At 45.3% G+C, this 139,833-nt stretch overlaps 6 protein-coding genes and 1 long non-coding RNA gene across 12 annotated transcripts; 3 read left to right on the top strand and 4 right to left on the bottom strand.

The window, feature by feature from the left end:
- The first annotated feature begins 22,578 nt into the window (after positions 1-22,578).
- PLCH2 (phospholipase C eta 2) lies at positions 22,579-56,167 on the top strand. Its single transcript, XM_062507447.1, has 22 exons — positions 22,579-22,771; positions 27,930-28,076; positions 28,442-28,685; positions 29,196-29,325; positions 30,333-30,503; positions 32,322-32,415; positions 35,855-36,058; positions 37,092-37,212; positions 38,450-38,621; positions 38,882-38,989; positions 40,169-40,327; positions 41,055-41,147; positions 41,613-41,713; positions 42,044-42,141; positions 42,459-42,641; positions 43,006-43,113; positions 43,291-43,415; positions 43,802-43,886; positions 44,387-44,533; positions 45,452-45,531; positions 49,802-50,852; positions 54,435-56,167. The coding sequence occupies exons 1-22, from the start codon at positions 22,579-22,581 to the stop codon at positions 56,165-56,167; spliced, it is 5,547 nt and encodes a 1,848-aa protein (XP_062363431.1).
- Positions 56,168-59,346: 3,179 nt separating this feature from the next.
- LOC134052795 (probable glutamate receptor) lies at positions 59,347-68,687 on the top strand. Its single transcript, XM_062507448.1, has 11 exons — positions 59,347-59,447; positions 60,574-60,685; positions 62,206-62,237; positions 63,240-63,299; positions 64,021-64,200; positions 64,992-65,218; positions 65,468-65,565; positions 66,020-66,237; positions 66,720-66,945; positions 67,429-67,676; positions 68,586-68,687. The coding sequence occupies exons 2-11, from the start codon at positions 60,613-60,615 to the stop codon at positions 68,685-68,687; spliced, it is 1,464 nt and encodes a 487-aa protein (XP_062363432.1). The 5' UTR covers positions 59,347-59,447; positions 60,574-60,612.
- A 1,455-nt stretch (positions 68,688-70,142) lies between these two features.
- Positions 70,143-88,084, bottom strand: PANK4 (pantothenate kinase 4 (inactive)). 4 transcript variants are annotated; one of them, XM_062507385.1, is made up of 19 exons: positions 87,930-88,084; positions 85,236-85,318; positions 84,567-84,775; positions 82,946-83,129; positions 82,326-82,418; positions 80,992-81,145; positions 80,092-80,273; positions 78,613-78,694; positions 77,403-77,503; positions 76,598-76,753; positions 75,666-75,778; positions 75,063-75,150; positions 74,651-74,802; positions 74,144-74,199; positions 73,597-73,646; positions 72,319-72,426; positions 72,060-72,160; positions 71,545-71,613; positions 70,143-70,696 (listed from the first exon to the last, which is right to left on the bottom strand). In XM_062507385.1, the coding sequence occupies exons 1-19, from the start codon at positions 88,045-88,047 to the stop codon at positions 70,483-70,485; spliced, it is 2,313 nt and encodes a 770-aa protein (XP_062363369.1). In that variant the 5' UTR covers positions 88,048-88,084; the 3' UTR covers positions 70,143-70,482. The 4 variants fall into 4 exon arrangements, 3 of the variants coding, with proteins under 3 accessions (XP_062363369.1, XP_062363371.1, XP_062363372.1); XM_062507387.1 differs by having other exon boundaries at positions 72,319-72,423; XR_009933898.1 differs by lacking the exons at positions 70,143-70,696; positions 71,545-71,613 and adding an exon at positions 72,770-72,861 and having other exon boundaries at positions 72,082-72,160.
- A 9,411-nt stretch (positions 88,085-97,495) lies between these two features.
- LOC134052910 (transcription factor HES-5-like) lies at positions 97,496-98,599 on the bottom strand. The gene is made up of 3 exons (XM_062507646.1): positions 98,469-98,599; positions 97,998-98,181; positions 97,496-97,823 (listed from the first exon to the last, which is right to left on the bottom strand). The coding sequence occupies exons 1-3, from the start codon at positions 98,532-98,534 to the stop codon at positions 97,558-97,560; spliced, it is 516 nt and encodes a 171-aa protein (XP_062363630.1). The 5' UTR covers positions 98,535-98,599; the 3' UTR covers positions 97,496-97,557.
- Positions 98,600-107,867: 9,268 nt separating this feature from the next.
- LOC134052912 (uncharacterized) lies at positions 107,868-108,420 on the bottom strand. The gene is made up of 2 exons (XR_009933909.1): positions 108,280-108,420; positions 107,868-108,169 (listed from the first exon to the last, which is right to left on the bottom strand). It is a non-coding gene; the product is annotated as an uncharacterized LOC134052912 (long non-coding RNA).
- An 84-nt stretch (positions 108,421-108,504) lies between these two features.
- Positions 108,505-114,623, top strand: LOC134052911 (transcription factor HES-5-like). Of its 2 annotated transcripts, XM_062507647.1 has the most exons (4): positions 108,505-108,582; positions 108,719-108,899; positions 109,028-109,265; positions 114,380-114,623. In XM_062507647.1, exons 1-4 carry the CDS (start codon positions 108,520-108,522, stop codon positions 114,384-114,386), a joined length of 489 nt encoding a protein of 162 aa, XP_062363631.1. In that variant the 5' UTR covers positions 108,505-108,519; the 3' UTR covers positions 114,387-114,623. The 2 variants fall into 2 exon arrangements, with proteins under 2 accessions (XP_062363631.1, XP_062363632.1); XM_062507648.1 differs by lacking the exon at positions 114,380-114,623 and having other exon boundaries at positions 109,028-110,104.
- A 1,402-nt stretch (positions 114,624-116,025) lies between these two features.
- On the bottom strand, positions 116,026-137,515 carry MMEL1 (membrane metalloendopeptidase like 1). 2 transcript variants are annotated; one of them, XM_062507494.1, is made up of 22 exons: positions 137,147-137,515; positions 130,616-130,651; positions 129,854-130,015; positions 129,369-129,449; positions 128,793-128,888; positions 128,428-128,546; positions 127,700-127,765; positions 125,367-125,501; positions 124,663-124,752; positions 124,278-124,414; positions 123,722-123,815; positions 123,349-123,477; positions 122,978-123,076; positions 122,533-122,616; positions 122,171-122,274; positions 121,562-121,620; positions 119,508-119,627; positions 118,380-118,513; positions 117,898-117,963; positions 116,832-116,927; positions 116,486-116,562; positions 116,026-116,125 (listed from the first exon to the last, which is right to left on the bottom strand). In XM_062507494.1, exons 1-22 carry the CDS (start codon positions 137,298-137,300, stop codon positions 116,026-116,028), a joined length of 2,238 nt encoding a protein of 745 aa, XP_062363478.1. In that variant the 5' UTR covers positions 137,301-137,515. The 2 variants fall into 2 exon arrangements, with proteins under 2 accessions (XP_062363478.1, XP_062363477.1); XM_062507493.1 differs by having other exon boundaries at positions 130,616-130,675; positions 137,147-137,310.
- Positions 137,516-139,833: the final 2,318 nt, after the last annotated feature.

Genomic DNA, 139,833 nt, shown 5'->3' with positions numbered 1-139,833 from the left:
AGGAAAGGAGCTTGTGCATCACAAAACGGGCAGTGATTCCTCAGTGCCTGAGCTAATAAACGGGATGAAATTCAAACTGCCTTCTCACACGGACACAGAGAGAGACTTACAGAAGAGGGAGCAAGACAGAGGGAAAATGCAGAGTATTTTTACTTCCTAACATAGGCATTGAGAAAAACACTCTTATCTCTACAAGATGATGGATTTAGGAAGCCCATCGCAGATACACAGTAGGTGGATTTATTCTTTTTACTGCATCCACTGGAATTTTTGCTAGAAGATAAATTGTTCTTGTGTTTATGGTCTCAGTTGTTGTTCAGAAGTACTTTCATAGCATCACATTACTCTTCCTTTTCCTCACTTGCTCAGAGATATTCAGCCATTTGACCCTGTTTGTTAGAGGATAATATTTTTTAGATCTTATCAGCTCACTATAATTTCAAAAGATCTTTTATCTTTAAGAAGGCATGTTTTATCAATTACAGCCATATAGATAGATAAATACATATCTAGATAAATACAAAGGCTGCTAAGTAATTGAAAATCCATTCCACTTACAGCAAATGAAACGTGTGTTGCTCCAGAGAAATGGCAATACTAAGGACAGAGCAATTCCCAATTCTCTGAATGAATTGTTTACTCCAGAGCAGTTTCAGTAGCTGTAGACATTGCATTTCAGTGTGCCTTGCAAAGTTTACTGATGGAGGAATGGAAGGTTGGCTTTTGAACAACAGAAACCCCACCACCATACACTGTTCTAAACTCTGCCCATCATTTCTTAATGTCTTTACTCACTGCTGTATGTACAGAATGATTTCTGCTGCTGCACAGTGCTGATGTTCCTGTGTTCTTTCAGTGATTATACAGGAGTTGTGCTGGTTAGGATTGGTGGTGCAGTCATCTCCTATTTACCTGTGGTACATAGTTCATTAAAGCCATTCCCGTGTGCAGTTCTCAGATGGTTCTGCAGTGTTGTGTGTTGCTGGGGCTCTGTACACGCATTTGTCAGCTGCATGTCTCATGGCAAAGTGTGCTTGTGCAGAGGGGGCTGTTCCTCGGGTCTGCGTCTGCTGGAGGATCTCTAACGATGGTTGTAACACTTCAGGTGCCCTGGGTGATGAGCCATTTGGAGGAGATAATTAATCATGTAAATGACTGAAAAGTAAATTACAGCCAGCACTCAGAATGCATCTCACTGTTAGAAGCACCTGCAGGCATTCAGGTGCTGCACAAGCCAGGTCCACGGTTCTATTCTGCATTTTCCATCACTCTGTGGGCTTTATATAACATTCCCCACTCATCTCACATGCATTTGCACAGTCCTACTGAGATGATTAATCCTCAGCTGGAAGAGCTTTTTTAATAGTACAAGTACCAGATATTAGATTCAAGCTTCTTACAGACTGTGTAGGGATAAAGACTGGATTCTCTGCACAGCGTATCGTGGTTGTGACGTCCTGTAAATGTGGCTGCGATATCAGAGAGACTTTGCCAATAACTATCACCAGAAAGTCTCTGAGTTCTTCACTGTCTGGTTTCAGAGCCTGATTTGCTTTCCTGCCTGAGTCCAGGTGACTGGACAGGTTGTACTCTGAGCAGTTTGCCGTTTGCTTCTCAGTCAAAGTTGTGAACTGACTGCAAGTACCACGCAAGACTTTCCGATTTCCTACCTTGGTCAGAATAAAGTTTAAAGCAATAATAAAAGTTAAGAATGCGAAGGAGTTGTGAAGATTCCCTGCTTCGTTTTTGTTGTGAAAGGTGCAGCATAAGCAGGTAACTTAGGGACAAGAGACAATGCAGTGACAGATGGTGCCATTCATTTTTATAGCAGAGAAATTGCTGTTCTATCCGTCTCGAGCACCTGAACGGGTGATGCTTATCTCAGTGGATGAGATGCACTTACTTGTGAGAAGTGAGGAGGCTCGGTCGAGTCCCTGGAAGACACTACCTGGATCGGCACAGCTTTTTGGGTCTAAGACTTGCAGCTCACACAGTGCGCTGCGCGCTGAATTCTTGCGCCCTTCTACCCGGTGGGACATTCGCGGGTCTGTTCGCATTCCTGCGAGGACCGAACAGCCGCCGGTTGTGCCGTTCTCAGTTTCCCCGCCCGCCCCGGGAAGCGGCTGCGCTGCTCGGGGCTGGTCCCAGCCCCGGACGGGACGGGAGAGCTTTCGGTGCGCTCGGAGCGCCCGCAGCGCATCCCGCCGGCAGCGAGGGATCACCGCGGCCGGGGGGAGGCCACTGTCCCCCCCTGAGCGCCGCTTCCCGCTCGGGCTCCTCCGCGCAGCAGTGGAGACGTTTCCAGCTGGAGATCCAGCGGCGCTTGGTCCCAAGTTACAGTTCTGGAGCATGTGATGCGCGAGCTTATTATAAACTTAGAAACTTCTTCGGCAGCTCTTCACTTCTTTTTTCTTATTTGCAGGCTTTGTGTTTTCAAATAGCATCAGTTCCCCTGACTGAGAACTCTGTTAGTGAGAATTGAAAATGTACTTCTGGTAAGAATTATCAATTCGCTTGTGACCTTTGCTCCCAGTTCAGACTGACACAAGATAGCGAAGACCTCTGATACCCATGTGCTTCTGGCAAGTTTTTCATTTGGTATTTTGTTCTTTCCCTGTGTTTCTGGGCCAGCTTTCATGCCATGCCCCTGCTGTTCAGCCATTCATGTTCATAAGAGGCTAGTTCTAACCCTCTTAAAAAATAAAACCCAGCTGAGGTCAAGCCTGGCAGTACAGCTTTGATGCTTGCTGCTGTAGCAGAGAATTCAAAGTTTAGTCCCCCACAGTTCTCTCCCCTCAGAGCAGTCTCTCCATTTATTCATACATTATTAACTGGTGATTTGAGTAACAGATGCATATGGTGGGGCATCCATAATTTATTACAAGGATGAACAAACTGTGGCCTGTGGACAGTGAGGACAGGCTGAATTCCCTCTGCTGGTGGGGGCAGGGGTTTTCCTTGAAGAAAGACAGGAGGGTTTCATGCACTGGGGCCTTTGGGCACCTGGGAGTAAGATCAGCTTTGAGTGAAAATTCTGATCCTGGAAATTTCTAAGGGCTGTGCCTGAGAGGGCTGTGCCTGAGAGGGCAGAGCAAACGTAAAGTGGGCACGGAGTATCACTAAGAACAGGGAAGCTGCTGCTTGCAGGTTTTTTGCAGCTCAGACTGGCTAATCAGATAAACTGAGTTCTGTGCTTTCATTTAATCAGTGGCAAATAGCTAAAAGGGGTGACTGTAATTATAATTTAGCAGTGACGGGCAGAGATATGTGCAGAGAATTGACTTGCAGCAAGCTCCTGTGCTAAGGCAGGAGCTGCAGCACCTCTGTGCTGTTTGTAGGACAGCCCTGGGACGTGACAAGGCCTAGACTTGTGTCTCTTGAACCCTCTTATTTGGTCTGCTGGATTTTGGGTCAGGTTTATGTGACTTTTCTGTCTTCAGTCAGGAAGTACTTGAAAAGCTCATCTTTTAACTGCAAGACTTAGGTCCAGAAAAATTTTATACTAAACATCTTAACTAGAGGTGGCTTGAGCAACTTGAATGAAAACACTTACTTTGGCTCTGTGGAGCTTCACCAAATGGGAAATGCTTTGTAGAATAGATTTTTTTTACATTTATTTCTCATGCCAGATTAAAAAGAAAAAAGTATTTCACTGAAGGTTCAAATAAACCCTTTTTTCCAGTTTTAGAACAAAATGTGCAGATTTTTGCATCATCTCATCTCATCTCATTCATCTCATCTCATCTCATCTCATCTCATCTCATCTCATCATCTCATTTAAATTTATATATATCTAATCTATACTACATACTACAGGTCCATGTAATTTATAATACACATATAAGTAATACACATGTATTTATAATACACATATACTATATACTATCTCATACTGTGCTTTTTAAGCCAGTAACTATTTTGATGAACCAAAACATATTGATTCAGAGTAAATTACTTTTTTTGGGAACTTTCCTTTGTAGAAATCCTGAAAGAAAACTTTTCAATTTCTTTTCACAATTCTGTGCTTCAACACTGCCCACTGATGCTTCCAATACCCAAAAGAAATCTAAGCAAATATAGATGTCATAAGACATGAACTTGTAGTAGGATTAGAATAAATACAATTGCTAAAAGAAGAAAAGGGACTTTTGGAACAAACCCTTCCAGTCCCATATGTTTTAATTCCTCCTGTGCCAGTCTTCATTTGTGTCATGCCTGAGTCTTTGGTTCCTTCACGAGGGGAACCAAAGGAAGACTTTGGCACCCTTAGTGGTTCTTGGAAAGAAACTTAAGTTTTATTCTTGAGTTTCTTCCATTTCTAACTTAAAGCCCATCTGTGAGAGCCCAATATTCTGGGCTAGGATTTTTCAGCACAGGTCTGTTATAATAATCTGATATTTTTGTGCAGAACAAATGGCATTGGTGGCATTAAAGGAACTGATCCACAGTCAGCTCTTTCATTGTTGGGATTTATTAATAAACACCAAAGATCAAAATGTCGCTTTTAATGACGTTCTCATGGCAGCGTGTGTGTTAAAAACAACACGCCTGTACAATTCAGCTCTGGAACTGGAGCAATCCTGGCTCTATCCACACACAATATGTGGCACAGAAGCTCCCTGCAGCAGGCTCTGCGAGAAATGTTTACACCCCAGACTGGAGAAGGACACAACACATTCCCTGAGTAGGGCATTACCTGGTACCTGAGCACCAAAAAAATCCCCACAGGTGAGGGGAGAAAATCGGGGAGCAGGGAATTGCAGCCCCCCAGAGGCTTTGTGAGAGCTCACCAGGAGTGACCTGGAGCAGGGAGCGAGGCTGTGACTCCACGGAGTGGCTCGGGCAGAAGATGTCGTGGAGCTGCCTGGGGCTGACAGGGCACGTGAATGTACTTGTCGCAATAAAATGGACTAGGTATTTCATAATAGTCTCTGACTGACAGCTGGGACAAGGGGGATGAAAGGCGAGGTGCATGAACTAGCTTGCAGGTATGAAACAGAGCTCAGGATTTTAGCTGCGTAACACGGTTTAAATTCCACATCTCTCTGCATCTTGCAGAGAAACCTAATTTTTTTAAATCTCCACAGGCTTCTCAGAGACAGAAGATGCTAATTTTAGAAATGTGGCAGCTAGTCTTCTTCCCCACCCCCTTCCATTTGCTGCCAGAATGCTTAACAATCCAGTAAACAAGCTGTAGGAAAAAGGGGAATAACCTCAAGAGCTGAGGTTGGTGTTGGTCTCTTGTCCGTGGCATTTTTGGGGAAGGATTTGCCCCCTGCCTGTGGGTCTTGAGTTTGAGACCGATTTAAAAATAGAAGATTAATAGTTGAACTGACGGTGAAAAGAAGTATTTAAAGGTGCAGTAATCGTGGCTGGCAGCCCCTTTGCTGACCTGATTAATTCTGCACCAGTACTCAGGTTAGTCTAAATTAAAGCATTGCATAAGGAGAGCACTGAGAAGCAAAGGAACAAGCCTGAAAATTTCATGTAGAACTTGGATATCTCATTTTTGGTTTCTCTACACACCGAAAACCTGACACAGAAATCTCACGTATCTGCTATGGGAGTTTGTTCTAATTACCAAACACAAAGCAGACTACAGGAAGGTCTGATTTGAGATCCTTTTTACTGTGCAAGAAGGTAAGTCAGTTCCTCTTAATGAGTACCCAGAGTGCTGATTAGTGCAGATAGTGAACAATAATTTCCACACTCTATACTGATCTTCTTGTATTGCTGCATCTTCATCCTCTGCTTCTGTCTTGTGTGGGCAAACAAAGTTTGGACAATGTTTATCCAAACCCAAATGTATTACAGTTGCAATCATCTAATTATCAGACCTTGGAGTACAAATTGTTTTCTCCTCGTTTTGGCAACAGGTGGAGTGATCTAAGTGTGTTAGGTAGAATTTTCAGGATGAAACTTTTTTATTTAAGACCTTCTGATGCAAAGTACCCAAAATTCCTTTGGCTTAAAAAGACCCAGCACTGCTCCGCTATTATTATGCAAGTCTTTTATTGTACCTGCTCTTGTGAGCACTTGAGGCTGTGTGTGCATAAATATATAAGAAAATGTTTAAAATTAGACATTAATTGCTGCTTCAGAGCATCTGTATGACTAAAAGTTTTGTGTTAGACCTACGTAAGACACACGTGTGTGTCCAGTCTAGAAAATCTGCTATTTTTAAAGTAGGAAATGTGAGGCAGTGAAGTGTTCATTACATTTGGAACACGTGGATAATAAATCTGCTTAAATTTAACATGCATCATAATTTCAAACACCCTCGAGTGTCTGGAAAGTTTAACAAAGCATGAATGCCTCATCTACTTTGTGCCTGCACAGAGCAATGCATTTATCTTTTCCAATTTATCTGGGACAATGGAGCAGAGTGCAGCACAGCTGTTTTCTATGGATGCAAGCATATATGTGTTCTATTACTAATTAGTAATCGATTCCACCCCACTGTGCATTTTTCATGGCTCAACTGTCTGAGAACTGTGTCTGTGCTCAGAAATCCATGTCACAGTTGTGACTGAATGAATTGCAAGTTTTGATTTTGGGAGAGAATTAGCTCAGGAGATTTTGTCATATGTGTCAGAGTGCTGTCTGCTAAAATATGACATGATTAATTTATTTCTTTGCTCCATTCCTGTCTTGGTTATCTCATATCTTGTCCCCAGCACACACAAAAGATGTGATTTACCCTGAAGCGGGTTATTATCTGTTAATATAATATCTGTTATATTATCTGGGACAATCCATGTCGTTTAAGCAGCCATGATTCTCTTCTGGTTTGTGGTTGTTTTGTGCCTTTTCCACAGCTCTCCCACAGTGCTGACACTGTATTCTCAGAGGCAGCAGAGCTTTGCAGACAATGGGCTGCAGGGTGGAAATATGTCAAAAGCAGTAACAGGACCAGGAGCAGGGAGCTGTGAGCAGGCTCCCTCCACTACTAACAGCAGAAACATGGAATAAAGCAACTGTGCTGGGCTGCACTCAAGCAAGAATATTAATGCATTTCTATTTTTAAGGGGAGAAAAAAAGATTGCGTGGAGAAACAAAGGGATCTGAAGTAATTTAACATTGATCTTTGTGAGCTGTGTCTCTGTTGCTTGGATGCATCTGGGGTAACCAGACTCTCTGGAGTAACTGAGGTTTAGCACCGCATTGGAGGAGTTGACAAAACTAACTAGAAAAGACAGGGAAAGTATTGTGAGGGTGGAACTACAGTCCCAGGGAAGGGAAATGATCTCTAGTATCATGCTTCAAACACAACTCCTTCCTAGGACACCTGGAAGATCTGCCTGCCCTAAGGTGTCCAGTTCCCAAGGGCAGGGGGTGCTTGCCTGACAGCTCTGGCTGTACAGAATTCCTACATTTGGGAAATAGCTCTGGCTGCAGGTGAGGCACTGCCAGAGCCACGCACCCACTCTGCAAGGCAGCTTTCACTGGTGCCTGTGGGCTGCTTGTAGTTTAGCAGGTATGTGATGATACCACAATGAGAGCAATTGTGCAGCGAGATACAGCACAGAGTTTGACTTTTCAGTTATAAAGCTTGGAGGGACAAAGAGGAGCAGCAAGCCAAGGGATTTTTACATTTTCTGATCTGAAAGAGAAGTGATCTGAAGAGAAGTAGCAGGAATTCCAGCAGCAAACACATCTGTCTGTCTGCAGCTGTCACTGCAGCACCTCCAGATTTTATCACCTGCACACAGTGCAAACTACTTACTGAAGTGCTTTTGTTTAAACAAAGTGGTTCAGCCAATTATCTTTCCCTCATTTTCAGGTTGTTAGTCAGAAGTTTGAAAACATGTTGAAAACTTATTTATAAAACACCATAGGAAACAGAAGTGCTGCAGAGAGGCTCATGGTGTGTGGGGGCTGGGGTTGTGGTGATGTGGTCTGTTCTTGCCATTGAAGTGGTTGAGAACTCAGGACTAGTTCAGTCTGGTTGGTAGCTGAGCTTTACTGTGAAAGGCTTTCTAAGACCCTAAGATCTATTTGAAACTGTTTTTGCTTTCTTTCATTACTGCCTTTCCCCCTTCTCTGCTAGACACGAGCTAGACATCTTCCCATCTTATGTAACACAGCATTTCTTGGAAGCATGTGTGTTCCCTGAAAACCTCAAACAGCCAAGATGATTTATGGGTCTGTAAGAAAATAGGCCACCAAAACAGTTCGGTTCTTCAAATCTCCACATCAGGAAAAGATCTAAGACTGAAATAATAAAGACTGTAAATATTGTTTATTCCGAAACCGTGTGGTGAAAAAGTCAGGTTAAACCAGCTTGGTTCAAACAACTTTCTCAGTGCTCTCCTTCCTTCTGGTGTTCGATAGAAGTTTTGGAGAAGGGGGATGAAAGGAAGAGCCGACGGAATGGTCATTATCTCTGTGCTATTAACAGGCTGGTGAGCCCCAGGGAGGTGAGCTGCTCAGGGGCAGAGGGTTTCAGGAGCAGGTACAATTTAGCTGTTAAGTTTTGATTCCTGTCCTGCTGTCAGACACATGTGACAGGATGTGAGCCTGTAGCACTGGACTTGTGAAGAACATTACCTTAGTTCCTCTGCCTGAGGAGAAGCAGAAGGCAATGCACAGCACACAGCACCACAGTGTCTGATTTTATTATAGAAAGAGTCACAAAACTTATTTATGCAAAGCATCTCCTTGGTATTTACAGCACATTCAATGCCAGTCATTTTGCCCTCTATTTGAGTTGACAATGGAGAAGTTATTACTTGCAAGCTGTGAGAGTTTTGATAGCAACCTTCAAGTCAATTGTTGTTTAAGTTGAACAGACTGTTGGTGGTTGTTTTTACTGTTTCTATCCCACGAAGATAATTTTCTTTGGAGAAATCTTATCTTGTCCACAGTATGCTGGGCCTCTTCAGCTTTTTTCTGCAGAAAGTACATGGGAAGATATCCAGGGGACCCAGGGAGAATTTCAAATTACAAAGACAAAACTATTGCTGCACTAGATTGTGCAATCCCATGGCATCACCTGGGCTGGAAATTGATCATCCTACTGGATGTTAAATTTATTGTTGACTCAGGATTAAATATATGGAAGGATCTTACAGTTTTCTAATCTGATAGCATTCATCTTGGTTACTGTCTGTAAACATTTTGCAATAATACCTTAATTTGAAACTTCCCAACTCTTCTTATGTTTAAAGAATGGTGATTTTGTTCTATGTCTTGCCACCTGCTGTTCTCTTCTGTGGTAAAGTACATTGGTAACTATGGGAACAAAAACTTAAGAACAGACACCCACATGTGTTGAAGTTGATTTATAGAAGGTCTTGAAGTGATGCCACGGATTTTGAGAGATGGAACTCTGTGGATGGAGTTTGGTACCTTTCAATGAGGGCTCAGTGTTTGACTTTGAGAAGTTACTTAGAACGTCCCTGGTGTTGTGGATGTTCCATTCTCCATTTAACCATGGTGTAATGTGGTGGTGCTGCATTTCCCAGCTGGCTCATTCTGTCCCCAGCAGTGATAACATTCCTCCCCTGTGCTGGGCAACAAGATCTCTGTTATTTCTGTTAGGAAATAGATCTTAGAATGTGTTAAAATATGGCAGCTGGAGCCTTGGGATGAAGGCTGTATGTGTAGGTGAGTGTGTAGTCAAATTATAATGTAGCATTATAGTGTGTGCCACTGTGACCTGACAAAGCTGTGCTATCAGTTGAAGCTTGGGTGGTTTGTGCTGTTTCTCTGGAAGTGCCCTGTTCCTTTCCCAGGCAGGCAGGATGGTGCTGTGGCTGTGGCAGAGGTCTGGGATAGCTCAGGATCCTGTATGGACAGTGCAGCCACAGAGCAAGGGCAGATCTTTGTCAGGTCATGGCTCAGCTCTTCTAACCAGGCTCAGCTGCTCGGCAACATCACTTGGGGCTTCCTCTGCATATCTTGGAAAGTAGGGATTGAGAGAATTCCTGGCCCCTTTTAGTCCCTTCTTAGGACTTAAATCTTTGTGATGTGACAGCACCACACTACAAGTCACTCTTCTGCTCTGGTTGGTAGAGCTGGAGAGCTGGGAATGGAGGCTGAAGGAATTAGGGCATGCTATGCTTTGTGTAATATGGAACTGACGTTTGCTCCATGCCAGCACTGTGCTCTCCAAACTGGAGTGCTGGTGACCTTTCCCAGTCACATATGAACTTCTGGTGTCAATCAGAGTCCACAAAAGCCAGATAAAAGTTTGTCATTGATTTCAAGAGTCAGCAGATTGTCTTTGCACAGAAAAATTTCCTGGTTTAGACTAGATGTTACTTGGAATAAGAAAATCTTTTAATGTAAAATGCTTTGGTCTCGATGATAGCACAGTCTGTGTTCTCTTTTTTTCAAAAAATTTGCATGTGTTGTGAAGGCATTCAAATGTTTCTCTGACGTTTGTTCTGTGACCCTGTTCTAACTGCACAGCAAGAAACTCCCGGAGAAACAAAACATTTCATTTTATGAAATGGATATAATACAGTAATTAGGTACTGATTCTGAATCTCTAATGGTCTCAGATGGGAGTATATTTTTCTTCTAAAGAAAGCATAACCTGGTGAAGCAGCAAGCTTTGCTCAATTTGATGGTGTAATTAGTGAATTAGTTGATTATCCTTAGCTGTTATCTTTACATTTTCTCTGCCTGTTGATCAGGTTGTGAGGAATAGGTGGTGTTGAATGGGAGGTTTGTCTTTAGGCACTGAATTGAGCCTACCCTGCAGCGTGAAGATTTCCTGCCCTGGGGTTCCCTAGAGAAGTTGTCTGACAGGCATTTTCTGGGCCTCAGCACTTGCCCATCTTCTCCCTTCTGAGATGAGACAGAGATTAGTTGATAACCTGCATTTGCCAACAGGAAATAAGAACTGAAATGAGAGTTCCTTTTAGGATAAACCTGGCACATTCTCCGCAGTGTTGGCCCTGATAAGCCTGTGTTAAAGCACAGTGGCTGCAAGAGGAATTGCCCAAATGTGATGTGGTGTAAATACACGAGGCCCCAGAGACTCCAGCAGTAAGTGCTGCTCAAGTGCTCCTGGATGGGTTGCTCAGGAGATGAGACCTCAGGGGACACAGCTAGTGCTGAAAACCACTAAGCAAATAGGATAATGTTTGATTGAAAATAAACTTGAGCAAATCCCAGAGTCATTCCTTAGATGGCAAGGACCATGGGATCCATGGCCTGAATGAAAACTGTAGAGAGTTGTGTCAGATCTTGCAAAGATCTTGATCTTTCTGCAGTAGTGACTGATACCTAAAATGCAAAGAGGATGTAGGATGGAAACAGCAGGACAGTCGAGCTGCAGCAGCTGGAGCTGTGAACGGGAGTCAGCATTCCCAGTGTGGAGAGCCTGAGTGGGGTGGGAGAAAGGTGACTCTGAGCATTACACAGCACCTCATGTGCTGAAGTGGGTCAGGATGGGGAGGTACAAGGCAAGAGGGCAACGTCAAACAGCACAAACAGATTGGCTTCAGCTCCTGCAGTCAGGTGGGGCAAGGATCCAAAGCAGCAGTGCCTGATGAACCTGTGTGAGGTCACTGCCTGCAGGGCTCATGGCAGATACGCCCTGTGATCCTGCTTACCCTGCACCCCAGCATCGATTTCCTTTCCTAGAGGGGAGACTTAACTTTTTCCCAATCCGTTATCATTCCTGTTTAATTAGATTTCAAGTCCTCAAAGGAACAAATTGTTTTATCCTGTGTATTTCAGTGACATGTAGGAGGGGCAGGAACTATTCCTGGTTGGAATTTTTAGGCAGCATCCTCATACAAAGATGCTGAATTTTTTTTCCAGGATCTAGACAGAACTCAAAGGTCTGTGTCTGTCTTTTCCTGCATTGTGCTTTGGGACACAGACTACAATAATGTGCATTGTTTCCTAGCCATATTCCATTAATTCTGCATTTAGATTTCCTTGCAAGTTAAAAAGGTGGAAAATAAATCATCTTTGCCAAGAAAAGGAATTAGAAAGAAATATAAAGAGAACAGCTTGCCTATTTTTATCAGTAGCTGTAGACTTGCTTTCTAAACTTAAGCAAGTCTGGGAGGATCCCATAACAATGTGTAGGATGCTGAATGGACACAGGGGAGGCATTAACATAAAAAGAGGTTGTTTTTTTCTCCCTTCTTAAATGAAGTAGCACCTCACTGACATTTGCTGCCTACTGCAATACATGCCAGAGGAATTAAAAGTGAATTATCCTCTGTGCTTCTTTGCTGACATCCACAAGTTTTCCTTCAGTTCTTTTCCAAAGGAGTAGAGCAGAAGACATCCCCGCGTCCTGCCTGAGAGCAGGGAGGCAAAGAGTTAACAAACAGTTATCCCAGGTGGCTGAACACTTGAGTTGCAGGGAAAGGCTGGGAGCATTCATTGAGCTCTTGCGCTGGTTTGTACCTGCCAGCAGCTCCTGATGCACTCCTGCACAGGGAATAGAGCATGAGCCTGCTCAGAGCACAGGCAGCAGGCATCCCTGGGAGCCCTCGGATGCTGCAGTGAAACCAACGGGCAGTCTTCCTTCCCTCATTCTTTAAAAGAGTCTTTCGAAAGATCAGGGATGTGCATATGGTCTTTGTTGCTTCCTCTGGTGTTGTTACTTGAATCTCTCACTGGAATATGGATGATGCAAGCACAATTAAATGCCTCAGCCCAGAAAAAGGTAAGGGGGAAATGTTTATTTTAACCACCTTTCTGAGGGAAATGAGTTTTACTGTAAAAAGTGTAGTTTACAAAGCTTCCTTGGACACTTCTTTTTTGTTATTCAAACTTAAATGCTTTAAACAAATACAGCAGGTTCTTAAGGGAGCTTGTGTGGTACCTTTTCCTCCTACTATCACTAAAGCTTAAATAATGAATGTAGCTCTAATGGCTGTTTCCTCCTGTATAAAGTATGCAATGAAGGAGTGCACCAGGTACGTTCATGTTCCTTTTCTGCTTGCTTAACTAGCTGCTGTCACCATAAGAAAGGCTTTCTATTTTTAACCAGAGACCTTCTGCTACCCACATTAGAAGAGAGAAAAGAGACTCCAGTACTGTTGTGAGTCAGATGTATTGTTTTAATTTTTTAAAACAGGTGATTTACTACTCATTAGATGTAGTTTCTTTACACCCATCCAACAAGAAGAGTGCACAGAATCAGCTGGGGTTGAAGTTGTCCCTGGTGGGATTAAACCAGGGGTAAAGTCAGGGAAGTGCCTTGAGCTGGGAAAACTGTGCTGCAGTGTCCTGCATGCTGAACTTGGAGCTCATCCCTTCTGTGCTGATGGCTGCTGAAGGGATCTATGAAGTCAAGACCATTTCTCAAAAGCCCAGTTTTTATTTTTAAAAGCTTTACTGCCTTGTGGATTTACTCAGGAATAGCCCAGAGAAAGAAACCCTTCCCTGTGATGTGTTTTAATTGACTCCAGTGCCCGGTTGCTTGTCTGTATGCATTCTGTATTTTATGCCTGTTAGGCATGTGGTTTTACAGGAGTTATGCAACAAGTAAAGAAGGATGTCTTGGCTTCTGTGTGCTCAGAAAAGCTGCTCTGGACACCGGTTTCACACCTTGGTGTCTTTGGGAAGGCAGAGCAGTATCCCTCACTCCCCGTGTTTTCAACTAATCAGTACTTAGTGCCACATGCCTCGATCCCTTTTGAAGGACGCACTCCTTAAAGTTCTCTCTTCTTTTCTAAAAATAATTTCTAGATGAAAACTTTACTGAAGTGGATGAAATGCTTGGTTCTAACTTGGTGTTTAGGTATCAGAACCAAACCTCGTACCCATGAGCTCTGGTTTGTCTTTGCAGTGTTTTTGTTATTAAAATACCAAAAATAAGCTTTGGTACTGCCATTCACTGAGAAAAGGACAACAGATAACTCGGGTGTGCAGTCACTCATCACTACAGAAAATACTGCTCCAGTAACTGAAAAAGGATGTGGATGTGAAAATTATAGCAAATTGACTTTCAAAGGGTCCCACTCTAGAGCAGAACTATAATTAAGAAAAGAAGAGGGTGACTATAGAACATCACATAGGAAAAGCTTCTATTGTACCTAGAAATGGCCATTGTTTTTTTCCATCTTTTTATGACCATTTTGGAAATTGCTTTATTTATTGATGAAATTAATATCAAATCCAAGAATACTTCTAGGCTGCAACGGATTTAATGAATCTGAGAAGTATGCAAACAATTCAGGTAAATAATGAGAGAGTCTCCATGTGCACCACAACAACAGACAAATGTTAACCAGTATTTCCTTGGAGATTTGTTAGGAATGAAGCAGAGATCATGAGATGCATTTGGGCATTGTCAATATTTATTTAAAAAGCAAAAAAGCAGATTTTAAAACTTGGCATAAGAATTTATTTACCTGTACCATATTGCTGGCATAGAGGCTGGAGATTTGGGAGCATGGAAGCTTTAACTGAACAATGTGCTAAACAGGGAGAAATTATTTCCTGTATGAAAGAATTATTTTTTTTTGTGGTTTTCTTAAATCTTCAGAACCTGTAAATCCTCAAGCTTTAGATTGAGTTGGCTGAAGTGGTACATTTATCAGAGAATCATGGGATGGTTTGGGTTGGAAGAGACCTAAGATATTGTCTTGTTTCATCTCCCTGCCATGGGCAGGGACACCTTCCACTGTCCCAGGTGGCTCCAAGCCCCATCCAACCTGACCTTGGACACTTCCAGGGATCCAGGGGCAGCCACAGCTTCTCTGGGCACCCTGTGCCAGGGCCTGCCCACCCTCACAGGGAACAATTCCTTCCTAATGTCCCATCTCACCCTGCTCTCTGGCATTGGAGAGCCTTAACATACTTTTAATGATTTCATTTTCTAACAGAAGTGTTTCAGAACTGAAAACCATAATAGTTTGGTTTTGCAAATGTCACAATGGGACAGTCTGATTATTCCTGATCCAGTTATTGTTCTCTGAAACCTGATGTACCAGTGTGCATTTGTACTTTAAATAGACGAGGTCCTCAGGAAAGGTGTGATGGAACAGGAATTGTGTCACCCAAAGTCCTTTTGGCTTCTTCCTACTGGGTTCAACTTCGAACTTCTGAAAACAGGGATGAGAGAGGAGGGCTCTCATCTGATGATCTCCCTGCAGATCATCCAGGTAGCAGTTACTAGGTTTATTCCTTGCTTGCAGTAGGAAACTGCTGAGGCTGGGACTGAATCTGTGTTTGTGGTGAAACCAGCTCAGTGTTTCTGCCAGGTGGTGTCGTTCTAAGCCAGTGAGTGGAAACAGCTGGAGAAAAAAATGGGGTACCTGAAAAGAGCAGAGGTTCCATGGGCAGGGGGTCCATGGGCAAGGGGTTGCATGAAGGTTCTTTTTAAAGAGTTCCAACTTCTTGCTGTCATCTGTAACATTAAAAGGAAATGGGATTCTCCTCCCACTTTGGTATAAAACCATGATGCAACTGAAGCCAGTAATTCCCAAGTGATGGAAGCCTCCAGAAGCCTCCATATGATGGTCTATTCAAACATTCATAGAGGCACCAACATCCAGGCTCTCAAGGCTTTGGTGTTCCAGTGACTTGCCACTCTCCTTTTTTAAGGGGTTCTGGCTTACTAGAGGCTGAGGAGTCATTTATGATGATCCAAAATATTCCTTGCTCCCAGTAATTCTGAAATGTTCAGCTATCACTGAAGAAATAACTGGTGCTGTCAAGTGCTGTTAGGAGAAGAATGGGCCATGTCCTGAGAGAAGCATCTTGTCTGGGAAAATCTTTCTAAATATGGCAGTCGGCAAACAACTTCCAGTGGAACAGCTCGTGAGATGTGGCTGCAGAATTTCAGCCTCCAAACTTCTACAGACTCCCAGGAACAGCATTTACACAATGTCTTTCACTGGTGAAGGTAAATACTCAGGTGTTCTCTGGTTCTCCAGCATCATTGCTCCTGATTTTGCCTTGTACTGAAGATGTTGTTTCTGCTGGTCTAACCCTCATTTAGAGATGGTTTCCAGATGCTTCATCTTCAACTTGATTTAAAAAAAAAACAAAAAAAAAAAAACCAAAAAAATAAAAAAAGGAGAGAAACATTGCAGAGAAAATGCCACATTAATGCTAACTGGACAACTTCAAATTAACTGGTACCATACGTGCAGATTGCTGTGATTCATATCCCTTCTGTCCCTGACAATCATTTGTGTGGTGAGTGTGAATCAAGTCCAGCTAAATGGGAAAGCTTTCCCATTTCAGGGAGTTACAGAGGGATAATCAATATTGGCCTCTGCAGGATAATCAATAGTGGCCTCTGCAGGTCTGAAGACATTATGTGGCAGAGAGCAGCTAAATTTTCTGGCATGATGTGATCTGACATGGAGTGAATGTGGACCTGCCAGTATGAACAAAGTCCAGAACTGCTGTTAAATGTGGATCTCTCTAAAATAATTTCCCGAAAGCCCATTTTTCCAGTTCAGTCAGAGAGCTGATGCTTTCATCAACCTTCAAATGCCTGCTTATCCTCTGGCTCTAAGCCCTGGGGAGAAATGAATCTGTCAGGATGCTTTGTTTCAAACTGAGCTGGATACTGGAGGCTATAGCAAAAGATAGAAGAAATACATTTCCTGTAAGAGCCCGGGAGCAATTACTTTACTTCCTGTACATTTACCTGAGCCCTACTGAATCCAGGACCAAATGAAATTGGGCAATCATCTCTGAGACTGCAGCCCCTGACCTCTCTGTGGGCTCCAGCTCAGCACCCTGCACTCTCTGTGCTGTTTTCTGCTGGTATTCTTCTCCTCAGGGATTACAGCAGGTGGCTCCTGCTTGAAGGAAACCACAATTATGGTCATCTTTCAAGCTTCCAGAAAGACCTGTCATTGATTTCTGAGATTTACGGATGCTGGGTTCTGTTGAGTGATAAGTTTTTGATAAGTTAAGGAAAATTTAAAGAACAGTCTCAGACAGCTGTCTCTTGGATGTCACAGAAGCTGAGAAGAGCACTGAATGAAGACAGACTGAGTTATTCCTAGAGCCACTGCAGCTCCTTTCCCCCCATCTTTCATGAAACTGGTCTATATTTGAAGAAATAGGGAGTCTGTCACTTATTTCAAAATGTACATGGCTCAAAAGGAAGGTCTAGAAGAGTTCTGAATTTATACAGATAGAATACATTAAAATTCATCCCAAATACAGAAGTAAAATTTGTGAGTTAAAATCACTTTGTGATGGTGTATTTTAGTATCAGGTGTCTTTTCTGAATGTCTTGCAACCTGTCTTGCATTCCTGTGCCCATTTTGTCTTGGATTCTTGAATTCTTAGAGGGGTTTTCCTAGAAGGAGTAATCATATTGATGGATTGCTTTCCTCCCAACCTGTCTTAATCTCCCTCTCTGTGTTTATGGCCCGTGGCCCTGAACAGATGGTCAAGCACTGAAAGACCTTTAAATATAAAGGGTTTATGATCTTACTTCAATTAAGTGTGTAGGGACATTTTCTTATACGAGTTGGTGGTTGGAGACAAGGTGACCTTAGAGCACCATTTATAGTCTTGAGCTCTTCATTTTTTCTACAACTGACAAAATTTGTTTCTAACAGCTTTGCAAGGAAAAGACTTCAACAGCTCAAATCACAAGGCCTGTTCTCAATTAAAATAATTGCATCATTTTTTTTCCAGATGAGGCCAAGAGAACTAAACATCATGGCATGAGCCGGAGTAATTGTCGTTAAATTTGTGTTGTTGTTGCTAATGGGCCCCCATTCCACAAACACTCCTTCAAGTGAATGAAGTAATTTAAGGGATTTCACAACTGGTTCATTTTAATACTGGGACTTTCTAAACAGTTTTGGGGAGCCCTGGGAACATTAATGGTTGTGGTTGCCTAAAGCAGCTGTCCCAGGGCTCACCCACTGTGAATTCCAGCATGGAAAGGAGCACCAGGAAAATGTGGTGTTACAGCCTTGCCCGGTGGAATCAGTGCCTTGTCAATGGATGGATACTGAAGACAGGTGTATTTCAGACAAGCTAAATAACTTGCTGAATATGCTCTGAGCCAGTGTACATATGCTATTCTTGGAGGCCTGGTGGGTGAGGCACAGGGGCCACACAATAACCTGAATTCCACTCGATCCGGGCAAGATGTGCTGCGTTAATCTCGAGGGGGGATTACTGTGCTTAGAGGTGCTGTCCAGATGGTCGGGCAGGCTCTGCCTGTGCCCATGGCAGAGGTCGGCAGGGTGGAGCTGGGCTAGAATTAGGGAAAAGGCAGCTTATGCACAGTTGGGATAAGGTTGTGGCCCAGCAGGTGTTCTGGCCTTTCTGAGCCAAAACCATCTGAAAGTGATTTGTTTGGTCAATTCTTAATAGAACTAATACAGAAGTTTTTAGTTGAAAGACAAAAAAATAAAATGTAACAGTGAATGTCTTCTCCATCAGCATCTGCTGCCCAAATCCCTCTTCTTGGGAAGAGCCCACACTAAAAACGTGGGCAGCTGTTGCATACAGACACAGCTGTAAAAAAGCAGAGAGTGCATTGGAGACACAAAGGCAAATGACTCCAGCAGAGAGAAGAGAAACTGGAGCTGAGCTGGCTGGTCTGGCTGCCCAGTTCATGCTGCTTTAGACTTCTTGGAAGCAGCATTTCTGGGGGAGAGGGAAGAAACATAAATCACATGTTTGGAAGTAGTGAATGAAGATCATTCACCTTTGGTTCATCAAGTCCAGTCATCTCCTGCTGCTTGTGTTTGTATCCATGTACGTGGGGTTTTGAACCTTTACCGTAACTGGGAGTATTCCTGACTTGTGTTTAGTGATGTGCACTTCAATGAGATGTATTTGCTTCTGGTATTTCAGAAACACCTTTGCATTTAGTGCTTCAGAAGGTGGTAACAGACTGACTAACTCCTATGAAGATCATGGGCTGGGGTAGCTAAGTTGTAGCTGTAAATGGAGTTTCTGCAGTTTTTACAGGGTTTTTTGACTGGGGTTTAGAGCTGAAAGTGCAATGGGGAGGGTAAAAGTAAGTGAAAGAGAAGTGTGCCAGAAGGCACTGGTCTTTTTTGTTTCCTCCTTTTGTTTTATGACTCTGTTGTTGGTTGGCAATCATTTTCTTGTGATTCTACAGCCATTAGGATCAAGATTTCCCTGGTTGGGAAGTAGGAAATGGGAATACTTGTATCAAAGTTCTTCTATGTATCACTAAGAGCTGCCCAGGAGTGGCTCAGTGGTTTAGAATCAGCCTCTTGCGATGAGGTCAGTTTGTTAATCTGGTAAACTGGGTCTGTAGAGTGCCCATGCAAAGGTAAAGGGAGTGCATGGCTGGGAAGTCACAGGTCTAATCCTGGATTTGGAGGTCAAACACACTGCCAGCTCTGTAACATGTAATGTCTTTGGCAGTCAGGATATTGAAATTTCTCGTTTTGGTTTTTCTACTTTGGGGGCTGCAGCTGTTTCCCTATGTATTACATAACTGTTCGCACTTTTTCCGTCCCTCAGCAGTCAAGTGCATCCCTCCATCCTGAAGGATTGCATTAATGATAAACCCATTTGTCTCAGGAGGATCTCCATCCTGTTCCCTTTTCTCCATCTTCCAAACCATATGTGTGTTGTGCTTCTGTGTCTTCCTCAAGATGTTCTTTCTGTGGGATGGAGTCTGGCTCCTCTGGCACTCTCGAAGCGAATTTCTTCCTCTGCAAGACTTTGACATTCCAGCATTGTTCAAGTGTTCCGAGTTCCATTTTTAGCTAAGCCACAGGCCAGCCTGGAGACTCAGACATTGTTGGTTTTAAAACCTATTTCATGGCATGAAAAGCCTTTGTTACACTCAGACAATAATAAGTTCCTGAAGTGCTGTGGAAAGAAGTCTTTAATCTCCGTGTTGTGTCAGGTGAGCAAGATTTCTGTGAGGATGTCAAGTGAGGCAGGAATAGAAACCCATTTCAGTAGGCTTAGATCCTAAGTCCTCAGCTCAGTGTGCTTAAGAGCTGGGAGAGGGATTGTATTCAGTTTAACCCTTTGTTATTCCCTGTTGCTTTTCCATGCTGTTATCCAGTATCTGGCATAATAAATGGAGGAGCCTTCTGAAAGATTTTATTTTTGTCTGTTTCCAAGATTATTTTCTTAGGAGACCTGAAGGGGTGTATGGATAGTGTCAACTGAAATAATTTAAATTAACCTCTGTGTGCTCTTAGGATTAAAAAAATCTAACTTTAACTTGAATATTGCAATGGTTCTTTTCCAGTGCTATAAATCACTGACATTTCTCTCTACTCAAATAAAACCAAATCCACATTTGAACCCCTGCTCGTGCAGAATTCTAATTCTGAACCATGAAACCAATATCTTGAGCAATGGGAGTTACATTTCACTCTTCTCCTCTCTTCCCCCATCCCCAGGTTGATAACACATAAATGAATGCAGACTCTAGAATGTCCTGGCAGAATTGATATTTGAATTTTGAAGGGAGTACCTTCAGTATTCTGTGCCAGCCACTGATTTTGTTGCATGTACAGCCTGGAAAACTGCAAGGAAACCTGATTAGTACTGCAAGAGGGGAAAAAGGAGCTAAACAGCTGCGATGCTTTGGGTTTATGTAGAAGTTTGCCTTAACTCTCTCTCCTTGTAATTGAGAGCCTCAGAGTTTAGTTCTCTCTCCTTCCCTGTGAGGTACAGCACTGACATTCTCACTATTTAAGGTGTTACTTCTAAAGCATGGACATTACACAAAGATGTTATGAGTTTATTTGAGGAATCCAGAGAAGCAGGTGATAGAGAAGGCAACAAAACTCACAGGTCCCAGCTCTCATCCTGGCCCAGGCATCATGTGAAGAAAAGATTAGGATCTTTAGAACAAAGTTTCCTTTGTTCCCTTCAGGACAGTTTTCTGTGGGATGCATATATCCTTCTGAGCATTTTAGAGGAGAAGTTGCTGTTTCCCTGATGACAGTTTGCAGTCATCTCACTAAATTGCTCTTGAAAGATGCCTGAGGAGGGTGGAAAGCTGTGGTTGAAATGTTTGAATAAACAGTGGCAAGAGTGTACATAGCATCACTGCCTCCCGTGGTGCAGACCCAGTTTAGAATTAATCTGTGGTTAAACTCTGAGTCAAGCCCAGTATAAGAACTCTGGGCATAGGTGGTGAAATAAACAACTTATAATTGAGAGTGAATCATCTCCAGAATTAACTACTCCAAAGCTTTTTTCAAACTGTGAAAGGAAGAGTAGGAAGCACTTAATAAATGTGTTTTTAAACCAGCAATTTGTGTTTAGCTCATCAGGGTGGAAGCATATGAGGCTCCTTGTACAGATCACAGATGGCAAAAGAGGTTGTCTATAGTACTTAAAACTTAATGTAGCTTAAGTGGTTGTGATAACCTAAGTGACAGATTTCTGTATTTGGAGTTCAATGGGTGCATTCCAAATGTAATATGGTAGTGACTTAGTGCTTTTTAAAAATTAATCCTCACCTGCTTTTATCTGTCAGTCTTGGAGCCCCCTCAGTGCTCCTGATTCTGTTAGAGCAGTTCTGGGCACAGGAGCTGCCTGGTTGTGCCCTAAGCAAGATCCTCTGTGGCTGTGTCATCTTGCAAAGACATCCCTAATTAGATTGTGAGATGGAAAGATGCTGGGGGAAGAAGGAGAAGTAGGAAGAGGAGGAGGAGGAGGAGAAGAAGATGAAGAAGAGAAGCAGAAGGAGAAGAAGAATAATGCACTTTTTTGAAACTTTTTTTTTTTTTCAGCTGTAACGTGTCACCTAAATCCCTTGACTGGATAGGGCAGGAGCACAGCTTTAGGATTAGTGCGTATGATGGATTTAGGATTTGAAGCAAACATGTGTTGCTGTGTTTCCATCGTACCTAGTTTTTGCTGCCTAGAGAGAAATGTTCTTTCTTTTATCAGAAATGTCCATTTAAATAGTGATGAGAACCTTCAGAGAAGAGGACTGGCACAATGATATTTTGAAGAGCTGTATGAGAAGAAAATGTGATTATTCTTTTTTTTTATCCAGCCCTGGGAAGAGACTAAAGAGCTTATGCACCTGGGCAGATCCACAGTGAAAGGCAAGGGTGGCTCAGGAGGGCAGAGAGGGGAATGGATTGTGCTGTTAACTGTGCATTATTTACTGCAGGGCATGGTGGTGGTTGGTTTTGAAGAGCAGGTGGAGGCCTGGAAAGAGCCTGTTTGTATCCAAATCTGTTTGTAACCAAAGAAAGGAAAGGGTTTCCTCTTTGTGGGAATCGCTGACAGGAGGAGGAAGCGGTGGAGGAGCCAACAACTATAAATTGCTGTAATGTCTTGATGATGCCGAGCAGTTGGGAAAGTACCAAAGGAAAAAGAGAATCAGCAGGAGGAAAAGAATATCATCAGGAGGCCTTGCTGTCCAGAAATGGCTTCATCTATGTGCCACATTGCCTCATGGTCCATCATGTGTCTTCTTTAAAATCTTGAACTGAAGCCCACCCAATCCTCCAACGTCGTCACAGGTGCACCACAATTAAAAGGATTTTATTGGGATTTTAATGTTCTATATCTGGACTGTGAAAGAGGCCTAAATTAGCTGAGAAGCTGTTCTGAAGCAACCTGAAAAATACTTGAAAAATACCGCTGGATTTTGGAAATTAATGGCTATTTTCTATTTTTCTGTTAATATTTTTATTCTATTACATGGAAAATGTGTACTACAGAATTTTGATACCTCCTAAGGCCATCAGTGGTTGTTTTCAGTCCAGCTCAGATATGGATATCTCAAAATCTCCCTTGCTTCAAAATAAGTTCTCAGTGGCCCGTCTGGCCGAAGACTTTTTCTGGGTTGGTGGCAGCATCGTCGCTTCCCCGAGATGGAAAATCGGCCACTTTGGTAAGATTCTGAATCCCTACATTGGATGAAATGGTGGCATCTTTAAATCTTTCGTGTTGAAATCTTAATTAGTGGCACCTTTGTGTAGCAGCAGTGTGGGAAGCAGAAAAGAAGGAAAGACTTGAGGCAGCCCAGGTTCTGGTGTTATGTTGCTTGGTTGGTAGTGCAGTTCTTTTTGTCTTCATCAAGCTCCCACTCATAATTTCAAGATTGATTTATGTTCTTCAGGACAAGCTAGAGCAAAACTGTACATTTTGACACGTGCTAACCTTTTAAAATATTCTGTTTCATAGACTCTGTCTCCTCCTTACCCACAGCAAGACAGGTTTGCCATCTGCCAGTATTGTACACCTCTAAACTCTTGCATTTTATTTGTAGTTTAGAGTTTTAAAAATGAGCATTTGGAAGTATCTCTGCTGTCTTCATCCACACCAGGTCACTGGACTGTTTAGGGGTTGTTTTCTGAATACTGGTACACAAAACTCTCAAGCTTCACTGTCTCTGTGAGAAGGATCCCCTTTGGGTGCTCACAGCAGCCTTTCATTTAAATAGCTAATAAACCTAGCAAACCTAATTAGAGATGGCCAGAGAAAACAGGTTTTCTAATAAAAGCACTTTAGTAGCAATCATCTTGAGCCACTTCTGTGGAAATCTGCAGCCTTAACCAGAACCACCCATTCCTTGGAGCATCTTTTTGTCCTATTTGTCTGTCAGCTTCATCCATCAAAGACTCTTTTTTAGCAAGAAAGTTGGGCACACAGATAGCTTAGTAAGTACTGGGAATTTTTGCAGAGGTTGAGAAACACCATCCAACTCTGCTTCTGCATTTCCCTGGATGCAGGTGCCTGATAGAGGGATGGAGAGCTGACAGCCTGACCTGGAATCAAGCCCCTAATTTCCACAGGGAAATCTCTTCTCCCATTAACGCCTCATTTATTAGGGATTGTGTGCTTTAAGGATGAATTCCATCATCTCTTGTATGCATTGTCCCAACCATTGCTGGCAGAATTATAGAGAAATATTCTTTTCCAAAGGCAGTTCCAGGTTCTTTTGGTCAATGAACAGAACAGTAGAGTCTTGGACTTCAGTGAAGCTTGAGCCACTAAGAGCCAACAAGGGGGAGAAAGCTGTGCTGGGAATAAGATGGTTGGTTTACAAGGTGAGAGGGACCTGTTCATTAGGCTGGAGGGATGCAAAATGAAACAAATGAAGATTAATGAGTTTGGATGTGATCTGTTTTTTTCCTGGATCCAATGTAGTGATGTGAGTGAGCCTGGTGTACCTGGGCCAGCAGCACCACAGACAGTTTGTAGGCAGGATTGGCAAAATATCTTCTGAACTGTTCAGCTGGACAGAACTCCCAACACTCTCTGCTGTATTTGGATATATTACGTGTTTTATATCATTATATTACTATATTGATTTTCAAAAGGATTTTATGCCTCCTGTCTAGATAGAAAGTGGTATTCCTGGCAGGAATGGCTGGAGCCAGTCAGCTCTTTGGTTTACATATTGATGAGCCACTTATAGCTGCGAAACCATTTCCAGTGAGACTTTAAAAAATGGGGCAGTCATTATGTCTTCAATGGATTGGCAGTGCTGAATGTGTGACAAGTGTGGGAGTCCTCTGTTTGTGTGTGGGAAAGCTGTTTTGGTTTGGTGATATTTTAAGGGAACAACTTGCCCTTCTGGTGCATGTGTACTGGGGGGTTTCTCTGGGCTCACAAACATCTTCTGGAGGCCCTCGAGAGAAACAAGCTCTCTTATTTCTTAAGGAGGAATAATTCCTCTCCTGATGTTGTTTAGGAGGGTGGTTGCTGTGAGGCACACAATTAGGATTCATCCCTCCAGGATCCGTTCATAGGGCAGAACTCAGCAGAGGGGTTTGATGCTCCCTGCTCAGTGTCCCTAAGCGTGGCTGGGGCAAAGGTGTGTGACACAACCTTGGGTTGCCTTGAACCCAGGGACATGAATCTTTTGACAAAGCTGGTCCATGTACAAAAATACTCAATGACTCAATCTCCTGACTTCTTTTCATCCCCACATGCTAAAATACTCCCACTCCTTCACACATTTATATCAAACTCAGAGACTCCTAAAAGACAATAATGCTACTGAACCATAAATAATTAATTTGCAGACACTAGAACATCTTTCTAACAATAGGCATGAAATTGGTCTCCTTTTTCCCCCTTGTTTCAGGACAAATTGTAGGGTTTATGGTTTGTGTAGCTTTGCTATTTATTGTTACTTTAACACTGTTTATAGTAAATATAAATGTTATTAAGAAGCATGAAAAATCACTGTGAGTCTTTTTGCTGCATCAGTCCAGTGCAGAACTGGGTGTTCCACGTTTTTATTCCCTGCTCTGCTCTGGCAGTGCTCTGTGCTGCAGTACAGAGATCCATCTTCTCTCCACAATTTTTTTTGTCCAGATGCAAATTGAAGCAACTCATTAGATCAGATGAGAGCTGAACATAAGCTGAATTCTGAAAAAAAAAAGGAACTAATGAAGTGCAAAACAGAAAAGCTGTAATTCAGCCTTAATTGAAGATAGTTAAGAGTCATTTCTTCAAAAACCTGATTCATTGCAAGACTGGGGGATTTTTATGTGAAGTATAGAAATGAATTCTTAAAGAAGGAATGTGAACAATGACAAGGAGAAGCAGTTCTACTGCTCAGCAGTGTGCCCTTTTCACTTGCATGCTGTGAGAGACTTCAGAAAAAACCTGTATCATTTTCTGTTTGATATAAGTACCACTAGGATTTTTTTCCCCCTTTCCAGTCTCTGCAGCACTCTAAACTTTCAGTCCCACAGGAGAGGGGTGTGTGTGAGTGCCACACACAGGGACAGGTGTGGAGGTGTCCCCGCTCCAAATCTTGGCCCTTGCCTGGTGCCCCCAGCAAACACCTCTGCATTCCTTTGGGGTTTTCCTTCCCACTGCTTTGCCAGGATCCAGGAAAGCTGCTGCTTTGACACAGGAAGGAAGAGATTTCATGTGGCCTCCTTTCCCTGTGTCACCAGCCCCAAAAAGATGGCAACACTGAAATACTGGGGCTGGTCATGGATCACCCAAGGTCACTCCAGATGAGTTGGAACTGCAGCAAGAGGCTGTGGGGTGCTCAGGGTGGCTTTGGGTGAGAAATCCTGCAGCAAAATAAACAGCAGCATTGAAAAAGAAGTCCAAGCATGCTTACTAAAGTTTTAACAGCAGGGAACTACTTCATGCAAAAGTGTTTTGCAGAAAGTGTGTGCTTTTATTTTGGTGCTTCTTACATTCTGTGTTGTAACAGGTGTGATCTTTGACACTTTTCCCATTTATACTCTTTTCTTCCAATAAATTTACTGTTATAATTCCCAAAGAGGAAGCTGGAAATTTAATGTGATTTGAAGTGTGTGTAATTAGTGTTTAGAGAAATTCTTTTATTAGCTATTTTGTCTGATTCTTTTTTCAAAAACCCTATGAACCTTGTGAAATTAAAATAAGTTCAAGCTTCCCATAATTCTTGTCTCAGTAAATCTGAGAAATATTTATCTTCTTCTGAGTTGGAATGAAAGCAGATATTGAGAAGATTGAGTGTCTGGGACAGGGTTGGGCTGAGTTTGGATCTGATGTTGCAGTGGATTCCAGTGATGTTTCTGGCACAGCACTTGCCTTTATGGCTGATACCTGCTGAATATTGATTTTCTCTGGAGGCATGTGTGACTGAAGCCAAAGGCCCAGCTTTAAGAAGTAAAATGTTACACAAGGGATTATCTTGTTCTCAATTCCACACCTTCTCTCCATGAATATTTTATTAACATGGACAATGAACTCTACAGAACTGTGCCTTTAAATTAAAATTTCCTTTTACTATACAGGTCTGCTTTCAAATGAATCTATTTTGCTGAACCTTTTCCAGAATAAATTAATTGACTTTTTCTGAACATGAGCTTTAAGGTACAGGAACATCAAAGCTTTTTCCCATTTCTTTTTACTTACCTTGCTTTTGCTTTTGCCTGAGTGGTGAACTTGAATCACCCCAAAGAGCTGTGTTGGTGTTGATGAATTTTAGAATGCATGGAATGAGTGTTCTCATTTGGACACTGTTTCATCTTTTATCTTGATTGACAAAAGCCACCTGACCTCAGAATCTCCTTGCATTTATTTATGAACTAGAATGTGTATTGCATGTATTAATTTTCATTCTTCAGTCAAGAACCTCAATAGTAATTTTCGCTTCTCATTGCTAGGTCTAAAAAAAATGTTGAACATGGTAATAGTTTTAATTTTACTTAAACAGATCAAGCAGAAAGTCAGAGGAAAATCAGGTCACAGGCTCTGCTCTGTCATCAGGGGAAATAAATGGGAGACTTGGCAAAAAATGTGAGTCTGCATTTATTCCTGGGACAGAGCCAGCCACTCACAGTTGGATTGAAGTTGTTGAGCTTAGTCCTTGCAGCAGCTGGATTTCAGAACAAGGCCCTAACCCAGCTCCCAGGGGCTTCCAGAGCCAGAGCCTGGTTTGGCAGCAGCTCCTCAGGAAAGGCAGAGGCAGAGCAGACCCTTGGAGGGAGCTTCTCCCAACACTCATGGGTTTTAAGGCTACTGGCTGCACTGTCTGGGATGCTGCCAAACCCACAGGAATGGAACAGGTCCTGAGCCCCAGAGGCAAAGTACAACACAGGTGAGAGGCCTCCTGCTAGGAAAATGTGGATGTGGGGGATTTGGAAGATGAAAAATCTGTGAGGTTCTTTCTAAGAAAATCTATAGGATCAGTGGCTTAATCCATGGAAGCAGTGGGACCGTGCTGGCCAAGGATTCCAGTTTCCAGGTGAAATTTCATCCTGTGTCCAGCTTTACATGTTGTAGGAGCTCAGATTTGAGATGGTGTTGAGAAAGGTACATGCCTTGTACTGGTTCCAACGTATGAACATCCAATATAAATTAATAAGGGAATGAAAACTTTCAGATTTAGAGGTAAATCCACAGTCACCACGAATCTTTCTCCCTTTTTGATCTCAATACCTGACCTCTTATACCAGACACTACAGGAAACCTTGTCCTTTGACTTGAACTGTTCATTTGGCAGCTGCTTGATGTGTTTTCTTCCTGTAAAGGCAATTCCAAAGGGAGCAAGGTTTGACTCTCTGCTCTCACTTCATTCCTCTCCTCAGTGGAAAGATGTATGAGCTCCATGCAGGCAGGCACCCAGATGATCAAACTCCGTGGTGGCTCCAAGGGGCTGGTCCGCTTCTACTACTTGGATGACCACAGGTCGTGCATTCGCTGGAGACCCTCTCGGAAGAATGAGAAAGCCAAAAGTGAGTGTCAGCCTCAGAACCTCCCCTCTGACCCCTCCTGGGGCCTTGTCCTCTTGTAAACAAACGAGAAAAATGAAGGGTCTGGCTCAATGAGAGGTGTTGTACTTGATTTTAATGGGCAGTAAATGATTTTATGATGGGTAATTTATGAAGCTGAAGTCTCTGCAGTTGGCTGTGCAGGTTGCAGGGGTGTGGTGTGCTGTAAATGAGTTGGAGGCACCCCCTGTGTGAGCTGGGGCCTTGCAGTGTGAGATTTGGGCTCTCCCTGTCTGGGATTTCTCTGCAGGATGAATGCACCTGCCCAGCCCAGGGCATGCTCACAGCTATTAATGAGCTGATAATGAGCTGCACTTCTGTCCCTGCAGTTTCCATCGACTCCATCCAGGAGGTGTGTGAGGGGAAGCAGTCGGAGATCTTCCAGCGCTACGCCGACGGCAGCTTCGATCCCAACTGCTGCTTCAGCATCTACTATGGGGACCACATGGAATCCCTGGACCTGGTGTCCTCCAGTGCTGAGGAAGCACGGACCTGGATCACAGGGCTGAAGTACCTGATGGCAGGGATCAGCGACGAGGACAGCCTCTCCAAACGCCAAAGGACCAGAGACCAATATCCTTCCTGTGCTGCCTGGGAGCTGTCCCAGCAGTGGAGAGCTATGGATAAGCTCAGGATTCCTTACAGTGTTTGCTTTGATGCAAGTAAGCATTAGCTTCAAAGCAGTTCCCATTGTATTCCCTGTATCCAGAGACAGCCCCTGAAGAGGATTCTTCTGGGCAAGATTTGGAGATGAGTGACTGCAGTGGACTGAAAAACACACAGGCATATTCTTCAATCTCACTGCCGGTGTAAAACCATCCATTTAATTTGGTGATGTAACACTGAGATTCACTCAGAAGTTTTTCTTCTGTGCTGTCAAATAGGCACAGAGCACATGTGGCATGTTGAGCACAGCAAGTTTAGAAGCTGTTATTACTGAACTGACGTGAGGAGAGTTAGATGTTAGCTTGACCTTTCACTCCCAGTCTCATTTGCAGCATTTCCTAATGTGAAAAAAAATATATCCATGATGTTCAGCAATATCCTTCAATATTCCCTGCTGTTCCTTAACTCCTGTTCAATGTGGTTGAAGCAGACATTTGATGAGGCAGATAAAAATGGGGATGGCAGTCTGAGTATTAGTGAAGTGCTGCAGCTCATGCACAAACTGAATGTGAACCTACCCCGACAGAAAGTCAAGCAAATGTTTAAGGTAAGAAAAAATTCTTTTCCTGAAAAAGCAAGGATTTAACTCGAAACCCAGTAGGAGAGATTGCAAATACTTCAGCAGCTGGTTTGTTTCCACTCTGCTGAGAGATACTACACAGCCCATTTGGTAAAAATGGAAAGAGTTCCAGAAACACATCACAGATAAATTGTTATGCACAGAAAAAAGCAACACACCAGGTACCTTTTGGTGTTACATAACTTGAAAAAACACACTACCAAGACTGGCCTTTTGCTGTACCTTTTTGATCAGAAACTCAGTCATGTTTCCTCCTCTGATTATGTTCCCTCTAACAAATATTATCTAATAAAGTATCCAATACCCTATGATAACTGGTACTAATAAAACACCCAGCTTGAAAACTTCTGATTTTTGCACTGCTAAGAGCTGTTTGTTTGACATAACATTCTGCTGACCTTGGCCCAATTTAGTGAGCAACAATGGAGATGTGTAGCTTTTGTTACCACGGAGTCCCTGCAGGGACCAGCTAACTTTTATGTGAAATCCCTGATGATTCTTTCTTTACTTGCAAAATTAGTATTCTTCCAGATCTTATTAGTTTATGGCCATGGATTTAACAGATATTCTCTCAAATCCTGAATATAAAATTAATTTCAAGATGACTTGGGCTCCAATGGTCTTCTGAAGATGCGAGTGGGTAATTCTGCCAGACACACACATATTGTTAGAGGGTACCTTGTCTTTACTTCATTGCCATAGACAGAAGAAATCCTTCAGCAGGGCTCCCTGTGGAACAATTAAAACCTTCCGAATTGTTTTTTGGCTCCTGCACTGATGTATCCATGGGAGAGGTTCAAAGCTGTGCAGAGGATTCCTGTGACAAGGCTGATAGATCAGTCAGTTCTAACAGCCACACCAGGCAGCTTCAACCTGCGTTTGATTCCAGTGCTTCACTCTCATGCAGGGGTTTGTTTATTTAAAATTGGTGCAGGCAGTTGGGTTCCTGACTGTCTCATTGCTGTGTGCTGCAGGAGGCTGACACAGATGACAACCAGGGCACACTGGACTTTGAGGAGTTCTGTGCCTTCTACAAGATGATGTCGACGCGGCGCGATCTGTACCTGCTGATGCTCACCTACAGCAACCACAAGGACTACCTGGACACGGATGACCTGAAACGCTTCTTGGAGACTGAACAGAAGGTAGGCCCAAGCCAGGAGCAGAATTCCAGCTGCATGCTTTCCTGCTTGCCATTGGGAATGAATTCCCTTTTAAAAGGAGTGGAGACTTCGATGCTGTGCATATGAAAAATAGACAGAAGTCTCTTGATTTTCATCTGTAGGCTGGCAGGAACTATTTATTGAATCTTCTTGCCCTCACTACCTTTTTTTTTTCCTGTAGGCTCTTTTGGTGTGCCTCTAAATATAATCTCTAGAATTGTTTTTTTTCTTTCATGTGTTCCCCTTGAACAATCCCATCAGCATCTGTCTGCTCCCAGTATTCAGTACCTTGGGGAAAAGCTGGTGTTCCTGGCTCTGCTTGTGACCTAGTGCACAGCCCATGATGAAACTCTGAATTACTTTATCACATTCTCTCAGTGTGTAAACTGGAAGATTATCTTTCAAAGAGCAGTTGAGAGGATGATTTATGTATAGGAAAGTGTTTGAAACATATTGTAGTACCTAAGAAATGTTCTCTGAGTGATTTAACTCCAGTGCTGTGGGAACAAATGCTTTGACTTATCTTTGCCCTTTTCCTCTCATGGTCTTCTCTGAAGCTTCATGCTTCTAAGTCATAAATGTCCAGAGTTTCAGTCATTGTCCATGAAAGGAACAAATAAAAAAGCCACCTCTCTGGCAGTTATCTCCTTAGATAAGTGGGGTGTGTTTCCATTTCATTGGTCAATTGATCCTCCAGATGATGAGGGGAAAATGAACACTCACCACAGGACTCAAATCAACTCAGCTAATTACTGACATGAGCAAATCCTGCCTGGGGGCTTCTCTCCCTTGCCATACTTTCTCATACAACATGGACAGGGAAAACATCTTTACTCCCTTCCAGGAAAACCTGGTGTTCCAGACCTTTGTCTTTTGAACCCAGTATCACTGATGTTCGGATCCAGAGTTCTACTTTTACTTTTATTTATTATCTTTTCAGTTACTCCCAGAAAAGGCATTGATCTTGTAGCAGATGTGCTGGTGGTTTCATTTTCCTGTAGGCAAAGATTCTGTGTTGCCAAATTGATGGTCACTTTTTTGCACTCTGATGACAAGGACTGTGTTTTCATGCCATGTACAGTACCTAATAGAAAGGATTTGCTGGACCACTCAGGATAGGCATGTTAAATAATATCAGGATAATAGAGAATACATCAACAGTTAAAAGCAGGAGTATTAGTTGTGTTAAAAGTAAGTTACTAAAACATTGCATTATGTAAAAAAAGTTACAGCTCAACATTAATGGTCCTGGTTTCATAAATTACAACATTTACAGACATATATATTTCCCATTGTACTCTTTTCTTTTTCATTTGAGAATGCAAAGCAACCTTAAAGTTAGCAGATTTCCTGAGAACATTATGTCCAGATTCTCTTTTTCCTGCTACTAACAGATTTTTCTGTCTGCTGGATAAAGATGAGCCATTTTCTTGTTTTATTTTAAAGGAAAAAAACCTTTGATAATGCAAACTAATCCTCTAATCCTACAAGAGAAGAAATCCCATTGGTTTGTGACAAAGCTCGTTCTGTTTGGATGCTCTGTGGTGCCTAACAACAGATCTGACCTACAAAGCAGAACTCTGTAATCAGGCAGCTGCCAATAGCACAGAAACTTTTCACAGAGCGCTTCCCTTCTCATCTGACTTGACACTGATTGACAGGAGTGAGAATCCCACTGGAGAACTGGAAATCCTGAGTCCCACTATGGATAATCTGGCCAGTTGTTGGACTGGAGACAGAGGAGAGAGCCCAGAGAAGCTGTGATTAATAGTTAACACTGCATTTTTGCTGCTTTTACAGATGTCAAATGTGACTAAAGAACATTGCCTGGAAATCATCAGTAAGTTTGAGCCATGCCCAGAAAACAAGAAGGAGGGAGCCCTGGGAATTGATGGTAAGCTGGCTGGTGCAGCTTTTGTGGGGAAAAGGGAACTGTCTCAATGCTCAGGAGAGTATTGCTGCTACTTGCAGAATATATAGCTGTAGAATTTTGTCATGTTGTATAGAGCATGTTTCCAGTCTTTTTGATTTTTTTTAAATATGTACCATTTACTGAGGAGCCTAAAGGGAAATCAGATCTATTTGGAGGAGTTTTGAAAGGTTCATATCACAATGAAGCAGCAGTCATTGAAAGTCAACTGGAACTGGAAGTGTCTCTATTTGTGCTTTTGGAAAATATAGTTTTATTTGGTTGCATCATTCCTGCAGGTATTTTTGGAAATCATTTAAGTCTTAATATAAGAGGAGTGATGTGATCCAGAGTAAATGTCTGAGTGGGATGATAGATGAAATTGGTCCTGTCTTCCTGCCCTTTGCTGCTGAAGCTTTCTCTCTAAATATATCAATGCTGTACCACCAGGCTGGTAGCTGTTATTTTGGGGGCTGACTGTAAGTCCTTTCCCCTAAATAGTAAATCTTCAGCCTGATCTTATCTTATTGACTCCAAGAAGGGAGTACATTCCTCAGGAATTAGAATCTGTGCAAAAGTTCTTGGACCTTTAGAAAATCAGTCTTGTCCATTTCTGTGGGTGTGTTGTCATCCTAAAAGGTGGCAGAACAGAAGTTGTTTGGTTTCCTGCAGGAAGAAGTGTGTAGTTTCTGGTACAGTGTGTAAGGTTGTTGCTTAGGATGGGTCAAGGTCTATTCTACTTCCAGACTAATTTTCAATTTATTTTAAAGCTTATGCTAATGCCAGCGAGAGAGCAGATGACATTATTTTCATTTTCTGGTTTATACAGGCAGTTGCAGTCACATAAATAATGAATAAGCAAGTTCATTATCTTGCCTTCCTCATACCTGCAAAAGTAAGAGTAGGCTTTTCAAACTATTGTAGGTTTCCATAGAGAAAAACAATAAGGAAAAAAAAAATCTATACAATGGCCTTACCTCAGAATGGATGATAAAATATTAGAGGCTTTATGGGTTTGGATAAGAGAGAGTCCAGCATGCTGACATTCTGCTGGTGTCTGCTACAGAGCTCCTGCTCAGGGGGAAGCAGAAGGTGAGGTCCTTTGGAGACAATTGGAAAAACCTTTGTGACCCTTAACCCCTGCAGCAACTATCTGGAAGTGAAGCAGAACAGAACAGACCCAATCTAGAGCTTAATTAATGCAGATTTCTGGTAACATCCAAAGAGAGGTGACTGAGGAGCTGGCAGGGGCACACTGGTGGGTTGGTGCTGACAAAGAAGGAAGAGCGGCTTAAAAATCATAAATCTGTGTCTGCATGTCTTTGTGTAGAGTTGAGACTTTAGATGTCTCCTGTCTCACAGAAAACAAGTCCAGTGTTGCCCTGGGGACTGAAATGCAGCAGCCATGGAAGCTGAAGCTGCCTGTTTATTCCTCAGATTGGTACAGCCCAGACAGGAGCATCCTGCCCACACTTGGCTGCACTTCAGTAGTAGTGAAATATCAGTACAGTGTTCTTTGTCCTTTCCTATTCATTCATGTGCCTGTACTGCCTTGTGTCCTCAGCTGTGCTGGCTTTTGTCATGGAGCACCTTGGACTGGCCTTTGACAATGGGCTCATTCACAGCCTTGCAAAGAAACCCTTTACCTTTGTCTGCTGATCAAAGTGACACCGAGCCAGTGCACCTTCCCTGAGTGTGACCACTGCAGTCCTGTGGGACACTCCGCTGACAGCACCTTCATTCTTTCTCTTAGGACTGATAAATCCAATTAGTGTGAACTCATTACAACCATCATCACATCATATTTTAACAAGAGCTTAAAGCAAACAATGGTGGTGTTGCAGCAGCTGCCCTCCCAGTGCTGGGTGGAATTAATCTTGCAGCAGCTGATTGGTTTGCTGGAAGAACTGATTACCTGCCATGAGTGCTTGGCTGTGTGTTTGCTGACACACTCTGTGCTCTATCCATTTTCCACGGTGGCTGCTCTGCCTTGGTTCATCTTTTGTTTTCACCCTGGCTCTATCACTGATTTGCTCATTGATCATGGTATGTGCTCCAAGAGACTTCAATATTCAGCTGGGCTGAGTTGAATTCCCTGGCACTGTATCCCAGTGTATTGTTCAAAAAAGTTTTGGCTGCTATTTGTGTTTATCAGGTCTTTTCCTTTAGTAAAACTTTCAACACAAAATGTATAGCTTAGAAGGACCATCATCAAGGTGGAATTTTATCTTCTCACAGTCAAAGTGTGTAAAGACCTTTGGAAGTTTTGCAGGATTTTTACGCGGGCACATTCATTTATGGAATGAGTGAAATGCCAGGAGAATTAGAAATCTTGAAGCAGAAACCTATTGACCAAAGGCATCATCACTGTCAGCAAAGCCAGGGTGTGAATGGGAATCTGAACCTTTCCTTGGTGGTGAAAGAAAATCCTTTGGGAGAGATTTGAATGGAAGTTACAGTAAGTGTCTGTGATATGTGCACAAATGTCTGCTGGAGGTCTGAGAGCAGCAATTTCACACAAAGATAAAACCATAACTTGCTAAAACTTTGCTTTTGAACAAGAGTAGTGATTGCAATACACACAGGGCCCAAGTGATGATGTCTGCAAGATTTACAAGCATCCCACTGCTCCAGAAAACAAATTCTTCTGGTATCATCACTGAAAGCCCCACAGAAAACTGATATTTCAGTATCAAGTCTGGAGTGAAATTTAGTCTCTGAAGTGACATTAGTGCAGTACTGCAGAGCTCCCCACTCCACAGGCAGATTTCTGTGTCATATCCAAATTAGAGAGCGTAACTTGTACAAGCCAATGTGTTCTGGTATTTTTTAGGAAAGAGGGGAGAGGAGAGGAGAGGAGAGGAGAGGAGAGGAGAGGAGAGGAGAGGAGAGGAGAGGAGAGGAGAGGAGAGGAGAGGAGAGGAGAGGAGAGGAGAGGAGAGGAGAGGAGAGGAGAGGAGAGGAGAGGAGAGGAGAGGAGAGGAGAGGAGAGGAGAGGAGAGGAGAGGAGAGGAGAGGAGAGGAGAGGAGAGGAGAGGAGATTATGTCTCTATGCAGCCCAATACTGTAGATCTTACAAGATTTCACTGAGGAGCAACTCCAGGATATGAGTGCAAATCTCTGGAGGCTTTTATATACCTTGTGACCCAATGTCCTAACAGAATACTTTGACACAAGTTATAAGCCTAAGAAGTTTGGATTAAGTAGACATATTTTTCTTAGGAAAGGCAGAGCAGGAAAATGTACAAAGCAATGAGAAAAGCAATAATTTCTCTTGGTCATGGTGACAGTTTGGGTGTAGTGGTGCTATTTCTTTATCTTAAATATGCTGGTGAGTATAGGGATGCATTTTAGGCTGGTTTTAGGAAGATTACAGCAACAAAAAGGATGAAACTATATTATTTACAGTGTTGTTTGCTGACAGGTTTCACCAATTACATGCGGAGTCCATCGGGGGACATATTCAACCCAGAGCATTACCAAGTGAACCAGGACATGAGCTACCCTCTGAGTCACTATTTCATTACCTCTTCACACAACACCTACCTCATGGGAGATCAGCTGATGTCCCAGTCCAGGGTGGACATGTATGCATGGGTGCTGCAGTCTGGCTGTCGCTGCGTGGAAGGTAAAGAGCAAAAAGGAGCTGTCAGTGGGCTCTGTAGTCTTGTTTCTCCTCTCTGAAGAAAGATTTGTGACTTCTGCAGGACATGGGAATTGGGGAGAGAAAAAAACCTGGGAAAATGGTGTCTTTTCATAAAGAACAACAAAATAATGTTGTGGTAGAATGGAGGAATTTTCTTGAGCATGGAAATAAGACAGACATTAGAGGAATGGTGTTGCTGGTAGTGAGGAAAAAAAAAAGTAAAACTCCTGTTGTAGAGAGAATGCTGATATTGGACAGAATGCACTGTGCTTGTCCTACCTAGCCAAGTGTGTGACAACCAGACTGGTAAATATGGCAGATTTCCTGCCACGCTGAAGAGGAAAGTGGTTATTTCTGCTCAGGGAAGTATTCTGTGAAATGATGGCAATCTCTGCAGTGACCAGGAAGCCTTTTTGTGCAACCCCTTCTGATCCCTGCTGCCTTTCTGAGACATTGCCCGTTTCATAATCATCTTTAATGTTCTGACCATCAAAGTGTTTTCAGAAGGCAAATATGGTTTACTCGGGTTGGACTGTGGATGCTGGCTTCAGAGAAGTAAAACATTTCATGGAAATGTGGTAATAGACATGTATAGAGTAAGGCAAAATCCAGGGTGGGCTGGGGATGACCAGCTCTTGGCTTGGCCTGTGGTGTGAGCAGATTGGCTGAGAGTCTCTGCTTTCCTTTTCAGGTTCAGCAGGAGCACAATGAAAGCAATGCTCTGCTCTGTCATCAGTCTCCCTGTCATAAACTCCTCAGCACTTGTTGAAAGAGTTTCTTTGCTTGGGGCTTTCTCAAACAGTGGGAACAGTCACCCAGTCCCAGCACAAGTCAAGGCCAGAAGGTTCCTTCTCAGGAAGGATGTTCAGCACAGTGAGGGTGGGAATGAACCTGTGCCCTGCTTTGGAGACATGGCTGGCTGGGCTGCTGAAGGGAATTTCAGGGTCTTATGGTCTCCTACAGATGGTGGCCCAGGTTTTCTGCTCTGATGGGTGTCATTGTTTCTGTCCTACAGTTGACTGCTGGGATGGGCCAGACGGGGAGCCAATTGTCCACCATGGATACACCTTGACTTCTAAAATCCTCTTCAAAGATGTGATTGAAACTATCAACAAATATGCCTTTATCAAGAATGAGTATGTATCCAGCCTGCCAATCTTTGAGTCTCAGGGCTATGAATGGGAGCATTCCCTGTCATCCTTGTACAGGGAGTGAATAGCCGACCTGTTCCAGAATTCCAGACAGAATTTGGAGTTGTTTTCTGGGGGGAAATCCTTCAGAAAGAAACACCAAGGTGAAACTGAGTAGGGGCATCCTGCACAGAGATGTGAAGCTGGCTTTATTGAACTTGTACAACATCTGAAGAACAACAGGTTTTACCAGGGAATGCTTTTAATGAAGGGCTGACAGTTGAACCACTTTGTCTCTCTGGATGTGCACTCTGGTGCTGCCAAGGCTACACCTGGGTTCTCCAGGGATAGGAAACAAGGCAGGGAATAAAGAATCCAAAGAGACAGTAACCTGATTGTGGACAAAGCAGAGCATTCATCAGAAAGTGGTTATTTTCCCTACAGGTACATTGCTCAGAAAATCAATATTATTCATGGGAAGTTTCATATACCTTGGCAGTTACTGTTCTCTTCCTCCACAAACAGTCAAAATGTCTGTGCCAACCTTTTTTTTTTCTTTTAAATAGAAATTACTTTATCACTGTAAATTTTTTCCAGTAGCTCCCCCAAAGCAGCCCATCTGCCTTTACAAATAGAGCTAAACTTGCACCAAATTTTCAGACCAGGCAAACTTCTTGTGAGCCTGAGATTTTTTTGCAGTTTGACTGAAGTAATGGTAAACAAATCAATGGCAGTGCTTCTGAAATGGTTCAGTTCTTTTAAGCCTTCACAAAAATGGTAACTGGGACCACATCATCAACTGTTGGTCCTTGTGTGGCTGAAAGCCTTATTTTTCCTGATAAGGAGCTAATGAAGGCCAGATGTCAGGATAGAAATAATTGATTTTTAATTAATGAATCCGTGATAGTTCAGTCCTGCAAAACTCCTTTATAGACTGGCTGTTGTGCTGATCTTAAAAAAGCATCATCTCTAAAGAGAAATCCATCTTCAGTGTGGTTTCACATGGCACTGACTACACTGGAGTAGATGTTCCACAAGTCTTTTCTTAACCAATCAGTCGTTGTTCCTTTGCCAATAATAATAAACAATAAATGAGAACAGTAAAACTAAAACTAGAAACAACACTCTCTGTCTTTGTAGAAGAGGCTTTGTCTTCAGGTTTATCTGTATGACACTGCTCTGTTAGTGAGAAAAGTCTTCAGGCTGTAAGAGCCAAATTTGCAGGTGATGCTTGTCCTTGCAGGTACCCTGTGATCCTGTCAATTGAGAACCACTGCAGCATCCTGCAGCAGAAGAAAATGGCTCAGTATCTTATAGAAATCCTAGGAGACAAACTGGATCTGTCTTCTGTGCACAACGATGACTCCACAAAGCTCCCTTCACCAGCAAGTCTTAAAGGGAAGATCCTGGTTAAGGTAAACACCTGCTTCATGTGTCCTTTCCCTCCTCTTGTTTGTGATGATGATGATCTCTGCCTGGTTATCACTGCACCCAGACTTAAATCATTTCACAAAAAGCAGATCTTAGGAAACTGCTACTTGAGGCTCAGAACAAATGTCTTCTTAGTCAGTAAGAACCTGGAAAGAACATGCTGTGAATAATTTGGGGTTTTTTAAGAATATGTCATAGCAAGAGCTGCATGCTCCCCTGTCTCTGTAATAAATTTATCTTCTAGGGCAAGAAACTTCCAGCCAACATCAGCGATGATGCAGAGGAAGGAGAAGTTTCTGATGAGGACAGTGCTGATGAGATTGATGATGACTGTAAACTAATGAATGGAGATGTAAGTGAAGTGCCCATTCGAATGTAAATGTCTGTCAAGGCTTCCCATCCCAGTGAGAGGAAACCTTGTAGGAGTTCTCTGGATCGTGGCTGTGGTCTGATCTTTGGGATTCATCACAAGTGGTTCAGGTTCTCAACCTTCATGGGGGCAGATTGACAAAAGTGCATAGGAAGCAGAACCTGTTCTAGGGGTAATGTTTCAAGTTTAGAATTTTAATGAGTAATAGCTCGTGATTCTTCAGTGCATCACTGTGTACTTCCCCTAAAATGCAAAAAGAAAGAAGAGAAAATATTCTACTTACATCAAGTTGTGGTCATTTTTACAGAGCATCCCATTGCTTTGCTGAATGTTGGGCTTGGTTGATTTTTACCAAAAGGAAAATCTCTGCTGTCTTCAGTCTGAAAATCCCTTATTTCTTCATCCTTTTTAAAAGTTCCCTTTTTTGTCACTTTAATCTTCTGGCAAGTTCCGCTGCACCTTGCAGAAACAATACAAAACACAGCAAAAGCATTTAATGGCATAAACCAGATTACCTTGGAGAGAGTTTGCATTCTCAGTCCTCTCTCCCTCAGGCTATTTCCTCATTTTGTATTATAGATCTGATCCTTTTCATCTAAAAGTGAAACTTCTTTGTGAATAAGACTAGCAAAGGAGAAAAATAATTTCTTTGCTTTTTGGAAGTTATTGCATGTTAGCATATCACTTTTCAGTATTTTACAGCACCATCTCTGTTATTAACAGTTCGCTTTGCTGACATTTACTGATGCTTTAAATTTGAGATTTGCTACACCTGGTTTGCTTTCCAAAATGAATTTTTGAAGAGTTCAGAAAATCAGAACTTGTTTCATGACAAATGTAACTGAGAATTCTTGAGGCCTACTGTGAGAGCACTATCTGTCACCCCTTAAAAGACCTGAGTGAAAAAGAAAACTCTTGATTTTTATTTTTAGTTTTAGTTCCTCATTTCCCCACATGGGCCATGGTGTACACAGAGCAGGGAACAGGAGTTCTCTTGCATTTTGCCTTTGATCTGTTGAAAAGAGGATTCTAAAGCATCTCCCATCCATTCCTCCCAACAGATCCTGCACCTGCAGGGTGCTGCAGGGTCAGCCTGGACATGGCATGGGATTCACGTGATGCTTTTTTCATCACTTTAATGATTTAATGTTTTGTTTGCAGGCATCTGCTAACAGGAAAAGAGTGGAGAATATAGCGAAGAAAAAACTTGACTCACTAATAAAAGAATCCAAAATCCGTGACTGTGAAGATCCAAACAATTTTACAGTTTCCACTCTACCATCCTCAGGAAAGGCTGGGCTGAAGTCTGATAGTAAGAAGGTGAATTTATGTTTAATTGTACTTGTGTTTCATTAGTTTACTAAATATATCTTATATTATTGACTTCAGCTTCATAGCTGAATTCATGCAGTTCATGATGGTGCCAGGTGAATATCACTGTCAGATACACAAACTATTTATCTTGCTCACACAGCAATTGGAGCATGAAATGTACTCTGAAATGACTTTTCAACAGGAAAAATTTGATTTTCCATTATAAAAACTGCTTATGAAAGTTGGGCTCTTTTTGTTACTCATTTCTCTATATTCTATGCATTTTCAATATATTTTAATTTTATATTACCTCTAATTTATAAAAATGTACCCAGCCCACAGACTACACTTCATGAGGCTGAGGCGTTTTCATTTTAGAGTTTAGAGCCACAAAAATTTGGGAAGATTGTTCCACACAAGTGAAAAACAGTGGATATCTGCCAATAATAAGCAGGTGTAATAACCAGGGATTAAAACTAAACTAGGGATGAGGACTGAAAATCAGCTTCCCAAAACATTCTGTGGGGCGAGTTTGGTTTTAAACCCAACACTTTACTCAACGTATCAGAGCTCTTGTGAGAGCCACTACAAGGCCAAGGCTTGACAAACCCTTTAGCAGAGGTGTTACCCAGAATAGTCAGTGCTAAAACCCCCTCCTGTTTGTGCTGACATCCAGAGACTGTCTGAGCACTCTGTTCAAGCTCCTGTGTTCTTCTCTCTTTGGTTGCTTCAGAGTAAACTTGAGGATGATGTGGAATCCGGGGAAGATTTCAGTGCCAGCAAAAGGCACAGCCGGTCACTCATGGGCAGCTTTTCCAAACGCAAGGTGAGCCCCTGGCAGGGTGAGGTCTGCACCAGATCTTGGATTCTTGGAGGGTTTTTTATTTTTGCGTGCAGTGGAGAGGAATTTCATAACTGCAACATCTGCAGCACCTCGCTCTGAGGCTGTTCACTGAACAGACAGGCTGGGGAGCTGCTTATCACTGTGCATAACAACACAGATTCAATTTACATGAAGGTCTGAGAGAGTCCAAGATCTAACTGAGAACCACAAAAAATATTTTACACCTTTTATCTGAGGATCTGTGCTTCCTTTTTAACAAGGCTCAGACCTTGGGCTGAGTTTTCTCTATGTGCAAATTCTGCTACAGAGCCGAGTGTTACGAAAGCTGTCATTTTCCATTTTCTCTAAGTAACACACTCATTGGCATAACAAAGCAGAATTGTAGCCAGATGCTCAAACTTTGATTACACAGTTATGATATTATGATTTTATTTCCCTCTGGCACAGAAAAAAGGAAGCAAATTGAAAAAGGCATCAAGTCTGGAAGAGGGTGAAGATGATTCGGATTCTCAAGGGAATTTAGCTGGGAGCTCTGTACATTGCAGCAGGTTTGTTAACCAGTGATTGGACAACTTTGTTGCTAAAATATGCCTGCATAAATGCATAACCCACTAAATAGGTTTGCTTCTGGTCTAAATGTCAGTTTGTTGGTGGCTGCAGGCATGTGACAGGAATGTGGGGAGATGCAATATCTGCCACAAAATCACCAGAATGATCTCTTGGTGCTGTTCAGACTAATCAGCAAAGCATAATGGACCTTTTATGAATCTTGAGCTCTTACTGTCCAGTATATTTCTTTACCCTGATTTATTTTTAAAATATGAAAGGTAACATTTACCCCTTAATTGGTGGGAAGTTAATTTGTTTTATCTTTCTAGGGTAAACCGACAGAAGAAGACAATGAAGCTGTCCAGGGCCCTGTCTGACCTGGTGAAATACACGAAGTCTGTAGGCATCCATGATGTTGAAACTGAAAGTAAGTTGAACTAAAAGTTTGGTGAAAATAATGGCTACACAAAGAAATGGAAAGCTTTATGTTCTTAATGTATATTTTCATTAAAAGATGACTTCTTAATGAAGACTCAGGTCATCATCATATTCAGCTTCACTTTCCTAACCATAACTGCACAACAAGCAGTGTCTGCTGTAATTTAAGGAAAACAGAGTTCCCTCTGAGTGGCATGTACTGAAATGATGCTCGATAGTTAAAAGGAACTAATGCTATGCACTTTTGAAAGCTTTATCTAGATAATAAATAATGAATAAGGAGATTACCTCTAATCTCCTCTGCAGTCTCTTCCAGCTGGCAGGTTTCATCTTTCAGTGAAACCAAAGCCCACCAGATCCTGCAGCAGAAGCCAGCACAGTACCTACGCTTCAACCAGCACCAGCTGTCCCGCATCTACCCCTCCTCCTACCGAGTGGACTCCAGCAACTACAACCCCCAGCCTTTCTGGAATGCTGGCTGCCAACTTGGTGAGCAGAAAGGAAACTTATTTATTTTTTGTTTTATTTTGGGAGGGTTGTTTTAATAGGAGCGCTGGAATCACCCCTTAGGACAATCTGAGTTCTCTGCTTATCCAGCTTTGCTGACTGTTGAATCCTCCTTGTTACTGTCCCTGGATTGATTGCCTTGAACATGTCTCTTACATGCAAGGAGTTGCCTGGTAAATGGAATTAAATGGACTTCTCAAATGAAAGAGGGCTTCAGAGTTCAGCTGCTTCGGAGAGATTCTCTCCCTGAAGCTGTAATATATGTTATACAAGAGAATTATTTTCCATAAGATTGTTTGCATCTAAGAAGTCAAACTTGAATCTGATATATATTTTTTTTTAATAGTTGCACTAAACTACCAGTCAGAGGGGAGAATGCTGCAACTGAACCGGGCCAAATTTAGTGCCAATGGGAACTGTGGCTATGTCCTCAAACCAAACTGCATGTGTCAAGGTAAGGAAAACCAGCAGAACCAGTGGATCACTGATTACTTGACAGGATTGAGCGTGGGCCTTGTTACAGTTTATTTAGAGATGCATTTCTGATGCCAGAAGCAAACCAGCCAGAAGGTATCTGTAATTCAAGTCATGCTGCACTTCTCTCACATTATAAGACTCTTCATTCTTACAGGTGTCTTTAATCCAAATTCTGAAGACCCACTGCCTGGTCAATTGAAGAAACAGTTGGTTCTAAGAATTATCAGTGGTCAACAACTTCCCAAACCACGTGATTCCATGCTGGGAGACAGAGGAGAGGTATGGGACAGCTGTGATTGTTGTTTTGTGATGTAGAAGGATTATTTCCATACTGGCTGGGCTGAGGATGAGGATTTCACATCCTGCAGTTACTTGTCAGGAGACAGACATGAGTAAATTAGGTCATGAACATCCTACATCTTCAGGTGGTTTTCTTCACTTTTAAGCATCACAGCAGTGGTTTGATGGTTTTCCTCCAATTGCCAACACAGCACTTCCAGGAGAAGCCAAAACAAAAGGGAGAGAGATCTTATCAATTTAATAATCCACTCAGGACCAATAATTACCCAGACATTAATGTACAGTGCCCATTTTGTAAAAGTCATTTGCTTGGGTTTCATCTTTGTCACTCTTTTTTTCAATATTTATTACTTTTTGTTTTTCAGATCATAGATCCATTTGTTGAAGTAGAAGTCATAGGCTTACCTGTTGATTGCTTCAAAGAACAAACCAGAGTAGTTGATGATAATGGTAAGATTATCTGGGATTTAAGGTTTTTATGGTTGAAACATCCTCTTTCAGGCAAGTTTTTTTCATAAGAATAGGAGTAGATAAGATTTGATGCCTATTATGACAAAGCACTGAAAATTGGATTTCAGCATTTTTAATGTTAATTAGACTTGGATTTCGACTTGTTTGAGTTGGTATAAATATGCTGAAGGTCTTGATGTGAAACAAGATATTTATTTTCTCATTATGTGTGAGAGAAGGGTATTTTGAGCTTGCTGTGCAAACAAAAGGCAGGTTGGCCAAAACCCCTGCTGAAAACAAGGCCAAATTTAGGTAAGAACCAACTCTGTTCCTTGCAAATCCTTGTGCTGCTCCTTTTGGGAGTCCTGGATTTTCCAAGAACAACGATCAATCCGTCAGGAAAACTAGAATGACGCTGCAGCTTAGGCATTCCCTGTGCAGGCAGACTTGTTGTTTCTTGTGAATGAGATCCCATAAATGCTGATTCCCCCCCTTGCCAGGTTTTAACCCCATGTGGGAGGAGACGTTGGTGTTCACAGTGCACATGCCAGAGATTGCCTTGATCCGGTTCCTCGTGTGGGATCACGACCCCATCGGGAGGGATTTCATCGGGCAGAGGACAATAGCCTTCAGCAGTATGATGCCAGGTAAGAGAAAGGTGACATCCCAAAATTAGTGGGCTGCGGTTTGGTTTTTTTTCCTGTGAAAAATGGAAATTAATGTTTCTGCTGCAGAAATTTCTAGTTAGAACAAGAGATTGGAGTTTGGGCCCTGAGTTCTCTGCCTTAGTCAGCTACTGACTGATACGGTGATGAAGACTAAATCAGTTAACTCTAGATTTTTGGGATTAGATTTTGCAAAGATGGGGTAAGATTGTTAAGGAGGGTGGGTAAATACTGCGGGCTTGGCAGGCTGCTGTACAGAATCTTTACTCCTTTAGTGCTTTTTCCTCTCTTTCTTCACACCAGTTTTTGAAAAAACCTCTAGAGTTTTGCTTAGTTTTATGACTATGAGTAGTAATTTAACACAGAATAGAAAGTTACCTCTTCTAATGATGGGATCCAGGGTATTAAATGCCATTTTCTGACAGTTTCCTCTTTCTGTTTTCAGTTCAGTCTTTCACATTAAAACTTCTTGTGTATGTATTTTTCCTTCCTTTCAAAGCAAAGAAAAACGTTTGTGTTTAGCTTAGAAACCCAAAACAACCAGTCTCAGTAAACTGAACTTGGATGAAAGGTTAGCAGTCTTAATAATGGACTGAAATTCCAGAGGAGGGAACGTGGTCAAGTTTAAATCCTGGATTGACAGCAGCAATAATGAACCCTGGATGAAACAGGACACAGCTGTTTTATGAAATCGTGACAAAAAATGGGGGTAAAGTTTGCAAGTGGTGTGGCTCAGGTACCTGAGTGTGACAAGGTGATGCTCCAGCCCAGATCCTCACTGCGAGGAGGAGCTGGGAGAAACCTGCTCGATCTGTTCTGCTGCTCACAAAAGGGAATTCTCCAGCTGTTCCTCCTGTGACCTGTGCCAGCCCCGTGCCAGCTCTGCTCCCTCTGTTTCAGGTTACAGACACGTGTACCTGGAAGGCATAGAAGAGGCTTCCATCTTTGTGCATGTGGCTATAAATGACATCTGTGGTAAGGTGAGTGTCTCTGTGGTGTGTAACACCCCCACAGGAGCTGCCAGGATCTTGTATCACACCAGGGAAGCTCAGTGGGTGATGGTCCAGGCTGACGGTTTTGTTCACTTAGAGTAAAATTTATCTCTGTTCTTGTCATGGTAGCCTGAGAGTTTTTTGAATATCCACAAAGATAAAGGCAAATCATAGGGAAAGTTATAAAAGAGATTCTTGCAGTGCCTTTTTGAGGAAGTCACAGGGGAAGGTTATTTCACTGCAGCACACACATTTATATAAATAATGTGATTGTGTCCAGTCCTGTGAGTGCACCTTGCTGAGCTGAAGGTTACACACATTAACCCTGAGCACTTGTTCCCTGCAAAGCTGATGCTATAAAGGCTCTGCCTGATGTTTTGGCATTTTACATTTAATTAAATTCTTCAAGCTTATTAGCTTTGGATTTTTTTTTTCCGTAATAACTCTTAAAATGCAGAGGAAAGGTAATGCTAGTAATAGTTGGACATTTTTACACTCCTTGCCTGTTTTTAAGGGTGTGTTTACTTCACATGCAGGAAATAAACAACTCTCAGGGTGCCACACCTCAATTTCCACGAAAGCAAAGCCCTAATTTTAGACTTTTCCTAGGCCAGATAAAAACGAGAGACCCCCTGTCCTCTCAGTGCAGTGTTGTGTGCTGTTAATATCAATGAAATTCAGGTACAAAGCACCTGGCAGGGCTTGAGGATCTCAGTTTGTCCCGCAGGAGTGAGGTGCAATATCAGCATCACGACAGCAGGAGGAGGCATCCAGCGGGCTGGGAATGCCCAGGTCCTCCTGCCAAGGGCAATTCCAGCAATTCCTGAACAGGAAAACAGCAGTTTTTAACTGCTAGACTTTAATCACCGCTTAGTTACTTAACTCCATCAGCTTCCAAGTCGCTGCCCTTGCCAGCAGTGTTTAATGGAAGGGACAATGTTCATCCTCTGTGAATATTTGAAGTATTTAATATTCAAACCTCCTTTGGTAAATTCTCTAGGTTTAGCCTGAATTTCCTAGCCTTTCATAATTATTTGCTCTTACTGACTTCTTCACAAGTGACTGGCTGGTGGTAGTTTGCAGAAAGGCAACCTGTCTATTTAAACTGTGGCAGGTTTTTTGGGACGTAGATTTTCTTGGTGTTGCCTAATTGTTTCTCTTTGTCACTACAGTCTCTTTGGGTTTGCATGTGTTAAGAAGTGATGTGCACTGATAAAATAGAAGGATTTGGAAGGAAAGCCTGTATGTGTTGTGGGATTTTTTTTTTTTTAGGTTTTGTTTTGTTTTGGTTCTGTTTTGTTGTTGTTGGTTTTGTTATTTTTTTTTCAATTTTTAATAAAAACTACTGAAAATGTGGAACAAATATTGCATGACCCTTTCTGGTTTGCTCTGTCTGAATCACTTTTTGCTTTTATTTTCGGTTAACAGAGTGCTGTCCAAATTAGAATTTTTCCTTTCTTCTCTCTTAATTACGGACAGAAAAATCACCCCAGTTATCAGCCTGGTTTTACCTATTCTTTACTAATCCAGACTTTCTAATGCAAACATTTACATTTTGGGACTTTTATGTAAATGGAGATATTCCACCAGCTCAGTAGCTTGGTATTACTAAAACAGTCTTAGAATTTTTTTTCACCTTAACTTGTCTGTGGAATCTCTTTCAGACTGCTCTGTTTCCTGGAAAGGCTTTTCTTTGTTTCTGTCTCTTCTGTGGTCTGCTCATGTACTGCAGAATTTCTTGTGGTTTTTCTAGATGTGCCTATCTCTGAGATCCTCCCTCACTGTTACTCTGCCTTTACTCTGTCTGTTTGTGATTTCAGTGGGCTTCTCTATGTCAAAAAAGTCTCCTTTTAGAAGCAGAGCGTTTTTAGACGCCTTGAAGGTACCCCTCCTGTCCCAGGGAGGTGCAGACACCACCACACACCTGCATGCCTTGAGCTGGTAGCTTCATTAGCATCAATGTCTCCTTGTTAGCGTTTCCCAGCTCTCCAACTCATGGAACATGAACTGTGACATTTAACTGGGTCATTGACAGCCAGAGAGCCCTCCCCTGTGAAGCAGATCCAGGATCAAAGTCCTGCCATTCTCCCCTTCCCTGAGCTTTTCCCTCTCCTGCCTTTTCTCTTGAGGGCTATAATTTAAACCCCTCCTTTCACACGAAAAAGAACCTTGACAGTGAATCATTTGCTAAATTGTGGGAAAGCCTCTTGTGCTGTTTTTCAAGTCTGCTTTAGAGAGTGAAACAGCGCTGTAAAAGCTGGGCTGGAAGCTGAAAGCACAATGTCCTGGATCTCCCTCAAAACTGCTCTCTTTTATTTTTTTCCTTCTTTTAAAATTTTTTTTTTCCCCTTCCAAAATAACCAAATCTGCCTTTGGGTTCTTGAATCACTCCATTGATTCAAGCAACAGTGTCCAGCTTAACAAAGCTGCACCAAACAAGCCAGAACGACATCTGGGGCCCTGCACTGCGTGTCACCCATTCCATCAGTGCTTCCCTTTTCTTTTTGGTGGATATTATTTGTCTGTGTTGTTTGTATTACAATTTTTTCTGGGTTTTGCAAATATTGTCTGATTTTTATAGCAATAAATTCGTGTACTTGCCAACTTGTCTCCCAGTAATCCAAGCAGACTGTTCAATAGTCGGGCTGTCACAGAAGATTTTTCCAATATTTAATATTTGCCTTGCATGGGAAAAATCAAAACCCACCATCTTTATCTTATCCTAAAGGTAATTTCTGATAATGCCTTACTCACACTGGAAATTGGCACACGATAACTAAATTTCAGTCAATTATAATTGCCTAAATATTTTATAAAAAAATAATATTATGAACAGTTCTATCGGTCGTTGTGTCAGCCGAATAAACCTTGGTCCCACATGGCAGCTTAGGCAGGACATGGGGGTAAAAACTTATAAAGCTCTTATCCCAGGCTCAGTGCACAGGGCAGCCAATTTCTGTCCATTAAGTCCTGCACAGCAGAATTGGAAATCCACAAGCATGCACTCAAATATTTATCTGGGGGTGAGAGACCATTGTAAGTTAAATGAGACACTTCTGTGTCGTTGTTTGGCACTGCAGAAATGTGGCCTCATGTGATACCAGAGGGCAAAACTGGAACTGACAGCGAGTGCCAGCAAGTGTGGCTGCTGGTCAGGTTCTGTCATGGGCTTCTTAAAATGCACTTCAATCATGACATGCCCTGGGTTTATTCATTCTTGATGCTACAGCTGCTCAAAAGTCTGATCTAACTGGGAAATAAAGAGAACAAAGGGGGAGAAGTAGATTAAAAGAGAAATGGCTTTCTGTGCTTCAAGTGATCTCTGTGCACAGAGCAAATCAACTGTCTCAGGCATCAGCCTGCTGCTTCAAAAGTTGGCAAGTACAGCTGGAATGTTTGCAGGAATGCTGGAACTCTGTTTCATTGAAATGTAAATCAGTTGTATGGTGGTGGGAGATTTATGCTGGTGAATTTATGTGTTTAATGCTTAAATAACTACTGAAGACTATGGAGAACTGTATTATGACACTGACTAACTTCCCTTGTTTATAGTGTGTTTCCTCAGTGCTGAAAACATACACGAGTGTCTTGGGATAAGTGTTGTATGGTAGGAAAAATGACCAAAGTGTAATCACAAGGTAGAAATTAAAATATTCAATCATATTTTGTGTGTGTGTAGTTAACTGCTGTTCATGACAGTGCTCAATTCAATTGAAGTGTAGATCTCCTTTATACTGAAAAATTATTCTATTTTATGGTCAGTGTTTATTTCCCAGCAGTTCCTAGAAAATGCATTTACAGCAAGAACTTTAAATACATCTGCTTTGGGTGAAACTGAGAAACTCTTCAGCTTTCAGAATGAAATCCTTGTAGACAGAAGTATTTAGGTTTTGTTTTGGTTTTGTTTTTGCTTTTGTCTTTTCTGTAGCTCTAATGTTTATATAGATGTTGTAAGTAGTTACATGCTAGAACGAAAATTATGGCAAATACAGGGATAAGTGTAGCTGGAAAATGTTATCTAAAAACATAGCTGAGAAAAAAAAAAGAGAAATGTGTTACTTCACAAGGCTGCTGTTAGTGATTTTTTTTCCATTTTTAATGCCTGTCCTATTTCTGGGTTAGTTCTCGTACTGATGGTAGGAATACAGCAGGAGACTCTGTATGTGAATGATCTATTGTTCCTGTGCCCAGAGGAAGAGCTTTACATTTTTCATAAGGGACTTTTTATATTTTTATTGTTTTCTTATTTCTTTTGCAGGCCAAACAAGCTCTAGGTCTAAAAGGGCTGTTTCTCAGAAATCCAAAGCAGGCCTCTCTGGACAGTCATGCTGCTGGGCAGCTCCATCGCAAACATTCCTTTAGCAGCCACATCCTGAGACGGACAGCCAGTGCACCCACCAAGAGCCAGAAGAAGAACAAGAAGGGCTTTCCTGAAATTGCTTTTGACACAAAGGACAGCAGCTCTGCAGGGGCTGGAGAAGGGCGGGAAGTGGAAGCTGCCTCCCAGCCTCGCTTTGTGCAAGAGCCAGAGAGTGCTTCCCCATCCCCAGCTCCCCGAGACGGTGCCGCTGGGGAGGCACCTGGCAAGGGCTTGAAAGGTAAGGCCCAAGGCTCTCCCAGAGGGCCAGGGCAGAGCTGTGCCCACCCCGGGGCTCCTCTCAGCGAGCCCTTGCCCAGGGCACACAGGGTGAGGCTGCAGGAGCCCCAGGGAGAGAAGCAAAGCGTCTTCGCCCGCTGTGCCATCAACAGCTCGGGCAGGATCGGAGTGGCCACCAACTGCATGAAATGCATGATTGGCTCCAAAGAGAGCCCTGACCCAGAGGGGCCGTGGAGTGACCACCCTGGCAGGCCCATTGCTAGAGACCCCCTGCACCCTGGGCAGGGCAGCAGTGCAGAGGAGAGGGTAGAGCTCAGGACCTGGGTTGTCAGAGGGCAGCCCAGGCCACACTCAGAGTCACAGCCCTGCAGCAGCCCTGGAACTGCAGGTGATCTGACAAGGAGCACTCAGTCTTTTGTGACCCCAGGGAAGACAAGTGGTGACTCTAAGTGTCACGGAATGAAGGCTCATTCCCGGCGGTGGCAGTGCCAACCAGGTGGCAAGTATGGAAGCACTGTCAACTTGGTTGCAGCCAGCAATGGCTCTATATCCTCCAACTCCAGCAGTCTAGAAAGCCTTGGAAGCCCAGAATTCCCCAAGCACTGGTCTGAACCTTCTCGAAGGCAAGTGGGCACCCTACAGAGGGAAATGAATGCCTTGTTCGTTCAAAAATTGGAGGAAATTCGAAGTAAATCCCCTATATTCTTTACTGGTAAGACCAGATTTTCTTCACCCTTCTCCACTGTAGATCACATCATTGTCTCAGCTTCTGCATAGCGTCCTTACTTAGAAGCTCCTCTATGTTGTTTGGCTGTCAAGAGGTCTTTTTTATTTTTTTAATTATGGCAATGACAGAAAAAAAATCTGCATAAATATTTTATTTTCTTTTTGTAGATGTGTCTGGTTTAGATTAGTCCCTGCCATGCCTAGTTGACCATCTGCAGTAGTGACACTGTCAGTAGTCCATAAATGTTGGGGTTGTTCGTTCAGGGCTTTTTGTTTCCTTGGTTTTCTTACTGAATGTGGTATGATACTAAGTAAATTTTAAGATCCAAACCAGAGCATTAAGTGAGACTGAATATGGGAAACCCACATCAACAAACAATGTTTCCATTATCAGCCTTTGTGTTCCACTGAGGGATAACCACATCAGGAATGATGTCTAACGTGTTCTCTGATAACACTGTACCTGTTGCCTCCTCAAAGATCTTGCAAAATAATTGCTGTCAGTCCAGGAATTACTGGATGGAATTCTCTGCTCTGGGGTGTTCAGGAGATAATATTTTGTAAACACAGCAGCCCGATCTGGTCCTAAATGTGTATGCAAACATTTTTACTGTGCTGTGATGTTCCACACATGCCCTGGCTGTGGCCTGAGGGCTGCACAGCACAGAGCAGCACAGTGTGTGATCTGCTGCTCCCTGACATCAGCCAGGCTGGGGCACTCCTGGAATTCCCCAGTGCAAGCCAAAATGTGCTCACTTAGAGGGAAGTTCCTAAAGCTGCAGCATTCTGTGGTTATTTCATGCTAGAAACAGGAGTGTGGTCAGTGGGACTGTGTGACTGCAGCTGTACCATGAACTGGGGTTCATAAAGATGGGAAATCAAAGCAGAGGCAAAGGAAATCTTTTAGATCATTTTTCCTCCTGATTTGGCAGGCACAGGAGAGAAGGAACGAGATTTTAAGAATTTTCTGCTTCACAGAATTGTAAGGAGAAAGTAGGAAATACAGCTCTTGGCTGTGACTGCAAGAGCTCCTCTTCAAATCCCTCGCCCTACTCATTAATTGTCCAAGAAATCTGGACACTGATGATTACATTTTCAGGAACAGTGAAGTAATTTTGGTGCTTTTTCTAAGATGTAATCCCTTTTTTAGTAACAGATTCTGACTGCCCACCTATAGTGGGCTTCTTTGAAAGCCTCATATAGAAATTTGAAATATTTTATTTATTTGACCAGTTTCATCTGGTTGGGTGTCTGCAATTTACCTTCTATTTTTTATACTTTTTTTTAAATGTATTTTTCCAATATCTTATTCTGGCTTTTAGGAAAATACCAGGACAATGGGAGGGGAGAAGTTTGCTGGTTCCCGTGACTTGCAGTTAATCCAAAGCAGCAGAACTCTTTCTATGCCTAAATTACTGGCATTGGGCTTTTCACAAACTCTGAGTACTGTGACATATGAAACCATTTCCCATTATCAGTGCCAGCTCCCCCGCCAGCCCCCCCCAAGTCACTAAACAAATATTGTGATATGCTTGAAATTTGATTAAATCCATCTGACTTCCCAAGCATGGAATCAGCAAACCCTTAAAATGGTGAAATGGTGCCTTGGACTGGCTGCTGCTGGTCCAGTGACAGCCCCTCTGTTTGCACAAACAGCTCCCTTTCCCATCCTCCTGCAAGGCCGTGCCTTGGGCCAGGAAACCAGGGAAACCAGCTCCATGGTTGCACTTGGGAATTGGCATTCTGCTGGGGGAAGTGCCCCCAGGATAAGGCAGGAAACTATAGCTGGCCCTTTATGGCACCAGTGTTACATTTTCCAGTGATTTCCCTTCCAAGCATGCCCCAGTCTGTGCTGGTGGATGGGGAGAAGGAGAGCTCGTGAGTCTGATCAGCTCTGGGCTCTTCCTGACACTCCTCCAGACGCTGAGAGTCTGGAATGTTGGATTTGGATTATGGGCACACGTGCCTGATTCCCTTCCAACACTCCCAGCTAATGCAGGACAGGCCAGGAAAGAGCTGCTCCCATCCTTGAGTTCCTGCACTGGGCTGGAAATCCTGGTGCCAAAGGAAAGGCCTGGTATTCCCTGGGCAGGTTCTGGGAGTGCAGGTGATGTTTTCCATTAGGAAAAGACTTTGCAGGAGTTCAGCTTCCTCTGAGCAACCTGGAAGGTATCCTTGCAACTTTTCAGGGTACTTGAAACTTGATGATTTTTAGGGTCCTTTCCATCCAAACCACCCTGTGATTCCGTGATTCCATGATTCTGTGATTCCATTTTCCCGCCCAGTGGAGTGTTTCTTCAATGCTAACAAATATTCTCATTCTTCTATGATAAAAAAATGATCTTAATATCTGTCCATGTGTGGATTCCATTGAGTGCTCTGGTTGGTCAGAAATTCTTAGGATCCTACAACCATGTGTGAATATTCCTGTATGTCTCCTTTCCCTCCCTCAGCACTAATTTATCCTGTTATCTGCACCTGCCTTCCCTACATTAACTGGATTTTTCCTCTGTTCTGTCCTATTATTCTACATGCACACTCTCTCTCTCTAGTTAAGAACTGAAAGGACAAGAAAGTCAAAGGTAATGTCTGCTGAGTGTCCCTGATTTGAGCACCTTGTTGCCTGTAGTCCTGGATTTTGCTTGTTTGGTGCCCCATAATTACCTGCTCCTGTATCCCTAAGGTCGTGGTCTGGCTCAGTGGTGCTTTGTTAGTTCTGGGATGCATGTCTGCACTGTGCTTTGGAGATATGGGACATAATCTTTTTGGCATGATTGCTTTGGCTCCCAGGGTGCAGGTGATAAACATTGCAGAGAATGGAGCATTTTCTCTAGGTAATTGGTGACTGTAGTGATTCTCCAGGGTTGCACTCTCAGCCTGCTGTTCATGACCCATCGGTCTGTAGAGCTTTTGTGAAATAGAAATTACCAAGTTTTTTTAAGAAGAACAAAGTCTGTTTAAAGCTTTTGTTTTGTTTTTAAAAGTCCCATTGCCAACATTCCACTGTCTGCAGATCATTTGTAATCTGCTCCACAAGTCCTATGCTGCTTCTCTTCTGAGTGGCTGGTCATTGGGATCACATCTGCTGGGCAAACTGGTGTTTTGATTATTGTACATGCTCTGGTTGTGCTCTGATACCCTGATCTGTTTGAGTGCTGGAAGGAAGGAAGGAAAACTGCAAATCAAATGGTGCTGGATGGTGGAGGAAGCAAAGTTGGTTTACAAAAGGGCAAGGGACACAAAGGGCAAAAATTGTTGGGTACTGTTGTTGTTTGATAAGAAAACCAGAACAGTCACATGGTGCTGCTGTGCATGGACTGAGATTTCTTGAAGCAACAGGGCTTTGTGCAGCTAAAACTGAATGTGCAAAATGTTTTGCTGCCTTTGGGCAGGCATTTGAAGTCACATTTTTAAAATAACGATTAACATAGGCAACTAGTACCTTGAGAACAAAATGGTAACGGATAAGGAATGATTCTTAGTCTAAGCTGTAATTTGTAAGAGATAACTAACCCTGTATCTCTGTTTTTCTTGTTTCTTTCTTTTTCTTTTCATGCCTCCCAAGCAGATGTCTGCCACTTCTCAATCCAGAGGTCAGTCACTTCTTTATGCAGCCTAGAAACAATCACAGAAGAGCCTGTCCTTGCCAATGACAACCATCACTGCAGCCTTCTCTTCCCTCTGCCCGTTACCCCTTACAGTGATTCTGAGGAAGGATCTGGGTCTGACCATTCCACTGAAGCTCCATCAGAGGGAAGCAGCACACCCAACCAGCCTCAGGAGCCCCCGCCCTCCAGAGAACAAGGAACAAATCTGGCTGCAGAAGACCAAGGGCAGGATGTCCCAAGAGCAACTGACACAAGTTTAGTAGCCCCAGAGGATGAGAGGACAAGCGTGGCAGGATGTCCCACAGAAGGAAATGGCTGGACACGGTGCAGTGAGGCTGAAGATGAGGGTGAATCAGCAGCACAACCCCAAAAAGCCAGGCCGGTAGAGGCAGCAGATCACAGTGCTGGCCAACCTGTAGGAAACTGCCAGAAGCAAAGCGGCCAACCACTTCAGGTATTAACAGACATGGAAAGCACCTCTGAATCCGAAGTACAAAACCTGGGTGCAGCAGCTGTTCCACCCCAGCAAAGCAATGTCATTAACAGCACACAGGCAGATTCTCCCCAGAAAGCCCAGGCTGCACAGGCTCTCCCTGTCTCTGCTTCTCAGACGAGCTCTTACATGGTGGCAAGAAGAGCAAAGAACGAAGGACTGAAGATGTCAGACTCCTCAGCCTCAATAAAGATTCCGAGCAGCCTGTCTCCAGCAGCAGAAGTGTACTTTGATGCCACTGTCAATGACCGGATCTGGAGCAAGCTGGACTGCAGCAGCCACCGTGACAGCATGTCCTCCTCGTCCAGCATGTCCTCCAACGACACCGTCATCGACCTCTCTCTCCCCAGCCTGGCTCGCAAAAGCCTCCCAGACCTGGGCATCCGCCAGGACGGCCTGGAGCCCCTGGCCATCAGGAAGGGGATGCGCCCACGCTCCGCCACCACCTGCAGCAACGAGATGCCAATGGTCAGCAAGAGCAAGTCCAACCCCAACCTGAGGTCTGGCCAGCTGCCGGCTGATGAGCTGTGCCCCCGGCCCCTGGCCAGGAGCCCTCAGGACGCCTTCTCATCCATTCCCAGAAGGCACACCTGGAGCAGGCTCTATATGGAGAGCCTCAGGCAGTCCTCTAACAAATCCAAAGCGCACGACGCGGTTGGGAATAACCAGACAAAGTCCAAAAGCCTCGGGGACCTCACCTCTGACGACATCGTGTGCACTTTTGAAAGCAAGTACCGCAGCATCAGCAGGAGCTTCGTCACCCGCTCCATGCGGGAGCAGCGCCGCTCCTCGGGCCTGCGGCCCTCGGCCAGATCCCGGGACGAGCTGACCGAGCAGCTGAAGAGGCTGACGGCCTTTCAGCAGGAAAACGACATCACCTCCCCCATCAGCCTTGAGCCCAGCGAGTCTGAGGAGGAGGGCGAGAGCGTGGGGCTGCTGCGCCGGTCGTCGTCGCGCAGCCAGAGCCGCGTGCGCTACATCGCCAACAGGGCCCGGCAGGCCCAGGAGAGGCAGCGCCTGCAGGGCCGGGCGCAGCTCGGGGGGAGCCCCATCGAGGAGAGGGGCAACCCCGAGGGTGCCTGCAGCGTGGGCAGGGCTGGCTGCACCGACCTTGCTGCCCACGCCGCCCTGCCATCCTCGCCCAAAGCCCAGCCCGACTGCGGGGCGGACACCGAGGTGTTCTTCATGCTCAAACTGTGACCCTGGCAGCGCTGGGCATTGTTTACACTCCTGTCACAGCAAATCACAGCGACCTGAGAGGCCCAAAAACATCCTGCCGTGGCTCAGTGCTTCCTGGCCTTCCCTTGAGCCCAAGGGTGCTTAGTATCACAACTCCAAAAGGATTGATGAGATTCATTTTTAATTGCGCTTTGCCCAGCCTCCGATTTGGCCTCCTTTGTGTGTGACCACTTCTTGCCTTCGCAGTTTGCTCTTGGTCTTTACTAATTTCAGTAATTCTTCTGACAATAGGTAACCTTGATGTTTAATAGCTAAATGTGATGCTAATGACAGCTAAGGTAAATTTTGCTCTTACAAATCATGGTTCTGTGTAAGGAGGCTGGACCTAGAATCACGTTTTGTTTTCTGGAAGAGTCTGAGGCCTCTGAGGGTGTGAATTAATAATGTAGTAGGTGCAGTCCATCTTCCATCGTGGACCTGCTTATTTCCGTGAAAATTCATATTTTCTCTTTGAAGAAGAGCTCTCTTGTTCCAAAGCAATGCTTTTATAAACCCAGCCTGTTTATATATCTATATCTATATATATCTATATATATACACCTGTGTGTATGCAAAGATATGTCTGCACATGTATGTACACGTGCACACCCTTGACCTGAACTGTGACTGTTCCTTGTCTCAAGGCATTGTCTGAGGAAATTGAGACAGGAGAGAGAAGGGAATGGCTAAAAACAGGAAATATCTTCTGACTTTACTTCAGAAATGGCTATGAAGCATGTTAGTCTTTTCTTGAAACAGCACTGTCCCTTCTTATGGTATTTTAACAATGCTGCTGTACATAGCACTTTTGGGATGAATTTTACTATTTCTGTATTGCACTGCCATGCAACATTTTCAATGATATGTTTAAAAAAGAGAGATATTTAATTTTTTTAGATGGACATATTTAGAATTAAATAACAACTTAAACAGAGTAATAATTTTTCCTCCCCCCCCCTTTTTTTTACTTTTTATTTTTAGGGATGTTGTCATGTGTCCCCCCAGTCCCCAGTTATGATGTCATTTATTACAGATGTACGTTTTATTAGTGATGGAGAAGAATGTTTACTAAGATGCATTTTAAAGAGAAACAGAGGTTTAATTCTATTTGAGGCTGCATAGAGTCCCTATTATTGAGAGGATATTTTGCCTTTGTAATGATTCTTTTGTGTATATTGCAAAATTTAAGGATTTGTTTGTAAAACCACCTTACACTACTAAAATAAACATATTTAACCTTCCAGCTGGTGACTCTAGCTGTAACACAACACTGAGGTTTGTGATACACAAACATGGTTCATTCTATCTGCTTTGTTTTCAACCTCCTTTATGGATAACATTTAATTTTACTCTTTTTCAGAGGGGTAGCCAGCAGAGACCCAGCTCAGATTTTCTCAGGTGGTCCAGAACATGTGCAAGGATTGGCAGAGACTGACATTCTGTGGTGTGAGACACAGCCCAGGGGCTGGGGCAGAGCCCTGGCTACAAGGATGAAAATTCTGCTGGAATTAGTAGCCAAATAGACAGAAAGAGCTGATCCATCCTGGAGCAGCTGTACAAGTAACACAGATGGCCCTGTTTCATCACTGAGGGGGTTTAAAGTCTGGCTGAAAATGCTGCAGCACAGTTTTGCTCTTCACCTGTCACTTGACTGAAAAATCACTTCTATTCCTGTCCCAGCAAAGTGCACAGTGAAAGTGCATTTTACTTCCTTCACACTCCTCCTGGAAGGGTTGTCACTTGTGGAGCTGGAAAGGGGCTCTTGAGTCTAATTTTAGTATCACTTGGCCACAGGAATTTAAACTCTGAGATACCAAAACAGTAACAAAATTTAAACTCTGAAATATCAAAATATGGGGGGGGGGGGGGTGTTGAATTTTGTGATTAAATCTTTTCAGATGCTCTTCAGCATGTTTTATCTGAAAGTATTCCCTCAGTTTTTCAGCCTGGCTCAGATCTGCACAGCTCGTCTGCAGGACTCAGGTCCTGGAGGTCCCAGGAGAGCTTTGTGCAGCAAAGGTTTGGGGTGTGCACCAAGGTGACCCCACAGAGTCACTGCAGGCTCTGAAGGAAAGGAGGTGAAGCTGCAGCAGAATGTGTGATCTGCCAAGAGGAGCCTCCCATTGTGTCCCAGCATAAAGCAAATTTCATTAACATTCTCTGGACGAAAAAATCATTCTTGTAATACTTTAATTTCGGGCTGAAAAGCTGCAGGGAGTCGCTGCTTTTGTAACTTTAATGCTTTTGCAGCTTTAATGTCAAGTACATGCAACTTGACAGCTTTGGAAAGCTAATGTTTAAAAGGCCTATTTGTATCTTCTCAAAGAAGTCTCACAATCAGGTTATTTTCATCTTTAATTGATTAAGCAGTACTTTAATGCACGTCACGGGAGGCAGCATCATGTAGCTCTTCAAAACACTTACCTTTGTTCAGAATTTTAACCAAGAGGGTCTGGATTTAACTCATTAGGGTACACGTGAAATTTGCCCTCTTGCTTCCAAATTAGTAGCAACCACTTTTACAGCTTGTTACGCTGCATAAGGCCGACCATTCATCATGTATTTATTTATTTATTCCTATAAGTGGAATTTATTCCAGTATTTAAGAATTATTTGGAATTTAGGTCAGCAGAAGGTCACAGTTTTGCTCTTAATTCTTCTGGTCTTCCCGTGCATCTTGAGACTCCTGGATTTCAGTTCATTAAACTGTAAGATCCAAAATCCAAAGTCTCCAGACCACAAGCAGTGTATTGGACTTGGCTAGACATGGGATTTATTGTTTGTATTCCTCCAGCTTGGCCTTCAAGAACATTGATAATGAACATTTGACTGCGTCTTTCAAATCTGACTCTGTCTGTGTGATCAACAAGCAGGAAAATGGGCACAGCTGCTGCCCAGCTGGGACAGTTCCAAAGGGAGGAATTTTACAGGAACACCCCAGGCCAGTATTAGAATTGTGTGAGTCTTGATGCAGCATCCAGCTGCTGGGCTGAGCTGCTTCCAAAGCCTGTCCTTTGGTGTGGTCGCCTCCTTCCCCAAAGCCCCAGGTGTCCCCCGGTCCAGCTGGCACGTTCAGAGGCCACTCCTGCCACTCCTCCTCCTCCTCCTCCTCCTCCTCCTCCTCCTCCTCCTCCTCTCCCGGGTATTTAAGCCAGCACGGGATGCCCGAGGCTCTGGGATTCTCAGTCCTGTGCCAGGCATCCCAAGCATCCTGCACGGACGGACGGACGGACGGACAGACGGACGGGCCGAGGGAGTCTCTGTAAGTGAGAGTAAGTCTCTGGTGCCACCGGCTCCTTCCCGGCTTTTAAACCCAGATTTACACCCAATCTGTGCTCTCAAATATTAACAACTTCCTTTCCAAGGTGATGCCAGCAATATGTTACCAGCTCTGATTAGTTTGGGTTTTTTTAGAGGAGGAGAACTTGAAACAAAGATGATTTTGTTGCGTGTGCCAAATTGTAAGGGAAAGAGAACAGGAATTTAGAGGTTAGGAAAAGTGCATCTCCTCCCTGGCTCAGCCTGAAGGCTGCTGCTGCTTTTCCTTTTTTTTAAATCCCATGGTTGATGCAGCTGCTCATTTTGTGCTGCTCTGGCAACAGCCAAGAGCAGCAACTACTTGGTCTAAAAAGTAGTTGTAGAATAAACAACTACATCAGGTGTTGGCTGAGGTACAGCTCAGATCTCAACCCTCTCCTCTGGTCCTTTCACAGGGATCAACATATTCCCATTTGGCAGCATTTTTTAACAGCAGCTACAACAAAATCAGCATTGAAATTTAACCTGGAAAGAACCTTCTGTGGCGGTTTTAGTTAATTCTCTCATTATGTGACAAACACAGGGAAAATGAGTGAGGGAAAGTACTGAGTAGTAATGCTAAGAGCTTTCATAGGATGCAGGATCGGGGAAATTTCCTAAAAGCTGATGAGGTAAGATCACAAAATCCTGTGTTTTCTGAGCATCAGTCAGCAGCAAGTAATGCCCTGTGTAGTATTTTTTTGCCTACACACTCTTATAAATTTTAAGTTTTCTTGGGCATTTCAATTTTTTTTTTTATAATTTCTGGTGTAATGCTATCTTATACCTTGTTGGACAACAAATACCATTAAAAGTATTGCTGCTGTTTCCTCTCCTGCCATTTCCCTGGTGGGGAACCTACAGAGAGAGAAGCACCAATGGGTTAATCCCCTTTTTTTAGGTTTGTCACATCCTTTTTGCTGCAGCGGGGACTTGAGCAGAGCCTTTCTTTAGTATTTGTTCTGGCTGAGCTCAGCAGTGACTCTTTCAGCTGGAGACTTTGTTTGGAATTGTGGTGCTACAGAAAAAAGGAGCAGAAAATCCAGGACAAACTGCAGAATGAGGTTTAACTGCTTGCCTTTCACCTCCAGCAGGAAGGTTCCTTTAGAGCAGCAGGAATTTCTGCTCCAATGGATAAAGGTCTTCACTTCACAATCTGTGTGGTTACAGCCGTGCTGCTCCTGAGGGAATCAAGCCAGGCAGGTGAGGAAAAGGATCCAGAAGTTTTGGCTGCATCCAAACCTGGTTTTGTTCTTGAGATCATTAATTCTTTCAGTTTTTACCTGACCGCGCTTGCAGGATTTTGTCTTAATCTCAGAATCTGCTTTCAAATGGGTTATTAAGAAATTCCCCAGGGCTCACCTTGTGGCTGTGACTTTGTGAGTGCTGCCACCAAGTGTCTTTGATGCCACAGTTGAAAACGAGATGACAGACATGGGGGGGAAGATGAAAAAAGCCAAGAAAAAGGGTGGGTTCAGGTGTGGTTATTGTGGTTAAAGCTGCACTTCTGTGAGTTTATGGTCCCTTGAGCTGCAGCAAGATGTTCTGAGGATGGAGGAGAAAACTGAGGTGAGGTTGCCAGTCCTGACCAGTGCCAGGAGCCTTTTCCCCAGGATTCCAGCAGGAGCCTCCCTTTGGAAGGCTGGGCAAGCTCAGAGTAGCAGGAGCAAAGAAAAAGCTGATTTTTTTGCAGCCACCAACCTACAAAGAGGGACATGAGCCCTTCCCTTTGTCCTGTGTTGCTGCGGATTCCCAGGAGGATTCCCAGGAGGAAGCCCTGGTGCTGGGAGTGTCCCTGCCATGACCTGGGGTTGGTGCTGCAGCCCCTGGCCCTTTCAGGAGGGCTCACAAAGGGGCTTTGAGCTGGGAGCTGGAGCCCTCAGAACGCTCTGCTGGCTTCCAAGGAACCCCACGGGCCCTGAGAAAGGGGCCTCCAAAAGCTGCTGCTGGCTTTAAAGGGTTTCTAAAGGGAGACAAGAGAACTCCTTTGTGAAGATTTCCAGCCCCCATGGGGAACTGTAGTGGAGAGGGAAAAAACAAGTTTTGTTTTACAATAATGTGGAGTTCAGCACAAGGCCAGAAAATGAAACGCCAAAGAAGGAAAAATAAATACATAATGAATGAATATGCTGTTATATTTAGAGAAAAACTCATGGCTTTTGCTTGAAAGAGTGAAAACACCCTGCATTTTTCAGTTTATCTTGAGGGACTTTTTGCTTTTGTGCAGTGAATTCTCTGAGTCCGAGGAGCAATGCTAAGCAGATTCTAGAAAAATCGTCCCAGGCAATTATTAAGCAATATATTGATAAAATTGTGGTTTTAATTCTGCATCTCAGATGCAGAACCTGCCAGCAGTAGGGGAAAGGAAGAGGGAAAAAAAAAACCAGTGCCTGGAAGTGGGTGGTGAGGAACTTTTGGCTTCTGCTCAGGGGAAATCAGGGCTTGGCAGGAACAAGGACAAATCTGGGCTGTGTGAGGAAGCAGAAGAGCTGGTGCTGCCCCTCCTCAGGGATGCATTGGCTGTGCAGGATCCATCCCTCAGGTGAGGGACATGAAGTGACATTAGAACCTCCTGCAGCCCCACTCCTGCCTGTCCCTGCCTTCTTCTGTGCTCCTGGGGAGGGAACAAAGGGACTTGGGGAGTTGATTATTTCAGTGCACTGTGAAATGAGGAGCTGTAAATGCAAGCCCCACACAAATCTGACTTTGTTGTATTTTTCCAGGAGCTGGGAGGAATGATGATGCTGTGAGTAAGGTATGTTTGAGTTCATTAGTGCAGAGCTACTAACGAAGGCATAGGGCAGATGATCTTACATATTTAATTCAGAAATAGTGGCCAGAGTGTACAAGGATTTTAATCCGTGAAGAGTTATTATATTAAGCACACTGCTCATGGCTGGCTGTGTCTCTGTGCTGTTCCTGTTTGTTTTTGTGTGGTTTTTTGACTGACTGTTTTTGTCCAGAGCTCAAAACTCAGTTGTGCCCCAGAGAAGAACCTGCCAGTAGCCCTGTCTTCATGGTTGGTACAGTTGGGGAACTTGTGATCACAGCTTCCAATACAAAGCTCATCCCTCAAACCCTGCCATTCCACAGGAAGAATTAAAACAAGGTCATTTGGCTCCTGGAAGGACTGAGGTTTCTTTTGCACATTTTGTATTGCATATATATGTATTTATATATACACACATACACATCCTCTCTCTCTGTCTAGAAAAATCACCCTGTAATTTTACAATAAGCAGATACATTTAAGACCAACAAACCTCATAGAATCTGACACTTCACTAGAAAATGTTTAAATTGCCCTGAAGTGGCTTTGATGAGGAATCCTCTTGAGCTGGGTGACTGTAAAATCAGAAGATGTGTCTTTAACTCACAGAAGTGAATCCACGTTTTCTTCTCCTCCTCCTCCTCAGCTGGTTTCCAACTGTTCTGTGTCTCCTGGAATTGCTCTCTAATGAGACCTTAATTGGCTGCTAATTCTTTTGTCTGCAGCACGAATTGGTCTCTTGGGAAGGCTGCACACACCGTCTGAAGATGTGCGGCAACATTTGCAGTGATTTTTGTTTGTACCAAGCAGTGAAGTGAAACGGTGTGATCTATTAATTGGCTAATTAGGAAACAGCATCAATCACTGCAGCTCCCGGGGCAGGTTTAGGGCTGGTTTAACTCAGGCACACGCCAAGGTAAGGCCCAGCCTGTTGGGGCCGTGCCTGGAACTTTGAAATCCAACTGTGGCTCAATTTCTGATTTGCAGGGCACAGACTCACGGGGAGCAGGCGAGGGTCTTCCAACCCTGACTGTCACAACGATCCTGGTAAGGCTGTGACAGTGGCAGGGAACAGCTGGAACTGCACTTTGCCTTTTACATCCCACCCATTTCTGTACACGGGGTGTTTTGGACTGGCTTTGCAAGTGATGCCCCTGCTCCTGGCAGTGTTTTGGGGGCTGGCTCAGGGATGTAGAGGTGCTAGCTGTCTGTAGTGGGCACAGGGAGGATTTGGGGGCTGTCACTGGGGGCACAGGACTGTGTCAGTGCTCTGGGGAGGCAGCCAGTCCTCTCTGCTGAGGTACACCTGAGGGGCTCAGTCCTCTGTGTGTTGTGTCTGCCCTGAGATAGGAACAATGTAAAGGTCACACAGGGACAAAACCAGGTGATAAAATCCCCTAAATGCATCACCAGGTGCACCAGACAAGCAGGATTTCAGGAGAAGCTGCAGCAGTGAATTTTCTGATCTTGATGTCAGGCCCTGCCCAGCCTGTGTCCCTCACCTGAAGCTTTGATGGGGCCAAAATGAAAATATTTGGCTTTTAAGCTGAGAAGAGATTTTTGCTTTTCACCTGTGGTACCTGTGACCTGAAGGAGGCAGTGCCCTGGTGGTGATTCACATCTCCAGGGAATACCTTCCCAGTCTGGGGCTGTCCCTGCATTAACATGAAGAGGAATAACGGGGAGGGTTTTCCAGGGCCGGGTTTAACTCCCCTGGGTGTCCCTGCCCCGCAGGAGCTGCAGCTGTGTGTGTGTCCCTCCCTGGCAGGAGGATCCGTACGTGATGGTGCGGGGAGCAGAGCTGGAGGGATACTGCATGGAGCTGCTGGGAGCCCTGGCGGGGATGCTGCGCTTCCAGTACCGGGTCAAGGTGGTGGGGGACGGCCAGTATGGAGCTGTGGCTGCTGGTGGCAACTGGACTGGCATGATCGGGGAGATCCTCAGGAGGGTAATGCCAGCTCATGCTCCTGACCCACTCTGCAGGGACAGCACAGCTCTTGGGCTTCCTTAGGACCTGCTCAGGGACTGAGGAACTCGGAGTTCTCCTGCCTGGAGTGTAGAACTGATGAGCAGCAAGACTTGGATTTGGGTTTGGGCTACAGAGATGGAAATAAGGCACAAGGAGACAGTGGCCACAGCAGGAAATCCCTGTTACAGCCAGGCACTCCCAGGGCAGCACTTGTCTGTCTCAGTGTTTGTAGCCTGTGAGACTGCAGACACCTTGGCAAAAATTACCCTGAGCTTAACCCGTGGGTCAGACTCATTTTGTTCAGAATGGCAGTGCCTGGACTCTTCAAGAGATGCTTGAATATGCATTTCACCCCGTCAGGCGTGTTCCCTGTGACTGTTCTGTCATCTGTAGGGAACTCTTCGATTAAAGCTCTTTGCCCCTCTGAGCTCAGACTGTGCCCAGCTCTCAGCCGGAGTCAGACAGGAACAGTCTTTTTGCTCTGGGTGAGCAAACCCAGCCTAACTCCTGCTGCAGAAGGCAACCAGAAGCCCCAGACACCAACCAGCACCTCACTGTGGATGACTCCTCTGGGTGGAATTCCATGCCAATGATTTCCATGGGAAACCTGTTCTGTTCCTCACACGCCAAGGCTGCTGACTTGGAGAAGTGATGCCATTTCAGCGCCTGCCCACCCAGCCAGGGAAGCACCTGCTTGAGGGACAGAAAGGTTTGAGGGATAGAAATGTCCCCAGGGCTGGGTGGCTGACTGGTTTTTATCTCCTTGGCAGGAAGCTGACATTGCAGTGGCTCCACTGACTGTCACCTCAGCCAGGGAAGAGGTGGTGTCCTTCACCACGCCCTTCCTGCAGACTGGGATTGGGATCTTGCTCCGCAAGGACACGGCCTCCCAGGACGTGTCTTTCTTCCACTTCCTGTCTCCTTTCAGCAAGGAGACCTGGACTGCCCTTTTATTCGCTTACCTGCTCACATGCTTCTGCCTCTTTCTTGTTGCCAGGTACAAATGCATTTGTTTCACAGATTTTGTTCAAGTCAGTGGCTTTCTCACCTGCGAAGAGATTAGAAAGTCCCAGGCAGCCTTTTGCTTTGAGGAAGCTCCTGTACAGCTCTACTACAATGGCTAAGAAAGCTTAAATCCTGTCAGATTAAACCAGCTTTATGAGTGCGATCTCCCCATGATCTTGATGGGGATTATTTTTATTTTTTCCCTCTCAATGACTGGCTTCATCCTGTCATTTTCCCACAGACTGAGCCCCTGTGAATGGAATGAGCCAAAGAATGAAGAGAACCACTTCACCTTCCTGAACAGCCTCTGGTTTGGAGCAGGAGCACTGGCCCTGCAAGGTGAGCTGGGAAGATGCACCAGGGCAGCACTGGGAGCAGCATGGTTTTTAAGATGATGGTGCAACCAGCTCCTTCTGTGACACTGGGGTGAAAAGATTTCTTAGTAGGGACATTTGAAGCACTAAACCAGTTTGGGGTGGTGTGATTACAGACCTGCTGGGGTTGTGCTGGTGATTGCCTCTGGCTGGGGAGCGTTTTCTGTTCAGGGCAACCATTGCTCTGGGCAGTGCCCATCTGAGCGTGGCATGGCTGCTTTGTACAGACGAGTTGTTTGTGCAGCTTTGGGCCCCTGCTGCTGCTCCAGCCCTGCACTGCAGCGTTGGTGCTGCCCAGACCAGCACAGTGGGGAAGTCTCTGTAACTCAAGCTGGTGGATCTGCGGTTCTTGGTGCATCTGTGGCCCCACGTCCCCTCCTGTGTGACTTACGGTGATCTATTGGCTCCCTGTGGTGCAGGTGCCACCCCCCGGCCCCAGGCCCTCTCAGTGAGGGTCATTGCTGTGGTCTGGTGGCTCTTCACCCTGGCCCTGCTGGCCGCCTACATCGCCAACTTCACGGCCCTGCTGAGCTCCGGCAGCGAGCAGCTCCCCATCCAGACCTTCGAGGACCTGGTCAAGCAAAGGAATCTGGAGTTTGGGACACTGGAGGGCTCCTCGACTTTCTACTACTTCAAGGTGCAGAGAATCTCGTGGTGCCCATACACACAGGGGCTGTAGGACTGCTGTGCTGGGGCTGAGTCCCACAGCTCAGGCCTTGTAACCCCTACAACCCTCATCACTGATGACTCTCTCAGGATTCCTGTACTACTTCAAATAATATGATTATTATTCTGTTCAGCCCTTCTTCTACCTCTTCTCATAGGAAAGCAGGCACAGAACTCTTATTTTTATTCTATATTCTCCTTTTAAATTCTCTCTACTCTTCAGTGGTTGCCTTTCTGTAACCTGGAGAGCAGGTGCCACCTGTGACACTTGTACCCCTGCGTGATGCTTGTCCCCGGTGTTGGGGACAATCTGTGCTTGCGCAGGTTCACACGTGGTTTAAGCGCTCTTCTTCTCCAAATTGTTTTACGACCCTTGCACATACAGGCACATTTTAATTTTTTTTTGGTGGTTGTCTCACATTTGAGTGTGACACTTGGATTTTTGGGCTGTAGAACTCCAAGAACCCCATCCATCAGATGATCTATGAGTACATGGAGAAGAGGCGGGAGCACGTCCTGGTCAAGACCTACCAGGAGGCCGTGCAGCGTGTGATGGACTCCAACTACGCCTTCATCGGCGAGTCCATCTCGCAGGACCTGGCGGCCGCTCGCCACTGCAACCTCATCAGGGCCCCCGAGGTCATCGGGGCCCGCGGCTTCGGCATCGCCACGGCCCAGGGTGAGTCCTGTGCCCCTCTGCTGCCCCGCTCCTCCCTGGATGGCAGGGCTGCAGGAGCAGGGACAGAGTTCCTGCTCTGGAGGGTGACCAGACTGAGAACACTGCGGGGCAGGGTCACTGCTCTGTGGGGAATTAACACTGGCAGTCTTTGGCTCTCACTGTGAACTCTAATCCACAAATACTCCATCTCCCAGGGTGTCCTTGGCCTAGGAATGCAGATCTCCTAATGAAATGAGCAGCGGACGGTCTGCTCATGTTTTTCCCAAAGTACTTTTGCTCTGCCCTTATCCCACAGGCCAGGGCAGGGTGGTTGCTAGAAAGGAAAAGCCTTTGGAAAGCAGGGTTTTGTTCGGTGACACCTCTGACCCCTCGCCTATTAACAGTGTTTAACTAAACCACAGCCGGGAGCTCTTCGATCCTCCTCTCTCCCTCTTTCCTGCTGCTCTTCCATCCTCCTCTCTCCCCCTTTCCTGCATCCCCCAGCATCCCCCTGGACCAAGCCTCTGTCCATCGCCGTGCTCAAGCTGCGCGAGGCGGGTGACCTGGACTACCTGCGGAACAAGTGGTGGGAGAGCAGCTGCCTGCGCCAGAGCCGGGACCGCTGGGGGCCCCTGCAGCCACCGGCACTGGGGGGGCTCTTCCTCACCCTGGGCATCGGCCTCACCCTCGGCATCCTCGCTGCCCTGGCCGAGCTCTCCAGCAGCAGCCGCCGCGCGGCCGCGCACGCCAAGGTGAGCCCTGGCGCCTGCACCGAGCCCCATGCTGCTTCCCCTTGTCCCTCCTTCCACCAAGGTGAGCCCTGGCGCCTGCACCGAGCCCCATGCTGCTTCCCCTTGTCCCTCCTTCCACCAAGGTGAGCCCTGGTGCCTGCACCGAGCCCCATGCTGCTTCCCCTTGTCCCTCCTTCCACCAAGGTGAGCCCTGGCTCCTGCACCGAGCCCCATGCTGCTTCCCCTTGTCCCTCCTTCCACCAAGGTGAGCCCTGGCGCCTGCACCGAGCCCCATGCTGCTTCCCCTTGTCCCTCCTTCCACCAAGGTGAGCCCTGGCTCCTGCACCGAGCCCCATGCTGCTTCCCCTTGTCCCTCCTTCCACCAAGGTGAGCCCTGGCTCCTGCCTTTAATCCTGCCCTGCCTCCCCATGTCCCTCCTGCACCAGCCAGGTCCCAGCATTTCTACCCTGACCTTGGTTTTCTAAGGAAAGCTGTGCAGTGGGGCAGGGGTGAGGGGAGGCTGTGCTTGAAGACTCCTTAAAGTGACAAAATTTTACAGCTTGGCCTGTGGGATGGATTTGTAGCCTGAACAGCATAAATATAATGAAAATAAAAGAACCCCCTAGCACCCCCTTCCTTCCCCCCCTGCCCCCCCCCCAAAAAAAAAAATAAAAACCAGTCCCTGAAATCCCAAGGCAGCCAAACTGCAGTCCATGACCCTGGGTGTTAGAGAGGACAGTAAATGAACCTTAAGTTTATTCTCAGTGGTGGCTGTTCTTTAGTCATTAAGACAAGGAAAACACACACACAGAAACTGCACTAGTGTCCAGGTGTGCCCCTTGGTGCTCCTTTCCAGCCTTCCCCCTGTGCACATGGAAAAGATGGATCCACAGAACCCACCCACAGCCTTCTCTCCCATTTCTCTTTCAGAAATCGTGTTGCTCTGTTTTCACAGAAGAGATCTGCACTCGTCTACGCATCAAAGGAACTGCCAGACAAAGCCAGGAGACATCAGGGAAGGCAAATGCTTAAAGAGCTTTTGCTGCAGGAATAGGGCCTGTGTTAGGGTTGTACCATGTCCTAGGAGCTGTATCAGCATAGGAAGATGTTTTTCTGCTAGACTAGAGTGTTAGTTTGCTAATTACACACACAGAGCACTTCCGGAGTGGTGGTAGAGCTGCAGACACAAGGAAATTAAGAATTTATGTAAGAATTTGAATTGATAAGGAGTAGCGTGGGACTGTGACAAACTGATAAACTGGAGCTGAGCTGACCAGAATGGTGGATCCATGTTTAGGTTTGAAGTTTACCCTGTAAGTCCATGAAGGGCTGGAGGAGGAAGTGACTGGGGACAGGTTAATGTGAAGCCTCTGCTACTAATTCCTGTGTGAGGAGCAGTCACAGAACATTAAAGCTCTTGTCTGTTCTGTTGTCATCACAAACAGCAGCTTAAGCACTGCAGCTATAGATAGTCTCACCCTGCCTTGCCTGAGCAGGAGGTGCTGGTTCCTGGGAAGGGAGTTCCTGAATCAGAACTGACAGTGCTGCAGTGTAACCCCAAACAGGTCCTCCCTGCATCCCAAACCCCAAAAATGGAGCCCCTGCCACCAAGGAACCACTGGAGCTAAGAAATTCCAGGCAGGGCTTGTCCTTTGTCCCTTCCCATCACAAGGTTAAGGGGAACTGTTGGGGGACAGAGAATGGCTTGTTCCTGTTGCCCAAGAATTCAGGCTTAACAGTGGAAATCCATCAGTACCAGAGCAGGGAAGGAGTGTGGGGATGAGTCAAACAGCACAGCCCCAGCTCCCCTGCACGGGGAGCTGTGAGGGTGTTTTGCATCACTCTCCTGCTCTCAAAGAATGCTGAAGTTCAGGGAACAGTTTTCTCAGCTGCATGTTAAACACCTTCTTCATTAAGCTGTTTTTCCTTTCAGAGCTGGGATGACTGAGGCATGTAAATGTTAGGGCAAATTGGTGGTGAAATCACTCCATTTATGAACTGCACAGCTGAAGGAGGGGAAAAGCAAATAGGGCTCCTTGGGAATGGCTGTAATTGCACTGCAGGAACAAAGACACCAATCCTTGTCAGTCCAGCAGGGAGAACTGAAGGCAACAGAAGCCAAGGGGGCTCAGGCTGGGAAGTTGTGGGTGATCCTTAATCCAGCACTGCACATTCCCTGTGAGGGGAACTTAGTGAGACTCAGCTTCCAGCTGCTGTGAGGAATTTAGTGTAGCTGCAGGACTCCCTCCCATGTCTCTCCTGCTAATGGGAACAAACAAGGTGTTAGGAATTCCAGGTGTTGGGAAACCAGGGCTGGTCCTTAACTCGGACTGCAACAGCCCTGGCTCAGTCACAGCCTGAGCAATGTTTGTGGGAGCAGCCCTTCCATCAACCGAGCTGCACAGAGCAGGAGAGATTTAGGCAAATCTAAAAGCTGAAAATGCAACATCACGTTCACTTAGCAGTTAAAAACTATTTGGTATGTGCTGTGTCACTGCTGGCAGAGTAGGCAGAGATGTATAAAAAAGGTTTCATTGACATTTAAATATATTTCTATATGAATGTCTCACAGAACAAAAAAATAAAGTCTTTTCATCACAAATACTGCAGCATTAAAATAAACACTTACCAAAATAAACAATGAGTGATATACATATATATATTTGAGTGTGTAGACTATAGCGTGAATCATATTGTCGCTTTTTAAGTCACAAAAGCACAATATAAATATGGAATTTCCTGTGAACTCTTGTCCCTGTTGTAATAAAAATACATTCTTTACAGTTAAAGTAAAACTAGTGCAAGTCCATGGGCCGTGCCAGCTCCGTCATTTACAGGGCACTTCATACTTGAAGATGACGCTGAAGATTTTGCCCCCGAGGCGGTCGGCGAGCCACGAGTTCTTGATGACGGCCAGCTTGAGGCTCTCACACCTGAGCACGGCGTAGTAATTGGTGTGGATGGCCCTGCCCATGCCCTCGATGACCACCAGGTCCGTCTGCCGCTCCCGCACCAGCACGGCCAGGCCCTGGTCCAGGCGGCTGCAACACAGAGCGGTCACACCTCGGTCACACCTCGGCCACACCTCGGTCACACCTCGGCCACCACTGCAGCCACACCTCGGTCACACCTCGGTCACACCTCGGCCACCACTGCGGCCACACCTCGGCCACCACTGCGGCCACACCTCGGCCACACCTCGGCCACCACTGCAGCCACACCTCGGCCACACCTTGGTCACACCTCGGTCACACTGCAGCCACACCTCGGCCACCACTGCGGCCACACCTCGGCCACCACTGCAGCCACACCTCAGCCACACCTCGGCCACCACTGCGGTCACACCTCTGTCACACCTCGGCCACCACCGCAGCCACACCTCGGCCACCACCGCAGCCACACCTGCAGCTCCCCCCCAGAGCTGCCCACTGGGATTCTGCATGGAGTTACTGGTGCCTACAAACAGTGGCACCGGAAAGCCAAGGGGATCAACTGAAATCTTGTTTAAATGCACCCAGATTGGGATTTTGACACAGGTGAAGTTTTGTCTCCAACAGAAGAATTGATCAGAAGGAAATAGGTTAAACTAGGTGAAATGATGCTTCTCTGTCCCAGGGAGAAGCACCTGGCCACCTGCAGGATCTGACATTAGCCATAACCTGACCTGCTCCTGACCCAGCTGTGTTCTGAACACAGACACCTCACCAAGGGCCAAAAGCTGTAAGGCCTGAGCAGTGTCACAGGTCTGTAAATCCACACTAAGCACTTCCTAATGGGTGTGCAGAAGTGATTCCCACTAGGAAGGTTGGCTGGGATGCTCCACAGCCAAACCTTTGACCATCCTGCAGCTGAGGGACACAAACCACACAGTGGCACTTTGCCCACATACCTCAGATCCAGGCACGGAGAACTGGAGCCCGTCTGAACCAACAACAGCTTCTCATCTCTCAGTGCAGAGCTGTTCAAAAAGACAAAAATATTAAACAGCTGCTTCAGCAAGGCCTTGCACCTCTGGAAATAAGCCACAGACACAGAAATATCAAAGCCTCTCTTGCAAAGGCTTCCTCTGCTGCAAGGACTTCATCCGGAAACACTTCCTTGAACACAAGGATTGCTCAGTCAGCCCTGCATCCTCTCCTGGGGACACTGAGTGACATACATGGATTTGCCTCTATTAACATAGAAAATTCCTGGTAGAGCAGCTGGAGCGCTTGTCAGGGAAGACACAACAGGAAATATAACTATGGGTGCACCAAAAAAACCCCCGATTTCTAAATTTTTCACTTTAACAAAAGCAAATGCTCTGCCTTGGGCCGAGGCTGCAGGTTACAGATGCTACAGAACAGTGAAATGCAAACCCAGGCTGTGCTTTCCCCAGGGAGGTGTGACAGATGTGGTGCTTACTGGATCACGGGGTCCATGGCCGCGATGCGCTCGGTCACGATCAGGGACTCGCTGTAGGTGACGTCGTTGAGGGCAGGGCCAGAGTTACAGGCCAAAATCACCTGGGGAGAAGGTGCCAGGAAAGGTCAACACAGTCAGGCTCTGGCATGCCAGGTACTTGGATTATTCCCAGTTTGGCAGAGAAGTGTCCTGCTGGTGGGCAGTGACACCTTCCAGCAGTTACCAAAACTCCATAGAATTCGCAAGGAAAACCACTCACCTCTGTCCCTCTAGAAAGGAGCTCTCGGACAAAAGGAAAGACTCCTAAAATTATGTCTATCCCACTGTTATCTGCGAAAATTAAGGCACATTTATGAGGGGGACCCTCCTGCAAGAGAAAACCAATGCATTCAGGATGGAGTACCACTCACCTCAGGGAATTTTGTTATTCACAGCTACTCCTCCAAACCCCCACATTTTATACCCTCGAACACTTGAGCCTTTGGGTCTGGATTGCAGCAAACTCCCAGCACACAGCAGTGACAAAGAGGAGGAATGGGGCTCCCTGATGGTGTCTTTGCACAGGGGTTTAAAACAGCCTCAAGTTCCTGTGCTGTGTTTGAGACAGGGCTCTCAAACTCCAGCAATAAAACCTCCACCTGCCAATGCAAGCCAGGTCTAACTCCAGTCAGGCTGTGATCCTGAATGTGTTGGGTGCCAGCTGGACCTACCTTGGAGGATGTTTTAAGCCAGCCTGGTGCTGGCTGAATAGGATTTCCTTCTGCCAGGAAAGGGCAGGATGGACTGTGGGGGCAGTGACATCCTAAAATGAAAAGATAATGCCTATTCTCCATTAACCTCTTCATTTGTTCTCAACCTGGTATTATGAAACTTAGTTCACTACAGCTCATGCCAGCAGAACAACTGAAAAATACTTAATTCCTTAATAAAAACTGACAGAACAGTGCCTGTAGTTCCCTAATTATTCCTGTTACACAAGATTAGCTGATGCTTTGTTTTAGGATGGAGCATGTAATGATTTGCCATAGTCTGCTCATCCCCAACCTTTAGGCTGCTATTTCCAACAGAGAGATTTACACAATGACACAAAAGCTTTTTAATTAATCTTAATTAAACAGTAAAAGAGATCACATGGGAAAAGAAAAAAAGCTTTGCTAATTGATAAGTTCATTACTTCCAGCAAGCTCCTACATTAACGCCAGTTTTAGGTTGGCTACTCAAGGGGAGAACAACTCAAAGATGACATTTGGCCCAAGGATTTTAAATTCAGGGGTCTGAGTATATGGAAATAAGAGCCCTGACAAGGAGGGGAGGCTCTGGAGCAGCTCTGAGCAGCTGGGCTCCAGTGGGAATTCAGGGAAGCAGCTTGGGAAGTAACCCCATTTTAGATCAATTCTTTTAGTCCTTTCTTTATGGTGAATTATTGGGATTTGTTTTGGGCTGTCTGAACAGAGTTCTGTTCAAACCCCATGATTACCAAGGTGGTTTGATGATTAAGGTGTTTAATTAATGGGTTTAGGGCCACCCAGGGTCGTACCTTCAGTCGCTCCAGCCACTGGCTGTAGGAATCTTCCAACCAGGGACGTTCTGTGTAGACAGAGCAGTGTCAGCATTTCTTGTCAGCAGCCACTAACTCTTATCAGCAGTCATTCTGCACATGGTACAAGCAGGAGGTTCATGCTGCACTCACTGAAGCATTGAGGCATGTGAGCTCAGGTTTGGAATGTTAAATGTGTAGGATCACAGAATTCCCAAGCTCTCTGTTATGGGAATGACTCCATGAGAAGAGGCCTGCAGTGGAATTCTCACACTAAAGCTCTGGAGTGGTGTGAGGTGGGTCCTGGCCTGGGGGTGCTGGACCCTCCAGGTCACTCATAACAGTCAGTGACCATCTCTGTGATTAAGGAAAGACTCTGCAGGTTTAATTCCTTTGGAGCATTACCCAAACTCTGGGACTGCATTTAGATAACCCTCCCAAGTCCTAATGATTCCTTGTCACCTGGGCAGCAGAACCCCCACAAACATTCCCACTCCATTCCCTCATTAACATCCAGCTCCAACCACCAGCATGGATCTCCCCTTACCTTGGAGCTTTGACTTGGCTTCTTCAAACCCAAACTGTGGCTCAGACTCCAGAACACTGGAACAGGACAGAGACAAAGGGCACACAGCTCAACACCTCCATCTCACATCAGTGGAATTCAAACATCTCTTTAGCTGCTGCCCAGCATTTTTACTGTATCTTATACTGGGGGGGGGTCTGCGGGTCCCAGGACTGGGAAAAATATTTTGTGATAAGATTAAAAACAAAAGGCTCATCAGGACATTAAATCAGACTTCTGATGTTAAAAGAAAACAAAAAAAATCTCAGCAACGTCGAGATGTTTGCAGGCAGTAGGCTCCAGGTAAAAAACCCATATTTTTGGGTCTGCAAATTACCATGAAATGTAATGACTTAAACCAGCTGAAGGGTATAACAGAGCTGTACAAAGGCTGATGGGGAGATTAAGGAACTTTATTTTTTTTAGAAAAAACCCTACAACTGGACATTCTGTAGTTTAAAGGGTGCTGGTAAAGGATGTAACACCTACTCTGAGACTGCCTTTGCTCCCCAGTCAAAGACATTCCCTGCCAGAAGTCCTTTCACCAGTGCAAACTGCCTCTCCTCCCAGCCCAGGGAATCCAGGGACTCGATCACACTCTGGAAACACTTTAAGGCTATTCCATTTTCTTTCTGCTTTACCTGTAAGACAGACATGAAACACTGGATTTACAGACCAACATTTTTTACCTGGCTTCTCAGGGCTGTCAGGTAGCTGAGGCTGGTGATATTTTTGGTTACCATTATACTTTCCAGGTGAAGGGGTTTATGTCCCACTCCCAGTGCTGTTTCTCCTCCCCCAGCTGCTCACAACCAGTGCAGGAACTGGTTCTAATCCCTCCCTTCTGAGCCATTCATCACTTGTACAGTTTCAGAGTATTGGAAAAGTGTCTTAAACTCACCTTGGAATAGGGATCTGGAAAATTGAACTCATTCAAACAGTGCTCCCTTGTATCCAAGAGACTTCTGACTGTTAAGGTACCATATGCACTTTAAAAAGGAAGAGGGAGGAAAAAACCAAATCAATTACTTGAAACAGAAAAAGCTATTTTTCTCTTTGTTTCCTCTGTAAGTCACAGCCCCTCACATGAGCACTAAAGCTGAAAGTCACAGGTGCTAAACCCTGGCTCTACAATAAGATTATTGAATCTACAATAATAATCTACAATGAGATTATTTATTGTAGATTCAACGATCTTAAATCTACAGTAAGATTATTTAAATATAGGGAGGGAGAATGTTCAGAATTAACTCGCTGCTATTTTTAATCACCATGCACAAATTTTTAATAAACTTTCCGCTGAGATATAATTTCTCTGCTCAACTCCAACACACGAAATCCAAAATCTCTGTGCAGAGGATTTGATGTTTGGCACAGAAACTTGCCTGAGCCTGCAGCCTACTTGGTTTTGTTTGCTCTGCTTCACAACCTGGTTAGCTTTTGGTGGGCTTTTACTGCTCAACAGAAGCAGCAAGTGATGCAAAATAAAAATAAAATCACTTACAAGGGTTGCTGCCTGAGTGTCTGGAGCTTATTCCAGTATTTCTGGCGGAACTTCTCAGCTCTCTCCTGTGCATCCACAGAGTCTGGCTGACTGGCTGCAGCTCGCTTTGCCACCTGGCACAGAAACGAGGCAACACTGGAGTTACCAAATTAACTCTTCCTCCTTGAAACTGATGTGAAGTTCAGTCTGAGCAATAACCCCTCCATCTGTCCTCCCTGTTCTGTGCCTGCAGCCTGGCTGCTCCCTCCCACACGGCATCTCCCAGCCTCCCTTCATTCCAAACAGTAAACAACAATTTTAATGTCTCTTTTCATCCCAAAAGATTTAGAGTTTGTTTTCCAGACTGTACTGTCAGAAATTAAGCACAAGTTCTAACTACTCAGAGGAGAGGAAAAAAATAACAATGCACATACACTAAAGGAGAAAGAGGCAGAAATGTAATGGTGCAAGTCGACCCCTTGTGTTCTCTTTTTTGTTTACTCCAGTGAACTGCCTGAATCAGCTTCAGTGAAGAGAACAATAACTTGTGTCTGGTTCAATTGTGCTCTTCCCATGGAAAAGTGTCTGTGAGGCAGCAGGACTGCTCCCAGAGGAGGAACAACCCAAGGATCTCTGGCCTTTGGTTGTGTAACTGTCCTGCTTGCAGCTCTGTACAGGGAGGTCCAAGTGCCATTAAAGGGAGAAAATGCTTTGAAAACACCTTTCAGAAGCTAAAAAAAAAAGCAACACAGAAGAACATTCCTGCCTCTGAAGGGGCCAAGCCCTTCCTTAGAGACTGGGACAATGTCAGGTGCCTCTGCTACAGGGAAAGAGGGGCTGCACTTCCAGAGGGGTGACGCAGCAGGAGTATTTTACAGGACAAACATTCTGCTTCACAGATTTGCTTCCTAAATACCTGTGTCACTTGCACAGGACTGTTTTGTGACACTTACCCCATCCAGTGCCTCCTCAAAGCAGGTGAGCCAGTATTTTCTGGCCATGGCATCATCTGTGAGGTCAACAGTGTCTGGGATATAGGTGGAGGGGTCTTTCAGCAGTGGCAGGTTAACAAGTGGTCTCTCCAATCTGTCCATTTCCAGCATGTCAAACTAGGGGAGAAAGGAAAGAGATGGGTTGGAACTCACTCAGAAATTAATCACAATGAATTACATTAGCACAAGGGCTGCAGAAGTCCAGCCACTGTTAAGACTGACAGATTTGCAGATGATTTTAGGTCATCATAAATAATCCAGTTCCCTCTGTGGATTATTTTATCTACGCCCACCCTACGGACAAAAATTATTCAGTGTGAAAATAATCCACTGTGAAATGAGAATTGCTGTACTGTCAGTGACTTTAAGAGATGACTGAGCTTGTGCTTTTCTGTCCAATCTTGTTTTTATCTTCTCACAGTAAGAAAATTAACGCTGCTTAAAGATGGCGGAACACGAAATTCCAAATTCTGAGGTATTTCAGCTGCAGTAAAATCCAGCTGCTCCAGAGAAAGGGTAAGAGACAAATATTCCCCCCACTTTGGTGAAGGAGAGTAAGACAAAGTAGCAGGCAGTCTATTTTGTGAAACATTCCACCCAACACCACACAGGACAAGAGACAACAGCACACCAGACACCAGACTGGTCACTTCTCTGGGAAGCAGGAGCCCCAGGGACAAGAAGCCAACAGCTGGAGAATAATCAGCTATGTCCAGGGCACCACTGCTAAGAGAACACACACAGGTCTAGAAAAGACAGCACATACTGTACCACTCCGTGTTCTCTGCATGGGGTAAACATCAGGGGATGTGCTCATAAGCCCAGAACTCCCAGCATAATTCTCTCCCCAGCTGTACTGGTTTGGATCTAGAAAAGAGAAAGACAGACACACATAATCTGAAAATAAAACTGAGAATACACCTGTGAGCGAGTCTAGAGCCAGCATCCCTCTGAGCAGCTGCTGCACTACACAAGCCAGCTCCCCTTGTCTTTAAAAGCAAACAGAATTTTTCCCTTTAACCCCCAAAAGAGATGTTTCAACCACTCAGTGAATTACCTGCTCCAACGAGCTGCAACCTGAATGAGACAAGAGACAATTTAAATTCTGAAATCATACTTTTTTAACCCCATTTCCTTGTCATTAATCAGCATGCCTCCAAAGCACTATCACTGAGCATTTCTTATTTCTAAATCTAGATCCATTATTAACAAAATAGCATAACAGAACTCTCAAAGCACAATGTAAGCTTCAGAGAAACACTAGAGTTATTTCCAGATTTACTCTATTTGAGAAAAGTTTAATGAGCTCAGATGTACAGTACATGCTGAAGAAGCAATGTCTTTAATTCCTCAGTAGCTGGTTCCTTGCCCATCTCTATCAAATGGGCAGAAAAAAAATTCCACATCCATTTTTTGGAGGTGTATTTGATACTTACTGAGCTAAGTACCATTAGCAGCCTGTGGCTGTGCCACTGTAACCAATGTACTGCTTGGCTTGCCAGTACATCAACAGGGGAGAAGGAAAACTAAATAGGCAGAAGTCCATCAAAGCACCCTGGATCCAAGGGATCTGAAGGTCTCCTCTGTGAGACTTCTCACTCTCAAACAAACACAGTTTGGAGATGCTGGTCTTCCTCAGTACATTAAAGGAATTCAGAAGTGGCCTCTTAAACAGGGGGAAGTTCTCCAAAACCACATTTCCCCAGCTGGATTTAGAGCTGTGACTGCTCTTTGCAGAAGTGCAGAGAAGAGAAAAGCCCACTCCTGCTGCCCTCTCAAAGGTGAGCAGGAAATCCAGTGAGAAATTAAGATGTCCCTGCCAGAATGTATAAAACCAAAGCCCAGCATCTGTGTTTATTAGTGCCAAATGGATTTATTTAGGCAACAGCTTACATGCAGCCTCTTAAGAGAAACTTGGACAGTACACTGACATTTCAGAACACAGCATATACAGAACAGAGCAGTGCTGTACTTACTGTCTTGTTCAGCTCCTTTTAAAAATGCCCCAATGGCTCCCAGGTAGCCTTCATGTCTCAGGAACAATGCCTGAACCTCTCCCTGCCACAATATGAAACATTGCAATTGGATGGTCCCTGAGGGCTAACAGGCACTTCTTTGTCACTAGTTTCACACTTTAATTTAATAGAAACAACTAGAAGATGGTAATAGTCATTTGTGCTACATTCTCACACATTCAGCAACTTTAATGGTGCTTCTGGAACAGCTCAGGAGGAACTGCTCACACACATCATTCCCCAGTTACCACACAGCTGGAAAACACCCATGCACCAGTGGTGTGTGCTCTATGGCTTCCCTGGAAAACACCACTGCATCATTCCATGAATATTCAACTCCTCTTGCTTCAACAGGCTGGAAATGCAAGGTCATGTGACTGCCAAGGTAAGTGTGTGCCACTGCAGCCAACACCTTTGGGACACTGCTCATTGTCTTTATTTTATTGCACTGCTCTTCAACACCACACAGACACTGCATTACCCAAGGCAAGCATTCCCCCATCCAAAGAATTCAATAATTAATGCAAAATACAGGAATGCTGGGGAGGAGAACCCTCCACCCTCACAGCAGGGCCCCTCAGCTTTCCTAGGCTGGGTGAGACGTGGCCTTTTCCAAGGAATTCAGCAGTGACTTGGGAACAGCTCACCCTGAAGGGGCTACAGGGAAACAGCAGCTCCAGCTCACAGGGAGATTTGTATTTGGATCCCTGGCAAAGTGTCTCTTAGAACCTAAAGCTGCAGTTTTGCAATAGCTTTCTTGGAACTCAGCAAGTTTTACAGAAAGGGACAACAATGGTGAAACAAAGAGGGGGAAAGCAGCACATAGAAGTCTCTTGCATGAAGCACTGAGTTGAGAAAAAAATGGTGTCATCTACTCTCTAAAATTCCCAAAGTGCAGGACTAATCTACCTGTAACAACCATTAATGAGCTTGTGGATCAGACCTTTTTCCAAGTAAAAAATCTTCAGTACTTTCCACAGCTTCAAAACCTGCCAAGAACTTCAGCTTGGCTTGATCTGGGATTTGATTTTTCTCTTTAATAACAAAACCCCACTGATGCCAACTTTCTCAGCAGAACAACCCCACACAGCATGACCTGGGGGTGGCAAGATGCAAATCAGCAAGAGGAATTGAATAATGATGGTGACTATCTAAGAACACAGTGGAAACTCATTACTTGGAGCTACAAGACAGACTGTCAATCAAAAAATAATAATAAAAAGAGAGAGAGGGAGGTAGGGAGAGAGAAAAAGGGCCAGACACAACTCCCAGGCATTTCACATTGATTTCACCCTCCCACAACACATCCCTGCCTTACCTACCTAAGGAGCAGCCTTCTAAGCTTACTTCATGTGCAAATTCATTTATTCAAGTATCTCAACAGCCTAGAAAAATACCTAAAATGTGACTTTGCTGTAGAGAACCCTGTGTTTTCCTTACCTTGGAGAAGAAGTTGATGCTGTAGGTTATTGTGCGCATGGTGACAGGGTGGCCCCGGATAAAGAACCCTCCAAAATAGATTTTATCCAGGTTGTGCAGTTTGGCATAGAGGCAGGCCAGCTGGCCAATGTCATTGCTGATCATGTGGAGCAAACTTTTGGCCATATCTTCTTTGGAAAACTCTGGAAGTAAAGGAAGAGTAAAGCAAATTACACACAAACTGATTAAGCTCCAGTGGACTATGCTTTTCTAACTGAACCTGCAGTTGGGGAAAGAAAAATCCAGGGTTGGAGCAGTTTTCCTTATGTGTGGAGAAATGTTACCCCCTAGAAAAACCTCATCTATAAAATGTACTTCTAACAAGGAGGGGTGTGCTTTGATTGAAGGTATCAGGAAAAAACAAACAAACAAACAAAAAAAAAACCCTCACTAAGCCTATGTGAAACATTTCTTATAAAAAAACTTCCTGGATGGCAGGAATCCATTTCTTCTCTCTAGGAACCACAGGTGAGGGTTCATCCGTCCCTCTTGGCCTGAGATGCACTCCAAGTACTTCATTAAGATACTGCAAATAAACTGAAAATTGTAGTAAATCGATGCCAAAGGGCCTTTCTGGAGCCCAGAAAGCCACATCTATTTCCCACAGGAATGAATTAACCCCGGGCTAACCAGACATCTATTTTTTCCATTTTCCCTTGGCTCAGGCAACCCCAAACTGAAAATTTGAAGGTCTGCTTATAAAGCAGTACTGCATAATACTTATAATCAATATTGTGCAGGCAAAACACAAGACCATGAAAGAAGCTAGTGATTATTTTCAACTGTACTTGTTAGATCAGTATAAATTGATTGCCAAGAGCCAGAGGAGACATTTGGGTAGATTTTTTTCTATCCCAGTACCTTTGTCTGCTGTGGTGGATTTCCCAAAGCTGCTGGCAATTAGATTCCCACTGAGCCCCAGGGTCTGGTAGGCACCTCCATACACGTCCTTCACCAGCATGTCCACGTTGGTGTGCTGGCCCTTTGAGGCCAACTGCAGCAATTCATCAAATTTCTGAGGGTGACAAGCACAGTTACTGCAGCTGACCTGAGCCAGAGCTCTGCAGCACCTTTACTGAGCAAAACCAGTCTCAGAATTAACCCTGCCAGCAGCCAAAGACAGGCTATTTCTAATTACAAGGATGTATCCTGACTCCCTGTCTGGTCAAAAAGACAGATCTTAAGTGGAGCTCCTTTAAAGATGAACACCACAATCAACCTCTATCTTTTCTGCAGGTATTTTGTTGAATTTCCCCTGAAAACAAGGGGGGAAGCAGATATTAAACAGTCATAAGCCTAATGGCATCCCTTATCTTAGGAGTCAGAAATATAGAAACTAAGAAGAAACAGAATTTTGTCTTCCTGAAGCACAATAAAAGAGAAGTTTGAGAAAACAAAAAAGTCTCCGTGTGCTTTTACTGTTGCAGGATGTGTCACTATCCCTGAAATTAAACTTGCAGGCAAGCTCCATTTTCCCAATACTTAATTTATAACCCTGCTAACTTGAATGTCTTCTACAAAACCAAGAGAGAATTAAGAGCAGGCACTGTCATGTTCTAAGATTTCTTCTTTAGGAGCATCAAGCAAAAAGCACAGCCCAGGCTGCAACCTCCCTTTGACATTCACCTATCTGGTGCATATGTAACTGTAGCTTTTCCTACACTGCTGACATTTAGGACACTCATTTAAGCCACATAGCTCTTTGGGAAGCCCATGATGATGTCAGAGCTGGGATGGGCAGAGCAGGACTAAGCCAGGCCCTGTCCATTAGCCCAGGATTTAAACTCACATTGGCAGCCAAGGAACCAACCGTGAGGCAAATTCCCAGACAGCTCCCAGGCATTTTGCAGCAGTTTTGTGTTCCCTGCCTTCTCCTGCAGACAGTATTGCAGGAACTGGGCTGGCATTTTATGTTGAAAAGAGAATAAAATGTTACCAGGCCACTTTGAGGAGGTTCTTGTCCATCACTTGTCCTTGAGCCCCAAGCAGGATTGCTTTTGGTCACAGTAAGCATCTTCTAATTCTTGTCCCTATAATTCCACCAGTATCTTTTTCCATGTAAAGATTCCTTTTGCACATCAGAAGTGTCAAAAATACCAACACAAGTCCAGGACTCAGCCTTGTTACCTAACATTCCAGACTTCTCCCAAAATTTAATTTAATCCCACCCCCCCTTAAAAGAGACACTTGGATACCTTTGTTTTGGTGAGCAGAGCTCCAAGACCCCAGAAGGTTCCACCTCCAATTGAGCTACCCCCAATCCATTCAAATTTGTCTTCTGTTTCTACCTGTGAATCAAACAAGGCAGATTTATTTAGAAAGTCCTGTTATAAGGTTTAACACAGACTTAAATGTCAGAGTGTGCAGGATTTTGGAGCAGTGGAATCAGGGGAGATGGAATCCCTCCATTGTGGAAGTGGCAGGTGAGAAGGGCACGTTGTATATACACCACAAGCACTTTTGGAAAGCTTTGTATTTAATTCTTGGCAAATAATGCTAAATAGAGACATTAAACTTGGTCTCTTCAAAAGTGTGACCAAACAAAGATTAAAAATCACTTTGATCTGACAGCCTTTGTCTTCATCAGGTAATGTAACCACTTCTCTAAACATCAAATTAAATGTAATTTTTAAAAAAATAGTGAATGGAAAAGCAATCGTAACTCTGCAATTAATAAAAGTAAACTTTAACAAAGGCCTAATTTTATTATTAAACCTTGCATTTGCCAAGAAGAAACAAGTACAAATCTGAACCAGTGAAAGGTTTTAGATCACCTTTATCAAACCTTCAAAAAAGCATTTTGGCCATCACTCACCTTCACTATGGAGACCCCTGAGCCAATGTTCACCAGCAAATAAGGGAAAATGTTGGGGTGGTTTGTCTGGAACCGGAATTCCGTGTCTGAATCCTTCTGGTAAGCAAACACCTCGTGGGGGATGTTCCTCAGCACAAAGTTACACCCCTTAATTAGGCAGGTCATTACATCTTCCTTATCAACTCTGAGGGGGAGGAAAAAGCCTTAAATAAATGTCCCAGCCCTCCTGATAAGGCAGTTTGCTTTTGGAGCATTTTGCACAGACTTTGCAGACTGGAATTTTCACACCATGTGGCACAAGGCCAGCCCCCTGGAAACATGAAACCTCCATCTGCACGTGGTCTGGTGCTCCCCTCCCATGCCAGAAGTCCAGGCTGGAGTTCTGTTTCACAGGAACTTCGATCATGCTGTCATTACAAATAATCCTGTTTGCTTGTTTACACTGCTCTTTCCTGCCCTGCTCCTTTCGTGGTCTGTGCACCCCTGCCATAAAGTAGGTCAGGAAGCTTAGCTGGAAATTAACCTCAGAAAACAATTTCCCAACATGGAATAATTGTCTGTTGTTCTTCCCTTGCCTCCTAATAAAGCACAAAAGGCCCCTTCAACATTTGAGCACTTGTTTATGACAGATTCAAGGGACTGGGAGGAGCCTATAACTGGGATTAGCAAACACAGAAAAAGAGACTTCTCACAAGAGAAGCAGGATTCACAACAGGACATATCCAATGTGAAGTCTGGGAATGTGATATAAAACTCAGAGATGATTGGTAAGTCAGCTAACACACACTGACTCCTGTGAACTTTTGTGCCTCTGTTATTGATTTATGGAAATTCTCACTGGAAATACCTTGAGGCTCTTTGGAAACAAGGCACAAACTCATCTCAACTACTACAGAACGATTTGTGTGTTCCACGATGGAGAAGCTGCTCTGGTTTGGACCTGGGGAACAACTGAGAATGTCAGAACCAAATAAAAACCAAAACCAGGTGCAGCACATGAGATAAGAGGAGAAACTGCCTCCTTATTTTGATCAATGGATCATTAGTAAGAGCAAATACGGTGCTAAAGCAGGCTACTGTAAAATAAACAGATAACAGAGTCCAGCTTATCAGGAGAAATAAGTAATTTGCAAAGACAGTGTAAAAGATGAGCACAGGCCCTCAGGGGTTGAGGAATGTACTACACAGATCATAGCAGGAAAGGTGCCTTGAAGGTCTCCCCAATAGTGTTAAATATTGGGGTAAATTAATGTTTTTCTACATTTAGAGCATAGAAGGTGAATTTATAGGCATGAATTTATAGGCATCACCATCTGTGGCTTTGATGGCTTTTGTCTCTCTGTATTGATAAGATGGCCATTGATGAATTGTAGGCAAGTTTCAGAATAAGCTTTTTAGTATTTGGTGTTTGATAATGGTGTTTGAACAGTAAATTTATGAGGCTGTAAATTCATGGGGCAGCCCTTTGGTCTCCTGCAAGCCTCTGCATGAAGTTTAGGTAGGAGCTATACAATAAATGACTGTCACATGAATTACCTCTGAGCATGCCCAGGATAATGATAAAAGCCTTTGGAGTAGGTGTAAGTTAATTCTATACAGAATAAAAAGCAATTCCACTTACTTCAACCCCAGCTTCTTCTCAATAAGGTCTTTGAATTTATAGGCACCACCACCAGTGGCTTTGATGACTTTTGTTTCTGTATTGACAAGATGGTCTTTGATGAAATCTAGGCAGGTTTCAATGTAAGTGTTTTCAAATTTAATGAAGTGAAGTCGAGCTGTAATCTCTTCCTGAACAGATATTTCATACAAAGGTTCATTGTCTATGTCCTTTAAGAGAGAAAAGGATTTCTTAGAGAACATTCTTGCAGAAACAAGGTTAAATGCTGAACTACTGAACATCAATACCTGAGCTTTTTTTTTGCCCTTGAAACTGTGTTAATGCCATTAAATACAACACCTCAAGCTATGTCACAGAAGAATAGAGTTTCACAGGTCTTAATTCTCCTTAAGCTGAGATAATCAATTCTCCCATGCAGCTGACATGCAGGATATTCCTCTGCATGAGGAAAGTTGTGTCTGCTCAGGAGCAGGGGTACTTTTACAAAAAAAATTTAAAAAACTACTGTCTGGAAAATAAATAGTTCAAACAGTACCTGGCAATACAAACACTTCCCAAAAAGTTTTATATAGAACAAGTTATTAGATGGGCTTGGATACAATTTCTGTTCTACCCAGTCCAGAACAAGTGAGTCAATCACATGCAGTTGATCCCTGATGGAATTCTCACCTTTCCAGAATGATCAAAGGATCTCACTCTTGCCACTTTGTGCTGTACAGTTGAGTAATAAGCCAACTTGGTTAATGAACCACCTGTTCATAAAGAGATGACAAGTTATGATTAATGCCTCACCTGGGAGCAAACAGTAGAACTTATGTTTATATCAGCTCTTGGTTTTCCAGGTCTCCTCAGTTAAAGTCAGAGAGAATTAATGGAAATGCAGAAATAACCTCTGTTGAGGAACTGCTTGGCCTGGTTAACCCCCAGAGCATCACGGGAGGGAAAAGCTCCATAAATTCATTTTGTGCCCAACTGATGTGGGATGAGGATGAGTAGTGGAAACTCTTAATTAGCCAGGCCAATACATGTCCTGCTGTTATTTACCTTGTTTGGAAACTTTATGAAACCCCCCAAATCTGTACCAGGATTTTCTCAGCTGGCTTGCCACCACTGAGCAATGCCTCTCATGTGCACAGGGTGTTTCAGCAGCAATACCTAAATAATATTCTTACCCTGCTTTTAGGGACAAGTCTGCCAAGTCATGGCTTGGTTAGAAAATGACCCTCTGTACTGAGCAATTATTTTGCAAGACTGGTCTTGGCTTTGGGGTAAAGAATGCTCAGAGTGATATTTGTCAAGCACACAGCAACTGGAGATATTACCAATGAGCAAGTCTGAGCAGAGCAGCCTCATCACCCCCTTCAGGCCTCCAGTCTGCTCATGGCAATAAAACTTTCAACTCTCCCCTTGAAACACAATTCAACCCCTTGCCCTGTCTTTGCATCTGACCTGCAAAAGTGGATTTCTGGGATTACACTGAATAACTTCAGTATTTTCCATCACAGTGCTCCAGGTCTGAGGGTAACTGTGATCCACTACTGGGTTAACATTAAAGTCCTGAAAGCAAATAAAAACCTGGCAATGTTAGATCCTAAGTAACGGCTAAATTCAGTGGCATTGCACTCTGCTGCCTAATAATAACCAAGAAATGAAGCAGCAGAGGTAAAAGACAATCCCTAGAGTGTGTAGCTTTGCCTTCATAACGGCACTGTCAGCTCTTCCACAGTGCTCAAATATTTTTGTTAGGAAAATACTTGCAATCTGTAGGAGAAAAACAGGCAGTTTACTCCAGGAAAATTTAAGTGAGGTCAATGTAGAGTGACCATGGACAGACACTTATAGTAACAAAAGCAATAAAGGTTCCCTGACCTTGGATCTGATTTCAGTGTCCCAGCCAGTGCTTTAAAGTTTCTGGTAAACAAAACCCACAGTCCGTTCTGCTAAAAGGTGAAGGCTTGGTGCTTAGAGGTGAGGGACTGTACAGTTTTTTATGGAAAAGCTTCCCTCCACACTTCCAAACTGAAGATCACGAAGTCCATATTGAAATGTCATGTGCTTTACACCAACAATGACACAGGTGCTGCAGGAATTCATCACCAGATCCACGGTATACAGAGCCACGCTTTGTGCATTATCCCCTTCCTCTCGCAGTTTTTAAAGACTTAAATCCACTCAGAACACCAGCTGAGACATGTAACTAGGTTTTATAACTAATCCCACGGCTCTAATTCCGTGCTGACCCGCACAAAGGGCCACCTCCAGCTGTTATTGTAAGCAGCCGCTCCTGAGGGGCTGAAGTAACTGGTGACACGACAAGATTTTCTATTGTGGTGCAGGTTTTCTTCCCACTGTCCCCGAGTCTCCACGACACAGAACAGTGCTCACCTGAGCAGTAATAGCTTGGTTTTCTTTTCCCTGGCTTTTCTCCTAAAAAGTTCCACTGATCTCGAGACCGTAGAACGGAAGGAAAATGTGTGAAATGGCACTTTTGGCTCAGTGGGTGTCCACAGAACGACTGCTGATCCCCGCACGGGAGGAACTGGGAACAGGCTCAGCCTGTCCCTGCACAATTCCCGGCTGTGGGGCGCAGGTGTCACCCTGACGTTTGTCACCCTGTCCCTCGGCTCAGGATGTGGGAAATCGGGAATGTGAGGTGCTGGGGTGTACGCACAGGCCAGCGGGTATTCTTGGGGTGACTGAGGCAGCAGTGGCAGACCCCGACCCCCGGCAAGCCTCGCAGCCACCCGGCCCTGCCCGGGAAGTGCCACAGCCGTCGTCCCCGGCTCTTCTTGCTTCTTCCAGGCCGATTTCGGGAGCTGGAGGAGCGGCCGCAGCATCCCGCGGGCCGCAGCCTGGGGAGGGGGGCGGCCGAGGGGCTCCGTACTCGGGCCTGGAGCACTGGGGCAGGGCCCGGCAGGCTCTGAGGGGGTGCAGCCAATGCTCCCCAGTCCCGCCGGCCCCCGACCGGCCCTGCCGAGCCCTCCGGGCTCTCCGTCATCCCCCCCCCTTGGCCGCCAAGGGCAGCCCCGGCCGGGCCGCCCCGCCCGGCTCCCCGGGGCCCGTTACCCGCGCATAGCCCGCCGGGACCTGTAGTGCCGCTCCTTGCCCGCGCCGCGCCGGCACCCGGTGGGGGGACTACAACTCCCCTCGTGCCCCGCGCCGCCCCCAAAACCGCGCCGCCTGCTGGGAGCTGTAGTGAGCTCGCTTCCACCCGCGCTGGCCCACGCGTTGCGAGGGACTACACTTCCCAGCGTGCCCCACGCGCGCCCGGCCCGGCCCCCCGCGGGTCCCCTCAAAGGGGCCGAAGCCGCCGCCCGTTCCCCACCGCCGCCCCATCCCCGCAGGCCTCCCCCGCCCGGTTACCGATGTCTATGGCGAAGCGCTTGGCGTTCTCCAGGTTGCGGAAGATCTCGTCGGGCGGGAGGGTGATGCTCTTGTCCAGGCTGCCGTGACCGCTGCCGCGCCCGCCCCGCTCCGCCATTTTGAACGCGACCCACTCCCTCCCTCACCCCGGCCTCCTCGGCATGCAAATGTATGCGCATAAATCTGCATGGGAATGAGACGGAGGAGCGGGGATTGGGCGGGGAGCGCGAACCGGCCCCGCCCACCATAGGGGGCGTGGCCTGAAGGATTCCGCGGGGGGGCGGAGAGACCCCAGGAGGAGCGGGGGGGGGAACGGGAGGGAATGGGGGGGAATGGGGGGGAAAACCCTCGGTGAGACCCCCGAGGGGGGGATTGGAGAGAGGGAATGGGGGGGAATGGGGGGGAAAACCCTCGGTGAGACCCCCGAGGGGGGGATTGGAGAGAGGGAATGGGGGAACACCCCGGGGAGAGGTCGGTGAGACCCCCGAGGGGGGATTGGAGAGAGGGAATGGGGGAACACCCCGGGGAGGGGTCGGTGAGACCCCCGAGGGGGAGATTGGAGAGAGGGGATGGGGGAACACCCCGAGGAGGGCGGATAGATCCCCGGGGAAACTGGGAGGGAACGGGCAGAGAGACCCTCGGGGGAAATTGAAGGGGGGACCCCCGGGAGAGGGAGATGAGACCCTCGGGGGCAGCGTGGGAGGACGGGGAGAGACCCCTGAGCAAAGTCCTCGGGAGGAGCGGGTGGGGTGGGGGACAAGGACAGACTCCTGGTGGGATCGAGGAGGAACTTGGGGAGAACGGGGTGAGAGACCCCGGGGAGGGAAGAGAGACCCCGGGGGGAATTAGGGAGAACGGGCAGAGAGACCCCGGGGAGGCCGGGGGGGATCCCCGGTAGCTCACAGGGAGCCAGGGGTCCAAGACACCGATACACCCACACAGCCCCACGCGTGTTCCTTGTAACCAAACACCTGATTTTTAACCCTCTGCGTGTTTCCAAGTGTTTTGTGACCCGGACACCTGATTTTTAACCCTCTGCGTGTTTCCAAGTGTTTTGTGACCCGGACACCTGATTTTTAACCCTCTGCGTGTTTCTAAGTGTTTTGTGACCCGGACACATCCCCAGGAATGTGAATTGTGTCGTGAGGTGCCATGGGAAACTTCATCTCTTAATCAAAAGTACTTTCTGTGTTTGGTGTCCCTGCCTTTGACAAGGGTTTGGAATTAGATGGTATTTAAGGTCCCTCCCCACTGAACCATTCCGTTATTTTTTCACCCTTGCTGTGACCTTTCTTGGCTCTGAATTACCAGAGAACAGGCTGCTGGGACGTGCTGTTATTTTTGTCTCACACTGAGAGAGCTGGGGTTTGATATTCCCGAGCTATGGAAAAGAGCGTTACAGGGGGACCCGATGGACACAGAACTGGTGGGGAAATTCGGTGTCAAATCTGAACATCTTTCAATATCTCTGCTTTCACTGGACTCTGTCTCATGTCCGTTGACCACGGGGAAACCAGCTGTAAAAACTACTTTAAAAAAGTAATAACTTTGGATTGATTTAGAAGATTTTTATTTTTTTTTTTGACCGTTAAAAGTTTCTGCAGCTTCTGACGTTCAAGATAACTCCGGCACAGGTCATACATTGGTGCAGCTTGCACAGAACACATCATAACATCCTCCAAGGACAAAAACAAATTCCCATTTTCCCCCGGCAAAAGGATACCAAAGAGTAAATATAATTTATACACCTGCCTTTCATGAAAGACTTTAATAAATATTTCTTTTATAATCGGCAGCACAGCCGTAACTTTCAGTCCTATAAGGACATAAAAACGAGCTCCTGCCTTTACAAAAGGCACACACGCATCCTGAACTTCACAAACAGCCTTGGCTCGTGAGCAAGACATCCCGAGGAATTTCCTCTACGTAGTTTGGGATATGGTTTAACCATTCTCAGAGCGTGCTCACTACAGTCTATAAATATTATAGAACCCCTCATGCCACCGTGGGAAGGCCAGATTCCCGAACGTGTCCAGTGAGACCCCGGGGCATTCCGGGTGTGGGAGCCCTGAGAGCCCGAGGAGTCAGAGGAACAAGCTCCTCCCGCAAGGACACTTTTGGCAATTCTGACCGTCCCAGGGACTACAGCTTTCCCAGCAGAGCTACATGGACAACCTCGCAGAGGTTAAGAACAGCCATCGTTCCGCTCCGAACGACCCCTGCAGCCCTCCCAGCAGGAGGATACAGCTCACATTCCCTCAGAACAACTTTCTCTCCACGCGGTGGGATCCTTGCAGTCCTTCTGGGAGAAAGGGAGCTCACATCCAAGCAGAGCAATGACCTGCAAAGGGGAAACATTCTTCCCTACTCGTGAGAGGAGTGGGTGCGACTTGTACAGCAAGTCATGGTCTCCTCTGGAATACGGGAAAAGTCCAAAAATCACGGAATCGTGAACTGCCAGTGCCTCCGGAGGCTTTGGAATCGCTCGGGCGCTGCTGGTTTTGCAGGAGGCTGGTGGCTGGAGGTGGGTGCGGAGGAAGAACCAGAGTCCCCAGGTGCCACCTGTGACCTCCGGGAGTCGCAGCTCAGCTTCCCCCGCGTTCCTGAGCCCGTGGAACGGAGGGATGGGAAATGCAGAGCGGCTCTGGGGCACTGCCCGTCGGGATCATCCCGCTGCGGGCTCTTGGCAGGGGCTGCGAAAGCTGAAAGGGCAGGAGAGGAGAAAGCGTTACACGGGGAGGAGCCGGCTGGAGTTTTTCCCAAAGGAAAAGGCAGTGAGAGGGATGAGGGATGCGATGGGGAGCACTCACCTCGCCCGTATCCCGGCTCGCTCACAGCCATCCCCCCAGGATTTCGCCTTCCCTCAGCTCGGAGTTGGGCTGGTGCCTCTGAAATCCCTTCTCTAGGAGCAGTTCCAGCTGCTATAAATCCGACCCGGGGCTCCCGGAGCTGTAACACAAAAGGGGAAGAAAGGAAGGTGAGCAGCGAGGCTTCCCCTCCCCAGCTCTTAACACCCCAAAGAGTGCGACCCTTCCCGGCTCTCCAGCAGATACTCACTCTGCGCTTCCCTCCGGGTGATGGGATGTCCAGGGAGAGAGCTCCGTTATCCCAAGGGCTGCTTTCAGCTCGGAGTGGAGAAGGGAGCCGGGATCTGCCCTATTTATACGCAGGGGCCGCATTACAGAAGTCTGGGTCCGGAGCGACTCGGAGTTTCCCACAGTCGCCAGCCAATCCATGCGTGCCCGGGACAATGGGAAAGCATCCATTACAGCATGGCAAATTGACTGTGAATTGCCTGGGGATAATACCCCGCTCCCAAAGGAGCAGGTGGGCTGGGGAGTGTGGGACACAATAGGGTTTGGCATCGCAGCGCTGGGCTGGGAACGTGGGAAAGAGTTCGCCGTCATTATCATCCAGCTTCTGCCTGATGTTGGGAACGTCAACATCTCTATGTGCTGCCTTTTCCCAGGCTGTGTTGAAATTAAGCACAGAAGACTGATCCCAGGAAGAGATAATGCTCTGCGCCCCAAAGAGAGGTTGAAAAGGGAAAGATGCAGAATTAGAGGGACTAAACCCTTTCATTGACATTAAACCGTGCTTAGATGAATACAGTACCAGATAATTTTCAGACGACGAGAGACTAAAATCGAGGCAAGAATCCTTCAAACAGTTAGCTTGAAATATTTTCCTGTCTGTTGTTTAAAATCCCTCTGTAAGTTATACCCAGAGCTCTTCCTTGCTTTTGTTCGGGTAATCTGGGCTTTCCTACGGCAGCCCGTGACATGTAATGATTGTGATGTCTTTCCCAAACACGTCCTGTTTAATTTCATGCCACTTTGTAAATGCCTCACTGTTCCTGAGTCTCCACCTAAATATATTTCCCATTTACAGACAACTGAGAGGGAGTGAAAAGTCAATTCTTGCCTAGTATTTTGCTATATTATCCCCTTTGCAGGAGGTACTACAGGTGTGAGGCCCTCCTGTGACATTGCTCAGACTTGGGACTTCTCACCTCTGTGCCACAAGTAATGACAGGGAAAGGACCAGAGAAGATTCTGGATTGGAGCTGCCTTGTAGCAATATTTTAATTTTTTTCCCCAGGCTGTTTTACGCTGCCAGCTCAGGTTTGCTGCCCCCTCCCAGCAGAACCTAGTACAAACCCAGTCATATTTAGGATCTGTCAGTCAGGCACGGGAGGCCTCATGTGGTTTTTGAATACCTGTTTCTTACAACTACAACATTGATAAAAACCCTGCTTATTTCTTGTGTCTGCCTTTCAAAATCTGACAGGAAACCTCTCGTTTCCCTGTCAGTTGCAGGCAGCCAGTTCCACCTGCCCTCAGCATCCCTCTCAGGGCCAAACCTGTGTCCATGGATACCCAGATAGCAAAATGTCCCAGCACACAGAGGGCTGGTGAATAAAAGGATATAATTCTGCAAAATGTAACTTGTAACCCGTGATTAACCTGAAGATTTTAAAGCCTTTTTCACTGCCTGGATCCTACTGGATTTCCTTTCCATAAGCCGGGTGTATCCCCTTCCTATCCTAAAGACACTTTATGTTTAGATGGATCACTTAGGGTACAACAATTTTAATTCTTGATGGTTATCAAAAACTATAACTTAACACGGACCATGATTTCCATTCAAAATCAGCTCGCTGAATTATTTTGTCATTTTATAATCTGCAGTATTCCTTGGAGTTGGGGCTGTCCCTGGCTACATGTGCTTGTGCTGTTACTGCAGAGGGAAGTGAAGCACGGGATTTTTTGGATCCCTCCCGGGACAGCAGGTCCTGCCACGCACCGTATGGGAAGGAGGATGCTGGCGGCAGCCGCGACCACGGCGAGAGGGGAGGGAAGCTCTGACCCAATTTTCAGCCCTGGAAATATGAAATGAGCGATTTTAAATAATGCCACGCTGTCCGCGGCACAATGCCCCGGACTCCAAAGGGCTAAACCAGGTCCCGCTGATTAAAGCGTGATCCCTTCGCTGAAGGGCCGGGCAGATGGTGCCGCAGGCGTGGGCTCTCCCCGGGACCCTCCCAGGCACACTTCTTTTGTCGGCAGTTTAACAGCGGGAATGGGAAATCCTGGGAGCTGCGGGCTCGCACCATCTGATGAGAATGGTGAAGAGGGCACCCTGCCCCGCTCCAGCGCCCACAGCAGCTCTCTGCTCCCAAACTCCCGGCTCCCTGTCCCTTGGAAAGGGGTCACAAATCTTCAATCCCCCTTGCCTGCCTCATCCGCCCTCCGTGTGCTGCTGCGGGGTGGGAGAAGCAAACATTCCCCCTGGTTGGTTTGGTTATTAAGAGCTGAAAACTTAATGGCAACGGCATTTCCCATCTGATGGTTGTGAATAATAAATTGTCTAGACTTGGGCTGTCCCTCCAGTACATTCCTTATGGAGTGCAGAATGCACTTCCTGCAAGGATTTCAGTAAGGAAAAATCATCCTCTGCTGTAGGAAGTCCATTTAGTCTGTTAAATGTCTGTAATTAGTTAGCTCAGTTTGGTCTTTTTTAAAAAAATCCCAGTGTTAGTGCAGCAGGCTGTTCCCCTGAAACGTGTTTGTGATCCAAATCCTTGTCCCTGTGCTCCGTGCCCTTGGGAGGAGTTTGTGCCTTGGAGTGTTACTGCAGAGCCAGAAAGCTGGGCTGTCTGAGGCTCAGAGAAACGATTTTCCCTGGTTTGTGAATGAAGGAATAAAAGGGACAAATTCCCAAAACTGCCAAACATGGAGTTGGCTGAACAACGAGACACAATAATTCCCTGTCTTGGAGGAGGCTGTGAGATTTGGAGATGCTGTGGGCAGAGATTGCTCCTCTGTAAATCCCATCATATCCTGAGTTGCACCATGAAGACGCTGATTCCCAAATCCCAACCTGCCATGGGCTGTCCCTGCCTGTCCTTACAGCCCTGCAATGCCAGGCAGGAGCCCTGGCTTTTCCCATGTTCATCATCTCCAACTGGAGCTGCTCCCTGGTGACCCTGAGCTGTGGTGGGATTGCTGTGAGTTGAGGAACAGCCACAGGGGATCCAGGAAAGGATCCAGCCACCTCAAGCCTGTCATTACAGGTTGGTGTCCATGACAATCCATAAATCAGAACAGCTGGAGGACTTCCACCCTGAGGAATTGCTGCTGGGCATTTCTGCTCCTGGTTTACAGGAGCTTTCTGCTCCTGGGTGGTTTCAGCCCAGGTGCAGATTTACTCCGCACACAGTTTGCACAAAAGCTGCTACTTATTGCAGCTCATAGCTGCTACAATTGGCAGCTTAGCCCACCTGATCCATAATTTTCCATGGAGAGGAACTCAGTGTGCTGCAATGGAGCAACAGGTCTGGAGGAGGGTGGACTACCAGCAAAGAGTGTGGAAACCCAGAATTTACTTATCTGTCATGAAGATTTAAAAAGAAGTGCTCTGAGCCTCTGTGGCTGTGCTTCCAGCACACAACTCGATGGTTTGCACCAATTTTAGAGCATTTTTATTTTAGACCATTTCCTACATTAATGCCAGCCTGTCTCCCAGATGCCATTGATGGCGTTTTTAAAGAAATGATTACGATTTTAAATTTTTTTTGTCTTCCCGGTGCCTTCCTTAAATGGTTTAAAATCTTTCTGACAACCCTTCTTGAGACACCTATTTAGTGTCAAAGAGCATAACGTTCCCAAGTTTTAAAAGGGCCTTCGAATAATACTGCTGGATCAATGTGCTCCTTGGGAAAATAGCTCTCCAGATGGTCCATCGGGACAGGAATTGCTGGTCGTCACAATGCGGAGCCAAAAAGCTTCACTAATGTGGGCTGTTGTGAGGCACGCTTCCTTTGTGGGGCTCTGAATGCCCTAAATAGGGAAGAAAGTGTGGGAAACTCCGAGAAACTCAGGCCCACACTCTGAGGTTAATAGGGGCTTTGTCAGGAGAGTATTCCTGAGCTGTGGGATCAGCATAATAAACAACATCTTCCCTAAGGGTGGGAATGTGTTGGGGGCAGGGGAGAGTCACCCCAGGGGCCAGAGGAGCCTTAAGAAGCTTTGCGCTCAATTATGAGAAGTGATAATAATTAATAAATTGTAAACATAACCTTTGCTGTGCGGGGGGCCGGGCAGGCCAGAGGTCTGGCTTTTAGCTCTGGGTAATTAGTAAATTAAAGCCCAGAGGGGCAAGTCTGTGCTTGATGAAATGCAGAAGGGGAGCACTTGTACCACGGTGGATCTGACTCCTTGGAGCACAAAAAAAGCAGCTTTTCCAGTGGGGTTTGGTCCCTTCCCACTGCCCAGGGAGGAGGCATTCACTGCTTCTCTCTCTTACACTCTTTTTCACACAACCTGCCGAGGTTCTGCCAGCTGTGACCCTCAAACGTGGTTTCCTTGAGTGGAATCCCATGGCCAGAAGAGCTGCAGCCTGTTCCATGCCACGTGTGGCTCTGTTCCCAGCGGTGCCCATCAGGCTGGGGCGGGCTTTGGGGCACACGGCACTCCAGCTGAGCCTGAACTCCTCCAAACCGCCCTAATTAGGCTTGATTTAAAATCCCACAGGCATGGACAACAGCTGGAGTTTTGCTGGGATTCAGAAGACTATGCTAATTGACAAGGACAAGTCGAGCACAGCGAGGTTGAAGTGACTACTTCAAGCTCGCTAAGCAACCATAAAACCTAAAAATATCTCTTGTGAATTATTTAGCAGTTCATTAGGAAGAACAAATCTGGAGCACTGGTAGAGACCTGTACCAAACATCCCCTTTGTAGTGCACTGGCAGAGAGGTGAAGAGCACTCAACGAGCCCGTGCACAAATAAAAACCAAAATGATCCATGGCCCAAAATGAGGCAGGAGCAGCACGTCCCTGACATGGCTGCTTGGCTTTTGGTGCCTTTCTGTGTGGTTAACAGAGGATTTCACCACAAATCAAACGAGGACTGGGCAGGTTTGGTGTTGGATGCAGTTTGATCTGTCAGCTGAGCAAAGCTCAGGTTGCCCCATGCTTTTGACAAGATCAGGTATTTAGTGTTTCCTTTTGTCTGGGAGCAAACTCCGTGTGCTTGAAATGCAGCTTTTCAAGGGCACCTCTCCCAGGGAATCTGAGCAAAGTTGAATTGTTGACCAAATGTGTTTTGTGCTCTTCCTGTATCTCTGGGACAAGGAGAGTGTTCCTTGTCATAAACCCAAATCAGTGAATTACTGCGGTTGGAGAATAGTTTTGTGAAATGATTATTTGTGCAGATTTACTTTGAGAAGAAGGTAAAATAAAAGGAAATCATTTAGGAGGGGAAACGCTTCCTCAGTCTCTCTTATCTCATTATACTGTTAGCCATATGTGGGCTAATTTCACTCCAGTAAAGGAAGCCTAACAGAATTTGCGTCACAAAATTAAGACAGCAAAAATTAGTTCACCTCATCACAGGTAGGTTCAAAGATCCCCAAGCTGAGGCAGGTGCCAAACTCTTTGGATGTTATTGGGAAATTTATGCAATGCTCCCTCCCGAACAGAGAGAAAGGTCTGATCTCAGCTTGGTGGAAAAATTAGTGGGGGAAATGAAGTGGCTGCGGAATGAGTGATTTGTTGGAGGCTGCATAGGTTGCTGTTAAATCTGAAAGGTTGACACTTCTCAGCACCTCACTTCAATTTCACTTCCATTTTGATTTTTGATAATTTTTCCAGAGGTTGCTTCCTTATGGGATCTGAAATCCTGTTCTGCCAAAAGGATTTCAGATATAATTCATGTGTTGGAGTGAAGGGCTCAGCACTGACACCTCCTGATGGCTTCCCCACTGCAGGAGAGTCTGCATGCACCCGGTCCAGCAGTGTCAGCCCTTTTAATCATTCCAAAGCAAAGCATTAATGACTAAAACCATTTTTTATTGTATTGTACAGTGAAGACATACAAGTTGAACATCACACAGGATGAATACATTACAACTTTATAAAAGCTTTTTAAGCTCCATAGCATGCTCAGTGAATGATTATAAAGTACTTATTGCCTCACTTCCTCCCCCTTTTCCTTAAGGTATAGCAGAGGTATTTCCTTTACAAAAGGCACCAATTATCCCTCAAATGAGAGCAGCACAAAGTGACATGAAGAGAATTGTCCCTAGAGCTCTCTGTGATCATCGCAACTTTCTGTAAGAAGGATACTAAAAATAGCAGAGAAGCTTCAGAAGAATCAGCGTTTTTTAATAACATCTTTCACTCAAAAGGGAAAGGCTCAGTCCTCTCTTTATGATACAAAATACATTCTCTTCTTGAGGAAGGTCAGTACATTATCTAGAGACAATGGAGCACTTGAACCTGTGACCCATGCAGTCAGCAGAAAGATTTCCACTGACAGCCACCGGCTCAGCAGCCTGTGATGGAAACCAAAGGGCATTTGCTCTCTAAATCACCGCAGAACTTGGTCCTGTCTTTGGCCAGGAGCTACCAATAAAAGCAACAAATTTGCTGCAAGATATACCCACAGTCCTTCACTATGAAGGGAAACCACCCAGCGACCCTCATTTCTGGTGACAGAAAAACAATAACCGCCCCCTCCTCCCACCTTTGGAAAGCAATGTTTCCTACTTCAAAGAGGAACTAAGAAACCACAGGTCCCTCTAGTTTTTTGTAGCAAAACGTGGGAATAACGTTCAGCAGGACTACCAGGGTCTCCAGATGGTTGGAGCAGCAGCCACGCTCTTCTGGGCAGGCTGTTTTCTGGGAAACATGCAGGGAGACAGGCAGGAGCCACGCAGAGCTGCAGAGTACGAGGCATCTGCACCCAGCTGAGCCTTGCAGAAGTGCTTGATGAGCTGGACCTGGGTCTCCTTCTTGGGCTCGTAGTAGGACAGAAAGTGCATTGCTTCCTTGAGGCACCGCAGGTACCCGCTGTTAAAGTCCTGCTCTGGGTTCTTGTGGATGAATGCTGAAAGAGAAAGAAAAGCGAATGCAGCAGGTTAAAATCATGACCAAATAACGGGGCAGTGGTGATTTGTGCCGTGACTTTCATGAGCCTGGGGCTCGGGAAGGACCCCTGCCTCGGGGTCTCTGGGAGGGCACACACCTGAGTCCAGGTGTGCAATACCTGCCCTGCACTCACTTTTTTGGTCCTGCAGCTGGCTCTGCTGTTTCAGGTAGCTGACAGCCACTTCCAGGATGTCAGCTTTCTCCAGCTTGGAATTGGGCTGGTGCCTCTGGAACTCTTTCTCCAGGAGCAGTTTCAGCTGCTCGATGCTGCTGTTAATCCGGTCCCGGCGCATTTTCTCCACCACCGGCTTCCTCAGCTGTAAGAGACAGAGCAGATCATTAGGGATTCTGTGAGACCTGACCCAATTTTCTGTCTGGTGCCCTGATACACCCATGTTCAAATATGCTTTTGTTTGGCAGGAGAGTTGTGTGATGCTGCCTAGTCATTCCCCACTCATTTTAATTTTAAAATATCGATATAATCCCCCTTATCTCTCTTTAACATATTTGCTTTCCCCCAGGCCACTTCCCCCTCTTCTCCCATGTTATATTTATTTGCTTGGGGCAGTCCAACCTTTCCAATGCCCTCCGGGGCTCTACTTACTTTATTCTTTTCCTTTGGCAGCAGCTTCTCCTCCACGTGGACCATGAGAGCATTGCTGGGAGCCATTCGGAGCGCTCAGCCCTGGGCACAGACCCCAGGCAGCTGCTGTACCGAGCGTGAAGCGATGCTTTGGCAGCTCCCGAGTGCCTGTATTTATACCCGGGGAGCCGGGGCAGATACGTGAGTGTCGGGATCGCCGGTGTTTCCCACAGCCCCGCAGCCAATCCAGGCCCGCAGAGGGACAATAGAGGAAGCATCCATTAGTGCATGGTACATTGATTGCCAATGCCCCGGGGAGAATAACCTTCTGCCCACGCTGCTGCTGGAGTGTGCGGCGTGGGGAGCTGGGAAAGCACCGACTCTCCAGCTGGTTGGACTGGGATTAATGGCATTCCCGAGGCTCTGCATGTGCCAAGCACAGTCGTGGCGTGGAGGGAGAAGGCACGCTTTTGGGGGAAGGTGGAAAAAGGAGGGCAGCACTGCTAGGGTTCAAATCAACAGCCCCAGGGACATCCCTGCCCTTCCCAGAGCCTGGGGAAGCTGTGTGTGTGTGTGTCCATCCGGTCATTGCACATTAATGGGTGACCCGAAGTGTGACCACAGGTTTCTTCCCAGGACATCTCTAAATGGTTGTTGGATCAACAGTGAGAATGATTAGAGAATTGTAACCCCACTTGCTCTCTTCCCCTTAACACACCAGGGTCTCTGAGCCCGTTGCACCACTGTTCCCATTGTCCCCACTGGGGACAGCCCACACCTTCCAGCAGAGCTGGGCCATGCACAGTCACCCCTGTAGCTCTTGCTTTTCCTTTTTCTCATCTATCTCTTCCATACAGACTTTTTCAGGACTGATGATTAAGATAGGCTAAAGGATAGCATGAGGCTCAACCCAGAATCCTGGGAAGAGGTGGGCCATGCATGGGATTTAGCAGCTGAGGGCCTCAGCAAGAAGGTTGGTTCTGCTTCTTGCTGAGGTTTCAGGTGTGCTGGGTTCTCACCTGGCCTCGTTGCAGCCTGGCCCTGGTGAGTGTTCTGAATGTCAGATCTCAGACACCATTTACCTGTCTCACTGTGTAACCCTCAGCATGTCATCCCCACTTCATTGTTTCAATCTGGAAAATGTACTGCTTGCTTGTATCTACATGGAAACACCACGATGAATAAAGCAACCATTCCTTTTGAGATAAAGGCAAGAAAAGGAACGAAACAGTGAGGGCACTGGAGGTCAGTTCTGATTTTATATTGCGAGTAAAAAATCTGCTTGGGTACAACCTTTGAGGCAGCACCAAAAATAACCCAGAAGCTACCTGGGAAAAGCTGTGCTGCATCCTGCCACGTGTGGGTCCAGCCCGGGGTGCCCCAGGCAGAGGTGTGCTCCTCCGAGCATCTGGGCACGGCAAGGGAGGAGGGAAGTGTGTAGTGAGGTAAGAGAGCCAAAGAAATTCTTGCTTGGAAATGCTGCAATGAAGCCCGAGGGTAACGGGCAGTTGACAGGAAGGAGGGAGGTGTCCCTGCAATAGGCAGCGACGTGGGACTCATTGTAGCAGCCTGAATGGACTCAGCTCTTTGTGAAGGGCAGATGTTGTCCTTGGAGCCCTTTATTCCCTGCGTTGTGGGAAAGCCAGGAGACAAGACATCTCATGAACACTTTGAAGCAGTCAAAGGATTATGATACAAAGTAAGACACAGCTCAGAGACCATGCCCCAGCTCCTGCCAGCTTTAATGAGGCGCCGCCTGTTTTCCTGTGTTCTCTGGCTGGCCTTCCTCCAGGAGCTGCTATCCTGAGATATCCCTTTCCTAACAGGGGAGCCGTGCTGGCAGACCTTGCAGCCAGGACCTGACAGGTAGGCATGGACCAAGCTGCTTGAAGGCTCTTCAGTGTCAAAAACCATCTTCTTCCCAACTCCTGAGAAGCCCTGACCTTCATTGCTGTATGAGAACTGATAGCCAGATGGTCTTTTGGGAGTTGGATTCTTTCCCTTTAAATCATTCAGGCTCAAGCACCGTCACTAATGTCGGGAGTAGTTGCAAGGCACACTTCTATTGTCCCAGCAAGAAATGTTATCAATGGGGGAAGAGTATGGGAAAGGCAGAGAAATCCAAACCCACACAGCCTGGCGCTAATAACTCCTTTGTGGAGCTGGGCTTCTGTTGGGGCACCATGAACTCTGTGGCTTTTTCATCCAGGAAGGCTGAAATGGGCACGTTTCACCATGCAGGGGCTTCTCCTGGATCCGTGTACGTGAGGAGAAAGGGGCAGGCACAAGGGGCAGGGACACCAGTTCATGCAGGGGTAGCTGCAGGAATGCTGAGCTGAGCTGCAGCTCAGGTTATCCTGGGGCTCTGGTTCGTTCTACTGTGCCTCAGTTTGCTCTTCTGGGAAATGGGAGAGTGGTGCTGAGCTCTTCCACAGAGCCCTCTTGGAACTGGGAGCTGACCTGTGCCTGTGGTGGGAGGCAGGGACCGGGCTCACCTGGACCTTGTGCTTTTCTGGCATCACCTGGGAGTATCTCAGGGAGCAGAGTGCAGGAGCAGCAGTGCTCAGGGTGCTGAGAGGGCCTCTTGTCCCTGTCTTTTAGAGGGGTTTCTTTTCTCGCTGTTTGTTGGGAGCAGTACTGCTTAAGTTTTGTTACCCGGGGAAATGGAGGGAGTCAAGGTCAAGCCAGCTCTGATCTCTGATTAATGGGGAATGTGCTGGTGGCAGCGGCCACTGAGGGACACAGCAGTGATAACGCTGCCAGGGTCCCAGGAAGACACACCCGAGTGGGAAATATCATCTTTAAATGCTATTCAAAGTGATGAACCCTGATAAACTACTGGGTCTGTGTGTCACTGCTGGGTGGACCTGATCTAATGGTTAAGATTCACAGATTTCAAGCACCGCAAATCCCTGCAGTGTTAGCACATCCCTTCATCATCCTCATGTTTTCACAACTTCTTCCCTGGAGGTTCTTGGCCAAGGTGTGAAAAGAGAGGGAACTACCTGTTTGAGGTGAGCCCTAATGATCCTGACAGTTCTTAATTGAGGAGCCACTGCTTCCTTTGGTGTCTCAGATGAAGATCCCTTCTCTCAACCCTAACCCTGCCCCTAACCCTAACCCTAATCCTAATCCTAATCCTAATCCTGCCTATCATGCTCTGCTCAGGGTCTTTTAGCGACATGACCTACACAGAAAAGAGTATAAAAATTGTTTGGTTGGAAGGCAATGTATAAATAAATAACCACGTAAACTTGTTATTCAGGACTGGCTTCTGTTCCCACAAGGGAATCATAACTCTGCATGTGAACCAATGGAATGGGAGTCAAGGGAAATCTGCTTCTTCCAGGGGAAAAGGTTATGTTGTTATTAGACCTATTGTATGAAATATTCCATTAAATGTCATTAACATGGCATTATCTTTCCTCCTTGAGACGTCAGCACCCACTCAAAAAGGGGTCTTAATACCGTAAAGTACATTCCTCACAGATTTAACCTTTTTAAATTAGTTTTTCTTCAAGACTAGAATGTTTAATATGCTGCCATTCCCAGGTGCATGAGTGAAGGAAAGTGGACTTTGATCATTGAGCAACATCTGAGACGGCTTGATCTGCATTTTTAGGGTTGTTAGAGGGCAAAGCAATTTCTATAGCTGCTTGTGTGGTGACCCCCAAGTAGTCATGCCCCAATGACATAGTCCTACAGTGTGTATCACAAATAATTAAAAATTAAGGAGAATTTATTATTTTTCTGCGCAGCTGAAATTCCCACAAGTCACCTCTCGGCATATTCAAGAGTGCACAAGAGGGATTTATTATTTCCTGGTATATTGACTCTGAAAGGTCTGGGGATTACAGCTGCTTTGCACATGAATAGCTGGAGTGTGTTGTACAAAAGGCATGGTCTGTGGGATAATGGGCTTGGATGTGGGAAAGCGCTGACCCTGGGGGAGAGCAGGCTGGTGCCTGATGGCAGGAATCAATTATGTCTCAAAGGAACACATTGCCCTGGGAGCAGGCTTGGCGGGAGCCACCATGTTCTGTGTTTACCACCCTCCTCCTTCCAAACCCGGATAAAGCAGCCACGGGATGTATCCTGTCCTTCTGCTCCTTCCTGGGGCTCGTGGAGCTCAGTGCTGAGTTACCGGGCGTTTTGGAAATGCTGCTGCACCTCTTCCCTGGGATGGGGCTGAGGGATCTCCCACGTGCTGCCAGCTGGGTTTGAGGGTTCTCCCAAGCATCCCGGATGGTGCTGAGCTCACTGGGAGCTCCCTGAAAATCCTCTGGAATTCCCCATTAATCACCTCCCCTGCCCCGGCCAAGGACTCCTGTCACTGACAATGCAGTGAGGGCAGCAAACAGAAGCTGCTGGGTTCATGCACTTCCTTCATTGTTTGGTTTTGGTTGTTTTTTTGGGAGACAGTGGCATTCAGCTCTGACAATGGGCTCTGCACCTCTGCGGGCCTGGCAGTGCTGCCAGCCTTTCAAATGTCAAAAATTTGGGCTTCGAGGAATGAAGAAATAGGCTGAATATCACAGAGGTCTGACAAAAACAATTTAAATTCTCTAATAAAAATAAAAACATTCTGAAGGATTTTTTTTTTTTTTTTACACAGAGTATTTGGACTTTGGATGGACATAATTTTCTCTCTTTATAGAATTATGAGGCTTGGATGTGAAGTCCTGCTGAAGGCCCTAAGTATTATGAGTCTCCTGATAAAAGTCACAGGACTCAGCAAACAATGCTGCCAAACTTTTGGCAGGGAGCAGGTATCCTGCAGAGAGGATATTCCAGCAGAGCAGGTTGGGAATAGGGAATGTGGCTCCTGAGCTCTGGTCCCAGCAAGCACTTACTGTCATTAATGAGAGGGGAATGGTGTGTTTGTGCCAGACAGGAGGGCAGCCACCTCTCCCCTGACAGGAGCAGCAATTAATCCCATCTGCATGGGGCAGATATTTAATCACTCAGAGGCCAGCGAGGGCAGTGGTGGGAGATAAGAGCCCCAGGTTTCCTGGGTGTCCCCTGAGCCCCGTGGCATTGACAAGTCTATAACCTGAAGCTGACTCTCCCCTATACCCCAGTGGATTGCTCCACTTCCCTTGAGCTCAGCCTGAGTTTTGAGGTGAATTTTGGGGTGTAAGCTCCCGCTGGAACCCATTTTCTTGTGCTTGGCAGTCAGCAGCTGCAGAGCACAATGAACATGTCTGTGGAAAGTGTCCTGGGGCTCCTGTGAGGTCCTGCCCTGCCAGGCAGGTGTCCCATAGAAGCAAGAAGGGTTTTTCAGGAGGTGGATAACCTGGTCGTGAGCCAGGCAAAGGACTGGCAGAGGGGCACTCATAAGAGCTGCCAGGCCATGGGCAGGGTTGGGTGCCCTCATCTCCATCCACAGAGCAAAACATTTTGTTAAATTCCCTCATATTCCTTCAGGAGTCCATGGAATTCTGGGCACACTGCATCCCCTCCCTGAGGAGCTCCAGGATAACCATACCTGCCGGGAAGCAGCTGAGCAGAATTCCATGGTGCTGAGAGACAGACTTGCTCAGGGACTAAGCACAGCTGCAGGTCTGCAGGAGTAAGAATAAGCAAATGAAAACTTTGTTTACTTTCTGGAGAGGTGGAGTTATTTTGATTTGATTGGGGCATCTTCTTTTTCCAGCCGTTTCATGGGCTTAGAAAAATTATACTTAATAACATTCTCAAACCCCACTGCTGAACTGCAGGGCAAAGGAGAACTTTGGTATCTGCTTATCTGGGTGGTGCATGGCTGTGAGTGTGGTCCAGCCTGGAAATCCAAGTCATTCCACCGGCAAAAGAGCTGGTCCCATTCAGAGATGCCAAAGCTAATTAAAATAAAAGTGGGTGCTGAGAATTTTTGCAAACCAGATGTCTCAAAGAGCCTCTTGGCCATAGAAGCCTGCAACCTGTAGGCTGTTTGAAATCTTGAAGTCTTGGTTTTCTCCTCTCAGCCTCATTTTCCTGCCTTTGTAAAACACTGCTAATAATACATCCTCACCCATGGAGGAGGTCGCTGAGAATTCATTAGCTGGTATTTGTAAAGCACTTTGAAAATGCAAAGCCAGTGCATTATTCCTACTCTTCTGGATGCTTTCCATGTTATTAAAATCAGGATTTCAGAAAGGCTTATCTGGGATCAAAACAGCATCCCAAACTTGAAAGGAAGCAAGACTGTTAAACCATCAACTGTCGCCTCCCCCTCCAGCCAGATGTTAAGCCCTAAAGAACTGAAGTGGCACAAGGAATTACTTTCCCAAGTTCCCCCAGCTGGGCTGACAGGCCCTGATCAATGGTTTTCTCCACGGTGAGGGCTATGCAGATGGTCTGCCCAGAGCAAGGTTTCTGTGGAGTACAAAAGGAAGTCAAACACCATTTCTAATTCAGCTTGTAGCATGGCACACTTCCTTTATCCTGTGCCTGAATGCCCTGAATGGGAGAGCGGTGTGGGAAACTGGAGGGAACTCCACACTCACCACGGCTGTGGGGCTCTGAGACACCCCTGTCCTCAAACCACATCTGCCTGTGACAGGCAGGGGGGAAAGGAGTGACAGATTGAAAAATCAGATTATAAAACCTGCATGGAGGGAAAGTAAGCCACGAGGAAAAAAGGGGGGGAAAAAAGGGAAGGAAGCTGTGCAGACAGACAGAAATTACACCAGCCAAGCAGCAGGACAGGGAGGAAATGCAGGGAAGGGCTGGGGGGAAATGACAGGGAAAGGAGCTGCAGAGCAGAACCTTGCTCATCCACCAGTCAGGCCAAAGCCAATTGTCCCACTGGATGTGGCAGAGGTGGCTTAGATTGCACTGAGAATTCTGAGCCACATCCCCTGTTTGCCTCTTTAACTCCTCAGTCTGTTCAATATGTCCCAGGAAGCACAGCAACTCCTGGACACCGTGAGGGTGTTGTGAGGGTTTTATATGACCTATGTGGAGCTATGGGAGCTGAGCCTGGCTTATAAGAAAACTCGGTTTTCTTAAAAGCCAGGCAGGTGAAAGAAATGAGAAATAACAGACCTGATTCTCGTTTTGGTATTTGGCAGGAGAAAATTCAAATTTTGATTAGGTTTTGATAAATTCTGAGGTAGGTGTGGAGATAATTTGTATTTACACGTTTACAGAGATCAGGAAATAGCTCCAGAGGTAGGAAATCTGCAGAGCAAATCTTGCAGTCCAAATCCTCTGTTGGCCTCAGTGCGGATCCCGGTAAGGCCCTTGGGATTATTTTCCACCCCAGGATGCTCTGTAGGACTTGGCACTAACTAAATATCCCACATTTTGCTGTATTTCCTGTTCCCAGTTCATCTCTGCCCCTGCTCCCCTTTCTGAACGACTTACTAACCTACGGCTGTGGAAGTTTGTGTACTCCAGGATTTCCCACACCATTCCTTAACCGTATTCCCTCCTGTCACAAAGGAAGTGTGCCCGACTACAAACCACATTAGCAACGGTGCTTGGCTCTGCTTTGTGTCCAGTGGGAAACCCTGCTCCCAAAAGGCCATCTGGGCAGCATGGACTGGGAGGGAGGCAGTGGGAGCAGGGAGCATCTCTCCAGATTTGGGAAAGCAGCAGCATCCTTAAGGCTTTCTAAAGGGCTAACATCTGGCAGGGATTCTTAGGCAAAGCTGTTGATGCTCTGTTTCAAATATCCAGATCCAGTATTTTGGGATCCTAATGAGCTTTCTGTCAAGTAGTGTGCGTGTTTGGAGTAGGAGAGGTGTAATTCCAAATTCATTCTTCTCAGTGTAAAGTCCACAGACTCCGCAAACTTTGTAATAGGGAGGAATTTTTGTTACCACTTTTTTTTTTTTATTATTTTTTCCAGCCGAAGAAGAGCATCTGTTTTTGGTAATTGAGCATCTACTTTGGATAACTCTTCCAATTCAGTCAGTATTTGGCTGATTTTTCCCCTCAGAGCCTGTGCAATCAAAGAGAAAATAAAAATCTGTTTTAAATACATGTTTTTATTTAGAATTCTTTAAAATTTGTGTGTGACACAGAGTGAGGATGTAGGAACCTCAGTGGATTTCCCATTCAGGGGAGATTTTGCTACATTTACCTCCCAATAATACCTTGAATATTGTAATTCTTATAATCACACCCAGTTTAAGTATTTAGGGGTTTCAATCTCTCCAGCAAAAGTGGAATGCTACAGAAGATTATTTTGCATTCAGCCTCCTCAGGTGCAGGCTCTGGGGCAGTTTGGATGCTGCTGGAGAGGAAATTCTGAGCACTGATCCCTTGACTGTGCCGGTGCACAACCACTCCCAAGAGCAGGGAGGGTGAGGTTGGCATGACCATTCCCATGGAATTAATGTAGTTTTTATCTGGGTGTTGAGTGGAGAATCAGAGGAAAGCAGCAAGAGGGAAACAGCGATTGTCTCTAGCAAAACTGCCCTGCCCATCACAGGACTGGCACTTTTCTTCTTTGTGTGCTCAGTTAAGGAGCTGGAGAAATGAGTCCCAGCTCCGGAGTTTCAGTTTCAGGGAATCTCCCCGAGAGGGATGAGCAGAGGGCAAGGTTGGTTTCAGAGGTGGCATTACATGGGCTCGGAGATAATCCACAGGCTTTGAGGAGAACATGTGAAACAGTGTCACAAAAGCTTTCCCACAACTTGACATAAAAGACCCGGAGCTCAACAGCTGCTGCTCTGTGCTGAGAGAAGGGAGCCCATTCAGGGCAGCACAATAGGGATGGAAAAGCAGAGCCTGGAAGAGGTCATTGAAGCCTTACCTGGTGCACCGATAATGAGCTGCAGAGTGAGAGGGAAATGTGCCCTGAGCTCTCTCTGGGTGTGTGTGTTCACATTAAAGGCTGTGTGTGACCACACACGCACATTAATGCAAAGGTGAACACACCTACACCTATATAAATGTGAATACAACCCGTATTTACTCACTACAGTAAGAGCTCCGTGAACATAAGCCCTGACATTACTTGATGGATAGATTGCTGACAGATCTGGTTCAAGTTTTCCAGCAGGAATCCATGGCTGTGTTTTTATCAGAGACTGTCAGCTCTCCCAGCTGCAGACACCTCCCGAGCACAGGCTGTGCAAAAACAGCAACTGGCCCAGGGGAGAATAATGAGGAATCGGGAATTTAATTTCTAATTACTTTATGAGGATATAAATCTCTCCTGCACCCAGTTTTCCTTTTTTATAGACTAAATGAAAATAATTAGAGTAAAATGTGTTTTTGGGAGGAAGTAAGAGGCAGCATGCGATACTGAACTGATCTGAAACAATCCCAAGGCACTTCTCCACAAGTATTCATCTTGCAGGTATCTGGAAATAGAAACATAAAGCACTTACGACTTGGCTTGGGAGTTTTCTAAGGGGATGCACAAGGTACTGAGAGAAGGGAACAAGGATCAAACCAGAGAATGTTTTCAATAATTATGCGTACTTAAAATTAAATGTTTTTTATTTGCGGTGAGTCAAAGCGGGAAAGCCATTTTCTGCTTCCCATGGGCAAAGCTGGTGCCAGAGGCGGCTGTGGGGGGGGGGCTCACAGCGGAGGGCAGGTCGGTGGGTTTGAGGAATTGTTGGTCGCCAGGAGCTGCTGGCGTGTGCCTTGTGCCCGCTGCCGCGTGTGCCCGGGCGCGCTGCCGGGAGCGGCATTCCCACCACGGCCAGCTGACCTCCTCCTCCTTCCTCCTTCATCCTCCTCCTCCTCCCGCGAGTGAAGCCCGGGCCGCCCCTGGAATGCTATTGATCCGCGGCATTAGTCAGCAGCCTTTCCCTTGGAAGGGCAGCTCTTTCCCAGCTCCTGACGCGTAACTCGCACCGCGGCCTTTCAGGGAGCGCGCAGTCCCCACCTGCTCATCGGGGAGAAGTTCATTGTCCGCGGCTATTCACCGCCACCGGAGCATGCAGGAATAGCTGCTTCTCCCATTGTGCTGCCCGTGGCTTGGATTGGCTGGCGAGTGTGGGAAACGCCAGCGAGCCGCACACCCACACCCCGGCTCCGGGCTGGGACGGTATAAATACCGGCACCGGCAGCTTCCAGCAGCACGTTCCTCCTGGGTTCCGCTCCAAGACCTCTCTGCTCAGGACAGATGGCTCCCAGCAGCGTTTTCTTGGAGCCCGACAACCTGCTGACGCCAAAGGAGAAAAACAAAGTAAGTGCAGGCACAGCGGAGCAGTTTACACCTTGCCTCACTCTGTTTGGGAGCGGCGGTGGGCAGCGAACAGCCTCGCGGAGTGTCAGGGAGAGGATCCTTTGATAGCAGGTCTCTTTTCCTTTGCTTTTTACAGCTGAGGAAGCCGGTGGTGGAGAAAATGCGCCGGGACCGGATTAACAGCAGCATCGAGCAGCTGAAACTGCTCCTGGAGAAGGAGTTCCAGAGGCACCAGCCCAATTCCAAGCTGGAGAAAGCTGACATCCTGGAGATGACTGTCAGCTACCTGAAACAGCAGAGCCAGCTGCAGATGAAGAGTAAGCATTGAGTTTTCTGTCAGTCTCCATTTTACCAGAAATCTGTGACTGTTGTATGAATCCCGAGTGGTGAACAGCTGTTCTAAACTATTCTTTCTTCCCTCTCTCTGTTTTCTTCCCTTCTCTAGCTGCAGGATCCTTCCATAAAAGCTCTCAGTTTGACTACAGAGAGGGCTATTCCAGGTGTTTGCAAGAAGCTTTCTATTTCCTCTCTCTCCACAAAGTCCGAACTGAAACACAGACCAAACTTTTAAGCCACTTCCAGAAGAGCCAGTCAGCTGCTCCAGAGGTGTCCTTCTCCCCTGGGAACGCCGGCGCCCTGAAACAAGTGTCTCCAAAGGACAGCAGCCCTCTCTGGAGGCCCTGGTAATCGGGGGAGTCCTCACTGCACAGACCTGTGGCAGTCCAGAGGAGGGGTCTGACTGCATCTGATAGTCCAGCTCTGATCCTCTCTCCTGTAGGGATTTTTATTTCCCCCTGTGTTTTATTTATGTATGAGAGAATGCCATGCTTTTGACTCTTTTGGGATCCTCTGGCAAAAGCTGAGGTGTTCTGTTTAGTGTTGAAGCTGCGTAGGCACTGGTACAGTGCTGCCCGGGCAGGGGCAACATCTTCAGAATGAAGGAAGGTGTTTGTAAATGTTACAGTTGTGATGGACAGGAATTGCTGGAGGAGATTTTCTCTAATATTCCCAGTAAGAGCCATCAGCTTTGCTCTGGCTTGACTGACAACTCTGGTTGGCTCAGTCAGTCTGGAGGATAAATTTATTCCCTTTGGTTCATGCGCACTTGGTTAAAATATTACCCTCTGTTTGCTTATCAGTTGTGGAGCATCAAAAACAGGTTTGGTTTTAGTTTGGATTTCTCCCCCACAGCCCTTTCGTAGTCCTGTATATACAGTATGAGGGATGACCAGGAGTTAGGAAACTATGTGGAATATTTCTACTCTTCGATGCTTTTTTCAATTTAGAAAAAGAATGTTATTGCTTTATGTTAAAGAAAAGTAGTAGGTAACAGGCTTGATTTGTCAATGTTATACATTTTGGGTGTAAGCTATGCTTTTTTTTAGCATTTTCATTATGATAATGATTTTTTTATCTGTATTGAGTGGTTGAATTCCTGGTGGATGGTGTTTCTCCCAGTGCTGGGACTGCCCTATGGCTCACCTGCATACTGTGTATGCGTCTCTGTGTGTGTAGAGAGCAATAAAATGCATTTGTGTGCAACTTCTGTGTGGGTCTCTCCATCTGAAGGATGTGCAGCCACTTGCACCCCTGAGAAAGGTTAAGTCATTCTGAAGAAATGTTTTTTTTCTGTAAAGCTCAAGGAACTCCCACTCATGTTTGCTCTGTATGTTCTCATTAATCCCACCATGTGAGTCACCCCAAACCTCAAGGAGTGCTCCTTGCACACAGATTCCTTCAGAACCCTACCAAGCATTTCCTCAGTCACTGCCCCTCCTGTCCCACAACCCCTCACCTGAGCAGCAATGTCCTGCACCTGCCCAGAACCTGAGTCCTCCTTCCACATCATTTGCTCACAAAGTTAGATCCCTGAGCTCAGTTTTGAGGGGTGGGTTTATGGCAGGTTTAGAGGGGCTTCTACCAGGATTTGAGGGTTTGGTTTGGCAGGATTTGAGGGCTTGGTTTGTGCCAGGTTGTGAGGGGTTGTCTTGCCAGGATATTCAAGGGGTTTGTCAGGTGTTGAGGGGGTTGCCACAATTTAAAGGGTTTGTCAAGCCTTGAAGAGTTTGCCAGGTTTTGAGGGATTTGACACAATTTGAGGAGTTTGTCAGGCTTTGAAGAGTTTGTCAGGTTTTGAGGGGTTTGATGGGATTTGAGGGATTTGTCAGGCTTTGAGAGGTTGGTTTCCCAGGATCTCAGGAGTATCTCAGGCTTTGAGGGGCTGCTTTGGCACAATTTGAAATATTTCTGGCAGTGTAACCTGGTCCTTGTGTCTTCTCTGTGGTGTCAGTCACGCCATTGGAGCACTGGCTCTGCCCCATGGGCACAGAGTGTGATGTGGCCAAGAACATTTGTTGCTTTTTCCCTGCGTGAAAGACAGAAGTGTGTGAGCTGCTGCTGTGGTGAAGGGTCTCTGCAGGAATCACTGGGTCACAAAGTCTGGGCTGAGCTCCCCTTAGCCAGAGGTGCAGAGAGAAATCCTGTGGGCTTCTCCCTTCTAGGCACAAAACCCAAGGACAATGTGAGTGAAGTTTGTCCTCTTGGCACTTGCAGCACAGCCTGCGTGTCTGAGATGTGCACCCACTGCCCAGGGAAGCAGCTCTGATTCCTTGTGGGTGAGTGAGGCTTCTGGGTCTGCATTTTGGTCTCTTCCAAACAGCAGCATCCTCCTTTCAGTAAGGCTCCAAGTGTGGAATCCTGTTTCTACTCTTGTGAAAGGCTGAACTCTCTTTGTAAGCTCATTGACATGACAGATTTAGCCTTCAGCCTCTCATCCAAACTTGAGAGCGTGGGAGGCTCTCACCAGAGCTGGATCTGGAGCCGTGGGGAGCAGCACGCTCCTGGTACCTGGGTTTCAGGTGACACATCCCTTATCTAGAGTAGAACAACTGACAGTTTGCTTCTGAGGAGAATAATTTTGCACTTACAAGCTTTAAAGCAAAAAGGTAAGAGCCAGCTCCCACTTGGATTACCCACCAAGTCAGGAAGATCTTTGGGGAGGTGTGATGTGAAAAACAGGGCAGCAGTTCCACTGGCAGGTTCTAGCACCACAATTACCTTTTATCTCGCATCACACCTGAGGAGCAGAAGACTTCCCCAGCTCTACCTCTGACAGCAGGCGTGGCAATGCTCATCTCTGTGGTTCTGCTGGCTGGTGCAGCTGCCCTCACAGGTATCTGGTGAAGGAGGAAAAGTTATGTGCCCCATAAGTATGGAGAACATGACTGTAAAGGGGTAGTTTTGTAATAATATCCTGAAGAATGGTCTTAGCTCTTCAGCTGAAAATTCCTCTCACTACTTACTGGTGGGACTGTTTCCTTTCCTTTGCAGCAGTGCAGGAATCAGAGGTATCTCTTTTTTGGGGTAATGCATTAAAATCTGGTTTGAGACTGACCCAACAGTGGTTGTGGCTCTTAAGAGAGAAGTAGAAGCCCGGCTGCTAGTGTGGAAAGAGTAGGATTTACTGATAAAAGCTGATAAAAACTGACTGTTCATACTCTGTGTTTTCCTTTGACATGTCATGAAGGGCATGGGCAGCTTTTGATGTTAACCAGGAGAAAAGGGATCAAACAACTGCTCCTGTGCAGGAAGTTGGTGCCAAACCCAAAAAAAACAGACCTGAATTGGACCTTGTTTGAACTGTGACAGACAATGGGGGTGGTTAAAAAAGCAAGCACAAACCCTTTTTCTTCCCCTAAATTGTCATGAAGAGAAAGGCAGCTTGAAAATGAAAAGGAGGGTTTGCAAAGGAGTTAATGAAATAGCCCAGTGACATCTTCTGAAGCATCAAAGTCTGCAATAGCTGAATGATCAAGGCACTGGGAGTGTCATCAGGGGCTGGAAAACTCTTCCCTTCTACATCCCCTTCAGGAGCAGTGGGCTGTGTGGAATGCCTGGACTTCTATTCTTCCCCCATGGACAGTTGACACTTGGTGTGCATTAATTATTGCACTGTTGCTTGTTGGTGGGAAATTTTTATTTTATTTTGTTCTTTCTGCGTAATATACAACACAATGCCTTTTTGTACAGATTTTTCAATTTTTCGGAGAAAAGATATTGCTGGGAAAAAAATTGTGCACAGCAAGAACCATGTAGGTTTTAGCAAAGAAAGTGAATATCCTCTGCGTCCAGTATGTCTAAAAATAAAGTTTTTATTAAAGAAAACACATTCTCTCTGTGAAAGAGCTTTCCTGGAACCTGCAGAAGGGAGAACTCTGAGTTATGTGGCTGTTTGCTTTACCTTAAGGAAAAGAATTATTTTGGAAGAGCATCCCTGCGGACGTTTTTCAAGGAAGGATTTGGTGAGGATAAAAATGCTTTAGTTATCAGAATTGTTTATAAAATGAGATGTAGAAGAATCTTGAGAGGCACAGAGAAGGCCCTGGATGGGTGTGCTGGGACATCTGGGAAGTGACATCCACATGACCATGAGGAATGGAAAAAATGGGAAATGTGGTCTTTTTGCTTAAGGAAAATATGATAGACAACTTCTTAATTTTTTTTTTAAATGTGTTAGTTTTTTCAACAGAATTAGTTCTGGGTGTTTTTGCAGAGGAAGGTGATGGTTCAGAAACTCTGGTTTATAGGAATGGCTGTGCAAACTCACAGCTCTGATGGGAAAAGCTGCAGCAATGAAAAGTGGAAGGGTTTAGGGAATGCTTTAAAATTCCTTTAATTAATCTCTGCTGTACCCAGGCAGATCTGTCCATGAAGAAACACTTTCTGTTATGGCCCTAAGAATAAAAAAATCGTGATTTTTAGGGTTGGATTTGGTTTTCAAGTGCAAATACTGGTCCCATTCTCATGTTCTGGAAACCTGTGCATTGCAGTAATCATGGAAGGGCAAAGTGCCTCCAGTTTCTGTCACCCCCAGCTCTTTTTGCACAAAAAGGGAGAGCCACAGTTCCAAAATTTGAAAAGGATCTGAACTTAAAATGAGGCTGATTCTTGTGTGCCCGCTGAGAATTGGGTTTGTTTTTGGTGGTCAAGTAAGTGACAAGTCAGTAAAGCATTTTCTAACATTTATTTCTGAAAATACCAGGGGCAAATCCGCAGCTGGTTTTGTGCTTGCTGCTTTTGTGACTTGTCTGTCTTCCTGATTGTGTCACAGAGAGCAGTAAAGACAGAAATTGGAAAATTACATTTTTTTTTGGCTGAGATATATATATATATATTTTTTTTTTTTCCCTGGTAGCTGGTTAATGTTTCACTGGGAGGGTTGGATGTTTTCCAACACTTCCAACTATGGAAGCTGCTAATTGTTAACCACTGCTCATCCCTCCACAACACTCAGGAGGGGTCATTGCAATTGTTGAGTGAAAATCTCAGGATAAAACCAAACCCCCAAAACAGAGAAAATTCAGAGAACAGTGACAAGACACCTTCAGCCATCTTTGTGCTGCAACAGTTTTCTGGTAAATTCTGTTTTCGACTTCTTTGAACTGGCTAATGACTTATTGCTGCTGTTGGAGTCAACTGGATCTTGAGATATTCAGTGTTACTGCTTTATTGGGGTGAATTTTTAAATAAACAGCAATGAAAGCAGCTCTTAAGGACTTAAATATTACTGTTGTCAGTAAGTGTTGTAATTAGGAGGAGAGATTTCTTAATTTTTAGGCAGCAGTTTCTCCAAAGATGTTTTTGTAAAGAAAAGAAATACCTGTCCTCCAGCCCCATAATTATAACTTCCAGGTGGAAGCTGCTGCAGGTGAGCTCTGCAGAGCTAAGGACAGAGGTGCAGCATCAACCAGGATCAGCAGACTACCAACTAAAAATGATTTCTTTTTTTTTTTTGCAGGGTTTGATGTTTGCACCAACTGTGGATCGATGGAGTCTCGAGGAAAGATTCTGTTGGGTCTGAATTTTGGTCTATTAGGAGCTGGAGAGGGATTTGACACCAGGTGGCAGCATGGGAGAAGGAAAGGCTGCGATTCTTCTTTTCCTAATTATGCAGTAAAGCTTCTCTGAGGCTTCATTGACTACGAGTCTAAAGCGCAGCAAAGCACCACAGGGCTGAAGCATTTTGTCGTTGTGGAAAGGTAACACAGGGGTCAGTAGGAATTCAGGGCCATTTCCTGGGGGTTTGGAGCCTGCCTCTTATCTCCAGTGTGTGTGCACAGCACCGGGATCAGTGGGGCTGTAAGGGGAGGCTGGAGCTGGTGCACTTTGCACTTGACACAAACTGGCAGCTGGGAAGCGTTCTGCAGGTGGGAGATGGGATAAACGTACATGAAAAAATAGAGTAGCTTCCACGGGCTGTGATGGTCACTTGGAATTAACCTTCCCAGGCACATTTTAATAATTATCCCTTTCTTTAAGAGCTGCGTGTGCCAGAACCTTTAATGGTCCATCTCCAGGGCTCAGTGGTTTTGCAGATTCACACATGCAGTTACTGCCTTGCTGTCAAGTGATTCCTGTGATAGAAAGGATTTTATGGAATAATATTCAAAACTCACTATTAAATCTTGGAAGTTTAAAATATTCTCATTGTAATAGGATGCTTACCAAGGAAAGCCCCCCAAGCCTCACCATAGGAAAATCCTGCTGAATCAGCCGCTGTGATTTTTTTCTTTTAAATTTTATTAAAAATTAATACATGTTACATTTTCAGGTGTAAATACTGAAAAATAGCCTATGGCAAAATAAAAAGGCACAGGATTAAAGACAGCTTAATTGTTTCCATGGATACATGTCTGCTATTTGGCAAAAGGTATTTTATACACTTTCTACAAGAATAAGCATCATTTTAAATATATCTCTGAAAGGTGGGACCCTGTAATTTAACCATAAAGACAGATTTTTGTACTCCCAGAACGTGATAATTGTAGTGATGCCTCACTTGAAGGGGGTTCTTTGGAGCAGAGGAATTCAAGTGCAGGGGGAGAGTGCGACAGGCATCTTTACATAGAGCTCACTGTGTGACATGTCACGACAAATAGCAATCCATGACAACAAAGCAGTGGTCAAAGTGCAGGGGCACAGACAGCACGAGAGTTTACACCAGCTCTAACCTGATCTGGGGGAGAATGCAGCAGAAACAGAACCAGAACACTGGAAACGGAGCAGTGGAACATCTCTCACAGCATTGCTGAACCCCAGAAAGTGGGGCTGATACATTAAAATTATTATTCCTTTCTGAAAAATAGATTCGTGGCGGCTCGTTGGTTTTGTTTTCGTGTAAGAATTAGTCCTTGTAACCCTGATGCAGTGTCCTAGTAACAGTCAGGATGTCATTGGAACAGTCGTCGTGCCCGGGAACACAGCGCGGCAGTCCCGGCATCCACCCCTGGGATCCCCGGGATCCCCGTGGCACTGGGAGAGCTCAGTGCTTCCCTGGCTCACTGCAGCAGCTGCCCCGGCAGCCCTGGCTGTGCTGAGCAGCAGAACACCGGGCACGTCCCTGCCAGAGCTGGTTGTGGTGTCACCAGAGTGTCCCATCCTTGGTTACCACACCCGGCACTTCCCTGCGGGATGCATGGCCGTGCCCTTCTTACAGTGGAACACCTCGGAGAAGGCTTCAAAGTTCTGCAAGGAGCCCATCACCCTAAACAAAGAGAAGGGACTCGTTTATGTGGAGGTTGCTGTTCTGGGGAACACGGAGTGGTTTGGAGCCTCAGAACTAGATTGCAGTTCAGAATATGGGATGCTTTAGGAAATATAAGGTACTATGAGCAATGAAATGCCAGAACAGAGTGGGTTTGGTCCTGCTCCATCTCCTATGGATTGGCAAATTCACCAGGTCAGGTATAGACACGTGCTCTCCAGCAGTGTCCTACAAGCCATGGAGAAAATCTGGAAATCTCTCGGGAATTATCTTGTGTGTTAGCAGAGTCTCCTTCTGTGCTGTCGTGGTGCAAGGGGTTGAATGAAGTGACTTGTGAGTTAGTAAATGAGTAAAACCCACCTGTACTTCAGAGGGCTGTGGACGTCTGTCTTTATGGACTGACTGGCATATTCTGGTCTGTAGGAGCCACACCAAACCTGGACAGGGAGGTTCATCATTAGTGGATCAGTATTAAAGGGAATTCATATTGGGAACCCTCTCAGTGGCTTTCCTAAGAGCTATCCCAGTTTGTTATGAGCATGGAGTATGTTTTACAGAGGGGCAGAATAGATGCAATTATTCACTAATGAGCTTTTGTTTTATCAAGGTCTGCTGCTCTGAGGCAGATCTATCTGCCCTTGATTTCCCCCAGGTGTTTCCTCCCACAGAGTCCAAGGGCCTGAGGCACAACCCTGTGTGTTCTCACCTGGGCAAAGTTGAGGAAGAAAAGCTGTTTGTGGGACAGGTTCAGTCCAGGCAGCTTTGGCTCCTTCCCTTCCCGTTCCAGCCACTTCAAGTAGGCCTGGAAATGATCACAGATCAACTCAGAGGAGCAGCAGGAGGTGGATTTTGAATGTTGTTTTGGGAGGAGGGATTTTAGTCACCACATGCATTAACCAATGTGTTTTCCTTCTGTATTTGGATAAATTTTCTCTCTCTAATACAAACAATGCAGAAAATTTTATGAAAAACCTGTCAGTATAAGCACTGTTGACTTCATGAACTCTTTATACAGGAATTTGTATCTGGAAATTAAGTGTTAAATCTCATCTGCTTCTCTGTAGTGATGATTTTTCCCTCTTCAGGTAACTGCTCATTAAATAGCAGATAACAACCTTGCTCAATGTTAAATGCATTACCTGTTATTGTTACACATTAATAGGCCAATTTGCTTTTTTTAGGTATATCACCACGATGGAGACAAGTTAATGTGTCCTCACTTTGGTTAATTCCCAGCATTTTGTTTCTGCAGCCTCTCAGGTGCTGAGACAGTCCCAAAGCACGAAACAAAAGGGAGAGCTGAGGGTAAAAAGAGATCCAGCAGCACAGAACACCCATGGATTCCGTGTTTGTGTCACCCCACATGGCTCCTCCAGGTCCTTGATGGCTTTTAGAACAAACCTTATGAGGTAATTAATTGGAATGGTGTCCCTTAGTGTTGAAATTTAGATTTCTGAAAATTCAGGATGTTCTGTAAACACTCTTAACGCCATACTCGAAACACCAAAGGTAAAAGGTTTTACTGTGACATCTGTCAGGGTCCTTTGTAGGGAAGAACATTCCTTGCTCACACCTGAGCTCCACCTTTGGGCTGCTCCTGGCTGCAAGGGTGGCAGCAGGCCATGGGCACATGAGCTTCCAGGAGTACAACTGAGGCTTTAGCTTTTGGAATATGCTAGTAACGTGTTAATTGTCAATTTTTTAACCACATAATAGGTCCCCCCACTGCTGGATGTCAGGTAAAGTTAACTCACAGGGTGTTTGAGGATTACCTTATAAGCCTGTCGGACTCCTCCGTTATCTGCAATATTTTCTCCTAATGTGCTTATGCCACTGACCTGTAAAAATAATCATTTATTTGCTCTCTTGTCAATAAAATCAGCAACTCTAAGAACCACAGGTCAGCCATAAAACAGCCTGACCTGCCTGGAGCAAAGGGAAGCTGTGACTTTGTACTGGGACAAGAAAGGAGAGAATGAAACCAAACAAATCTCAGGGTAAGAGCTGTAGAGTGGAACAGAACACACCCAAATATAACATGGACAGCACTTGAGCTGCTGCTGGGCAGAACATCACTGCACACAGACCCTGGGCTCTCCGGGCCACCAGTGTCCCCAGTTTATGACAACCCTTGTGCCTTGTTCCCAGAACAGTTACCTGTAGCAGCTGGGGTTTGTGCTGATGCCCCATAGGGCTGCCCTGTCAAAGTCATTGTTTGTACAAAGCCAGAGCTGTGGCCGTGGCTGTTACTCACGTTCTGTCCCCCAGCCAGCTCCCAGGTGTAGTTCCCATACTGGTGCACCATGCACAGGGACTGCTCCTTGAAATGCAGCGCTGAGAAATTGCTCCACCAGTCCAGCATGTTCCCATCTTTGTCAAAATTCCTACCTGCAGCAAAACCCGGAGATAAAAGGAAAGGGTTTTTTTTTTTTTTTTTTTTTTTTTTTTTTTTTTTGGGCAAGGTTTTAAAGCTGCCACTCTTCCAGTGTAGCACCTGGGATATGGAAGCTGCTCTCCCTTCCTTTTTCCTCCTTGAATTTAGATGCTCAGAAATATTTTGGGCACAGTTTATTCTCTTTGTCACAAGGGAATGGAATTGTGGTCTCTGTTATTCCCTGATTTCCTCTTCAGTCAGCAGCCCTGACTTCAGGTATAGCTCCAAGGCCTGGTTTTACTTCCAAGTGGATTTTGCTGATATCATCCAACAAAACCTTCCCTCACTTCTGAAGTGCCTGAGGTGCTGGTCTGTGTGGCCACATGACAGAACCGAGGTTTATAGAGAATTAAAAGCTGGAATTGCAGTTCTGGAGTTTATGTTCTTGGCTTTCTGGCTAGAACAAGGCTTTTGTTTACTCTAAAACTCAGTTTCTGAGGCTGTGTTGTGTGTTTATGTGACATCCGCACAAACTTAATGAGCATTAAAAAAAAAAACAGCCTGAAGAAAACCCATGTGGAAGAAACTCCTGACTTGTAGAGTCAGAAGTGAGCTTTTCCCCCAAATTCTTTTACATGGCATTCAAGAAAGTTAAAAAGTCAATTATTTAAGCATTTGTGTTGAAAAACAGTCTCCCAGGATTTCAAGACACTACTGACATGCGTTCTATTCCAAAAATGTTGTTCCCAGATTTCACTGTAATCAGGGGCCCATGGATCTGCTTGCTTTGTGTTTCTGAAATGATGATGCTGTAAAAACATTTTTTTTTCCCTGAGAATTGTCATTGCCTCCATTTCCTGCAAAACCTTCCACAGAGTGTTCCCAGTGTGTTCCTATTGCTGCTGAGCTGGATGTGACTGCAGGGATCTTCAGTCCCCACGTGCTTTAATTCCTGCCATGCCACGAGTTTTAGCTGAAATAATAACATTTTTTCAGTCATCTCCTCACCGTTGTCATCGAACCCGTGAGTGATCTCATGTCCAATAACCATCCCAATCCCTCCAAAGTTCAGGGCCTGGGGCTGGTGTTTGCTGAAGAAGGGGGGCTGGAGAATGCCAGCAGGAAAAACTGCAAAGACAGGGGGAAGAAGGGAAACACTGTAAGGTGGCTTTGTTTTTTGCATCTTTGGCAGACAGATTGTTTGCTTGGTGTAAGGGTCAGGAAGGAACAGAAAATATAAAATGATTAGAAACAAGCTCATGCCTCATGTGAAATTGTTTCTCTCTGGGTAAATGGAAAATGACAAGTTAATAAAGGTTTAATTTAGCACACCTGCAGCGACAATATCTCCCTATTTGAGACCCAAGCAACATTTATGTTAAGCTTAGCCTAATTTTGTCCATAATGTTTGCTGCAGTGTGTCAAGAACAGAATGTTTGGGAGCTGTCCTTTGGAGACAGGCACAGCTTGTGTGTCAGAGCCATTTTACAGGGGAACTAATGGAGATTTTATTGCTTTATTTGGGTTAAGGAGAGGTTAGAAATCATCTGCTGATGCCACCAACACTTGGAGTGTAAAGCATGCACAGAAGTGATTCCTACAGACCACCAAGGGCACTCGATGCCAATTGAGGGAGGCAGTATGAGATCTGTTCTGCCTTAGTCTGCTGGCAAAAACCTTATCCCAAATAATGGGATTTGATTTTCACCCCTTCTACAGAAGCTGAAAAGCATAAATTCTGGAGGAATTCAGACTGGCAGTAATTCACTCCAATGAGATTTTCCATGAACAGAGATACTGAAATTATATTGCAAGTAGTTAATTGAGAGACAAAACCCTTTTGGCTACAGAGGTTTTATCCATACAATTTTGTGGAGAAATGCATAAACCAGACTGCAGTAAGACAGAGCAGTGTGGAAAATTGTTTTCCCAAGCTAAAGATATGAAAAAACAGAATTTAACTGACATACACACTATTGTGGGTGCTTGTGCTTGGATTTTTACACAGGCATATTCATCTCCAAGTTGCTTAAATGAATTACTTTTGTATGATTTATAAGGACAAAGCTGGAGAGGAACCAGGTGGCTTTAGGACTCAAGTTCCCTGCCTGGAAAGCTGATTCCAATCTTTGTAAAACCACTGGGGAAAAACTGGGAGCTGAGGTTGGCCACCAGTAAATCCCCCAGGAGGGCTCTGCCGTGACTGAAGGTTCTGATGCTGCTGTACCTGCAGGATGGAGGTGAGTGGAAGCTACACAAAGGAAAACAGATTTTGGGTGAGGTCAGAGGACTGAATTATCAGTAATTTGGATGTTTCTGCTTTTAACAGTTATAGAAGTTTTCTGTTGTGACTGTTGGTAGACTGGGCTGTTTGCACTCCTTGCCTTTGCCCTGGAGCAGGATGCAGTTACTGTCTGGCCTAAAACCCCATGGGTTTGTCCTTCTGTGGTATCAGGAGCTGAGTAGCAGATCTTCCTGGCAGTCTGGGAATTTGAATAAGCACTTCTGGAGGGAATTGCCTATTGTCTGTCCTGCTTGGGGTGCTCAGAATTCAGCAGAGACTCAGCAGTTCTAACCTGAGCTCCTGCATGAGGTCTGAGCTCAGGGAGCACAGGGAGCCAGGCAGGCTCTGAAGGTCTCCTGAACGAGGAAGGAGAGCCCAGCAGCTCTGCAGAGCTCACACAGCTGATGCTCTGGGAGCAGAGGCAATTTCTGCAGCCTGGGCTGGCTCTTAGCAGTGTAATTGCAGTGCCACGAGCACAGGGCTGCCCCATGTGCTATCAGAAGGTAGGACCAGGAGCACGAGCAGCCCTGGAGCATCCTCTGGGCACTGGCACTGGTGATGTCCCAGGCTTTCAAACCCAAGGCTGTTCAGTATAAACATGGTATAAACTACACCTGCCAAATAGGGGGAGCTGAGTATTCATCAACAAAGTGCTTGAGCTGAACAGCCTGGCAGCCCTGCCCAGAATTCCTGGATGGGCACGGGCAGGTTTGCCTCTGGATGCAGACCTGCACTGTTGTGTGGACAAAATGAGCTGGTTAAAAGTGTTTAAACCTACCTATCTGGTTCCTGTTAGGGGAATAGAATGCATTGACCACTGCAGCTCCAATTATCCATCTAAAAATAAATGTTGCACACCGTTAGTCATGATGGTTTTTTTTCCCCCAGACACTATTGCAATTCAATTTGGGTTAAAAAATGTAAGGTATATAGGGAAGGATTTTAAGAATATAATCCTTTCAGGGATTATTTATTTATATATGTATATACATACATATATATATACACACATACATATGTCTATTACACACATATATATATGTAATATATATATTATCTGGAAAGGATGTATAAAGAAATATGATTTCTTCATTAGGAGAAGGAAGAATCTTTGTAATAAGAAGGAAAATCCTTATAAGGAGATTGTATAAAGAAAGGATTAATGTAGGCTAAAGAATTCCTGACACCAGGAAATACCTGGTGGCTTCTTTATAGGCAGCTTTCATTCAAGGGGAAAAGCATTTTTTACTTTACCTTAATTTCTTGATTGTTTAATTTCTTGATTATCTCAACCACGGGCATTCCCAGGTACCCACAACATGACTTAAACACCCCCACCATTATCCCAGAATTTAGGTTTTGTCTGTGACTCTGTCTGGAAACTCACATATCTTGGTCAACTCTCTCTCGAAGCTTTTTCAGGCTCTTTTGGGCTCCAGCTTGCAGGTTTTCCAGGATGTTTTCAAAGTAGTTGTGTTCACTGAAGTTTAACTGCACAAACAGGGATCCAAGTACATTGGTCAGCTGAGCAGGAAGAGGAACACCTCGTCCCACTGAATGTCCTCTAAAGAATGTTTTGGTTGCATGGTTTCACTGAATAGTTGGTTCTTTGCACCAATTATTTATTAATATGTTCATTTTAATGTCCTTGGAAAGGGCAGTTCCACAGGTACAAATATTCCAGTGGCAAGAAAGCAAATGCAGGTGTTTATTCTGAGGTATTTAGTGAGATATGCACAAAACACTTACATTGGCATATTCCAGGTCCAGTTTCTCATTCTGATCTTCCAAAATATAATCTGGGTAGCCAATTTGTTCTTTGATTGCCATTGCCTGGAAGAAAAGAGTCAAATGTTTCCTCTTAATTGAGGTTTTTGTTGGTGTGTTGATCTTGGGTTGTTTTTACTAAAGTTTCGATACAAAGAATAGTTGAATGTTTGGGTTTTTTTCTTGCCTTTGAAATGGTGCTGATGGTCCTGAGGTCAATTAAAAGTTGGAAATGTTTTTTGGGGGGAATTGCATTGGCATTTTTATTGATGTGGGCTAACAAAGGGTTGAAAGGAAAGGACAATATGACAGGATAATAATGTCCTCTTTTCCTCTTGTTTGTGGAGAAACTGGAAATGGTGATACTACAAAATTCCAGATATTTCATGTTCATAAGGGAATACTGAAGCTCCTTGTTATCTCTGACCTTCTCACGAGCTTTCTCCTTGGACGCCTCGTCCATCCACTGTAACTCATCCAAAGTCTCCACAAACACTTCACGGATCTTCTCTATTAAATCCCGGACCTGAAAGAGAGCCAGGGAGACACTCATCATTCACATGCTCTATTCCCAGGCACAGCTGAGGAGGGATGAAAAGCTTCCTGTTGGAAGGTGATGTCTCCAAATTCTGTGCCCTAAACCATGGTAATGAGCATCTAAAAAAGCATCACAAACGAGTTCTTGCACCTTCTTGACTGGTGGATAACTCCCAAGCAAAAAACAGGGCGCTCACACCAGAGGGAACGGGCACCGTGGGCATTGTGGATGTACAGTAGTATGAAGGGTAAACTACATACCATCCTCTTGCTCTCACCAGCAAAAGTCTCCCGGACATACATGGCTCCCACCGCGTTCTCCATGTTGTTGTTGACGTAACTCACGCACTCCCTCCAGCGCGCGTCCTCCAGCGTCGTCCCGTACAGGGCCTGCAGCACCAGAGCCCAGCATTAACCCTGCCCCTGCAGCTCATTGCCCAAATTAACTCAAAGGTTTCCACTCCTGGGACTGGGCTTGGCTGAGGATTCCGTGATGTAATCACAGAATCTAGAATGGTTTGGGCTGGGATGGAGCTTAAAGTACATCTCTTTCCAAACCCCTGGCAGGGTTATTGTGATGGCCAGGCTGGATTTGGTGGCACTGTGCTGTCCTCTTTATGAAGAGAGGAAATACCTTCCTGTAGCTGGCCCGAGCGTCCTTGAAGCGCCGGCTCAAGCTGCTGACCCGATCGATCACCAGCCGCCAGATGAGGTAGTTCTGGATGGTGCTGTGTGGGAAAGCAAAGCCGAGCTTAATCCCCTGTAAAAGCCAGCACTAGTGCAGGCAGCCAGAGGGGAATCTCAATTTTGGATGCAGACTAGGAAGGAAATCATTGCTGCCAGTCCTGGGTTTCACAGCATCTCATTTAACTGCAGAGTCATCCAGCCTGAGGACTGGGCTGTTATGTCTGTTCTGGGATTAATTTCTTATTTTTCTTACCTCTAGAATGTAACAAGAGCTAAGCCTGTCATGTAGTTTTTTTTCTTCCCATTTAACCTTTTCTAAGCAAGCAGCAAGTGAGATACCTTGTACTGCAGTATTTGGACTTTGAAACCTCCAGAGGCATTTCCTGCATTTTACAGGGGTGTCATCTTCCCTCAAAAGCTTGGAACTAGCAAGGGTGTCCCATAATTCACATTTCAGCAATCCTTCTGTGACTTTTCTCCTACCTATCCTGCAGTTTCTTTACCTGGCTGAGTACTTGGATATAATTGCTTTCAGCTCTTGCAGATATGGCATCCCATACACAACCACCTCTTCCTCTGGGTCCACTTGAACACTTACTGAAGACATGACACGTTGGATGAAGAAGGTCCAGTTAAATTCCTAGAAAGACAGAGAGACATTCCAATGTTGGATGATTAAATGCCTCTGTAACTGGACTTTTGACAGTCTTATGGCCTTGAATGCAGCTGTTCAGCAGGACAAAGCTTTTAAAGAGATTCTGAAGACAAAATTAGGAATAAGAATGATTTTATACCTCTTTGTTGAAGCACTGATAAATTCACAAAGCCATTTCCAACAGGCATGGAATTAAGAGACCTGAAGAGTGAGACTGCTCATGAAGCACTTACATTGAATGCAAACTTTTCCTGCAGCTCTGCTAAGGTCATTTTGTGGTACAACAAGGTCACATCATGCCTTTCCTCTGCGGGGGTCGTGGCCTGAAGACATTCACAAGGTTATTACTGGAATCAACTGACAGAAATATCAATGGCTGCAATCACATGCAGGTGCACACATACGAACTCCAATAATATTCAGATTAACCATTTTGTTTGGGAAAAGGAAAAGCATTTAGTTGTCCCCAGTGCTGCTTCCAAAAATTCAGTGCAGGAACCTGGGTCCCCCCTATTCAATAGTATTTCAGGGATGTGTTAAGCCAAGTGGTTCTTTCTGTCCTCTTTAGAATGGAAGCCTCCTCTGGGGGACTTTTAGGGTGCTGTAGGTTATTAAGGATGCAAGGGAGCCTGCCCTGGTGTTATCTCAGTGCATGGTTAGCAGAAGGTGAATTATCCTGCTTTAGAAGAGTTCCAGATAGAAATAAAGCTGGGAATGGAGCAGCACAGCAGCAGTGTACACAGCGGGCAGAATTAGAGACACAGAGGCTCTGAATTTTGGGCTGGCTCATGGCACAAAAAGTCTTCTTCCCCTGCTTTTTTCTGTGCCATGGGTTTTCTGCTGCTTTGAGAACTGCAGCACAAACCAGCAAGTGACTCTTCCCCCTCACCCCTTGCCCCCCACAGCTTGCTGAGGAGTTCTTTATCCCTCTACTCACATTTGCAATCTCTGTTTCAAACTCCATGACCTTTACCATTTCCTCTTGGACAAAGGAATCATCTTTGGACACGTTCTTGTCTTCCCGGATCATTTTGGCGATGGTGATCATGAACTGCAGATAAGCTTCTCTCACCTGCACTCAGACACAGAGCGTGTAGAAAAGGTTTGCTGTCCATCATTTCATAGACTCCCAGAATGGTTGGGTTGGAAGGACCTTAAACCCCATCCAGTTCCACCCCTGCCATGGCAGGGACACCTTCCACTAGCCCAGGTGGCTCCAAGCCCCATCCAACCTGACCTTCGATACTTCCAGGGGTCCAGAAAGAGCCACAGCTGCTCTGGGCACCCTGTGCCAGGGCCTGCCCATCCTCACAGGAAGAATTTCCTCCCAATATCCCCTCTAACCCTGCCCTCTGTCAGTTTGAGCCCATTCCCCCTTGTCCTGTCACTCCAGGCCCTTATAAACAGCCTCTCTTCATAGTTTCTATAGTTCATCTTCATATTTCTCTTTTAACAAAGCATTCTCTTTGTCATGAATACCTTACAGGGCACTCGTCAGCCTCTAAACACACTTTCTGTTTCTCTGTGCCATCCAACCCTGACATTCTGAGTTAGAATTTCTGCCTGGGCAAAGAGGACGCTCTGTGCTTTCAGTTACACTATGGGAAAAGTGATCCAAAATTCCAGGTGAACAGGGAAGGTTTGAGTTCTCTGAAAGTAATACCACAAATCTTCTCAGGTCTGGTTTTAGTTCCTGAAAGAAAAGCTCTGTTTCAGACAGTTCCCAGTGACACCTTTGCTTTATTCCTGATGGGAGGCTCTGACTGATTTATGCCTCAGAATGGGCCTTGAAAAGACATTTGGCTGCTGAGGGAGTGCTGATCCTTGATACTGGAAAACTCGAGGCTACCTGCTCTTGTCACATACTTTTCTTCCTCCATAGACCCTGGAAGCCAGATAAACACAGTGGCTGTGGTGATATTGAGTCTGGGCACTTACAGATGATGATTTGTGGTTTTAGGCTGAATGCTGAGCCTTAATCAGGCCAGACTCCCCCAGGCCTCAGAAGGAGTTTTGCCAAAAGATGCTGGACTAAGCACAGGGGGAGTTTGGGTCATCAGAGTTGGGCTCATTGTCTGGGGGCAGTGAGCTGATAAATACAAATAAAAAGGGGTTGTGTCTCCTCCTTGGTCATTAGGATTAAAAGCACAGCCTCAGCCCCCCCCGCTTTGTGCCTTCAAATTAAAACTGTATTGAGCAAAACTGGTTTTCTTTCACTAACTGAGGATTGTCTCTGCACTGTACCTGATCTCCTACTTCCTCCAAGTCAATCTATGTCTGACCTTGATGCCCCAGTTCATAAATATCCCTCTTTTCTGCTGTGAGTGCTGCTGTGGAGGTGACACTCGCAGGGGAGATTCCTGGGTCAGCAGCTCTCCACATTTCCCAGCTTCCAGGAGATTGTTTTTTTTTTTTCCAGGAGCTGGAAGCTCCTAAAGGTGCCCAGAAGGTGTGGGGACAATTCCCTATAAAACTCCCAGGGCTGTATTTTAGCTACATTCTATATAAAGTGTAGTCAAATACACTGAAGTGAGAAGAAAACTCTTCCCACTGATGTTTTCATCTGCCTTTACAACCACGAGACAAAAGAGTCTCAAATGCTGATTGTCATCCCTCTGTATTCCCTTCCATTCTTGTTAGGAAAATTGGTTTGATGTTGGGCTGCAAATACTCTTTGTTAGCAAGGCATAATTGAGGAAAATAAAATGTACTAAAGCAGTATTTTCATCTTGGAAACAGACAAATTGTCTGGCTCTGTTTGCAACAGCTTTGTGTGTATTTACAGAAACAGTGTTTTTGCAGAATCAGTGTTTTTGCCCTGAGCATTGGCAGAAGAAAGCGGCTAGAAAATAATCTCTCACAATTTCATGTAATTTTGGGGGAAGGGGAGAGTAAGTGGCAGCAGATTTTTACTTGCTGAGCATCATGGATTCAGAGGAAGATACAAGCAAATCTCCTGCACGAAAAATGTGAAGCTGTCCTTCAAAATGAGAGACTGTCTAAGCTATAAAACACGATTTTATTTTCCCACAACTTTCTTAGTGAGTTGGCCAGTTCTGAGGAGGCTTGATATTTATACAGTTGTTCAGTCTTTTTGTAAACTTTACAAAATGTTGGCTTAATTAGGAAAAAATGTGGCAATGAATTTCACAGTCTAATTCTGACTGTTGCATAGCTTGAAGATTCATGTATTGGGGGTTTTGAAAGCACAGGGATAAGGAATAAAGTTGTTTTAGTGGCACAGAGTAAATCAATACAAGGGATACTTACTCTTTGATAGTTGCCCCCATTAAAGTAGTAATCCCTGGATGGCATTCCCAAACTTGGCTGGTCAATCTGAAGGAAAATGCATTTCTCTGGTTAGTGGTGAGCAGGAACTGGGGTTGTCCCAAGGAATCCTTGAAAGGCAGCAGGAAATGCTGTGTGTGCCAGCCTGTCAGGTTGGAATGATACCACTGCCAAACACCCAGAGAATTTGGCTCTCCTGGATCTGGGGTCAGGTGGAAGGTGCAGCTCTGGGTTTCCAGGTAAGGACAGGGTGGATCTTAGTGTGGGTTATGAAGCAAAGTCTTTCAGTAATCATGGAGATCCAAGAACAAATTTTAGTAACTTTTCTCTGTTGCTCGACTTTAGGGCTGGACTTCTTGCACAACCCTTCATGAACAAGCTCCAAAATGCTCTTTATGTATTTTAAATGCATGGTTTCCTGCTATATATTAAACCTCATCATCATTTTTGTAAGTCACAAGAGTTTGCAACCCTCAAGTGCTATAAATCAGCAAAGTTCCATTGATTCTTATTGCTTTTGCTGAAACAAAAGTTATGCTGCCATAAAACATTTCCCAATATGTCTTTGAGACAGATCTGACAATCAGGATACAGAACAGTTGCCTACATTTTACCACTATTGTTCTTTGGGAAACTCATCTGTCTGCAGTATAAATAATTATTCATTATGATTCTGGCATACAAATAATTCCCTGTAGTTTTTTTCTTACATAAATGATGTGTCTGCTGGAATCCCGGTCGTCATTCCACACAAACATGTCAATGAGGACACGTTTGTTAAACCTGGAGTTCATTATGGAAAGGTTTTCCTCCATGCTCCAGCTTGGCTCTGGGAGATAAAAGGGAAAATAGACTTAACTTGTCAATCTGTGGCAGACTGATTGAAGTTGTACAGTTCACAAGCTGGCAGCTGAAATTTTGGAGATCTCTTTAAATGGATCAATGAGTGTTAAATGTGTGATACCCTGACTTCTGTTTGGGAGGAGAAACTGAAAATGGAGGATTTGATTTGGTGACAGTGGCCTTCCTGTTTCAGTAAATAATTCTGAGTGAACCCTTCCAGGCCCAGCATTACCTTTGGTCTTACTCCAGTCTGCAGAAGCCACTGGCCAATCTCCAACCATCCTCAAGGCCTCCAGCAGAGGGAGGGAATCTCGTTGCTCTATAAGACCTGAAGGAGGAAAGACATATTCTGTATTGTTTTCAGTACAAAAATAAAATTAGGAAAAATAGGTAATGTGCCTAACAGTTTAAATTCGCAACTGAATGTTAGCAAAAAAAAGCAAAAAATTAAGAGGAACGATTTTATATTAGTATTCAGAAAAGGAATGAAAATACTTCTGTGGCTCCAGTGCTGATTTGGACTGGATTGGTTTGGGAAAGATGAGCTGGGACAGGTTAGTGCCTTCTGAAGGAAAGGCTTTTCATTCACACCAGGCTGGGTACCCAGCATCCATCCTTTCCACATCCCAAATGGATATATTGAGGTTTCATGAAATACCAAGGCATCTCCATCCAACTCAAGATGAAATTTCCAGGCACGGCCACATGGATTAGACATATATTGACTGGATTTTGCTTAACAGGAGTTTGGTTTTTCTGTACGCCTGGTTTGGAACAGGGGAATTGATGGAAAAAAGAAGACACTCACTCTCATTCATGCAGGACTTGTAAAGGATTTTAGCTTTCTGAAATGCTTCTCTGTCCCCTTGATCTGGAGTCTCCAGCACACCTGGGGAAGAAACCATTGGCATGAGATTTTTGCCCTGGAGAGCTTTGATAATTTTACAGAAATCCCTGAGGATTCAGGGCTATGAGAAGCACTGGCAGGCAGCAATTACTGTCAAACTAGAAGGCTCTTCATGCTATTAATGAGAAAAAGTGTCAGGAGGAAGGACCTGCAGACAGCTTGTCCTGCTCCTTTTGGAGTTAGTACCCAATCACTTCTGGCTATTTTTTAGTGGGAACAGGATGTTCCCACAAAATGGGTGTAGTAAGAGATGTAAAGATTAAAGGACCAGAGAGAAAAAAATCCCAATCAACACTTCTCTGCAAGTTTATTTCTCTGTCTGATGTGCAGTCAGTAACCTCTGAAATGAGCAGAGGTGCCTGGGGATGGAGCAGCCTCATCCCTACCTTTCAGGATGATCTCCAGCTCGTCTCTCAGGATGTCAAAGATGCTGTATCTGGAGCTGGTCTCTGGGATCACGTGCCGGTTCAGCCAGCCCCCGCAGGCGTACTGGTAGAAATCCTTGCACGGGTCAGCTGTGGGGTCCATGTTCTGGATTATTCTGGCAGCTGGGCAGCAAAATTGGAGAGATGAATTCTACAGACTGCCCAGGAATCTCTGGGACTACTGAAGACTGTCAAGGAGCTCCTTGGTAAGACTCGCTCCCACATATCACGACTTGAGGAATTTTATTTTCTGCTTAAAATGGGTCTGAATGGCAGAAGAGCTGTCCCAGAGCATGACACCTTACAGGGAAGAGTGCCCAGGGCTCCCCTGGGCTCCAGTTTAGGCTCTGCCCAAGAAACCAGTGCTTCCAGGGGGCTATTTGGAACATCTGTGCTGCAGTCTCACCTCTCTCGAGGTGTAGATGCCAAAAATAAGGAGAATAAATACCCCATGAGAGAGAAAATTCAGTCTAAAGGGAATTTCATTATGCTTATAGCTACACATTGTCTTGGTCAGTCCATGGCCTTGTGGCTCAGAGCCAGAGCTCTTGGCCACACTGGCAGTTTTCCTGTGCTGCTTATGAATAATATTCCCTACCTAAGGGAAAACCTCATTACTTTTCATCTGTTGCAGCCTTAAACTCTGAATTATTTCTTAATTAGGTTCAGTGACAACACATAGAGCCTCCTCTCTGCAGCAGTAATTCACAAAAACCCCTTTACCTGCTGTCACACACCCAGGGGTGGTGCAGATGTTGCCTGAGTTGGTGCCATAGGGGGAACCTGCAGAGAGAGGAGAGGAAAGCAGATGGAATTACTTGCTTTGGAAGTAAATTGCTCCCAAAGTCACTCACCAGAGCCCAATCTCAGTGACAGATCTGCTTGGTTTGAGAGCAGGCGAGTGAATGTTGGTGCCAGTCAAAGACATCAGATGACAACCGTGAAGAAATCTAGGGATTTCTTGAGGAAAATTTGTTGGCAGCGGCATTACAACAGTCTTGACAGTGAGTTTTATCTCTCCTGGAAGGAGAATGAGACTATATTTTCTACCTGCTAGCTGCCTCCACAGTCTACTCTGCAAGTATGGGATCCTTTTTTAGATCAAAAGTCATTGAGACTGGGAGGTTTAAGCAGGGGGCAAAAAGCCCAGAGCTGGGTTACTGCTGCCACACTGCTTTGAGTCACCAGGATCAAATTTAGGAAAAGAAATTACTTTTATTTCTCCAGGTATTTGTGTACTGAGGAGGGACAGCCTGTCACAGACTTGTTTGGCCACAGTTTCATGTGGCCTTTTAAGGCTGGTTCTTGCTGCTCACCTGAGAGCTTGTCCCTAATCTGGAATTTTCGTGGCTGATGGAATAGTGTAGGAATAAGGAGACTGTGGACCTGTGTTCAGATTTGTTCTGCCTTGAGTTAAGCATGGACAAGGCCATGGAAGCTCTTGGCTATTCATTTTCTATTTGTGAGTGCTTAGTCTTGCTTTGTGAGGTTCTCCCAGCGCAGAAGATCCCCAAATAACCAGTGCACACATCATTTTTTGATGCTGAGTACTCAAGTGAATGTTCTTGTGATGCTGGGCAGGTGTCAGGTCCCTCCCATGTGCTGTTCCCTGCAGAGCTGCAGTGGGAGGGATCTGAGCCCCCTATCCTGAGGGCCTTGGAACTGGGAGAAGGAAATTCATTCTGCTGGTTTCATTTCCCATTTGAGAAAAGGGAAGTCTTGCTTATATCAAATAAGTGATGCCTACTGTATCAAATAGGCAGCTATGTGGTTCCACTCTGAAAAACAAAATCTTGGTACTTTCCAGCAGATTTAGCCATTTTAAAGCTTTGTTTTTGATCCTGGTTTGCAGAAAAGAGTTACTAAAAAAAATTTGTTTTCAATGCAAGTAAGTGCTTTACATGAGAGCAAACAAGATTACAGTAATTCTGAGAGAAATAAAACAGTGGGGGAGAAAAGAGGGCTTTGAAGTTCATCAGTGGAAGCGACATAAAAAGCCCCCACTGTGCTGGGGAATGTTCAGGGTTCAGCTGAGCGTGGAGTGCTGGGTGGGAGCACATCTGCATGAGAAAAAACTGTGTTCTGCCCTGGCTGGTGTCTGGCAACCTGAACAGGGGAGGAGCAAAATATGTGAAACAATGGGAAGCTTCACAGAGATAGGGTTTTTTTTTTTTTTTTGTTTGGTTGTTTGGGTTTTTTTTTTTTTTTTTTTTTGTGTGTGTTTGTTTTAGCATTTGGTGGGATTTTTTTTGTGTGCTTGATGAAGCTAAGCCCAAATTTTGAAGTTTATTAAACTCTCTCATAGTTAAACAATTGGCAAAATCTAAAAACCTAAAAGTCCAGGGTATCTCCAAGGGGAAAATAAAATACTTGGAGGAACAGAAATGAATAGTTCAAGGACAAAAGGAAAGGAGCAATAGCAAAGAGCATCATGAGGAAGAAATAATTGTACAAGAATTTTGTGTATGTCTCATTGTTTCCCAGGGACCAAGCAGGACTGAAACGGATCCTTTTGTCTTTCATTTCTTCATTTATTTATTTATTTAAAAATAAAAGCTTCTCTCTTTACTTTAACCTGACAATGTCTGACTTCAATTTCTGGAACCAACAGCTTTGAATGAGGCTTGAACTCCCCTCCCTTGCCCAGGCCCTCGTGATTGTGGTGCTGTAACTGAGCAGGATGAGCAGGGGAGCCAGAGCTGGTTTGGAATTTGAGGGCACACTCAGGGCTCTGAAACTCTGCCCCAAAAGCAGATCATGGGAAATGGCTGGGGAAGAGATCTCAGTTTACCTCGAAAAGTGTCTCCTTTGTTTCTCAATCAATTCTCTTCTTTCATTCCTCAGTGCCTTTCCTGCCACAGGCTCTGGGTATGACCAACTCTGCCCTCTTTGGCTTTGCAATCCCAGGTCTTTCCTCACTCAACTGGAGCTTTGTCACCTGCACCTTCCAAAGACTAGAAATGAACTTAAAATTCACCTTCTGAATTCTCAACCACTCTGCCTTTTTTTTTTTCTTTTTTTTGTCCTCAATTACTTTTCTGGAGCAATGGCACAAGTTTTCAGTAGAAACACAGGTATTTCTCTATTTGTTTTCCTCCCTGGTTGAGCATTGCTGACAGGTTGAGCTACGGTGATAGAGAGGCTCCTGCTTTGACACCCATTTCAGTCTGATACAGCAGCAGCAGAGAATTGATCAGGGAAGAGAAGCTTTAATGGAGATAAATGAAATGGCCTGAGCTGTGGGAGTACACCAAATGGAAGAAAATGAGGGAAATTAAGCATTGCAGGTGCTACTTCAGAGGTGAACTGCTCACCTGAGAGATGGCAGAGCTGGGACATGCTTCAGACACCCTGGGGTCACTGTAGAGAATTTTATTGTCTAAATTTGGCCTCCCAAGGAGCCACTGAGTCACAGTTCCTGGCCAGCAGCAGGAGCCAGGAAGGACTTGAGAGATCTCTGGATGGCTGCAGTCCCCTTCAGCAGCTCACCTTTGGAATGGTGGTGCTCTTCAAACCCGACCTGCTTTTCCAGGGCTTTATTGCAGCTCCTATTTTTTAGAGAACAAAAGCCAAGCCAAGGCTTGTGCAGGGCTCTGGAGGACACAGCTTGTGTTTAGTGTCTCCCCACTGGGCGTTTGGAGGAGCACAGATGGCTGGGGATGGCACACACGGAGACAATTACAGCCACAGTTGTCACCAGGCACTCATGTGGGAGCTTTTACCTCTCAGCACCTTCCCTTTTCTCAGATCTCCTCTGCAGAAGTGCTGTTGGCACTGCAAGCTGCCCTTGTGGCTGTTAAAACAGAAAATTGCTCCCAACAAACAACGGAATTGCCAAATTCAGGTTTTCTTTGTCAGAGGGGGCTGCCTGTGCCGGGTGTCAGCATTGTCAGAAGGAGTGCAGAACACAAGTGTTTGGTTTTATTCCACCTTTCCTAGGACTTCTTACCTATAATCATGGCTGAGGCAGAATTCTGAGTGAGAATCAATAAATTGTGTGTTTATTTGCCCGTTTTGCAGCCCTGCATGGCCTGTCACTCCCCATTACTGCTCTGCATTCATGGAGCTCCATCTGACTATGGCTGAGAAGAGTCTTGCCACCCAAATGTCATCATGACTTGTGTGTTAGCTGCCTCTTCCTGAAATTCTGCATCTCCCCTGAATAGCTGGCTCGTTAATGAAGGTTCCTGACGTCAAAGGACATTTGGGCACCAGTGAAGGAGAGGAGCCAGAGCTCAGCTAGTTTCAGTTTTTAGTTTAGAAACTGCTCCTGCTCAGCAGGCTCATGTGAATATGTTATTTCAGTGCACAACAATCGCATTCAGCATGGGAAATGCAGGAGAAAAACATGGGTTTTTTTTTTTAAAAAAAATCCACCTCAAGAACAAAGTGCTGCTTGGTTGGTGTTTCTGTTTGTTAGGAGCCTGCCTAAGAGGAGAGCAGAGAGCTGTGACCTTGGGCATCCTAACAGCCAGCAGTGACAGAATTGGGGATGCAGACACAAAAATATCAGGGGATCTTCCTCCTGAGAAGGCAGCTTGGGAGCCAGAAAGTCAATGAAATAATCAGAATTACAGGAGCAGCAATTAGGTGAGGCTGGAAGTTGTTTGGAGCTAAGCTGCTGGAGGAGCTGCTGAGCGATTTGATGTTACAAATACAGAGATTTGTGGTTTGATGTGTCAGCTACAGACAGGCCTGAGATTTTCCTCAGGCTGTGACCTTTCCAGCTAGGGATGAGGTTTGGAGTTCAGTAAACACTGAGAGGGAGCTGTGAAAAGGCTGCTGAGATGGGGGTGTGGGTGTGAGGGAAGGACTGAGAGCATGCTGTGCTCAGACCCAAACCCACTCCTGCTTCCCTTGCTAGGATCACCCAAATATTACTTTATTCTTCCTATGTTTTCTTTCAGCTTATTTAGATGAGGTTGTTTTTTGAGTCTGAAAACTTCCTTGGATGTCAAAACTCCCCAAATTGTGTCCAGAACTTTGTAACTACACTGCTGTGAGAGCTTGAGTGTTTTTGTTGGCTGTGAATAGAGATAAAATACCCAGTCAGCATTAACGGAACTCCAGGAACTATTGCTGTGCCCACAGGCCTATTTCATGCACCGCAGTGCTCTTCTGCAAGATATATACAACCAGAAAAATATTCTCCCTGAACCACAAAGCCGAAATAAGCCTTTAGAAATTAAAAAAAAAAAAAAAAAAGTGAATGCAAAGCAGGACATCAATGCTTTAATTTTCTAATTTAATTCCTAATTACAAGCTAAACAAAATTATTTTTAGAAGCTTGGGTAGTGCCATTCTGATCAAGGATGTATCAAGGTGAAGTGAAAAATCTGACTCTGCTTTTAATGAACAATTCAGTGTCCCATACACACCTCAAAATTAACATTTCAGTGAAATCAGCTATAGAAGCATCCCAGGATAACACTGTTGGTTGTATCACATGAATGGTGCTCAGCCACATTGGTTTTTTTTTTCTGTTGTTCTGTGGGATTTATGTGGCACAGCTTTGAGCTTTTCCCTTGGGGAACCTGAGACTTGATGCTTTTGGCTGAGCATGGGGAACGGGCTGAAATGTGTCAGCAAAACAGAGCTAAGGGGGACTTTGGGACAAAACTTTTCAAGACAAAAAAAAAGATGTTTCTGCTGCAGGAACATCTGAAGAGCTCTTATTGTCTCAGTTCTTGACCCAGGCAGTGCGTGTTGACACTGCTCTGTGAGGGTGAAGCTCCTGCAGCTCATTTCCCACCTGGAATTACCTAAAGCTCGTGGCTGCTCCGGCTGTGGGCTTGGAGGGGGACAGAGACACAAAGTGGCTGCAGGGCAGAGCTGAGCACACCTGGTGGGGTGTGAGGAGCACAGGGCAGGCAGAACATCAGCCCTGCACTCAGGGCTCAGCCTGGAGAACTCTTCCAGGGAAAGTTTAATTGCGGATGTGAGCCTGCAAAAATATTTCGGTTTTAGATCTGTTTTCTCACAGATAAGCCTTCATGTGGTGAGCACAAACTCTGCCTCTGGGTTTGGATGAGACCAACACTTGGGCAAATATTATCAATACCTGAATTCTGGATTGTCTGGACCCAGAAAGTTATGTAGGACAGATTTCTCAAATCCTTTATGCAGGTAGCAAAACCCTGCCTAGCTCAATGTTTGATACAGAAACTCCTCCAGGACCTGACTCTGGGGAATTTCTTATCTTTCATCTCCTGAGCTAACAGAATAAACTTTCTGATGAACTTTATGAGTACCAAATACTCAGATTTTGCCTGGTGTTCAACTGCTGGTGACAAAAGCACTGAACAATAACAAGGCTTTTAAAAATGAATTATTGCTCAGGATTGTGCAGTATTTCACTCACAAGTGCTGAAAATGCAGCTCCCTGCAGCAGGGGAGGAAGAGAGAGTGTGAGGAGACAGCAAAGCCTTCCTCCAGTTTTGCTGTTCCCTCTTTAATTTTGTTCTCCAGTGTTTTAACAAAGCTCCCGGTCCAAGAGACTTTAATGGAAGTGACAAACATGAGGCAGAGCTGCTCCCGAGCATTTGATGCTTCACAGGGTTTTAAAGTGGGACTTTGCACTTGCTGTGCCAGTGGGAAAACCAAGTGTGCCCTGCAGTTAAAATATTTAGGCAGAACACTTCAAAATAATGTGGCTCAATGTCAGGTTTCTGGCAAGATATTTGCATTCAAGCCACTGAAGCAAATCACACTTAGAGATCCAACTGCCTGATGGAATATTTAAAAATTCTCCTTTTCCTCAGCAGCAAGTGGCTTTTTTTTTTTTTTTTTTTTTTTTTTTTTTTAGCTTTCACGTTGTAATAAGCAATTTCTCCTTCGGGGATATTGTTTTTAGAAGTGTTTAAAAGCAGCTGTTATTTTAAAAAAACCTGACAATAATCAATCATGGCTTGTGCTTGGATAAAATAAGGAAATGTCAGTCCTCACACACAGACACACAGCTTTCCTCTAAACCAGCACATCGGCTTTGTCAAAACAGCTCTGAATTCAACAAATTGAATGGAATTAAATAAAAGCATTGAATCATACAGAGCATAATTCAAAATTTAAATAAAAGCCAACATAATCTCTGTGCACAAGCGGGGAGCGAGGCAGAGAGAGCCCAGTCCCTCACGGAGGTGACCTCATGATCTCTCTGTATTTTTGTTTTCATTTAGTTCTGCGGGGAAAAAAAAAAAAAAAAGGATATTTTTTGCTGTTTGCAGAGGGAAGGGAGGATTATTCCCAGGTTCTTACCTCTGCTGCTGGCATAGAGGATCACCAGGGCGACGGCAGCACAAGTCATGAGGAGCAGCAGGACAGCCAGCCCGATGGCCACAAAGCTCCAGGGCTTCTTCCCGGATTTGGTCGATTTTTCCACAATATCCATTTGACTTTCTGATTTCCCCATTATTGTAACTCTAAATCGGGGAGGGGAGGGCGAGAAAGGGTTAACAGCACGGCCACATCAGGATCGGGAGAAGAAATGCACGAGAAAAACAAACAAAAACAGAAACAAAAACAGAAGAAAAAAAGGGAAGCGGAGTAAAAGCAAAGAGAGAAAGAAAACTTCTAAATTATTACATGTATTTGTCCATTTGATTGTCCACAGATTTGCCAACCTCATTCTCCATCTCTGCGTGTCTGCTCTCGGGGGGGCTGTGCTGCCCCAGGCTCTCCGTGGTGCAGTGTCAGAACTTCAGGAGCCTCTTTGGGAAGTACGGAAAAGTCTCATGACCAGGTTGGGCAGCTCCTTTCTCCCAAGCAGAGGAGGAGGAGGAGGGCAAACTGCCTCCTTCCGCTGCCCACTTCCAAAGTATTCACGGTGCCGTGAAGAATTCCCTCCGTGGCGCTGGGCAGGGCTCTGTTAACAGCCAGGGAATCCAAGCTGGGATCCTTCCAGGTGCGAGCGCCCTGGAGCGGCTCCGCGGGCAGCGGCGATGCGGGATGGGGACAGCGGGCGGCTCCGGGGACACGGGGCAGCTCCGGGGGCTGCGGGAGGCCGCGGCTCTGCCAGGCTTCTCCGAGCCATGCTCAGCGTTGGGAGCTCAGCCCCGAGCCCTTCCCGGCTCCGGGGAGATGCTCCGGGGGAGGAGGGGGTGGGATGGGCTGGAGGCGCTCCGTGCTCCTGCGGCTTCTCCCGAGCTCCCCGGGATTCCGCGATCCCTGGAATTCCACCCGCTTATTCGGCCGTGCCCCTGCGGCTTCTCCCGAGCTCCCCGGGATTCCGCGATCCCTGGAATTCCACCCGCTTATTCGGCCGTGCCCCTGCGGCTTCTCCCGAGCTCCCCGGGATTCCGCGATCCCTGGAATTCCACCCGCTTATTCGGCCGCTCGGGAGGTGGGAAGCTGCTGAAGCTCTCCGGATTCCCAGAGCGCCGGCAGCTTTGGGGTGGGATGAGTGGGACAAGTGTGCGCGAACAGGCTGATTTATGGTCGTTTCAGGCAATGCTCACAATCCTTTCATGGATATCTGGCTGGGAACAACTGGGAAAGGCAGTAAAAGCAAGGGCAGGGTAGGCGCGTGGTTTTCCTCGGGATTTGTTTCACCCTGCTGCAGGACGGACTCCGGGAGGATGGAGACGCAGCCTGGTGCTGGGTGTGCGCTCCCCCGAGCTGCGGGAACTCGCTGCAAGAGTTCAGCCCGGAGAAATGTTCGGGTTGTGCCTCTGCACTCCAAGTTTTGTGTGAGTTCAGGAGGAGGTGCTGGGGGCAGAGCAGGGATTCCTTTGTGGCTGTGTGCTGGGAATGGACACACAGTGTTCCAAGAGTGGGGAACAATGAACACCAGTTCCTTCTGCCAGGAGCCCAAGTCTCCTGTCCCAGTCAGTATTCTGCCTCAAAATCCCTGGGAGAATTTCCCTTTCATTTTATTTTCTCCAGAATCATGTTCACTCAGGCTCCTGGCAAGTGTGAAGGCAGCAATTCTCATCCCACCAGTTGAGGAGGAGTAGGAGAACACAGGGATGTGAAGTACACACGTGCTTTAGCAGATCCTGGGTGTCCATATGGGAAACAGAGCTGCAGAAGGCAGGGTCACTTCCAAGGACAAAGCTATACATTTAATTAGGATTTAAGTGATCTCTCATTTCTGTTTGCAGAAATTTCTACAGCTGACAAAGATTAGTTTCCTGTGTTTATGGGAATCTTTCTTATTGCTGAGCAGATTTAGTCTTACTTTACAACGCTGCTGGCTCCAAGTAGGATCTACCTGGTTGACATCCATAAAACTGTAACAGGCAGGTGCCTCACAGGACTTAACATGGCAATTTTTGTAGATTCAGTGTATTCAAAGTTATTTTTGTAGTTTTAATATAGTTATTTTTGTAGATTTAATGTGGTTATTCTTACAGATTTAATGTAGTTTTTTTTGTAGATCTTATGTGGTTATTCTTGGAGACTTGATGTAGTTATTATCATAGATTTTATATATTTATTCTTACACCATGGCTATATGACACTGCAGGGTGTTATTTTGCCCATTTTGCAGGTGGAGAATCAAGATGCCAAAAATCAAAGAGCTTTATTCCTTCTGCTGTGCTAAGTGAAAAGAAACCCGACCCAACCCAAACAAACAACCCAAAAGAAACACAAGACACCCCTTATTTTCTGTGTGAGGAGCACCAGCCATTGTAAAGGACATATTTGCAGAATCATTAATTTTGATTGTCTTGAGCAACTTTGAGTGGTCACCAGAATGGAGCAATCCATCATCATGACAATGCAGCAAGGTCCCCGTTCTGGTCACTGCTTCGAAGGGGACAGACCTGCTTTGATTTCTGTCAGTCTCACTCTCACCTTGGAGCCTCTGTGGCAAAAGCAGCTCCATGCTGTGAAGTGGAATGGGGTTTCTTCGTTATTTATTTTCCCCTAAATCTCACATTTGATTAAATTATTCATAATTTAATCACTGCCTGCAGAAATTCTCATCTGCTGGTCCACTC

Source organism: Cinclus cinclus, chromosome 23 (genome assembly GCF_963662255.1).
Source record: "Cinclus cinclus chromosome 23, bCinCin1.1, whole genome shotgun sequence".
NCBI classification, from domain to species: Eukaryota; Metazoa; Chordata; class Aves; order Passeriformes; family Cinclidae; genus Cinclus; species Cinclus cinclus.
This window is presented reverse-complemented; position numbering and strand designations above follow the sequence as displayed.

Excerpts from the sequence above, each read along its gene's own strand:
- PANK4 (XM_062507385.1), bottom strand. The coding sequence starts at position 88,047 with ATGGCGGAGCGGGGCGGGCGCGGCAGCGGTCACGGCAGCCTGGACAAG. Across the intron at positions 75,779-76,597 it reads TTGAGGAGGCACTGGATGGG|GTGGCAAAGCGAGCTGCAGC; the intron begins GTAAGTGTCACA and ends TTTCTGTGCCAG. Across the intron at positions 72,161-72,318 it reads TCCTTTCTAGAGGGACAGAG|GTGATTTTGGCCTGTAACTC; the intron begins GTGAGTGGTTTT and ends CCTTCTCCCCAG.
- MMEL1 (XM_062507493.1), bottom strand. The coding sequence starts at position 137,300 with ATGGGGAAATCAGAAAGTCAAATGGATATTGTGGAAAAATCGACCAAA. Across the intron at positions 121,621-122,170 it reads GAGAGAGTTGACCAAGATAT|ATGGATAATTGGAGCTGCAG; the intron begins GTGAGTTTCCAG and ends ATTTATTTTTAG. Across the intron at positions 119,628-121,561 it reads CCCTAACAGGAACCAGATAG|TTTTTCCTGCTGGCATTCTC; the intron begins GTAGGTTTAAAC and ends CTGTCTTTGCAG.
- LOC134052910 (XM_062507646.1), bottom strand. The coding sequence starts at position 98,534 with ATGGCTCCCAGCAATGCTCTCATGGTCCACGTGGAGGAGAAGCTGCTG. Across the intron at positions 98,182-98,468 it reads TGCCAAAGGAAAAGAATAAA|CTGAGGAAGCCGGTGGTGGA; the intron begins GTAAGTAGAGCC and ends TGTCTCTTACAG. Across the intron at positions 97,824-97,997 it reads CCAGCTGCAGGACCAAAAAA|CATTCATCCACAAGAACCCA; the intron begins GTGAGTGCAGGG and ends TTTCTCTTTCAG.
- LOC134052911 (XM_062507647.1), top strand. The coding sequence starts at position 108,520 with ATGGCTCCCAGCAGCGTTTTCTTGGAGCCCGACAACCTGCTGACGCCA. Across the intron at positions 108,583-108,718 it reads CGCCAAAGGAGAAAAACAAA|CTGAGGAAGCCGGTGGTGGA; the intron begins GTAAGTGCAGGC and ends TGCTTTTTACAG. Across the intron at positions 108,900-109,027 it reads GAGCCAGCTGCAGATGAAGA|CTGCAGGATCCTTCCATAAA; the intron begins GTAAGCATTGAG and ends TCCCTTCTCTAG.
- PLCH2 (XM_062507447.1), top strand. The coding sequence starts at position 22,579 with ATGGAAAATGTGTACTACAGAATTTTGATACCTCCTAAGGCCATCAGT. Across the intron at positions 37,213-38,449 it reads TATGCCTTTATCAAGAATGA|GTACCCTGTGATCCTGTCAA; the intron begins GTATGTATCCAG and ends TTGTCCTTGCAG. Across the intron at positions 41,714-42,043 it reads AGCTCTGTACATTGCAGCAG|GGTAAACCGACAGAAGAAGA; the intron begins GTTTGTTAACCA and ends TTATCTTTCTAG.
- LOC134052795 (XM_062507448.1), top strand. The coding sequence starts at position 60,613 with ATGGATAAAGGTCTTCACTTCACAATCTGTGTGGTTACAGCCGTGCTG. Across the intron at positions 60,686-62,205 it reads GAGGGAATCAAGCCAGGCAG|GAGCTGGGAGGAATGATGAT; the intron begins GTGAGGAAAAGG and ends GTATTTTTCCAG. Across the intron at positions 67,677-68,585 it reads GCGCGGCCGCGCACGCCAAG|AAATCGTGTTGCTCTGTTTT; the intron begins GTGAGCCCTGGC and ends TTTCTCTTTCAG.